This window comes from Drosophila willistoni (assembly GCF_018902025.1).
Source record: "Drosophila willistoni isolate 14030-0811.24 chromosome 2R unlocalized genomic scaffold, UCI_dwil_1.1 Seg167, whole genome shotgun sequence".
NCBI classification, from domain to species: Eukaryota; Metazoa; Arthropoda; class Insecta; order Diptera; family Drosophilidae; genus Drosophila; species Drosophila willistoni.
The window spans coordinates 7,390,248-7,532,895 of record NW_025814050.1 but is presented as its reverse complement, the minus strand read 5'-3'; the positions used below and the strand labels follow the sequence as shown (position 1 = coordinate 7,532,895).

Here is a 142,648-nt window from a genome sequence, read left to right as displayed (position 1 = left end):
CGCGAGGAAAGAAAAAATCACAAAAAGCACTCCAAATATTGTTGATTATGCTGGGCACAGACACATGCCAACACCCCATCCTTACTCCCCCCTCCCCGTATGGCAATTGACGTAGTCGAATCGCTCTTTCTCTTCTAGTCTCTAGTCCTGTTCATCGTTCTAGTCCAGGTCCCCTGGACTCTGTGCCCATAAAAACACAACTGAACATAGAAGACTCGACGCAACAAAAAAAGGAATGTTTTTTCGACGTTCCTCTTTCGATCCTATCGTCGGTGTTTAGTTTTGGGTCATTGCGCATTGTTATTGTTTTGCAAGGCATATAGACTGCATATTTGTTTTGCAGCTTGTCTGCCACGCCCACTACGTAGTTTTCCAAAAATCGAGGCAAAAAACCAAAGGCAACAGAAGCCTCCCTGCGACACGCAGTCTCGTTAACCGTTAGCCGGAAACTTTCCCCCCATCCCATAGCAGCAGTTGTTGTTTGCCTTTTTTCTTTTCGAGCCTCTGTTTTTTAAATACTCTCAATAGAGAACGGGTAAATTTACAGAGAAATCACATATACGGATAATGAAATAAGCTTTTTCTCAGAATTCGACCAAATTTTATTTCCATAAAATCTTGTTTTCTTCGTGTTTTGAAAATTAATATATTTTCAGTCTCTTTAATTCATTTTTTCTGTCCATATTGCATTTTATAGAAAGTTCATATATTCTTAATCAATTATTGATCATAGGATCAATAGGAAATTTTCTTCAATATTTAAAAAAAAAAACATTTTTTCTTTGTTGTATCTTCGTTTATAAAAGTTACTTTTTTGTTAAAGTTACTTTACTTTAACTTTTATAATATATTTGTATATTTAGTTTAATTGTTATTTTTTCTCAAATTTAGAATAATCTATTTTATTTTTTATCTGTTCTTTTTTTAGATCTAAAACCCTCATTTTTATTACCGCTGTTAATCTAATATTTTTAAATTGAAAAAAAAAAATTACATGTTATTAAATGTTTTTCTTTACACTTTTCTGAAAATTTTTGAATTTTAAATATCAATTTTTAAAAACTTCCATAATATATGTGAAACACTGTGAAATACTGTGAAGACTTCATTTAAGTTTCTTTAAAAATTATTACGCTGCACATTACCCATTTTACTTTAACAAGAGTTCTAATAATTTTAATATTTCGTTAAGAGCTTGTTGCTCTCTTTGAGTGCTGACGCTTCAATTATAGAGTATTTAGAGTGCGTTCAATAATTTTGGTTTACAGCCTAGTCTTTGGCGCAATGTTTTTCAGATATAACAGTAATTGCTGCCATCAATGTTCTGTGTGATGTGTTTTCCATGAGTTCTTAAATTGCATATGCAGTTAGTTGTAAATGTACGAAATTGTTGTTGACTTTGCTTTGGCCGTTTGTTCCATTTTATCCTTCTTGGTCGCAAAATTGCAGGCAAAACTTCCTATTTAAAAATTTTTCATTTAAGCCCTTTGTATTTGCCGGTGGAGAAAGTTTGAAAAAGCTTTTCTGTTTTTAGTTTTAGTTGGTCTCGGAGTTGGTTTTTTTTTCCATCTCTTCTTTCTAAGCGGCCGTCAACTTAAAAGCAAACTTGCCTTTTAATGACTTTGACTTTTAATTTAATTTAGCGACTACCTGAAATGCAACTGATGCTTTAGAAAATTTCATGATTTAAGCAGTGGAGAAAATCCAATAACTTACAGAACTGCATTTGCATTAAAATTCCCCATGTTAACTGTTGGCCAAAAACTCTGAGGAAGGGGTCAAAAAGTTTCATTTATCGTTAAAAATAACATTACTTAAGCACTCTAACACTTTCAGAGTGCCAGAGAATTCAGTTTTTCACTCAGTCAGAACTTATAAACAACATGTCAAGCTGCCAAAAAGTATGCAATCATGAAAAACAGTATTAAGAATGTTCGTTAAATTTCAGTTTTGGCAAAGTGGTTGAGCTTAATGAGAAACTTATAATGATATTATAAGTGAAACGCGATGGTATTAAACTGTAGTAGATAACTTTTAATAGGAAAACTTTTTAGCTCTTAATTATATAACAGAATTAACTTAAATTCTAAATTAGAAGGCTAGCCATGAAGATATCTAGAGTTGTATCTAGATAGGTATGTCTATAGCTAATCATTACAAAAAAAGTCGGCAAATCAATCTACTAGGAATCTGCACTAGAACTTCATCAACTTTTTTACCAACATATCGGTGGAAAACCTTGACAACTTAACACTAACATAAAGCACCCAATATAAAATACCATTTTCATTTTGCAACCCCAACAAAAACAAACAAAGATACATTCCTCCAGATATATATACATATTCCGATGCCTACTTCGCCCTCTGGTGACAAATAACACTAAATTAAAATTTTATTAGGGTCTTTATTGTGCGTCGCTTCACACGCCTGAAAAATAAAACAAAAAAAAAGGAGGGAGAAAAATGAAACGAGAAACCCAAATACCAAAGAGGGAGTGAAAATAAAAAAAGTAGGTGGAATATGTTTTAAATGTTTCGCAAAAACAAAAATAGAAATATTATTGTATAGTATGTCTGTGTTTTGCCTTCTGGGGCTAAACAAAGCAAGGGACACAGAAACCAACAAAAAATTGCGAACAGCGAGAATTCCCCAAATTGATTAAAACTTCATAAATTTACATTTTTATCGCTAGGGTAAACAAATGCCAAAAGAGAGAACAACAAATATCCACCAAAAGTTAAGACCTATAAAATTTTACCTTAGGGTCGAATTTTTTATACTCTGTGACAATGATTCCATGCAGATTCGATTGAGTTGGTTAAAGTTGATTACTGCTCACTTAAATAAGTACCAATTACATTTCTCAAATTATTTATTAGTAAGATCCAAGCATTTACCGAAAGAGAATTAGTTGAGACAAAGAACTAGAACATCCTATGAAGCCATAAAATGCAGTAAGTTACCTTTTTCGCAAGAACTTAAGAAGAAGAATATGAAAAAAGAAAAAAAACGATGGAGGGTGAATGATGGTGGTATGGAGATGAAAAAAAGAAGCCAATTCAACATGTAAGAACACTTTTCCAGACACACACACACACACACAGGCGCTTCCACACGCACACGCATACACACTCTTATGAATATTTACACATGTTTTGGCGCCGCACCAGAATTTCCTTTTTCCCTCTCTAATAATGCTCGCATGATGGGGGGGTGGTGAAAAAATTCTGTCACCTGTTCATTTTGTTCTCGTTTTCCTTTCTTTCTTTGCATTGCGTTTGACTTTCCCCAAATGAGAAATAAAAGTAAATTCACATCATCACAAAATATTATTAAGCAATCAACTTTTGTTTGGTCAGGTTTCCCTTTTGGAATTCCCCCAACGTCTTTTTTGTCGCCCCTCTTACCACTTGTGGTTTTCATTTTTTATTTTAGAAGGTTATGTTTGCCTACCTGGCCTGACATTCTGGCTGATTAAGCGAAAGTGATTGAGTGGCAGGTGGGTAGACAGAGAGCGAGAGAAAGGGGGCAATGAGGCATTTAATTAGTTCACCAGACAGACAAGCATACAAACACACACACACTTACACATATAGAAGAATATATGGAAATCTTTTAATTTATGCATTTAATTAAAATCAGCTGAAATGTGTATTAAATTAGCCTTGATTTGCACAAAACGTGAAAAACTCAGGCCATACAACATTTCCAGAGAAAGGAAATATAATGTAAGATTAATTAAAAAGAGTTTTAGACTACATTGTAGTTAAAAATATAAGTAGATCAGTTAGATAATTTCCTGGGCATTAAAAATGAATTAAACAATTAAGCCATTGTATTTACTAGAATATTTTTAGAAATAACTTGAATTAATTTAATTAGGAAAATAAGGGATAGACTCTGGTAGAATAAATTTGGAAGTTAAGCCAAGATCTTAAAAGGGTCCTGTCACTTTTATTGCTTATATAGGAACCTGTAAGTAATAGAATTTACTTCAAGTTGCTAGGACAAAGAGGTTTACACCTGTCGAAAAGAAAAATGATAATAAATTAAAACTGATTCTATTTAAAGAGGTTTATTGAGTATGAATAGGGATGAATAGGGAAATAGGGAAATAACCCAATCTTCATTCGTTGAATTCAAAATATGAATTGATTTTATTTACAAAAGTACGGAGTTTATATAGTGAATCTTAGGCTCTAGGAGGTAACAATTGTTCTTAGAAGATCTTATTCTAGTATGACTCAAACCCACGTATTCGCGTTGAATCTTTTGGGTTAGTTTTAGAATTACAAAAGTTTTTCCACTACGTGTGTGGCTGATTGTAATTTTAGTCATATGCTAGGTTAGTTGTTTGTGACAAAAGAACACTTGTATTATATTTTCATTAGTGCATCTGATTTGGTGAGAGACTAGTACCTACTTTTATAAGCATAACTAATGTCGCTTGGATATTATGCATATTTCCTCTATACATTTCTGTTTACCAATTAAGAGTAATAAAACTTAGAGCGCAAGAATTCTGTAGTGCCTAAATATCTTAATTCTCTCTGCAATCTAAATAATTCATTGAACTAATTGACACATTCACATCAGAAGACATAAATATTTGACAAAAGGAACATTTTATTTATTATTTAATTACCATAAACAATATATATATATAAATATCCGACAGGCCCTCTAACAAATTGATTGTTTATTGCAAGCACACATTAACACACACTCACACACACACACACACACACACAAACAAAACAAACATTAAGTCACACATTCACAGTTATTGTCACATGCTGCGTATACGCAATGACAACGAAACCAAAAACCGCCACAAATAACACACAAACAGGACACGCACAGAGAATAGAAGCAGAGCATTTAGAGCAAATGAGAAGGGAAGGAGGATGGTCGAATGGTGAAGCGGACAAACAAGTTATGAAACACAACCGCAGGCCAAGGCGAAATATGAACGAGGCACACAAACTCTCTCACACACACAGATACAAACTGCGGAAGCTGTGACTGTGACAACTGCGGCGACGGTAATTGCCAATGTCCACTGGATTCCAAGCAGGCGAAGAAGCACCAGCAACAGCCAGAGTAGCAGCAATCCAGGGCAACCATTTGGAAGCGTTGTTGCCTTTTTTATATTTATGTACTTTGTTTAGGGGTGGTGGAGCGGTAAGGCAATAGGGCCATGGGCCACACCAGCCGCTCCGTGGAGAACAAAAGCGGCATAAAACTACATTACTCAGGGCATAATTTTAATGTGCGTGGCAGGCAGTGGCAAAAACAAAAACCCCAAAAACAACAGACATAAAACAAACAAATTGTGGAAAACATTGACGTTAATACGAAGAAGGAATGCTCTTTGTATTAAATTAATGACAAAAGACTGCAATTAAACGAAATATAAATTAAACAAACAAAATAAAATATTTTGAAACGCAATTGTAAACTTGTGAATCATAATAAGTATAAATCTCATTAAAAAATCCAAAATAAATAACTTCTAAAACTATGTATTCCAAATTACTTAAACATTAAACAACCCATTTAAAAAAAAAAAACAGTTCCATATATTCCCCTAAAACCATTTACATGGAAGATATGATTTAGATTCGAACATCATTGATGAAAACTAAGTAAATCAAAAATTTTATATAATCTTTAATATTTAGTATCTTTACATATAATCCAAAAACGCAAAACTAATAAGAAACTAATTCTGTACTTTATTTTATTAAATCCCATAATTTTTAGAATGCCTAATGGAAATCCTCGTTTTACCACATAAATATAATGTTTATTCAACAAATTCACGAATTACATTGATAATTGATAATGACGAAATACAACTTCTTATTTTAAATCCATGTAAATGTGAAATTGACCATTAAAAGAAGGTATAATTACAATATTTTCAAATGAAAACATTAAAAAATTAGACATTTAACTCAATTTCGTTGTCACGTTGTCCAGAAATAATTTGAAATTCATGTATTCCTTTTGTTATTGCATTTTCAATTTATTGGTCGGGCACTAAAAAAATTCTACAAATTTATTTCAATAACTGACCGATTTGAATTTATCTGTATTCGTAGAGTTTTATAACGAATCAAAAACTTGTTTGTGTTATAACCAACGCAAAGCTTTGGTACAACTTGTTTATTTTTATAAAAACCGAATAATAATAGTCAAATGTTCCAAAATGCAACATTTGAGAAATAAAACTATATATTAGGTAATAACTAAAGCCCTAATTCTCTTTTCGGCATATATTATATTCTCTCATCAATAAAGACGTTTGAAATGCAGCTTAAAAAACATTAATGAAATCAACAAAATAAAGGAAAATTATCTATAATTCATACTAATTAATTAACTTAAGACAAATCTATAATTCATACTAATTAATTAACTTAAGACAAATGCAAATTTATAGTAAGCTTTTTTTATGCTTGAGTTTTATCCAAAGAGCTTTTATAATACCCTAACCCTAGATGGGCTGTTTAGCAACACACAGCAAGTCAAAAAACAAATGAGCCTACAATTGGTACTTTGCTCGGCTCTAGCATCGTAAAAAGCAAAAGTGTTAACGTAAAAGGACACAAATGATAAGAGCGGGAAAGGACAGTGAGAAGAGGCAAGCTAGAGGCTGATTCTGTTGTCACTGTTTAGTTAGTTAGTGGTTGTAATTTATAAGGCCATTAGCGAGAACGCACTTAGTAGGCAGCAGCAAAATGAGGAACGGTCGACTGGACCGATTTATGTTTGTGTTTTATTCCATACGAAAAGCCATCATAAATAAATGTATGCAACTGGTTTTTGAATATATTGAACTTTTTGCTCTCAGACATCATTTATGCCTCACTCTCTCCGTCCCTTTCTATGGTTCTTTCTCTACCACACTTGTTCTCGCTTTCAATTTTTACATACTGCTGCAAACACTCAACTCAATGTTGTCGAGGCTGTTTTATCGGCGTTTGTTTTACTTCCGACAGACGGCGGAACCAGAAACGGAAATTTCTCATTTCAGTACATTTCCGCCACGCTTAAGCGGAGGGAAAGCAGCTGAAAGAGATGGAGGGCTCTCTCTCTCTCTCCCTATCTCTCTCGCTCATATGCATAACACACACTGGCAATGCCTCCCGGCTCATGCTCTTTAAATGAAAAATAAACAAAGAATTCTACTGCAACAAATATGTGAGTAATAGGGAACGATAAAGGCAGGGCAAGTGGCAGGAGAGGGAGGCAGCAGCCTGCAAAAGTCGTCTTGCAAATGTTAAAAAACCGCCTTGGGCATAATTTTCTTCTCTTTTGTGTATCGTCACTCTCTTTTCCTCTGTCTGTCTGTCTGTCTGTCTGACTCTGCCATGGCAAAAAAAAAGGAGAAACTTTACTTGATATTGAAGAGGAGGGATAAAGGAATCGGTGGATGGGTTCAAAGAGTTGACAGCTCAGTTTGTTGTTCCATGTTATTGTGTAATTCTTTCGTTCTTTTTTCTTCCTCTTTTGTTACCTATTTATGTCATTGTGTCTCAACTGTGATTTGTTATGCCTAAAGTGGGAGCAGAAAGAGGCCACTTGAAACTGTTTAAAAAGAAGGAAAACATACAAAAAACTTTCGCCTTTGGGTTTATCCAATTGCGGTTAAAAGGCACAGAACAAAAATATTCAACTTAGTTGAAATTAAAGTTTCATTTTCAATTGAATCTTGATTCAAAAAGCAAACCATAAAATATAACGCATACGGAACGTTGCCTGCCACACATGGAGTAAATGTCAGCCATTATAATTTCGCAAATTCTTTACACGATTATATCAAAATTATTTGTTGACTTATTTCTATTCAATGTTTTGTCAGAGAATTTATAGCAGACTATTGTTTTCTATATTCTTTATTGAATATTAGACGGATTAGTTTATTCAGACTTATTTGTTGTTCCGTGAGACTTTCAGAATTCAAGAAGATATCAGTTTTGTCACTCTAACTGATACCAGTGAGTTGATATCAATACAATTTAGTTTCAATCGTATAAAGGGTATCTTTCTGTACAATAGGGTTTTTTTTATGTGTATTAGATTAAAGTTTATCATTTATATGATTATTTTATGAGTACAATATATGAATTCTATGTAGTCTACCACAGATGATAGTTCTCTTTTCTGATTAAACGGAAATACTTGAAATTCAGAGGTCACAATTTATTTTAGTTCAACTAAAAACTGTGTGAAGATCAAGGGCTTCAACGCTTTTAATGTTGTTTCTCTTTTATATATTTCATGTTGATTTTGTCGTAATTTCTGCATATTTTTATCCCTTTCACATTCTTTGTGTTTTTCTTTTCAGTTTCAAATGATGAAATAAATATGAAATTTTCCCCCCTTTTTTATTTCACATTTCTTTTTCTATCTTTGGCACATTTCTTTTTTATAGGATTTTGTACTTTTTCGCTCCCATAATAACCACATTAAATTTTTTAATGCCACACGACCAAAAAAAAGGATGTTACAACCCGTAAGTATTATGACCAAAGCCACGCCCACATTACCCTCCTACTAACTTCGCAACTCACCTTTTTGCATAAAATTCATATTAGGCACAAGGCCAAAACTTGGTGAAATTACAAAATAAAAGACCACGCGCAAAATTTTTATTCAACAAAACCAAAAAAAAAACGAAATATAATGAAAAGGAATTATTTATATGAGAAGCGCGTAAGAGAAATGAAAGATTATACTGAAAATGTTGTGTTTGCAACTCTTTCTCCTCTCTTTTTTTGACGAATGTATTAGGGACTTGGGTTTAATTGAAAAAGTATACACCTAGCGAAGGGGTTGCAAGAAGATTATGTTTTTGGATATAAAAAAATATATTTTATTTCAGCAAGTGGAATGATATTTTATTGAGTTTGTTGTGGGGCTTAAATTAAATTAAAGCACCCAAGTTTAAGCCGGGAATCAGGGCTGCTGCAAATTTGTATAATAATAATACCAATAACCATATCATAAGTTTTGATAGGCTGCTTATTATAAAACCAGAGGGCCGGGGCTAACTTTGACCCCGTCAAAGTTTGTATACCCTTGCAAGTTTTTTGTGTAAAAGGTCTAATGCTTGCGAAAGAACGGCTTAGAAAATAACGAAGTTATTGATCAAAGTCACTGTTCACCACCGATTGTTCGTATGGGAGCTATATGATATAGTCGCCCGATCTTAATCAAATTTGGCACAGACATTAATAGATATGCTAAACTGAGAAATATAAATTTTTATGACAATTGCGTCAAAAGTAACGAAGTTATTGACAAAAGTCACTGTTTTCGAAAGATCGTTCCTATGGGAGCTATATGATATTGTCACCCGATCTTGATCAAATTTGGCATAGTCGTTTATATGTGTAATTAATTCACCAATATTAAATTTCACGATAATAGCTCAGAAAATACCGAAGTTATTAAGAAAAGTCACTGTTCGTGACTTTGTCATTTGTATGGGAGCTATATGATATAGTAATCCGATCCGGCTGAATCCGAGATATACAACGCCTGCAGTATATACAAGCCTACATGCAAAATTTCAGCTCTGTAACTCTTACGGTCTAGGAGGAGTTTGCGTTGATCCAGACGGACGGACGGACGGACGGACGGACGGACATGGCTATTTGAACTCGTCTCGTCGTGCTGATCAAGAATATATATACTTTATGTGGTCGGAGATGCTTCCTTCTATGCGTTGCACACTTCTGACCAAAATTAATATACCCTTTTTGCAAGGGTATAAAAAGGGTTTGTCTATCAGTTGGCACTATGGAAACTTAAAAAAGTGTGACTGTAAAATTTGCAATACACAAATAACAACTTATTATTAAATCATTAATTGTAAAATTTACAATGAAACAGGATTCGATTTACTTTTTTGAGCTGGCGAAGTCTAGAATAACTTTGTCTTAGGAATAAGGATTACAACTTCATTAATGACCATTCCGACCATGTGAATAAAAAGTGTGGCAGTAAAGTTTTAATATGAAATTCCAACATTAAGTGTTTCGTGGTCTTGCTACAAATACATATACAAAAAATCATTACATTTACTTTATACTCTGTTCTTCTTCTTCTGCCAGACATAATATCAACATTTCTTAGCCCTTTTACAAATTGCTAAATATTTTTCATTAAAACAAAAGCAAGAGAAAAAAAATGCAATTTCCACTAGAGTGCCTAACCCAAAAAAATAAAACGAAAAAAAACATTGAAAATTAATTAATGCCAATTTGTAAAAGCGGCGAAATCGAAAACTTTTATTCAGACCCTTGCCCCTCTCGAAACTTTCATTACTTCAAACGATATGACCGAAAGAAAAGCAGAAAAAAAATACCAACGAACAAAAAATTTGTTCTCAAAGTTTTTAATAGAAATTACCATTTTGTTGGCTTTGGTCGTTTGGTCAAGTGTCAATAAATGGGACCCCGGAGCCACCCTTAGGTCCTAAGCGGATTGGTCAAACTCTTTTTGCTCCTTATCCCGTAAGTCGACACTTTTGATTTCAATAAAATTTTTCGTAATTAGCGACAGGCGCAGCCTCATTTCTCTTTTTGGTTTGTTTTTTGTTCTGTGTGTAGGTTTTTTTATTTTTTTTTTTTTTGGTGTTATGCAAATTGAATTTGTTTTCAAGAAAAATTCACTCAAGTGGAAATTCCTGGGAACAGTGAATAAAAAGAAATGTGCTCCGTACAGGTGAGTGACGATGATGAGTGATGAAGATGGTCCTTGAAAAGTTCCACGTGTCAAATTAGCGGAAACCTTGAACCTTTTCTTTCCTTTATGTAAAGAAACTTCATTATTCATATTTCATTAATTAAAACCAAAAGAAGCAAGTGGATAACAAAAATGTTGATAAAAATATACAAAATTTCAATTAAATCTCTTTAAAACAAAATTTATTTCTAATAGTTTTCACCCCATCGCCAGCAAAAGTTCTTTGCAAAACATTAGGAAATTTCACAGCAGAAAGTTTCATGCGAAGAAATATAAAAAACAAAAAACTTTTCAATACATGAAGGAAAGAAACAAAAAATTGTCCTGCTAAGTCGTATATGTATGTGAAAAAAAAAGTTTTGGCTATAAACTTGGGTTGTCCGAGTCATTCTACTTATTCCTCACACTTTCTCCTTTTTTTATAAACTTGCTGAAAGGTATATTAACTTTAATCAGAAGTTTGTAGGGAACATTTTTACTTATAACATGGTGGGCTAGCAATTCAATTGGTGTAGTTTCACTCCAGATAAAAACCATCTGATATTATTAATTCATGGGCCTACAGTCAAAGGATTGAAAATGCGTATATAGGTATATATTGTCAATTTAACGAGAATTTGAGGTAAAGTCCTTGATCGGTTCTGTCTATAAGGGTATTGAAAAGTCAATATGATCAACTGTATGAGAATCTCTCTCACTCTTTTTATATAGAGAGATGTGGTCAACTTTACGCACTAAGCGAAACAAATGTCGAAGTGGCGAAGCGCGAAAAAGAGTTTATTCGGAAAGCAAAATGATGGGGTGGGTGGGTACAAAACGAAGAAAAATGAGACGATAATGGCAAAACAAAATTAGAAAGGAGTGAGACGATAGGATAAGTAAAATAATGTGCTACCCATAAACAAGTTGATTTTATTGCATGATTCAAGTAAAAAAAAAACAAAAGTAAAAAGGAAAGTTCTCACTTTAATTGCTAATCATGACAGATAAGACTTGAGAGCACTGTATACATATACATACTTATATATAGATATATATACATTTAGATTCAGTATCTGTATACTTACCATCAATCAACGCCTCCGCCATTGGAAATTGTATAAAAATAGAAACTGAAAGGCAACTGATAAGTAGCAATCCGCATCAACAAAACACCATAATAAATAATATTCTTCGCTGTCCATTGTATTTGATTTTGAAAAGGCGCACAGATGGATGCTTCAGTTTTCCCTTTGCCCCTACATTCCCCTTCTCCTTTCTCTTTAGATTGACCCTGTTTTGTCTATTGTTCTCTACATTCACAAAGCATTGACAATTTGCGAATGTTTAAGCACGTGTAGCGGCTAAGTTTATTGATGAGATTCTCCTCCATCGGTGGGGGCACACAATGGAGGAACAAAACACAAAATGACGAAATGACTTCTGATATAATACTTAAGATTGAGTATTGAGAGAAACGTATCTCAAGGAGGAGTAAATTGAGTATTATATATTTAGAAATAACTCAACTTCCATAGATTGATTCCACAAATTGAATTTTGCACAAATCCTTCATATTCACAGCTTGTGTTAAATTTAGAAACAGATCAAATTTGATGTGCTAATAACCACCTAAAATGAAAAATGTAAAAATGAATTGTAAACATATTTTTATGAAATTTTCATTCCTTGAAGCAGTCTTTCAATGTGGTAGGTTCTTTCACAAAATAATAGTTTTTTATATAATATTTTCTGAGGTGACCATTTCATTACATTTTGTTCACAATTTCCTTGTTCATTCCTTTTCATTAGGTTAAGCACCACAGAAATATTTTCATTTCCAAGATTTCTCTAAAGAATTTACTTAAACCTTTTTTATTTCAGTTCTTGTTCAGTTTGTTTGCACATTTTTAGCACTTTGTGCAATAGGCCAACAATTTTTGTACCTTTGCCTCTCGCATACTTTCAATTTCTTGACTGGATTTTTCTTCTGTTTCTGGGGTTGCTTGCATTTTTGTTTTTCCTTCCTTTTTTTTGGGTTGGTTTCTAACCGTGTGGCAGCTGTTTCAGATTTATACGAAAAACTTGCGCGCACTTTTCAATTTGGCCGGGGCGATTTTTCCAACGAAATGTGTGTTTTAGTGGCTTGGCATTAGCATGTTGGAAATACATAAAGCCCGCTGAGCGGCAGCCACCAAAAGTCAGCACAGTTATGAAATGTCGTAATAAAAACAAAAGCCAAGAAAAACGAACAAAAGGAACCTTTTGCATTTTCCTACAAATGGTATGGTATGTTTTTCTAGTGGCTTTCTCGGAGGCAAAAATTTATGTTCGCAAAATATGTGGCAGGTTCTTTTTTTTCTTGTATTTTTTTTTTTTTGGTACTTTCCACCTTTTTTCATTCCTTGGTGTGACATGGAAAAATGGTGCAAAATTCAGGCCGCTTCATAAATTCTCACTTGAAGGTGGTCAAATCGAAATGGCCATGGCTAAAACTTAACTCTCGGAAAGCTTTTATATTCCATTCCATGATTTGCATAAAAACAAAAGAAATCTAAAAATGTCAATAGAACTTGCTTTTATTTTAATTAGGATATGTATTTCCCAAACATATTTTTGTTTATTGAATTTTATCTCTTATTAATCAGTTTCACATTTTTTCTATTACTTTTCACCTGTGTTATCGTTGAGCTTTGTTTTGTCATAAAAGTGGCTTAGTTATAAAAACTTTCTCGTCACTCATTGACAGTCTGAAAATCCCTCCAATTATGGCCCCCACATTAGAAGCTAATAATATAAACTAAAGGATAAACCTGGCGCCTGGGAGCACCACTTGAAGCCAAATGCCATCAAATTTGCTTCTGCCGCTGTTGCTGCCAATGGCAACTCTCAATAGGCAAAGCCCTCTGAGTGAGCCGATGTAGCTTAAAGCCATAGGATGTATTCATGTGTGTGTGTGTGTGTGTTTGGGTGGGTGTCTGTCTAAGTGTCTGTGTGCCTAAGGACCTTTGCTTGTAATTCAATGCCTGTCGTGGCAGAAGCAAAAAAAAATGGAGGGAAGAAATTTCCAACTAAAAGCGCGCTTGTGCTTAACGCATTTATGTTCAAAACGTGATATAATAAACACCCAAAGAAACGAAAGAGAAATTCTCAAAAATACGAAAATCCCTCTGCCTATCAATATCTTTATCCTCCAACCCTTTTTCTTTCGCCCAAATATTGTATATAACTCATCGCAAATCAAGTCAAAGCGGCCCCTTCCCCTCAATGGAGAAAAAATATGCTATAGAAATTTTTTCGCACCCTTGGCACAGGCTTCGCTAAATTGAATTGAAATTCGATGGCACTTTAGACGGGATATGGAAAAGGTCTTCTCATGTCTTGTCTTTATTAAGGTCTCAGGATTTGGCTGCCACTGCCTTCATCATTGGCATCGTCATCATTATTATCATCATTATCCTCATCCCCATCATCGTCGGCAGCATCCTTGGTGAGCGCATTAGGCGCGCATTTTCGAGTGCCTTTTCAAGGATAAACGTAAATTTTATTAGTTTTTTCGTTTCTTTTTTTTTTCATCTCTGGCAGCCTCGCCTTTTGCATTAGCGAAAATTAGTCAGGCCAAAGGTTATTCGAGAAATCCATATAAACCGAACTTTTATGCGTCTGTTTGCCTACAGTTTAAAGCTTCAAATTGATTGCTCAACATTTGAAAACTCCACCATTTGACTTGAAAAAACTGCGGCCCAATTTAGATGATTTACACATCTTTAATATAACATCGGCTGTTCCATTTTCCTATAGGTTTTCCAAAGAAATTTCTTTAGATTTGTAAATATATGTTTATATCGAATGCATAAAGTAAAATTTATTAAAAACAATTTAATAAAATCTTTGTAAATATAAATGAAATCATCCAAAAAGTACGGACTAAGCTATACCCTTAACTTATTTTGATAATTAGCCAAAGAACGATTCAGATAATAAAAGAAAAATATAATGTGGTTAATAGAAAACCTCATTTAAAACATTTAAAATATATTGCATAACTAAAGTTTTTCAAAGGTGTTATCTAAAAATAAGGTATACTCCATTTCTCTCTATATTTAAAATTTGCCATGGCCTTTCAAATGTACAAGAAACTCATCCTTTTTCCATTACACAAACACACACGCAGAATGTTATAATATCTTTTCTTTCTTCTCCTTTTATGTGTCATGCATTTCTGAAGCATTTGAATCGTTTTACCATTTCAGCAGAAAGTGTTGACAGTTAAGCAGAAAATACTCGCAGAAAAAAAAGCACAAGAAAAAAACAGAATCTAAATTAACGTAATGTAATTTGACATTTCGGCATGTCAAATTAAACTGAAACTTTTTTTTCCATTCCTAATTTTTATTTCTGTTGAAACAGCATTGCTTAAGGGTGGGTGCTTCATTTAATGAATTACAGACAAATATTTTGCTCCTTTGCTACTTATTGTTTGATGTGGAAAAAGCGAGGGTTATTCAATAAGTATTGTGACAATTATTGAAGTTTTGAAGGATATTCACGTTCAATCTCGTAGCAGTCTTTTAATTTCCGGTAATATATATCTAGATTTCCCATTTTTAATCTCGTTACGAAGTCAACAATATAAAATCAGATTTTGTAATAAGTTTCACTATGTTAAAGAGCTTTCCTTTTCGAGCAATTTTATAAGTAACCTTCGTATATTTTATTTTAATGAATTCACTGTGAGACAGGCATCGTTGAAATATCGTTGAGCAGCACCATTAATGCTATTTGATATTTGAGATGTCAAATTGTGTATACTTGACATTTATTGGACAGACCGAATGGGTTTGCAAAACGAATCAGATGACACACATACTCACCTACAGGGAGATAGTGAAAAAGTTAAGTAAGAAATATAATAGTTGTGTATATTTCGTATACACTGGCATTAAATTTGGCAATTTTGAGACTAATTTCTACAACTTTTCAACAAGCCAACCTTTCATATGACCCTTGGAAAGTTTTCATTATATGCGGTTTTCTCTATCTCAGCATCAGGGAAAACTTTTACTACATCTTCTCCTTTTCCTCACTTTCAAGCCAAACAAACTCCTTCCTTTCCATCTTCAAGGTAAATTAACTGCTTCACATTTACAACTTCATTTCGAGAATGCAAGAGGTGGGGATAAGAATGGGTTGTTGTTGTTGTTGGGTGGAAAAGAGGAGGGATATACGAACCATATGTTGTATAAAATTTTCTTGCGGTGTTACCGCAATAAATCTCAATTGAATATGGAAAAAAGCAACTTCTTGACTCTTTAAAATCGTACATAACTCAAAAACATTGCCCATAAAATATGAAAGGAATGGGGAAAAATTTATGCGCATTTGCCTAATGAGTTCAACACTAATTTATTTATTTATGCACACACGAATAACGAACCAACATTTCCCCTTTTGCCATTTAAGATACTGAAATTGTAAGACAAATTTTACAAATCGCAGATGAAACGTGGGTTTTTTACCCATTTTCACAACTGTCAACATTTAGTTGGAGTTTCTTTCCCCCTTCTTAGCTACCAAATCTTAGCTCTCAAATAGCCAAGCAAACATCGTTTCTATTTCTTGATGGTAAGTAAGTACATGAAGTGGGAATATTGCATTTTTTCCCACATGGACGGAGGCAAGAAAATCTCAAAGGGGTTCGACATTTACCCCGTGAAAAAATATTTGCTCATAAGGAGCAAGTATTTATTTATAACAAATTATATTTCTTAACTACACTTGTGAATATAAACTTCGATCTTTGTAAATATCAATTTGAAATTTATTTTTAAAGTTAATTTTGAATAAATAAAATAAATTAATTACATAGATAAAATTCTTTTAGATTAAATTCAAACTTACAAATTTTGAATGTACCTATATTAAAACTCAATTTAAAATTTTTTAGAAATTTATAAAGAGGAAGTATCGCATCATCAAAAAGTAAATTTTTTTTTATATATGTATTAGTATTAGTTTTAAGAGATATTTTTAAATTTATCGAGAATTTTACAAACTTGTTTAAGTAACTCGTTTAAATAACCTCAAAGTTCATGTTTTGTTAAAAATTTTAAATAAATTAGTTTTGGCCAGTTTAACTTTATCTATTTTATTATTTATATTTTTAAAATAAACGTCTAGATTTCTATTTAAGTAGATTTTAATTTTCTTATTTTTTTAATAGGAAAGATTTGCTTTTTAAAACATAAAACTTAAACTAATTTCCAAAATGATTTGAAAAATTGGCTGTATTAACGATTGAATAAAATAACGATAGGTACTTGAGGTACTCTTTAGTCTTGGATGGTTATGGTATGTTCCCTCTCCACCCATGTCCAAGCAATAAATTTTACAATTGTCAAGAAGCAAACGGTGTGACTTTGTCCGCAAAGGTATACGAGTAATTGTAATGTTCTTAAGTTTTGGTTACAATTTTCTAGTATTTGCCAAGCGCTTACCTTAGCCATTGAGGGGCGGATGTGTGTAAGCTGTAAAATAGTTTTTGTGAGCAGCTATTGAAATGGATATATGTTATCCCATTGACAGTTTAGTTTAATGTAAGAATTTTGTTTGAAAATCGAATGCAAGGAGGAAAAAGAAAAGCACTGATGTAAAAGGTTGTTTCAAGGTGTTTTGTTTGCACCTTCACATCATATATTAGACTAATGTTAACTTGCAAGTTACTTTGTGTAAATAATGAAATGGAAGGAAATTTCTCTAAAAACTACAAATATATTTATAAATTAACATTATAAAGGAGAGGAAAACTGGCCTATCGCCTTAAGTTGTGTGTATGTTGAACTAATTAAGAATCTCTGGGTTTTGGCATGTGCCATCAACAACATGATGCCAAAAGCTCCCCATAGTGCATGACAAGAAAACGGCTCATTATAGTTAACCGCACATTAATGAAATCTCCCAAGGAGATGTGTGAGATAACAGCTGAAAATTTATATGCCACAAGATGCACATACTCGTAGACATAGACTTGATGAGAAGGTCGAGTGGCGGAGAAGTAGGATGAGGAGAAGAAGGAGATTTTGATGGTGATGGAGTTGGATAAGATGCCAATGACTCACTACTCTTCTATCCTCATTCTCTTATACTCCCTACCTCAACTGACGCTGATTGATTTGAATAAACGCGAGCATATTTATCAAATTAGCCACAAGCACCACGGGGATATATATATAAATATATCTCTAGATATACACATCGAGTCTGTATGTGTTTATGTGTACTTTAACAAAATGTCATCAACTAATCAAGGCAGCATTTGGCGTAACTGAAGTAAGGGAAATCTAAAATGAAGATGAATATTTTGTGGTCACTGGGAACATAAATTTTCCATCCTCACGAAAAAAAAAAAAAACAACAGGGAACGCACAAAGGAAAATGGTCTCCAATCATAATAAATATAAGGCTGAGGCCTCAAATTGATAAAATGTTTTGTCATAAATCAATAAACAAAATGAATGAATTATTACATTCTTTTTTGTTCTTGCACAAAACTTGGAAATAATAATAAATAATATTTTGTAATTGCTTTGCTTTGTTTTATATTCTCTCTTTGGCTGTCCATTAGCATTGTCATTAATTTGGCTTTGTTTAGTCCAGAAAATACTAATAATAATCATAATCATAATCATAGTCATAAAATGGGTTAAGCTTTCTCTTTCTTTGGCCGCTGACACAATTTTAATATTTACTTAGCATGGCCTTTTCTTGCCTTTTATGCTCCACATTTTTCGCCTTTCGATGGTTTTCTTTTTTATTAAAAACTTGGCTAAATATTAAAAATGGAAGAAACAAGGGTTAAGATTGTGGACTGATGCCGTCGACTGGCTTTTCATAATTTTTTTGAATAATTTTCTTATTTATTTTGCATCTTTGTGCGAAAGGCAGCGCCTCCCACACAAAGGCCAAATAACAATAAAACGTAAAGGCTACTCTCCTCCTGTGGCCAGGATAGGGATTGGGAGTAAAATGTAATATATTTTCATTAAAACCTACGTATATATGTACATAATATTTAATGCGAGTTATTTTTTTATGACTAACTGACTAAGAAAACTGATGGAAATTAAGAAGTATTTTTAATTTTTTTAGAGCCATATTCTGGGAGCTATATAACATATTGATTATACAATATTCAAGGACTATAAAGATTGTCTTTAAAGGTAGTTAGTCCGATATTTAATCTCAGAGCAAATAGTAAATAAATGTTAATTCATATCAGCTGAGAAAAAAAACTCGTAATTGTAAAAATATATTGAGTTTATTGAAATAACTTTGTCAACTAACTTGTCTGTATATAAAACGAAACGGGAGAAAAAAAAACTAAACATAATGTAAAGTTATGTCTGGCAAAACGATAAACGAGGTCACGCAATAATAAAAACAAAAACCCAAAACAAAACCTAAAACCTAAAAAAAAAAAAATAATAAGTATAACAATAATAACACCAAAACCAAACAACGGCGAAAAGGAAATACCAAAAATGCCCTTTTATTGAAATTTATGGCGCAAGTTTTTATGCTGCCGCCTCCAGCCCTTTCACAGAAACTTCCCCTGTTTCTTTTGTATTCCCCCGCACTTAGCCAATCCACACATTTCAATTAGTTTCAATTTGGTTAAAAGGCAAAAACAAATCGTAATAAAAATACACAAACCTAGTGAATACAAACAAAATGGCAAAATTCAATTGCAAAATAGATTTTCGATTGCCAAATTGGTGGAGAAGTAATTGTTTAGAAGCTTTAAATAAAATAATACCCATAATAATAATAACCGAATATTACGCATACGCCACATGTGACAGTAAAAAAACTAAAAAAAAAAAAATTTAGTGATGGGCGAATCGCAGATAGTGAAGAATTGAATAAATCAAATCATCGTAATATAGATGGAATATAGATTTTTTTCGACTGTTTTCATCCACGGTTATTAATAATTCAAAAATTAAAACTTATCCAAAACATATAACAGTGGTGTCCACGAATTTATAAGGTTTCTTTTTCGACTTTAGTTTTAATATTCTCGGCTCCTAAGGAACTCCGAAGTAAACGTAACCTAAACAGCGACCCTTGGAAAGAAAGATTTGGACAATCGATGGACAGTTTTGCATAAATGTCCCTTATTGATAGGCGATAAAAACTATCTAATTTGAATTTGATTTTAATGAAAAATATGTCATTTGACGGAAAATTCATTTCACTTTCTTTCGTAGTTCAAGGAAAAAAGTACTTTAGTAAAAACTAGTGTTGCAAAATGGCCTCTGTTAAAGGACAACAAATTTTCATACAAATTTCAGATATTTAATTGGCTTCAAATCGAAAGGGGATATGAATGTACATATGTCTATTCGGTTACTATCTAATTTTATGTTTTCAATATGGTATAGAATTTTTACTAACACAACGGTCTACTACATATGTGTATAGTTACATATCTATGCAAGTCAAAACTAAACAATTTTTGATTGTCTGCATTGAATATAGCTTTTTGAAATTTGAAGCTAAAATCATATCTTTACAGGCTCTTAATTGTGTAAAAGCAATTATGGCATGGCAGAAAGCTTCTATTTCGTTTGTATATTTCAAAAATACAAAATAACTTACATAGGTAAACAACTATTCAAGAAAATTTAATGAGTGTCATAACTTACTAGAAATCTTGATATCTGTAGACCTGTAAAGATACGTTAGATAGCTAAATAGTTTTTCCTATTCAAAGCATTCGACATATAATTTCACATAAACAAGTATTTTTCATTATTCATATTTGTAATCTTTGTGAAATCTTTAAACAAAATTACACACGCTTGGGCATTGTCATCTCTAGCACAGACTCCTTTGTTTATATGGCCATATATTGAATACTATATGGTATATCTATGTCCTATGGCAACATCCGTTCTACTATCCACATTCACATATTGTTGCTGCTGTTGTTCTTGTTATTGTTGTTGTTGTTACTGATGTCCAGCTGCATTGGCCATCGAAACGGAAATGAGAACTCAACGCAGCGGAAATTTAATAACGACGAACAATTTAGCAACGAAGTGCTTACCCATAGAATCCCACAAAAGGGCGACATATTTATGCGGCCATTTTGACAGACCACAACGGCGGCCACACCCACAAATACCACCATGATTCTCCGCCCCGACTGCTGTCCTACCTACCCCACCAGCCCATCGCTTGCAATTGTTGTTCATTGACAAATGACCATTTCATATGTGAAATGGCAATTCAATTGATTTCTCTGTGCGGCAAAGCAGTTTGCAATTGAAATGAAAATAGTTCAAATATGTTTCGATCGCAATAATGAGAAGTATTTCATAAAGCCTGGTCACAAAAAGACCTTTTGCCACCCCATCCAAAAAAAAAAATACGAGCCACTTTCGCCTTGTTCACCCATTTGACCACCCACACGGCAACAATACTATAAATTCCATTTGTGTGGTGCGAGAGAAAAACTGACAACAAATTGTCAATAACAATGGCAGAATGTTGCAAAAGCCAACAACAAGCAGCGACTTCTCGTATTTATTGAATTTATTGCCTAGAACAGAGTTCAAGTATGTCAATGGGCATAATAATAAATTTTATAGTTTAATTTGACATGACACAATTGCTGAAGATGGATATGGGATAAACATAAATTTTGCCTTACTTTACTGTATATAATATACAAGTAGTACTTTGGCTGGGACAGTCGAACAAATGTGAAAATGATGAGTCGCAATAAATGACAAAAAAGATAACTGAAACAAAAGTGTAGAACAAATGAGATAATGGATGAATATAATAAAAGGGCTTGAAGTGTTTAATACGAATTAGGATTCAACTAAATGTACATATAAGAAACACAATTCACGCCAGAATTGACCACTTTGAGAATATGGAAACACAAGCAGTCGGAGGGTTTCAAGTGGAATAGATTTAATCGTGTTGAGTGGCAAACATGTTTCGCCAATTAGGCCCAATAAAGTCTGTGCACAGTAAGTTAAAGCTTTAAGTTACTGTTTAGTTCATAGCTTTAAATGTGGATTGTAATTTAAATTGTTTTAAATATATTAAGAGATGATATCAAGAAATATTGTAAAACAAATCTTTTGGTCAGAAGAATTAAAAATTGCATCTTACCCCGACCTTAACCTATCGCATTATTATTATGCCTACACAAAAGTTTTTGCAGAAATTGTATATTTTCACATTCTAAGAACAGATTATAATGTTGATGTAACATATTTTGCTTACATTCTTTTACTTTTTTGCAGACTCAAACTCAGTGGAAGGTAAACAGGCATGTTCTCGTTTTTGATTCGGAATGTTTTTGTCGAAATCGGATTTCATACATTTTCTCGAATTCGATTCCAAAAAAAATGATTTGGTTTTAAGTTGATTGCCTTTAAGACAAATAAATTTGATGTAAAATATGTATATCTTCAAAATTTTGCAAAAATTATAATGTTTGCCAGGACTAAAATTGAAATAGTTTAAAAACCTTTTACAAAAGAAACCTGAGTTATTTTCATCAGGACTTGCATTCAAAAACAAAATATATACCTAAATGATTGTAAAGCTCGGCAAATCTGTAAACTGATCTATATCAGGTGAAAGAATGTGTTTCAAATTTAGCTTCGAAAACGAAAACGATTGAATTAGTTTTACTCGGAATTGAGAGCAAAAAGTTAAAAAACGGGCCGGAATCGCTCTTGATTAGCGTGTTAGATCCACTCGGAAGCAAGAAAAGACTTCATAAAATCCATTTAAATTTTGTTACTTCTTCTTTAATCAACGCTTATTAAAATTCAACAATTCCAAAAAAACTTCATTGACATTTGCTTTCTGTAGTGGTTCGTGTATATCTTAAATAACCGAGATAAATTAGCTAATACAATACATATTTAACATTAAAATTACTTTGTAGATTAGTATTTTTTGCAACAATTTTTGCTTTCATAATATATTTTCTTGCCTACTTTTTGTGGTAAAACCCCTCACGTAAATGATAAATTCAAATTTATCAACAAAAGCCTTCCTTCTAGCGGAGGAGACAAAAAAAAAAAATAAAAAAAGAAAAATGTGAAAAACAATTTTCTATAAAATTAATTTTCCTAATCAGCAACTGAGCAAGTCACTCACTTGACTCTTTCATGAGCAGCTTTGTGATTTGACAAAATGTTACCCCAACCAGTTTCTTTGTCATCGTTTTCGACTTTTTTATTAAATGCCTGGGCTCAATTATCTTCATGACATTCTTTTTGAAGCCAACTTGGGCTTGATAATTTATATCCAACACACACACACACACACACATGTAAACCCATTCCTATGTCTCAGTGATATGTGTGACTCAAAAATGACTTTGCCAGCTGCTGTGCTTGTGGAGGAGATAACAAAAGCGCTTGCTAAGGACTACAAAATTTTCCTTTCTTCCTCATTTTTTGTACTTTTGGCTAAGATTTTGCTATCAAGATTGTAAAGGAAGTTATGCAAATGAAAAACACAGAGAGCGCGTAAGAAAGGAGGAGAGAGAGAGAGAAAGAGATAAAGAAAGTGTTGTCATAAGTTGTTAACAAAAAATTAAGTTAAAAAAACCAAGACAGAGAGAGAGATGATTTCTTTTTGATTTAATTTGCTTCGAGTAATTAAAATTGACATGAACATAAAATTCCATTTGCCAAACGCTTAAGCCAAAAAGTAAATTTCCATTTATTTACTTTAATTTAAACGAACGAATAGCAGAGCAAAAGTTGAGTCTCTGTATGTGTCCTGTCTATGCGAGTAAGAGTGTGAGAATGGGTGTGAATGTGTCTGTGGGAATTCGTTATTCACACTACCAGAGTAAAAGAAATTAGCATAACAAAAGGCATCATTTTCAGTTGCTGCACAATGCAAACATGGCTAAGTCGATTCTTAATTTTCAATTAAAATCCAATTTACAAATAGACGAAAACGTCCAAACGAGAAATTCTCTTTTCTTTCTATTTCGTTTTTGTTCCCATTCACATGCTCATCTTATAAACGAATTAGAACTTTACCAAAGATTAGGATTTGAAGTGAAAAAGGAATTGATTTTTAATTTAAGTTTGTATATAAAATTTACAGAAACCAAACTCCGAAACAAAGATACTGACGACAAGTGAATAAGGACTAGAAAGAAGACTCCAATTGTTCTCAAGAGAGTGTAAAAAGGATTAAAATGGCATAAAAAATAAATCCCATTTTCAATTAAAGATTCAATGGAATATTCGCAATGCTTTATAAATTGCAAGTTTAGAGTTAAGTTTTTGCAATATTTTCAAATAAAATTACAATTTTTAATTGTAGTTATATCAAAATATATCAACCAAATTTATTTACAATATAAAAACCCATGAGACAAATAGAAATAAAATATGGCATACATAGGTTTTTGGCAAATTCCGTTGACTAATTTAAACAATTATGCAGTGGCTTTTGAGCATTCCTATATTAGCCATTAGCATTCAGTTTTTTGGCCAACAACTTGAACTTTCTTTCACCTTTTCTATTCAGGTTTGCCCTAAGCTCCATCAAATTAATAGAAAATTTTCGTCCCAAGTCATTTAAAATATTCCATGTGCGCTTACAGACCAAATGCAATTGCAATTGGCATTTTAATAATCGTTCCTCGTCTGAAAAACTCCTCAAACAATCTATTAATTGTTGACATTCAGATAAAAATTTTTGCTGCTCAATGTCCAAATCGAATACGAAATGGTATATTTGATTGAAACAGATTTTACAATCTCTCCCATTTTTGGTCAAAAACAAATCCATTGCTATTGTATTTAGATACTGTTTGTGAGCTTGAACTATATCATCTAAAGTCTTGGCTTCATTGCATCTTAGATTTAATTGATTATAAGCTTCATCTAAAACCTGAATCAATAGGTAATGTCTTAGGCCTCTCATCACACTGATAAATAAATCGATTAAGGCTTGAAAACGTTGTTCTACCTGATTGACATCGGCAAGATACTCGAATTCAATACGCCTTCCAAAATAATATTTATGGCTTAGTATTCTTTCGAAAAGAATATAGTTGGCAGAATGGAATTTCCAAAGATCTGTGAAAATATTTGAATACGTCTGAACACTTTGACCTATGAGAGCCTTCCAATTGTCAGCTAAATGCCAGCATAATTGAAACTTTGACCAACATAGACAACTCTCTGAAGGAATTTCCACCATATAAAGCTCAGAGTTATCCTTAGTTAATATTTGCTCTAATACAGAGGTAAACTGTTGCAAATCAAACAAATCGACCGATTGTTCAAGTAAAGGTTCAAGGTGATTTATCAAGTTAGTAACGAAATGCAGATCGCGAAGTAATATATATTTGAAAAGCTTATAGAATAGGTCAATGGCCGGCTCATGTTGACTAAATATATATGATGAAATGTCTTGATTTACCCAAGCAACAAGATCATTTAAAGGTTCCATATTATGATTCAAGTAAGTCAGCTGAAAGGCCTTAGCAAGCTTCTGGTAGTTCAGTGGTACTTCAATATCAATTCCTAAAAATTCTTTGCTATATCGATGACATTTTCCAACATTTAAAATTAAATGGCAAAGTTCGTTACTCAAAAATAAGGGAACTATCTTGGTTAGTAGAGTGAAACGTCCCTGCCAGAAATTCTCCGTAGGTAATGTCAAATTTTCAATAATAAAAAACTCTGTAGACTCCGATTCGAGTAGCTCACCAAAACGTAACCATCGGCTTAAATGCTCTAACATGGTCTGGCTGACCAATAATAACCAGTTTTGCAATAAATTTTCATAATTTCCTTGATACAATTCCTTAGAAAGTGTGCTCAATAAATTTGCTTCCTCGAAAATAAGACAATTTAGATTTAAAATCCATTCAAATTTCGATGAAAAATTTCTACTCGATTTCCACAATTGAAAGAGAGTTGCAGGTTTTTCAAGTTTTTGATATTTTCGATGCAACTGTTTGTATAGCAAAAGTTCATCACGCTGACGTTGAGCTAAAGCCATGCCACTCTTACCTAAAGTTTGAAGTTGTTTCTGCTGATGTTGCAGCTCTCGATATAAACAACCCAAATGTCCCAAGGCCAATAACAAATACGATTCGCTTAGGTTACGCTGTTGTTCCGGTGAACGTAACAGAAGTTGCGATGTTCTGAACGAGTATCTTAATTGTCGGCATTCATAGCCCATCATGGCATTCAAGGCATCGCGTAGGCGTTCATCATCTGACAACTCCTGAACACTACGATCAGTCAGTCGCCAGCGCATTGCCTCATATGCACCTTTCTCTTTACTAGTAAGCAATTGTCTTAATTGAATTTTTCCTACTAAATGTAGCCAACTTTTGGGCCAGATTTTGCCTGCTAGTTGCTCCTTTACACGATCTAAGATCATTTTCAAACGCCTTTGAACAGCTGAGACATCTATGAGTTTTGTTAATGAACTATTTGGATGCGCCATCATTTCATAGAATTGTTCTAGTTCTTCGTATAAGTTCGGAGCACTAGCCTCGATAGGTGAACATTGATAAGCAGGATTGGACTTAAATAGATGTACAATAATGGCTGGTGCGGCTATAATGTAACGCTGATGTTGCCATTTCTTTGAAGAACCAAATTCATAATTATCAACATTGTCATTGATGTGTTCAAATTTATTCAATTCATTGCATGTTGGACTTGGACGATTGGTTTCAAAAATATCTTCAAACTCCATGTTTAATGGTTCGTTTTGTATGTCCATCGATTGAGTTAACGATTTAATTTTCGTCTCATCTTTTGCTAAAATTTGTTGTATGCTGTGATTCGAGTTCAAACGTACTTTTTCCAATTGATCCAATAAATGTTTATAGCTTTCCAATCCTTTATCTATTTTTTTAGCAGACAAGGTCATAAAACTTTCTCCATCTGCTGTTCTAGGAGTTAAAAGGTCTTTGAATTCAACGTCAGCGGATTCTCGTGAAGAAATAGAATAATCTTGAATGTTGGAAATTTCGGAAAAACATTCCTCATTTTGAGAATTATTTTTTTTAATTTGGTTAAATGCGTACTGCACATTAGCGAAAATATCATTCACATTCATCAGCTGGTTAATATTATTAATTTCATAATTTCTATATTCCACTTCGACTGTTTCCAAGAAACCATAGTTCAATATCAAACCCTTTATTTGACAATGGGTGAATATCAAATGTTCTATAACGACAAAGCTCTTAAATTGCGTAGATTTTAAATCGCTAGTAATATGGACTTCGGAAAGATTATTCTTGTAAAAACTATCTTCAGAATGTAGGCTAATTATATCTTGGCAATCATGCAACAATTCTTTGTCTTCTTTTTTTTTAATAAAATCATTATAAACCGATGAGTCTGACGACCAAGCACTCAAATAGTTTCCTGTCCTTGGCACAAGTTTGGAACTTTCTTCGGGCAAGGTGAATGACTCAACACTTTTGCAAATTTCCTCTAATATTTTATCTGCATCATAAACCGACTCACTCTCCAATTTTGATAATTTTGGTCGATCCTGTGAAACATCAGACATATAGTCAATCTGTCCGCCATTGATAACAGTACTGGATAAAGAAGTTTGGATGCATTGCAGTTCATCTAATTGAACTTTATAGATTTCGAATTCCTTTTTGAAATCTGTTAAATTGGATATAGAAACTTTTTTACCTTCATATCCGTTCAAAATTCCCTTTTTGTTTTCAATCAGAAGAAAATCGGATTCTGACGAAACTCTATCTGTTTCATTTCGATTAAATCTGGATTCGGTAGTTGTGATTTCTTTGGAAGTATAAAGCATATTGCTTTCATTATCTTCATTGACTACCTTAGAATCGTCCTTATGCCTCATACGGTTTAGACTTTTGTCTTCAATGTGAGTACAACCAGATGTCTGGAATTTAGCTTGCAATTCACAGTTTTCAGGAAAATTTTGCTTGTTCTTAGCTTGGCTCTCATTCGTTATACAATTTGGTATGGGATTTTCCCCAGATTGAAGTCCTGCAAATTCTTCAACTACATATCGCTCAGAGTTTTTTAAATTAAAATACAAATTCTTCATAACTTTTAATATGCTGTCTTGATCTTTATAGCCTTTTGATATTTTGGTTTTATATTGATATTTGTCCTTTAGTTCAAGGATCACCAAACATCCATGCTGATACATCAAACCCCTTAAATCACAATATCTTTGTATAACCGGTTCTTTCTTCAAATAGCACTCAATTTTAAAATCAATTCTTATTGGCTTAGGCTTAAAGTGATTAGATTGACAAAGATTTAATAGAGCACTGCGATCCTTGTATTTGGACATTTCTTGACTGAGTAATTCAGTATTTGAGTACGAATGTTCCAAACCATTTTTTATATATATACTTATTTTATGTAAATTACTTTCTAAAATGTCTTCTCCATCAGATCTCCTTGTGGGCAGAGGTAAGTTTGATTTAGTAAAGTTCATAGATGTTTGGTTGGATGGAATAAATTGATTTTCAATAGTTGTACGAATCGTACTTGGATCGATTGATTTTAATATTTTTTTCTTACTTAGTCTGGAACAACCAAACAATTTAGATTCGCAATTATGGTTAATTTTTTTGGACGAAGGCAAGTTTAATGTTGTTGGAATAGATTGACTTTCAATAGTTGTACGAATTGGACTTGGATCGATTGATTTCAATATTTTTTCCTTACTAAGTCTGGAACAACCAAACAATTTAGTTTCGCAATCATGGCTTATTTTCTTGTTGTTATCTATGATTTTTCTATGATTGAGTATATTATTCTTAGCCAAAGATTCAGATCGGTGGTTCAAACACTGGAATTCACAATGCTTTTGTGGTTTGGGATCAATTCTAGCATAACCCTCTTTTATTTTCGATTTAACTAGCTTTGACCTTTTGGAAACACGTACATGTTTTCTATTTTTGTCCTTAACTTGGTCTACTTCATTTAGATGCTTTAGTAATTTATTCACCTGATTGTTGAGGCTGTCAATCACTTTCAGACGATATTCAATGGTTTCCTCTTCGGTCATATTATCAGGTTCTCCAGCGTCAAGGAGTTCGTAGCATAGTGTTAGGTAAACGTAACGTTTGTTTTCATCTGGTTCAATCCTAGCCAGTTCTCTATAGAGATGCATACACAAATTGGCACGAAACTCCATAAGGTCTTTATTGCGTGAATCTCCCGTGAGTTGCAGCTCCTCGAAACGTAGTCGAAGATTATCGAGAACAACCAATTCATGGCGACTGTCATTATTTAAAGGTCTGGAGAGTATATAATTTATGGATTTGCTTACATCATAATCAGGATTGCCCAGACAATGTCTTAATTTGCAGAGTTGCTCGTACAAAAAGGGACGCGACTGTTCGTCCATTGCTTTCTAAATGTTCAGGGAATTTGCCATATATATTTTTTTGTAAATTTTGTGTTTTTTTTTTTGTTTTGTTTCCTTTTCTATATGATAAAAAATATGCCGAAAACTTGTGCAACTAAACAAATTCAATGACATATAACTCAAGGCACACAGATTATCTATGTATTTCTTTTAGATTTCTATATTTCCACCGTTTCGCAGCGATCTAACTCAACCACAATAATTAACCCATAAATCTGTCAGAAGATTGTCGACAAGTCCTCGCCGTGCCGCATTCAGCAAAAATTGCACACACACCTTTTGTGCTGTATTTGCAGCATTTTGCCACAACCTTTTGCAACTCTTGTGGCAACATTTCATTCATTACAAAGTGGGCGTGGGAATCTCAGAATGTATGACGCTACTTTTAACCTCAGACGCACACTAAAAAAGAAAGAGAAGGTGTTTTTTTTTTTATTGTTCACCCAGGAAACTATGCAAAAGATAAGTGAAAAAGATTATATATGCATTGTAGTACAAAATTTACCGCCAACATGAGAAGATGGGGAAATGCAACAAAAAAGAAACCGAAACTCAGTGACAGAAATGGCACAGAAATTTACGTGCAGACAAGTCAAACGTAACGGAAGCGGAAACGGAAACACCCATTTAAAAAGTATGCAAAAGAAAAAGGAAAAAAAAATCACGAAGGCGTTCATTTTTGGCAACCGACCTCAGGCCAGAGTCAAAGAGAACTAAAGCGATGAGCACAATGTTTCGGGTCAAACGAAAAACATTTATCCTTTCCATCTTTCCCCCTCTTTTAGAGTCACTAGAAAATTGGTTTTTTATAGTTCAAGATTTTTAAAGTGTAAATTGATCTAGTACTTGAAGAAATTGAGCTACACAAAGAATGAAATACTCAATTGGTTTTTGATAAATAAAATAAGCATCGAAGGATGTGGCATTCTGGTAAAATTTGGTTGTTTATGTGTTGCTTTGGATATTTAAAAACAAACTGAGGGATCCATGTGACTATTTTCATCTTCAAATCTCAGTTTAGAACATAAAAATTTTTGAATTAAGTTCCAAATTTTTAAAGCGAATCAGTTAGAGCTCTTTTATGGCCAAAAACTTTTCGATACTTTTGGTTTGTATTTCCTTTTTCACAAAAGAATTAATGTAGGAATTTGTTTTATTTAATATATTTATTTGTAGTATTTTAGTATATTTTAACTTAAAACTATTTATTTGATTATTTTGATTAGGTTTAGTTAGAAATTAGTTGTCTTTACTGCTTTGCGTCGTTTCGTCTTTTGTCTTTTTGCAACTGCTTTCGCTCGTCTCCTCAGTTCGACTGCTTCGTCTTTAACTCAATTCGCCCCGCTCAGCAGAGTTGCCAGACCAAATCCCACATTACCGAAGTTTAATGTTCAATTACTGCCATCGTAGCAACCAGGTTGTTTCTTATGTCATTCGAAAAATTGATATACCTTAGTGAAAACTCTACATATTCAGTCTGATTCAAGTGTTCTGTAGGAGAACACATAAGAAAACCAGTAAATTCAAAATTAAAAAAAAAATCCTTTGGCATTCAAACATTTCGGTTTTAGATTAAGTGCAAAAAGTGGTTTTTATACTTTTATAAAAAAAAAAACAAGTCAAAAATGTAAGCAAAAAAAAATTTATTTATTTGTGAATTATCCTTAAATTAAAACTTTTTTAGTGAGCTCAGATTTGTTTATCCCCATATAAATCAAGTAATTTAAACAAAAACAAACAACCGCATGCACGCACGCACGGGGTGGAGCGGTCCACAAAGAAGTGAGTATGTTTCTGGACATTAAACAATGTCCAATAATTGCAACATGCAATTATTATAGGTATACAGAGCTGATTAGATTGAGTTGAGCAAATGAAAACCAGAGAACTACACATGGAACCACAAACTGAAAGCCACTATAAAGGACCTATGAATTACACATGGAACAACCAACTGAAACGCCATAATAAAGAACACGGAGGATTACTCCTGGAATGCACGGTGGAGAGGGGATTTGTCTATCCTTTTTTGCAATCAACGGATCTCGGAATAGTCCAGCAAAAGAGATTTTTCTTGACAAGAATGGTCTGGCCTTCTAGATTTCTTTTCGACCAATAAAAATTTTCAGCATTAATTGAAATATACTTTTACTTGCTAAAATGTTTGTTACCCTGGGAAGTATTACCTGTAAGTACTTGTGTAGGGAAAAAAGCATTTGCCATGCTGTCAAAAACATTCCAGCTCATCTGTGTTGGGTATACAAAAGGAGTGTCGGCTCTAACCCAGTCTTGAGTAGACACTTAAGTTGTAGTTACCGATTCATGTGAATGTTGAACAAATGACTTTTAGTGAACAATGCAAATAATTGTCAAACCTTACAACGGCAAAATACAGAACAAAAAGAAAACCTAAACCAAAGAGGGGAGAACTCTGGTGGAGCGCTCAATGCACTGAAAGGAAGCGTATGATTTTTTATAAGGCATTGTAAAAAGCTCTGAAAAGGAGCAGAAAACAGGTGGAGGGTTTTCCTCTGCTGATTGTCTCAAGACTGAAGCGTCGCTTTAATCGGGCACAAATACGAGTGCAGGACAAAAAAAAAGAAGCTTTTGCTTGCCTGCCATGTCAAAAGAGGAGGATTTCGCTTATCCCCACCATTTGCCCTAACCTCTGTCATTGGCTTTTCACATTTGAATGAGCGCCAAGTTGCAATCGCCTTTCGCACTCTTATCCCCACATCCCACAACCCACTCCCTTCCACTTAACAATGAAAGTCAATAAATTTGATTTGACATTTCCTACAGGGCCCGCCTTCAGTACTCGCAAAGGACCCGTACTATTTCCTTTCTTTTTCATTTTTCTTTAGCTTTCCCCTTCTCTGCTCATATCGTTCTACTTGTATTTTTTGTTTTTTTTATTTGCGCTGAATTTGCACATTTTTGCCATTTGCTTGTCGCCCGAGTCTCAATTGTAATTTTATTATTATGCCTGACAAAATGTCACACATCTTGCTTTTTTAATGAGCAGGGCGTTCTCCTAGTCATGTCTCCTTTGTCAATTGAAAAGAGAGTTTGAATAGTGTGAAAAACAGGTCTCTTGCCTGGTACCAACGGCAACTAGAAGCTTTAAATCATTAATTCAATGGCATATTCTGAGATACTTTTATGCTTGTTTTGTCGTACCATCATCGTTGACATGTCTAAAAAGAGTCCAGAATTATCTTCAAGTGTCATTTGCGCAAATTCTACTTTTCTATTAAGTCCCATGGATAAACGCTATCGTGGCCTTCAGTAGTATTAAAACTGAATCAAAGATATTTGTTCTTTTTTTAAATATATTAAAAACCTAAGCCTATTCTAAGCCGATGGACTATACTATAACCAATTAAAGACAACTTAAATTCAGGGGGTGATTAACGGGCTCTGGGATTCCTCCTTAACAATCAGCAGCATGCCACAGAACGAAACTCTGATTTTACAATTTCAAAAGATCAAGGAATTTAAAGGCTATTTGTTTTAGCCATCCTGTATATAGAACATAATTTGTTAACCATTGTAAAAACACATTTTCAAATAACTGCACGAGAAGACTTGTATAATTAGAGAAATCCTTCTTTGTGGTCCTTGAATAACTCTGAGTATCTTTTACATACATACATATACATATACAAAAATGTCGGGCTTTCCTTCCTGACGCTATAACTTCAGCTACTCATTGTACTCTGCTCAGTTATTTGCATTATGCGCACGTTTTTTCAAACGCTTACTTTAAACCGGTATTGTGTTCACTGTGAAAGGAGGAGCAGATAGAGTTTAAGCAGGAACCAGCATGGCAAAATAGGCCAGAGTTTGAGGAGAGACTAGATCTTAGTACCGGGTTGAAGGAAGAATTCGATTGGGAACAAAGAGAAGAATCTGAATTGCATCGAGAACATGAGTGGGAGAAGGAGACAGAATTTAAGCAGGAACCACCATGGGAGGAAGAGCCAGAATGGGAGCAGGAATCAAAGTTTATTCACGAACCAGAGTGGGAGAATGCGACAGAGTTTGAGGAGAAGACAGATGTGGAGTATGAAATAGTTTTCCAGGATGAGATAGAAGTAAAACAAGAGCTTTAGCGGATGCAGATACTTTTTTAATAAGTGTTTTAATCATTAAACTTAAATATATATTTATAATTTTCCAATTCTGTTTATATGATTTGGGCAATTGTATTGAATCAATCACTAAATATTATTATTAAAATTGGTTTTCTCATGCAATGAATTATATTATTGTTAGTTTATAATTTCTGCTGCAGGGCAGACTTCTTCATATGCATTATAATTTTAACAGACATGAGAAAGGGGCAGAGTGTAAGTGTCTCTTCTAGCTCTTCTTTAAAAAGGAAATTTTCAAGTATATTAAATTATGGGCTACATATTGAAATGACTTTAAAAATATACATTATTAAAGAATATCCATAGATATATGTATAGAAAGTATGCTATACATGTGGTACGCAAATATAATCGCACTTTCGATCTTCAAATTCTTAGGCCTTTTTACTCAATATTCCATACCGTTTTATTGAACATAATTTATTATACATTACATTAGTGTATTCATTTTTCGAGCAGCTACGAGGAACACGTTCGTTACGACTTGACGCCAAAAAACTCTCTCATTTATATCTCGATTGTTTGTTATCGATATCATTGATAACTTTCGATTTCATTCCCATTCCCACATACATATTGAACTCTGAACATTTAAACACGAGTCTGCGTTTATATTTATGTCAACGTAAATTATGTAAATTTTTTAAATCCAAGCAGCCGGGTTTTAGCCACCTGTCATTCGAAAAGTTGATATACCTGAGACGAAGCCAGAGAAAGTCAGTTAAGTTTTAGTTCTCACTAGAGCACACAGCTCTAAAATCAAAATTCAAAAACACAGTTTTTTTCGGCAAATCAACACTTTGTTTATCTTAGATTTAAGCGTAAAGAGATATTTTTTATTTTTTTTTACTTTTATAAAAAATTAAAAAAAAACTCAAAAAAATCGGAAAAAAAAGGTGAATAAATTTTCTAAAAATCAATATTTGCTAATAAACTGACGAAAGTATTCAGGTATTTAATTTAATCTGCTTTGGCGTGCATATTTTGGAAAACCATAGAGGCGAATTTTAGGAGCCGTTATTAAACACTAATACAGACCAATGTACCAGGTACGCCTGTACTGACACAGAAATCGTGGCGAATACAAACTCTTTGACTTGTCTGTCTCTGGTTCTACCTACACACGTGAACACTTACCAAGTGTAAGTCAAGAGTTTTGTATTTCAACTAAACATATTTGAATATAATTACCAACTTGCAGCTTGCGGGACGAATAATAATGGATGTTAATTATAATATTTCTAAATACTGAACCATGGACGATCATCACATCCTGAACACGAATCTACACAAAGTGAGCTACGAAGATTCGAATTTTTATAACTGATTTATTTTATAATTTTTTTCTCACCTAATAGACTCTCATCCACAAACACGTTAAAGATACACAGGAAGCGCGTAGTAGGTTCGATACACAAATATATACGATACATTTGATGTATTCATCATGCTGATACAAGTTGGTGCGTAACACTTATACACGTTAAAAATACACAGGCCAAGTGTGTAGTTCTATACCGAAACTGATGAAATATACTGATGCAAAGTGGTGCAAAACAAATCTAAATACTGAGCAATGGACGATCATCACATCCTGAACACGATTCTACACAAGGTGAGCTACGAAGATTCGAATTTTTATAACTGATTTATTTTATAATTTTTTTTTCTCACCTAATAGACTCTCATCCACAAACACGTTAAAGATACACAGGAAGCGCGTAGTAGGTTCGATACACAAATATATACGATACATTTGATGTTTTAACATGCTGATACAAGTTGGTGCATAACACTTATACACGTTGAAAATACACAGGCCAAGTGTGTAATTCTATACCGAAACTGATGAAATATACTGATGCAAAGTGGTGCAAAACAAATCTAAATACTGAACAATGGACGATCATCACATCCTGAACACGATTCTACACAAGGTGAGCTACGAAGATTCGAATTTTTATAACTGATTTATTTTATAATTTTTTTTTCTCACCTAATAGACTCTCATCCACAAACACGTTAAAGATACACAGGAAGCGCGTAGTAGGTTCGATACACAAATATATACGATACATTTGATGTTTTATCATGCTGATACAAGTTGGTGCATAACACTTATACACGTTGAAAATACACAGGCCAAGTGTGTAATGCTATACCGAAACTGATGAAATATACTGATGCAAAGTGGTGCAAAAAAAATCGGAAACCGAAATACATAAGAGACATTTGATGTATTCATCATGCTGATACAAATTGGAGCAGAGCACTTATACACGTTGGAAATACACAGAAGGCAAAAGAAGATGTATTCATCATGCTGATACAAGTTGGTGCGTAACACTTAAATCGATGAATATAAAGACTTTTGAGATACACTGGGCGAAATACACACGAAGATTGACGATTCATTCAAATGAGACGCAGAGACATTTGAAGTATACATCATTCTGATTCGAATTGGCGCATTTGTAACTGAACTGAATAAATAAATATATTTTGATACTAACTTTATAAATTGTGTATTTTCTTTTGATACAGATCTGATGACTTCAGATCAGTTCACAGAGCAAGTATTAGCCGTTTGCTAATGATTATCAAGAGCCTTCGACAGATTTTCTTGGGCATCGCAATCAATAAAATATTTCCCAATGCACACATTTTCGAATGTATAGACTCTTGCATCGAACTGAATGGAGTAACTACCACAGAAAATTAATCATTGATTCTCTTGGTCAGCTGTTGTTGTGGCTACAATTTGCTCTGGCAAAATTTATGCAATGCAGCAAGTTTGCCCATAATTGAGACCAAGGGAAACTGCAGGATATTAATTTAGAGTTTGCACTAACATTTTGATTACTTCACATGTCTGGAGGATGCACTTCAACGATAAGTGGAAGGAAGCTGTGTGTTATTAACACATACGCATAGCCATAGAAATATTGTATATATTGACACAAACATACATATGTATATGTAGGTATATACTTTGAGATGGCTTAAAAAGCCAAAATCTTAATACTAATTAAAATTATACAAAGGCAAATTACTTGGGGCCAATTAGGATGAACAGGACATGGACATGTGTCACATTTTAAGCGATATTTTATAGCCAAAAAGAAGAGGGGGGAGTTGAAAGTCTGAAAATTTAATTCGTAACATAACCCAACCACTCATATGTATATACATACATACCTATGTATGTACATATGTTTGTATATCTGTCATAAGCTGCTACTTAAGTGCTTGGCTTAATCCTTTTTACTGGTTCTGAGACCTGCATAGAAAACGTCTCTGGTCCTGTAATTACAATGTAATTGCAACTGCATCTAAGAAAATTTAATGCTTATTACATTCGAGAATTTAATATGTGAAATGAAAAGATCATTATCCAAGATAAAGAAACAAAAGATGCCCTCACTTGTCTTATGATTTGATACAACTAAACACAACATTTGACGCTTTCATTAGAAAATTTAAATATTTTAGATGATTCTATGTATTATTCACATATTCTCTGATGAAATAATGAAGGATGTACAAAGGAACTAACCATAATTTTACAATTTTTTCAACTTACATGAGTTTACTTATATTTATAACTTTGTTTTAACTAGGTGTGAAATAATATTAAAGCCGCTTAAAGTGCGGGTTGAATCGCCTTAAACATTTTGAATACCTCTGAAAAATTGACTTTGTAGGGATTCTAAAGTAAGCTAATGTATTTAGTTTAATTTATTCATTAATTGTTTAATTAGTTTTAGTTTTTCGAAATATTTCTAACCGTAGTAAAGATAATGGAAACAAGTTTTGTTAACTACAATGTCGGATAAATAACAAAAACAGGAACAGAATATTTTCCAATGTAATTGTACTTTATAGCAATTTTTTATACAAAATAAACAGAAGGATATTAGTTTATAGTTCCAGTAACTTTATTTAAATAGAAATGACAAGTTTAAGAATCAATTAAATCATTAATCAATCTATGGTTATTACCTCACATTATTGATTTTACAGGTAGTTCAAATGTCAAAAATTCTTTATTGTGCCTTTTTGAAAGTTAAGACACAATAAAATAAAATCTTTTGTATCTTACAATTCAGTTTAAGCAATTTATATAAATAAAGTTAAGATAAGATAACACAAAATCGTCAGCTCTTCATGTATTGAGGAAGTAAAAGATAATTTTTTTAATAATTAAATTACCAATAATATATTTATTAAAACACTATAATATAATACAGGCAAAAAATCTGAACTTTTAGATTAGGTGTACAAAATATAAATATTTCAAATTTGAGTTTTTTGAATACCGTTATCCTAAAACGGAAAATCAGTTCAAACTTTCTTAATAGATCATAAAATATATACATAAAATAAAGTTACTAAAGAGCATTTGATTTGGCACTTTAAGAATTTCACAACTCGATCTCTTCATTCCCTTTTAACCATTCATATATAACTGTCTTTATTAGTCGGCGGACGGCAATTGCATTGGGGATTAGGCTTATTACAATGCCTAAGGATATTTAGTCCTTTAGACTATTTAAGTATTTTTACCCAACGGGCTAAAAGCATAAATATAAATTGCAATTTACTTGAGGCTTTTCAGCAATGAACAATTTGAAATTTCCCAGATTATTTTGCTTGTGTGGCTTTTGTTTTAATGGAATTGTGTGTTTTGTCTGATTGTGAGTTAAATATGTGAAAATTGTGTGCTTATTTGTGGATAATTGAATGCATAAATTTCAATAGAAAATATTTTGAAAATTGCTTGAGTATAATATGAATTTAATTGGCCAAAGAAATTGACAATAGTTGAACCAAAAAATATGATTTAGTATGGTTTGTTCATGTGAATTGTTCAACAGTTTTCTACCCACCCATTTTAGATTAAAATTCTCTAAACCATTTTTCAGTTTTTCGCCAAGCAACAAATTAAAAAATTGTGCAACAATTGTAGAAAAAGACGATAAGGGAGAGGCGGAGAATGAGCAAGAGAGGGAATTGGAAATTGTCAAGAAAACGCAACGACGTTCATGCCACTTAAAAAAATTCACTACACAAGTGAGCGATGAAAATTGGACAATGTGATATCCTGTAAAAATTATATTTCTTATGCGGGAATGTGTATCCGTGTAAGCAAACTTAAACACGTTTTAAGATTTAAAGTAACAATTTTTTAATAGGTTCTTATATAGAGATATAGGTGTTTGAACATCCTTTTGTAACCGACATTCTTGTTATTAAATTCGATTTGAATATTTCTAAAACGGACTCAAATGCCTTCAAATGGACTCAAAGGTTGCAAGCATTAGACAATCGAATGGCGATTCCTAATTGTTCTTGTTCCAAATTAATTTTCTATTGTGTAGTACAATAATATACCCATTTAAATCTTAGAAATAGGGTATAAAGAAAGGGTACAAAAAGAGATAAAAGAAATTAGAAAGGACAAAAAAAACCTAGAGAAAAGAATGAAATGAAAGCCAAGCAAGCAAATGCCAAGTAACACAATGAGATGAGCAAGCTGTCGTAGAAAATGGTAAGATGATAAGGGTAAGGGGATACAGGAACTGTTAGTGGTAGTGGTAGTGGTGCTGGTACTGGGTCGGTGTTTGTCGTGGCACGTGCAACACTTGCCACAGTAATTGATAGCACGCTAGACTGATTCATAGTGCAATTCAAGGCAGCTTGTGCCTTTTTGCATCGCTGCACGACAAATTTTCTTCGCCCTTCTCATCCATTTTATTTTCTTTCTTCAATTTTTTTTTCTCTTATTCTCGTTCTTATTTTTCTTGTCATAGATGCCAACGCGTTGATGCCATTTAAGAAAAGCATTTAAATCGCAGAGCATTCGACAAAAAAAGGACATAAAGGAATCCTGCAAAAATGCTCAAATAGAAATCTGGCAAACATGTTTAGATTGCGATTTAGTTGGTAATTTATTTTGAATTCTTATGTTTTAACCTTTGGTAAGTTTAACAACAATAATAATAGCAACTTCTTGCATTTTCATGTTTCTGTTCTTGTTTTATAATTTTATGCAATGTTCACAAAGTTGAGTCGTATATATGAATGTCTGTATGAGCCTTCAATTAACTTGGAAAATTTATTAATATCTTGGATTCATTTCGTAAAAAATTAAAGTTCTTAAACTCGAAGTCCTTTTATATACAATTTGTTATATAGGTTTATTCCTTTTATGTAATATTTTTATAAAGTTTGGACCTTAGTGTAGTGGATCTTCTTTCAATGTAAATTGAAGGATTTTGATATATTATAGGATGAAAATTGTTTGTCAATGGGCCGATTCTAAGCCGTATTTAGAAATTTTAAACTAAAGTTCCTTCTTGGACTAAGCGTTAGCTCAGCAAATCAGTATTTACCACTTCACAACACGCTTACTTCTCTTTAATACTGCCATCTAGAAGAATTTACAATTGTTTCATGTTTGCGGTGTTTAATCTATCGATAAATTAATAGTCGGGGGTTATTGAGGCTTAAGCTGCTGGACGAAGAAGTTATGTTGGTCTCGTATACCTATGTATATTTTCTTAGTCCCAAATTCTACTAGCATTACACACTACATGTGTGTAAGTCTAGTACACAGTCTGTATTACAGACTTATATTTACATACAACCTGCTTATCCTTGTTGACATTCCCTATTAAACGACTTCGAGCGATATTCAGCATACTTCATTATCTATCGAATCTGTCTTGAAACAGGGCAGAGACTACATGATGCATTGATTGCCTCTATGATACATTTTTGGATTCAAAAATAAAATACACTCTAACTCGGTTTAAACGATCTTACAAGGTATTGAAAATCGACAGAAATAATGAAAATTACCTTTTCTTTTTTTCACTTTTTTATTTCACTTAGTAATAATTGTAAATGTAACACTTAATGCTACTGTGTAATACAGTTTTTATTTTATCTTAATACTGTGGAAATGTACTTATCTTTAATCGAAAGGAAAAATATGAAAGAAAGAGTTTTCAAAATTACGTTAATTCTAAGATCAAAAACAGACCAATGCACTTACAGTTAAATTTTTTTTTATAAAAATCGTGCTACAACGAAGAGTAGTAACACGGTTTCCTAGGGGGAGATATACATTTAAAGATGTCTGAAAATAAATGAACAATCATAATTAGCAACAAAAACTTATTTTTAATTTATCGAAAAAAAAGAAGACGAATCAATAGCGAATAAGTTCAATTTATATATGCATGTATGCAGTATATTTTAAGTTCAATAAATGTCTTAAAAGGCTTGCTTATAGACCTTTTCGCTTTACTCGTCTTTTTTTTTTTTTTGGATAAAAACGATTATGTAAAAATACAACAATTTCGTTGACCCTTTTCTAATATCTATCTCCGATGATACAGAATAAAGATGATACCTAGCCCACTCTTGAGCTCAAGGAATTTCAGAATCTGTCAACAAAATGCACCCACCATTTTGTAACAAATAAAACATATTACTTGCTTAAGAATGTTTACTACTTAGTACTAGCCTAGACATTACTTTCTTATGCAGATATTTTTACCTTGTATACTTCAATATTCATTCATTTCAGCAAGATATATGGCCCCATCGAGATGTTATAGAGATGATGACGACCATGATGTTGATGATGTGAAGGATGATGGGACCGCTGATTACGATCAAAGCAAACATTGTAGGAGATGTTATACTATACATATGAACATACATATGTATGCATCATCAAGTACGCATGAATAATTTCTTTTTCTTTTCCTTCTACCCCCTGTGACGAAAAGAAAAAAAACAAATCCGCTATGAATTACACACATTCCGCTGCTAGCATCCGGCTTTGGCTTTTGGCATACTTTGCCTTTTTTTATATACATATATTTGCGTATTTTTTATGACTTCTTTTGTAAGAAGCCATGGAGAGTGAAAGAAATATACTGGTTGTGATTTACCGACAACATCTTGGCAATGGAAATTATCAGTTCGCTGATAAAAAGTGAGTAAGTGAGTGAGTGAATCAGTGTGTGTCTGTTGATTCGCCGGAAAGTCGACTGTGCGAAATATTTGTAAAGTTTTTAAAAAAGTAGACCAAGTGAATTGCGGAATGAAATCACTGCTGAATGTATGACACTTTGAAATAAATTTAAAAAAATGAATGAGATTCTCTTTTCAAACCAAATTTCAAAATACTCTCAGTGTATTTTCGTTGAATGCTTTTGTCTTTCCTTTACATAGTGCACAAATCTATTTTAATATTTTCTTATTTGCCACTGACATTTACGTAAAAAAAATACATATAAACTATGTATGTATATATAGACTAAAGAAAGCAAATCATATAAATTGCTGCACACACAGCCTTTTTTTTTCCTCCTTGTATTTGACTTACTTTACTCTGGTAGCCTTGGGGTTGGGCATGCCACAAGGCATTCGACTTTGGGGCAGAGATTTCACTTCCCTCTACCTTTTGAGGGGGGAGTGACTACATACTACCACTACATGTGGCACTAACATCTTTTTTTTTCTACGTTGTTGTTGCTTTTACTATTATTCCCACGTACTTAAATTTTGTTCTTAATGTTGTTGTTGTTGTTGTTGCTGTTGTTGTAAGGACGATGACGACGATGTCGACTGAGAAGATATGCAGAGATATAAAGCAATTTTCTACGTAAATACTTTGTAATGGATTTAGTAAGTAGTAAAGTATGACGCGTTTTGCCATCTAGAGCATGTCTATGTATGTATGTATAAGTGAATGTATATTATACATGTGTGTGTGTGTGTGTGTGTTTGTGTAAGCCTCTGTCTGTGTGCCATGTTTGATATTGTAAATCTTGGCATATATATTTTTGCGCATCATATAATTGATGAAAAAGTATTACAGCGATTTTCAACCAGCAAAAGTCTCTTCATATCTCTATGTATTCGTCTATGTGTGTCAGTGTGTGATTGTGTATGCGTGTGTGTGCCTTGTGAGTCCGTGTGAGCCTCTTTATATAGCCTTAGTAAATGGAGCGTAGTGAGTGAATTATATTTAATGCTTTGTGTAATTTAAATATAATAAAATCTCGTACATCCTCTCTTTCTGGGGCCAGACAAATAATAATTTTACTTGCTCAAGTCGTAAATGTATTATATTATATGGTCATATGTGTTTCTAGATGTGTCTGTGTCTGTGCCTATGTATTTGATATGTGTTTTTCCACACATTTGAGTGCCAAAAAGTAGGCAATAACTTTTTAAGTGCCGCCTCTAAGAAAATACATCAAAAATATGTATGTCTTTTCACATTTACCTTCTTCAGGCAAATAATTCGGAATTGGTTCAATCGATTTATGACAAATCATAAATATAACTTCAATTTACTTGCAGATAGTTTCAAAATAGTTCCTACGATTTATATTTCAATAGTTACGAAGACGATATATGTAAATAAACTATTTCATTTGCTAGGTCAATAAATTATATAATAATATAAACAAAAAAAAATTTGTTTTACACATTTCTATTATATCTGTTCACCTCGGTTCCGGTGATCTTGATCAATTTAAGCCAATCAGTCTTTTAATTCCGAATATACATATTTAGTCTACATCTTTTCTTCTTTGAAAAAAAAAAAAGAAGTATACAATTTTTAGCCTTTTTTGATAATTCCAGATTGTGTTTCTTAAATTTCCTTATAAATATCTATAACCTCAAAATATTAACTTGAGCTTCTTTTTCCCCTGGGGTAGACCTAAGATTTTATAAAACTTTGAATTATAATAATAATATTATGATACTAACTAGCGCAAAAGGAAGTTTCGAGTACGCTTGTGATAAAAGAGAAAGATCACCAAAAGACCTGCAATTCCCGTTAATTGTTTGTGCTAATTGTTGCTTTACTCATTAAACTTAATTTCAATTTTAAAACTAAGCGATTTTTATATTCCTACAATAACATTAATTAAAAAACGAGCTTCGCCTGTAATAGTATATTTGGGGATGACCTTAATATAAAAAATATAGTCTTACTTTGTTTTTCTATGACTTTAAAGTGAGTAAATAATAAAGCCATGTAAAATTTTGTAACTATCGATAATGTAAGACGAACATTATTGTCTAAAAATTGCTTTTAAAATATAAATTTGTTTGCGTCATTTTCCTTAGAGGGGTTCGCCTTCACTAACATACATTTTTTTCTTATTATTACTTAGCATCACTCTCTCAATTGCTTGTTGTCGCTATACAACTTGATTAAAAAACCACAATAACCACCGACAATATTCCATACACAAGTGAAAATACACACTGAATGGAAATTCGATGGTGGACTTGTGGACACAAAACTGTTTCAATATGACGCTCCAATGACATGCTGGGACATGGAGAGGTCAGCCACAGGGTAATTTAAATGAAATGAACAACAAATACACTCATACTCGTAAAATCCCCGCCCTCCTCCCTCACACACAAAAAATGAGAAAGGGGGAAAAAAACAAAGCCAGAAACAGAATTTCGGTTGCTGGTCCTGGCGACATGTGCCGCAAATGTTGGGCGAAAATAAATAGCAGCTGTAAATTCGAAAGAATTTTGTGTGCCTGATGATTGGATGATTGGGTGAACGGGTACTCCACGCACCCCATCCCTCAACCTCTCCTCTACATATTGCTTTTCAAATTGGTCATCAGGCACAATAAAAAAAATCATCCAAAAACCAAAAAAACAAAGTCACAGTAACTCGGGTCGAACTTTTCTGGCGTTAACAAATTGCTTTTTATATCACAATTTTATTTTTCCAATGCCTTGCCAAATAATTTATACAGTATAACTAATCCATTTGTTTGGAACTACCCAAAATATATCATTCAATCAAAGAACATTATTATTTCCATCTATGGAAATATTGAGGCACTTTCTTTTAAAGACCCTTTTGGAGGGCTTTATCTGAACCGTTTCCGCGATACAAATATTCCGAAGGGTATTTTCAATGTTGTAATGTGCGTAAAATACTAGAACTCAAATGTGATCCTACTAAACTTTTTTGTGGGTTTTGCTAATGTAGTTCCATTAAGATGTATTTCAATAAAGTAAAGCTCAAACTTATACTTTTTAAAGCTGGCCTCCATACATGAATGAGGCTATTTGAATGAGACATGTTCTCTACCGATCTAGTTGCTCATGTTTTTATACAGATATCTTTTAGTAGAAAGGTATTATTGAGTTACCATAGCTCAAAGTCTCCTAAATTTTTACTTAAAATTTTTAGACTGTCTTTTTGAATATAAAAGAAGTAAAAAATAAGTATAAAAAAAGTTTTACTAAAACATCGATTTCATTTTTCACTTATAAAATTTTATCATATACTTAAATAAAGCTGTGTTTAAAAAGCCCTTTAAAACCTTACTTAAGCTATAACTTTAAGCGCATTTCTTTCAGATTGACAACAAAGATAGGGTAAAAGATTTTTACGGGCAAAAGGTTAACAGATAAAATAAATTGAATAAGCTCAAATCAGTTCAATGAAAGTTTTTTTCAATACTATTATGAACTTTATAGATTCAGAAAAACATTAGACATACATCGATACATCGAGAATTTATCCCGATGTTTCAAAATACCATCGATTATTAATATTGACACCGTCGATGAACTAAGACATCGATGTTTTTATTAAAATTTACATCACTAATTTCAATCGACCAAATACACTATAACTTACCATCTGAAAATGATTCTACTACATTCAAGAATATTTTAACTTGAGAACTGTTGCAAATTCCAAAACGTTTTAAACCGAGATCGAAAAGCACTTAAAAATGCTTAAATACTTTGTGTAACAATATCAATATGATTTTTTCAATCAATTTAGGTTTTTGATAATAAAAACAAATAAAATTCAAAAAGTTTATATATAATATGTCAGAACTCCCTTAAGTGCCCTTCTAGAGACAAAGTATTACTTTTAGAGATTCCTGTAAATATTAGCTTTTTGTCTTAACAGTTTGTGTCTTTTCAAATTATAGATAATATCAGGAAATATATATGTTTTCACCTTAAAAGTGCTCCCTGTTGTTGGCAATGGGAAAAATGGAAATTTACGCCTCAAATTGTATTTCTCTGTTAGCAAAAAATGAATATAACTTAATAAAAAATTATATGTAGCTCAGCCAATTCTAATTCGATATTTTCAAAATCGTGTGCACTATTTTGGCTGCGACTGTTTTCGGTATGGGATAAGGAGATACATTGTTTGATATCGTGATATATCCTTAATCGAACACATTAATGATTTTCGTTAGCTATGTTCCTCCAAAATCAGCTTATAAGTGACCGATATATGCTGGTTTTCTGACTATGCGTAGTTGGATTTATACTTGCAGAGTTTATATAAAGTTGACTCGAGGAAAAATGAAATAAAATTTAAAAAAAACAAAGTCCACAATTTGTTGTGCTTACTTTTTCAATTTATTTGAAAGAATACAAAATCTTTACAAACTGTGTGTGTGTGCATTCATATTCCTATCAGACTTTGGCATTCATCTCTAGAGCTCTTTGGGTGGGTGTTTGTGTGTGTGTGCGGTGAGTGTGGGTTAGAGTGTGAGAGTTGGAGTGGTCTGTGTCTCTTTCTATTAAAAATAACAAATCCCTAAATACGCCACTCAAAATTCAATTAAAACTCTCGAGGCACAAGCGTCAACAGATTTACACACAAATCCATAAGGGAGTCCTTTGTCAGTCCTGAATGTGGTTGGAGAAGGAATGGCACTCTGATGACAGGAGCATTCTGAGCAGTACCAGCTATCCAGTGAACCACAAAAAACAATAACAACAATTGAATGGTTTACTTTATTTATGCAGAGAATATATATTTATAAACTCTTCCAGAAGGTAAATGGAATCTATGTATATCTGTCAGCTTTTGGCCAAACGCCTGTGATTATGCAATGGAAATTGTATTTTTGGCATCAAACTCTCGAACAGTGTCCGGGGATTGAGCATAAATTTTCTACTTATCGCTTATTGGCAACAAGAACTTTCATCTTTGCCCCGGGCAAAAAACACTTTAAATTTTACTCTTGGAAAATTTGCAACTTGCAAAGTTTATGAGACGAAGCGAGAATGATGATGCGGTAGGGCTTGCCATGAGTTTGATGGCAACATTTTTTTTTTCTTGCACATGTACCTCTGCTCTTTTCGCATGGGGCACACAAATGTCATTAGGGGTGGACCCAAGACCCTAGTGGAGAATGTATGTATGTTTTGCCTACTTTTGACCATCGTCATGGGTGTCGACCAAGGGATGACAGCGTGAGACAGGAAATTACATATATATTATTATAAATTATAATATTTTTAATATTCTTGCAAAAGTTAAGGCATATTTTTTGTTTATTCCCTATATTACATAAGTTCCAGTGGCCTTATGAATTTATTCTTAGGGAGTTCGAAAAGGACATTTCGATTTCTGAAGAAGCCTTGAAGTAACGATTGTACTTTTGTTTGAGCATTGTAAGCTATAAATCAACACACGATTTGGAACTTCAAAATTGAATTAATTTGTTTGACCCCCAGGGCAACGAAATGACACTTTTTTGCTGCAAGGATCGCATATCCTTATTTTGGGTTATTTGGGGTTATTTCGGTTCGTTGATTCCGAATATGAACTTGGTTTGTCTGGATTGTCTCTACTTTCTGAGATATTCAAGAAAACCCATTTTCGGCTGACTCAGCGAATATGAATATGAATATGAATATGAATGAAATAGATTGATAAAAAAGTATTCGGCGTTGTGGACACTTTCCGAAATATCGAAGTTTTAAATAATTTGTTACTTTTTTTCGCCTTTACGTTTAACAAGTGAGTCTTCGAAGTGATCGGGCAATTTCGATAAATCTTCTGACTGACAACAAGCACAAAAATTACAGAATTTTCTTTTGTGATGGGGAAACTCCTGAAAATATTTCTAGATTTTTCCATGAATCGTAGAATATTAGTATTATATATATATAATATATATTAGAATTTCACTAACAATAAGCATTTCATCCGATTGCTAATTTTCTAATGTAGATTAGATATTTTTGTTTAGAACTGCTTGGTTTACCTCCGATATAAGAGAAAGAACATTTTCTTACAGGCTTTTTATGGTGAATATTAGAATTATTAGAAATATTATAATCGGTATTAAACGATTTTTAGATAAATGTTCCAACTTTTATATGTTATATAGAATTTTGTATTGCCTGGCTTAATCGTCTTCATAGGATCCATTCTTTATGCACATTTTTGGCACCAATTTTCCAATCACGTTGCCATCGCTAAGTTTTTGCGTTGTCCTTCTTTTTTTTTTTTGGTTTTGTGTCTCAAATTATGCACTTTTTTTTTGGTCACCACAGATGTTGAGTGGCTGCTGCTGCTCCTTTATGGGTGTCCTTCTTGTGCGTGTTAAATGTATGCGATTTGTCGTGGTAGCTCTTTAATGGCCAACTGCCAGAGACGACGACCAACAAGAAGAAGGGGGGAGGAGTAAGCACCCCAAGTGGGAACCGTTATGCTTATGGTTTTGGTTTTGCATGGCGGCACGTGTGGAGAGGTTATGACCAAGTCCCTGTTGTTGGCCCTTTCCATTTATTCACCACGGCAACGACCACCATCATCCATTCATATATAGCCTTGAACAAAGCAAAACTGAAATTGAACAAATTCCTGACAAATTGGAATTTGGTTTAGTTTTTTCTTTCTTCTTGTTCTTCTTCTTGTCGCCGTTTTCCCATTCTCGTTGAAATTCGCCAACATTTTTCTTTTTCTGTTGTTTCTGCAACATTTCCACGCAAGATTTCGTCTCAAATATGCGATGCTTGGACATTATGATTATTTCTACATTGCAACCGGCCAGCCCCCCCTTCACCCACCCGGCCCATCCGTTTCGATGTTCGCATCTTAGCTGAAAAATGACACTTTACAACAGTTGTAATTTGTTCGTTTTTTGTGTGTCCTGTGTGCTAAGGATGCTAAAATGGGCTGAGGAGTGGAGGGGAGCGGCTCTATGTTGGTCAGCCAGGTCATTGGTCGCCCGCAACTATGTATGTCGGCAGGAGGCGATGGGGATCGCTGGGTCATTGTGGAGTTCTGTCACAAAATATCTGTTTTGGGGGTATGCCAAATTGTGGGTGTCAATGTGATTCGTTGCTGGCCATGATGATGTGGGCGTAGTTGCAAATTCGATGCCATTTTTGGTTTTGTTGGACACGAAAACGATTTTACAGTTTTTAGAAGTATTTTGCAATATTCTGTCAACAAGAAGTTTCATCGGTTTATGTACTATCAAAAATGGAGGGAGAACGGTTCATTTTTTATACCATACACCCATAGGGTGAGATGGTATATTAAAGTCGCAAAAATGTATCTAACAGGCAGAATGAATCTTTTCCGACCCCACAAAGTATATATATTCTTGATCAGGATCAACAAGCGACTCGATCTAGCCATGTCCGTCTATCCTTCCGTCCGTATGTATGAACACGCAGATCTCGGAGACTATAAGAGCTAGAACCACCAAATTTGGTATGTAGACTCGTGTGGTATGTAGAGTTATTTGGAATTTTGACCACGCCCCCTTACGCCCCCAGAATTTACATAAAACTGTTTTTCTTAAAAAGTATAACAGATGGAGACATCAAATTTGGCTTATGTATATACTCGTTTAGTTAGCGCGCAGAAAATAATTGTTCCAACTTTTTGCCACGAACCCGGAATTTACATAAAACAGATTTTCTTAAAAACTATAAAAGCTACCGACATTAAATTTGGTATGTAAACTAGCCTAATAGACGCGCAGACATTGACTATTTAAAAATTTTGCCACGCCCATTTCCGTCCCCGCAAATTAAACAAAACTGATTTTCTCGAAAACTAACAAAGCTAAAGTCACCGTATTTAGTATGTATACTGGCTTAGTATGCGCGCAGAATATATATATTTAAATATGTTTCCACGCCCATTTACGCCTCCATAATTTAGAAAAAACCGATTGGCTCTTGCAATTTTTTGACCATCGCAATCAAATTTGGCAGACTAATTTTTGTTTTTATAGATTATTTTGTTTTAAGTGAGCTAGTTCTGTTCTAAGTTAAATGCATACACATACCAAATATTAATGTGGGAGGAATTTTGTCCTTTTTTTTGTTTTCAAATAAATATTGTGATGCTGCACCTCAATGAAAAGGTGATAAATTCGCCCATAATTTGCCATTTTTACTTTTTTATTTCGTCTAATTTTAATGCAGTTACTTTGGTTAAAGGTTGAAAAAAGAGTATGGGGAAGTAAGTTTTTTGTAGTAATAATCCGGACTTTTGGTTTATGGAAGTCCGGATAACCGGTGTTAAACTCTATGAATGCAATCAAGTAAAGCTGAAATAAACTTTGATTATTTTAGAAAAATGTTTGTTATTCAATTTTAGATTTTTGTTTTTTACCAAAAAAGCCTCAGCACCAACCTGTTGGAACTACATAGCAAGTTTCTATCGAAAACATTCACCAAGTTGGCAACTTTGCACTGATATCGGCCGCAGCAGCTGTTTTTGTCAACTCCAACGACTATATTGCCCGGAATTGGTATTTTAAAATATTTGGTGAAATGTCGGAAATTTTCATGACACCAAAATTTTACTTGGCAGATTTCAAAAACAGGCTGACTTCAATTTTTATGAGGTTTCACGCGAAACAGTAGTTATATTTGGAGACTTTTGAGGTGTTATCGATGGTTTTGAGAAATCTATCGATGACGACGGCCATCGCTAGTTTGTCACCTCTAATAGAGCTGCCAATCGATGAGACTATCGATACTATCGATGTGTTTTCATTCTGGCTATATGTCGATGTATCTTTTTTCTGTATGAATTTTTGTAAGTGACAATGTCATAACAACTCTTCGGTGCTAAGGAAATTTCGAAAATCTTCCGGAGACCCGAATTATAAAGGAATTTGTGGTTTCACAATTTTGGCAATTATCTAATATTATATAAGCATATAATTTATTTGATATACAAACATCACATAAATAACCCATTGCTTTTCTGTTGCAATCTTACACAAAAGACTACGAATCATTTTTGTGCTGAATGAATAATTAAATTTAATAAAAAATTATTTTTTATACAAAAATTCAAATTATCGAAGTCCTTATCGATACTATCGATAGTTTGATTCCTCGGTGGCGAAAACTATCGAGTGGAGCCACTATCGATGTCTTTGCATCTCTAACTCACATCTAGTCAGCCTGTTAGAAAGTGCTAGAGCGACACGGTATGAATACAGGAACATAAAGGGTTAGAGCTCATTCTATTTCGTTAAGTCGTTGAGATAGAATCAAATATTTTCCTTAATTTTTGTCCTCACTTTTAACTTTAAATCATTTTATTCCTTATTCATCCACATTAAAGTTTTAAAGTGCTCATTATTATCTGAGGTCCACATTCCAACAGCGCCATAGGCCTTTTAGGAGATGTGATTGACACCGACGTTAAGCGTCTATCGTTTAAAGCATTTTCCTAATTCATGTTACTTTTTTCAAAAATGTTTGTTTAACTTAAACTTATCCACATTAGTCAGAGGATAAAATATATTGATAACAATTGAGCTGCCAGTCCTATCAAAGTGTTAGCCACAATTACATTTCCAAATGTAACTCTGCAAAACATTTGGCGCAGTATTGCTCTACTTCCGTTTCGGTCACTTCTTTAAATTTGGTGGTAACTCAAGTTCTGTTTCCTATATAGATAAGTGTTGATTCATTTTAATTTTTATTTGCATGCATGCCAATGTGGCGACTAGTTTGTTGCTACTGCTACTAGTTAAAGCCTTCGGGTTTTATCAATTTCATTCAGTTGAATGCGTGCGACTTAGTTGTCTTTTTTCGTCTTTCAATCTTTCCCTCATTGGTCATTGGAAAAAATATATCGATCATCGTCGAGGTGCCAGTCTTATCAACATATATTTGCAAAACTTTTGGCGCAGTGTTGTCATTGTTTGGAGTTTACTTTCTTGAGTATTTTCGGCTTTGACATGTGCAGGCCCGGACTGGGACCCTAAGGACCCAGCACAAGTTGAAGGGCCCCCTATACCATATGCTTGAAAAATTTTTTCCGAGGAAAATGAAAGGTACACATATTTATGTTTTACTTCGTTTATGTGAATAAAACGAAACAAACAAACATTTTAATTTGGCTATCTTTTTACAACAATGCGCTTCTACGTACAAAAATGATTCTTAGTGCTGCTACTCTACTACATGAAATTTCATCAAAAAGGGCCCCCTACCTTGAGGGGGTCCAGTCCGGGTCTGGACATATGTCACATAGAAACGGATAAATAAACACGAAGGGCTAGATTTGATTGGCCCATTTTTTTTCTTGGTTTCTTCTTCCAATTCTTCAATATAAATTTAAAATATTTTCTTTTATTTTATTTAAGTTTTGAAGTCCTTTATTTTCCTCTTAAGTCCACATTCCAATAGCGCCATTAGCCTTTTGAATAATTGACGATTGTGACTTTTAGATCTCTTAGGAGATGTGATTGACACCGGCGCTTAAAGCATTTTCCTTATTCATCTTACTTCCGCACTTTCAAAAATGTATCCAATAACCATAGCCATGCATAGCAGAGTATTTTTACTTAAGGGCCGACCCACTTGATGGTTACTAAGCATCTGCTCGATGTTATTTTACTTCTTCAAGTAAAGACCACCAATAATCCAATTTGGTGGCGTTTAAACGATATTTCTTTTCCTCTTTCTATGATTGCAAGACAGTGGAAGGAAATGTTGCTCATTCCATTATGGCGAATAGTACTGAGAGATCGGTGAGTTGTAGATTACTCAAAATTTGCCTGAATACATTTTCTTGACGGGTGTCTTGTCTATTTTAAAGAAAAGCACGTGAGATTACAGCCTGATTGTTTGTTTTCATTGTCTGTCAATTGACCTTTAGGCGATCTCTTTATCCGAATTTTTTTTGACTGAGTTTCAATTCCATTATCCAATATTTGTTTTTTTTTTATCAACTCATTCCCCTAATTATAGCTGTTTACATAAAACGAAAATGTTTCCATTTTTTAAAACAGTTTTAAAACGGTTAAATAACTTCGTGACAGCAATAAATCGATGTTTTTTTCGGTTATAAAAACTTTCTTATACAAATTTTATTGGAAATCGGACTAGAAAAATGGAAAATATGCGTATGAACGTATTTTGCTACGCGATCCATAAGGGCAGAATCGGCCGTTGGCTAGTGGCGGCGCTAGAGTGCTCGTGTGTTTGTAGAGTGAGCGAGATAAAGCTATCTCATAAGCATGTTAAAACAATTTAATCGACATACATTTGGTTTTCGAAATTTTAAATATTGGTTTCACCTGGTGTATGGTATACCCAAGTCGGCGAGTCGACTTACTTACTTCATTTACTTTAAACTTACATTTTTTTTATCTAACGTTATAGTTTTTAACTGTTTTTAGTGACTACATGGACTCTCATGTATGGATAGGTAATCGCTAATAGGTGATTAACAATTATAAAAAGACTTCAGTTTAAAATCAATCCTAATAGATGTAATCAAGTATAAAGCGTATTAGGTTAGGTTAGGTGAGGGAGATGCGCCCCCTGCCTTGGGGTGTTCCTCATGGGCTTGTCTTGGTCCATAGTGCCGCTGAATAGTTGGAATACCTAGAGGCTTATATCAGTAGCGATATGTGAAATTTTGCCGAAAATGTTTAGCCTTATTAATTAATTAATTGATTCGTAAACAACGACGAAAAAGTTAAAACCACCTTTAATTGAATCTTGTCTGTTTTGCAGTAGAAACTTGAGTTTACAGAAATAAATGACATTGTGTGATGTTAATGGCCTAGAAATAGACATATGTTTTTAATACATTTTCAGCAAATTTACACTAATCGAAATTTATTGAATTTGTCCTTACAGACTCAATATACCACATACTTGCCACCTGCAACTCCCTCAAAACACAAAGCCTTGCAATATTTAATAACACCAACCCACTACAATGGCTTTGAAACCCAACTTACAAACCTTATACTTATACTTACAATACTTTAAGAAACCCAAATCTGTACACCACATATAAAACATTAACATTACACACGCATACAATATTTTAACACTAATTTAAAGTTAAGAAAGTTTGTAAATATGTATGTACATATCAAAACCTAAACTAGCACGAGCTAAAGGCCAAAGTTGCCATAGCCAAAAAAAAACTCACACTAGCCTATAATTTTATACTATAAGTTAGATCTAAATAAATAAAAAAAATACTTTATAATAAATTGTTTTTTCATCGGGTGCGTCTTGAATCGTCATCTGCTGAGACCGAGGAGACCAGCCCTACCAATCAGGATCAGGCCGGAAAGGAAAATCCAGAGGATGCAATCTTTTTAGTCTGCGAGGATAGTTTTTATTTGGCAGGTCTGCTGCCAGCCGGTTGGGATGATTAGTGAGTCTGCTGAGGTGGCGAACTCGGAATCTAAGGACCTCCCTGTGGACTGAGGGTATTTGTAAGTCCGTGTGTAGAATAGAGTTCAGGACATGGAAAAGGTCACCGACCAATCTACATAGCAGCTTGGAACCTTTGTAGTATTTCCCTGTACCCCACAGCTGGATGCCCTTTATCCATATGGGCTTTAGGATGGACTTGTAAAGCCGAATCTTGTTCGATGTGCCGATGTGCCAGTGCATCACTATCATTTTTACAAACATGAAAAAATAAAAATTTAACATTTTTTGAGGTGAAAAATGTTATGTTGTTGACAACAATATATCATATGATCATTAATATCGGCAAAGTGGTGTAGATATAGCCATGTCCGTCCGTCTGTGTACGAAGAATTGATGTTACAGAAAAAGAGTTTGGAACATGTAAAAATATTATGGCCAAGGACTGCAAGGGTATACAAACTAATTTTTATGCACAAGCTTTGGAAAGGCAAATTAGACTCGTCTAAGCCCCCCTTGTCCCTTTAAGTGTTAGTCGTTCTTCTGCTAGCTAAGCCTTGCATGAACCTCTTAGGCTCCTTTGCACTGATTAGAAATTTCTATACTCTAATCTGCTCAGAGTAATCCTTTACTTAAAACATATATCTTTTATTTAGTGTATAGATAAGCTGTAGATACATATATACATATACAAATGTATATTCTGTTCTTTTCCCACGTGTAAAAGACTCTGTCTATTAGGAAAATACATTTCAGATAAAGATTCGTCCTTTGCGTTTGCCACAGAAATTGTGTTAGCCATGTTACAATTTTCACAAAAAAGGCAAGGTTTGACTTATAAATGTTGAAATTGGCATTAAATGAATAAGGAAGGCAATAGTTTAATTCAAGATTTTTGTATTGAAATGTTACCCATTACCCATGGATTAATCATTCATGATTCTTCAATTTTTTCTAAACTCTTTTAAAAAAGTCAATTATTTTATTGGATTTTGTTTTTGAAACATTCTATAACTTATTGTTATTATGCTACACATATTTAGTTGACCAACTAACCGCAATTGAATCATTTAATCAGTGGACCCATAATACACAAAAAACACAAATAGTTAGTTACTAACCACAAGGGGTAAATGTTTATTATTTTGGCAATTCAAATTGAATACATTATTTATACAATTTATTTGGTAGATAATTACAACAAATTCACCCATTTTCGACTAATTTAAATTACATAAAATAATGCACTAAATATCAGACTAGTGGCCATTGTGGTTATCTAACCAAAAACCATGTTACTCTAACAAAATAAAACAACAACAAAAAAAAAGGTAACAAAAACAATTGACAATCAGAGAGATATTCTCATTTGTTATTAATGAAAATTTTGCGCCTGCGCCACAATTACATAAGCTTAAAGAAAAAAAATAACAAAAATAATTTGATATTTGTTATTTATAAATCGGTATAATCAATCAATAAATATTCATTTAATATGCATAGAGCAATGTTAATTTCAACATTTTCAACTAAGTCACGCCCCTGGCCAATGCTCTTAACCCTCGCCAATGGCAACAATAAACGACGAAAAAAACTACAAAAAATTTAACAAAAATATAGATACCGAGTCTCGTCTAACGTTAAGTTTACTAATTAAAACTGCATGGTTTTGTTTTTGATACTAGGCAAACTTTGCCCAGCCGCAGTAATAATCTTAATGAAATATAATGAATGAAATGGAAAGAAAAGCGACCAACTTCATCACGTTGTCGGAATTGATGATGAACACAAGGCAAAAAACGATGGTAACGAGCCAAGGGAAGTGACTTTGGTGGCAAGGCAAAGACCAAAAGACAAGAGGGCATTATTAAGTCACGTAGCAATCGTGTGTAGTTGACATTTTCTTCAATTATCGTACTTGGAGTTTTCTTACGCTTTTTCATTTTGGACTAAGTTCTTTTACTCTCTTTGGGTAAAGGGTATATTAAAGTCGCCATCAAATCATATAGTTTGTCCTTAAAGATTCATTGAAGACAATATTTTAATGCATTTGATTCTGAATATGAGTAATTATCAATTATTTTGAAGAACAAACTTTTTAAACTTAAAACATGTAGGATTTGTTACCAATTACTTTATGTTTTGTGTTTGTTACAATGCTTTGTTCAAAACAGTTCCCTTCTTCTCTTACCATCTGGTAAGAGTATCTTGAAGCCAACATTCTAATTATTTTGTGTAGCTTTTGTTCATCGTCGATTAAAAGATCAACTTGGGTGAAGAGTTTTCTTCCATAATTCATTTAAAAATTAGATAGACACTATTATGTACGTATAGAAAATTATAAACCTATAGATTAAATATCGAAAAAAATAACTAGTAAAGACATGAATATTTAAAAAAAATTAATTTCAACACGAAAATTAAAAAAATAAATTAGGTCTCGATATTTTAATGCAGATTGAGAGACTTTACTCTGACTTGATAACAAATAGATTTTTCATAAATTTTGAAAATACTGAAAAGATTGTCATCATAAGTGCTTTATTAACTTCAGGTTAATTGGAATTTTTTTTTTTTTTTTGTTTTTACCCTTGCAAAAAGGGTATATTAATTATGGTCAGAAGTGTGCAACGCATAGAAGGAAGCATCTCCGACAATATAAAGTATATATATTCTTGATCAGCATGACAAGACGAGTTCATATAGCCATGTCCGTCTGTCCGTCCGTCTGGATCATCGCAAACTCCTCCTAGACCGTTAGAGCTACAGAGTTGAAATTTGGTATGTAGGCTTGTATATACTGCAGGGGTTGTATATCTCGGATTCAGTCGGATCGGACCACTATATCATATAGCTCCCATACAAACGCCAAAGTCACGAACAGTGACTTTTCTCAATAACTTCATTATTTTCTGAGCTATTGAAATTTAATATTGTTGCGTTTATTACACATATAAGCGACTATGCCAAATTTGATCAAGATCGGGTGACTATATCATATAGCTCCCATAGGAACGATCGGTCGAAAACAGTGACTTTGATCAATATCTTAGTTATTTCCTATGCTAAGTGTTGCCGCCGAAATTCACTAACTGCCCAGCAGACCCGACGCAGCCACCAATGGTTAACCCATATCACTCATTCTCTTTCATTTTCATACTTATACTTAAGCGCCAGCCTACGTGCTGGGAAATTACCCGTTGCATCTTGCGCTTTAAGCTTACATGTTAGGTTCTATGCTTGTTACTAAGCGGCGGACAGAACAGTTTGGTTACAACCGCGAGTAAGGGCGATTAATTTATAGCGGCTCGCTTACAAACACTACGGCTCTCAAACGGTTCAACTACCGACGACTCGCATACGGCACACACACCATACACACACCCACAAATACACGTGGAAGAAATAAATGAAGTATCACGTGTTTCTTGTGGGCCCGCTAAAACATCGAACCTTAGCGCCAAACTCAACACTAAGATTGTAGGCCGTTCTTTCGGAAACATTAGCTTTTTTAGATAAAACGTTTTTCCACTTTGATGGCTATAGGTATGGAAAGAGTTACCAAGTTATATATGTATATGTAAGTTTCTATCGAAAACATTCACCAACGTTGGCAACTTTGCACTGATATCGGCCGCAGCAGCTGTTTTTGTCAACTCCAACGACTATTGTGCCCGGAATTGGTATTTTAAAATATTTGGTGAAATGTCGGAAATTTACATGACACCAAAATTTTACTTGGCAGATTTCAAAAACAAGCTATCGATGGTTTTGAGAAATCTATCGATGACGACGGCCATCGCTAGTTTGTCACCTCTAATAGAGCTGCCAATCGATGAGACTATCGACGTGCTTTCATTCTGGCGATATATCGATGTATTTTTTATGTATTTCGATAATTTTCCGGAGACCCGAAATATAAAGGAATTTGAGGTTTTACAATTTTCGCAGTTATCTAATAATATATATGCATATAATTTATTTGATATACAAACATCACATAAATAACCGATTGCTTTTGCATTCCAATTTTACACGAAAGCCTACGAATCATTTTTGTGCTGAATAAATAATTAAATTTAATGAAATGTTATATTTTTTATAAAAAAATTCAAATTATCGAAGCCCTTTTCGATACTATCGATAGTTTGATTCATAGGTGGCGAAAACTATCGAGTGGAGCCACTATCGATGTCTTTGCATCTCTAACTCACATCTAGTCAGCCTGTTAGAAAGTGCTAGAGCGACACGGTATAAATACAGGAACATAAAGGGTTAGAGCTCATTCTATTTCGTTAAGTCGTTGAGATAGAATCAAATATTTTCCTTAATTTTTGTCCTCACTTTTAACTTTAAATCATTTTATTCCTTATTCATCCACATTAAAGTTTTAAAGTGCTCATTATTATCTGAGGTCCACATTCCAACAGCGCCATAGGCCTTTTAGGAGATGTGATTGACACCGACGTTAAGCGTCTATCGTTTAAAGCATTTTCCTAATTCATGTTACTTTTTTCAAAAATGTTTGCTTAACTTAAACCTATCCACATTAGTCAGAGAAAAAAATACATTGATAACAATTGAGCTGCCAGTCCTATCAACATGTCAGCCACAATTACATTTCCAAATGTAACTCTGCGAAACATTTGGCGCAGTATTGCTCTACTTCCGTTTCGGTCACTTCTTTAAATTTGGTGGTAACTTTCCTGAACTATAGATAAGCGTTGATTCTTTTTAATTTTTATTTGCATGCATGCCAATGTGGCGACTAGTTTGTTGCTACTGCTACTAGTTCAAGCCTTTGGCTTTTATCAATTTCTTTCAGTTGAACGCGTGCGACTTAGTTGTCTTTTTCGTCTTTCAATCTTTCCCTCATTGGTCATTGGAAAAAATATATCGATCACCGTCGAGATGCCAGTCTTATCAACATATCTTTGGAAAACTTTTGGCGCAGTGTTGTCATTGTTTGGAGTTTACTTTCTTCAGAATTTTCGGCTTTGTCATGTTCGTTCGTTTATGTGAATAAAACGAAACAAACAAACATTTTAATTTGCCTATCTTTTTTCAACAATGCGCTTCTACGTACAAAAATGATTCTTAGTGCTGGTACTCTACTACATGAAATTTCATCAAAAAGGGCCCCCTACACTGGGCATTTGCCCGGTTGAAATTTTATTGAAATCGGACTAGAAACATGCAAAATATGCGTATGAAGATATTTTGCTACGCGATTCATTAGGGCAGAATCGGCCCTTATTGTTGCGTTTATTATACATATAAACAACTATGCCAAATTTGATCAAGATCGGGTGACTATATCATATAGCTCCCATAGGAACGATCGGTCGAAAACAGTGACTTTGATCAATATCTTAGTTATTTCCTATGCTAAGTGTTGCCGCCGAAATTCACTAACTGCCCAGCAGACCCGACGCAGCCACCAATGGTTAACCCATATCACTCATTCTCTTTCATTTTCATACTTATACTTAAGCGCCAGCCTACGTGCTGGGAAATTACCCGTTGCATCTTGCGCTTTAAGCTTACATGTTAGGTTCTATGCTTGTTACTAAGCGGCGGACAGAACAGTTTGGTTACAACCGCGAGTAAGGGCGATTAATTTATAGCGGCTCGCTTACAAACACTACGGCTCTCAAACGGTTCAACTACCGACGACTCGCATACGGCACACACACCATACACACACCCACAAATACACGTGGAAGAAATAAATGAAGTATCACGTGTTTCTTGTGGGCCCGCTAAAACATCGAACCTTAGCGCCAAACTCAACACTAAGATTGTAGGCCGTTCTTTCGGAAACATTAGCTTTTTTAGATAAAACGTTTTTCCACTTTGATGGCTATAGGTATGGAAAGAGTTACCAAGTTATATATGTATATGTAAGTTTCTATCGAAAACATTCACCAACGTTGGCAACTTTGCACTGATATCGGCCGCAGCAGCTGTTTTTGTCAACTCCAACGACTATTGTGCCCGGAATTGGTATTTTAAAATATTTGGTGAAATGTCGGAAATTTACATGACACCAAAATTTTACTTGGCAGATTTCAAAAACAAGCTATCGATGGTTTTGAGAAATCTATCGATGACGACGGCCATCGCTAGTTTGTCACCTCTAATAGAGCTGCCAATCGATGAGACTATCGACGTGCTTTCATTCTGGCGATATATCGATGTATTTTTTATGTATTTCGATAATTTTCCGGAGACCCGAAATATAAAGGAATTTGAGGTTTTACAATTTTCGCAGTTATCTAATAATATATATGCATATAATTTATTTGATATACAAACATCACATAAATAACCGATTGCTTTTGCATTCCAATTTTACACGAAAGCCTACGAATCATTTTTGTGCTGAATAAATAATTAAATTTAATGAAATGTTATATTTTTTATAAAAAAATTCAAATTATCGAAGCCCTTTTCGATACTATCGATAGTTTGATTCATAGGTGGCGAAAACTATCGAGTGGAGCCACTATCGATGTCTTTGCATCTCTAACTCACATCTAGTCAGCCTGTTAGAAAGTGCTAGAGCGACACGGTATAAATACAGGAACATAAAGGATTAGAGCTCATTCTATTTCGTTAAGTCGTTGAGATAGAATCAAATATTTTCCTTAATTTTTGTCCTCACTTTTAACTTTAAATCATTTTATTCCTTATTCATCCACATTAAAGTTTTAAAGTGCTCATTATTATCTGAGGTCCACATTCCAACAGCGCCATAGGCCTTTTAGGAGATGTGATTGACACCGACGTTAAGCGTCTATCGTTTAAAGCATTTTCCTAATTCATGTTACTTTTTTCAAAAATGTTTGCTTAACTTAAACCTATCCACATTAGTCAGAGAAAAAAATACATTGATAACAATTGAGCTGCCAGTCCTATCAACATGTCAGCCACAATTACATTTCCAAATGTAACTCTGCGAAACATTTGGCGCAGTATTGCTCTACTTCCGTTTCGGTCACTTCTTTAAATTTGGTGGTAACTCAAGTTCTGTTTCCTGAACTATAGATAAGCGTTGATTCTTTTTAATTTTTATTTGCATGCATGCCAATGTGGCGACTAGTTTGTTGCTACTGCTACTAGTTCAAGCCTTTGGCTTTTATCAATTTCTTTCAGTTGAACGCGTGCGACTTAGTTGTCTTTTTCGTCTTTCAATCTTTCCCTCATTGGTCATTGGAAAAAATATATCGATCACCGTCGAGATGCCAGTCTTATCAACATATCTTTGGAAAACTTTTGGCGCAGTGTTGTCATTGTTTGGAGTTTACTTTCTTCAGAATTTTCGGCTTTGTCATGTGCAGGCCCGTACTGGGACCCTAAGGGCCCACCACAAGTTGAAGGGCGCCCTATACCATATGCTTGAAAAATTTTTTGCGAGGAAAATGAAAGGTACACATTTTTAGGTTTTACTTCGTTTATGTGAATAAAACGAAACAAACATTTTAATTTGCCTTTAAATTATTTTTTTTAAGATTTGAAGTCCTTTATTTTCCTCTTAAGTCCACATTCCAATAGCGCCATCAGCCTTTTCCATAATTGACGATTGTGACTTTTAGATCTCTTAGGAAATGTGATTGACACCGGCGCTTAAAGCATTTTCCTTATTCATCTTACTTCCGTACTTTTAAAAATGTATCCAGTAACCATAGCCATGCATAGTACAAATTGTGGTTACTTTAGCTTTTCACAATTTCTTGTTTGCACGATTGCCAATTATTTCGTTTGTTTAACTTAAACTTCTCCACATTAGTCATAGTAGTGTTCCGATACTGAATACGAAGACTTCTCCACTTGGCATGCAACTCGGAATGATCATAGAGAGAGAAAACAGTGCATACCCTCGACCAGGCATTCTTTCGTGCCAGCTTGTTGTTGTACAGCTCACTCGCAGCATCCCAAATGCAATGCTCCTTTTTAACACAGGAAATCAATTTGTATATATGTTCAGTGGTCCATGATTTTTGTACTTTCGGACGAAATCGCTTGGCCTGCGATTCCAAGCTCATTCCTCCTCCATTAATGGCATCCGTCGCAATTTCCGGTTCCATCTGATCGTGACTATTCTCGCCGTCGCCGTCATCATCGATGTCCTCATATTTTGATGTCATTTCGGTAATAGAACAGAAATTGAATTCCCTTTTTCGATTTGATTTGCCTTGCTGGGTGCAGAATAATTTACAATTGAAGATTCCTGATTGATTTCGAAATACATGGGTATTATTTTCTGACAGTCTATCAAATTATCGAATCTTTGAGTTCACTTTGGCGGGTACATTTAAATTTACATTACATTTGGATTTCAAACATATTATTTTTCATAATCATCTAAAAATTATTCTGCTAAATTCTCTCTTAAATAGTTCCAACATTTTAAAATTTTTTTTTACATTAACTTGGAAATTATATCGATTTATGGTTAAGAATAGGCAGGGCTGGAATTAGGGGACGTTAAGCTGGGTGGTTATACCGCTTATATAGATTACCCTATCCTTAGGCTACAATATATCGATCACCGTCGAGATGCCAGTCTTATCAACATATCTTTGCAAAACTTTTGGCGCAGTGTTGTCATTGTTTGGAGTTTACTTTCTTGGGAATTCTTGGCTTGGACATATGCAGGCCCGGACTGGGACCCTAAGGACCCAGCACAAGTTGAAGGGCGCCCTATACCAAATGCTTGAAAATTTTTTTCCGAGGAAAATGAAAGGTACACATTTTTAGGTTTTACTTCGTTTATGTGAATAAAACGAAACAAACAAACATTTTAGTTTGCCTATCTTTTTTCAACAATGCGCTTCTACGTACAAAAATGATTCTTAGTGCTGGTACTCTACTACATGAAATTTCATCAAAAAGGGCCCCCTACACTGGGCATTTGCCCGGTTGAAATTTTATTGAAATCGGACTAGAAACATGCAAAATATGCGTATGAAGATATTTTGCTACGCGATTCATTAGGGCAGAATCGGCCCTTATTGTTGCGTTTATTATACATATAAACAACTATGCCAAATTTGATCAAGATCGGGTGACTATATCATATAGCTCCCATAGGAACGATCTTTCGAAAACAGTGACTTTTGTCAATAACTTTGTTACTTTTAACGCGATTGCTTTCAAATTAAACATTTGTGAGTTTAATATATCCGTTAATGACTGTGCCGAATTTGATAAGGATCGGGTAACTATATCATATAGCTCCCATAGGAACGATCGGTGGAAAACAGTGACTTTGATCAATATCTTAGTTATTTCCTATGCTAAGATTGTAGGCCGTTCTTTCAAAAACATTAGCTTTTTTAGATAAAACGTTTTTCCTTTTTGACAGGGCATTTAATTGTCTTTCTCTTATAATTTAAGAAAAATAAATACATTAGCTAAATTTCAAAGTGTTCAAATTTGTATTCAAAAGTGTATTTTCAATTATTAAAATGTTGAATATTGTATCTCTTTGTCTGCCGATTCCCAATTTTGTTTTGGAGTCCCACAAACGATTAATCGATTATATTATCTCTGACTGATTATTTTTCATAAAATATTTGGACTAAAGGTGAGTTGCTATTACTTCACCTTCGAAAAATTCTTGCCATGGACGAGAAAGCAATGTTCAGATTTTACTAAAATAACTTGAAAAATAGCACACAGTTTCTTTTCGAACTTTATTGTCAATGGTATATTTTTTTTACATTTACACAGTTTTTTTTTTTTTTATTCGTAGTTGTAGTTTTTTTGTCGTAGTTTATAAATTTATTATCATTCTAATGAAATAAAACTAAAACGCAGATGCTTGTGTATATTTTTCTATTTGTAATATTTAAATTTAACAATCTGTCCAATAATTTGGCCAGGGATGTAATCTTAGATCATTCAAAACTATTTCGTTAAATTTGTTCCTTGTTTGGTTGTAAGACTCTGCCTTAATAGGTATAGCAATCAATGAATACATTTAGAAAAAAATAAAGAAAACAACTTAATGATTGTCTAAAGAAGGACAGTCGAAATATTTATGACCAATACTGTAATTAGGTTTAGCTTTTCAAACTTATTTTCAATTTATTGTATTGTTGTATATTGTATGAAATTAATGATCTAATAGTTTTCCATATAATTATATGTTTTATAGTGATTAAAACCTGTCACGTTTTTTTATTTTGCAATTATTGAATCAGCAAAATGTAACTTTCTCGAAGAACTTAAAATATGCTAACTTTTTTCTATTTCTGATAAGTTGTAAAAAGATATTTATTATTGCCATCCCAAACCAAAACTAATTTGGGATACTATTAACTAAATTTTTGTTATAAGAAATCTTTTCAGAAACATTTCAAATATAAAACACCTAAAGATTAGCAAATAAATAAATTCTATTTAAGACAAAACCAATAAAAAAATAGTTTACAACTATTTTTTGGAAAACAAAAGAAAGAATTATGAAAAAGAAAGTAAATCTAAATCAAACAAATTTATTAAATAGTTTGTTTAAAACTAGAATCCTTATATTATTCATAATTTATGATTTTTTCCATCTTTCAAGTAGTAAATTTTTGAATTTAAGAAACAAAAAACATCAGTTTTAGGTATTTAAAAAATATATAAATATAAATAAAAACATTTTACAGGCACGAGTTAACCTTAAATAGATATACCCGTTAATTTTACATTAATTTCACATCACATTAAATTGAGATCCATTAGAAATATTAACGCGTGCTGGTTATAAAACAAAATAAACAATAATGCCAAAACTAAAATTTATTAAATTTGGATATGACAATTTGTCGCGTGTTCTCAGTGCGCATTGAGCGCTCTTCATGTGCAGATCGTAGACGGATTTGAATTAAATATCAAAAGATTATTTCAAAATTTTATGAAACTTAATTAATTTTTGGACATTGTGAAAAATTTTTAATTTCGGACAAAACAAAACAAAAACAAAATCCTATTCAAGAGACGTGTGTTGCTTGGCCAAAATGTTACTATTCCTACGATCCCGAGTGGAGTACACAGCGGAACAGCTTTTCAAAATAAAACAGCTGCGACAACTAGTGGAAAGTGAGTGAGAATATTGTGATTAAAAGACTTACTTTGAATTCGTCTTTAATGTTTCTGATTCGTTTAATTCGTGACAGAATCGGATGTACTTCATGTGGGCACGGATGATATATTTCTAACGAAATTCCTTCATTACACACACTGGGATACAATAAAAGCCTATCAAGCTATACATGCCTACTACGATTTCAAGCACAAACATCCCAACTGGGTGGCCCGGCATCCTGTGGACTATTATCAAAAGTTATTCTATGCCACACATGCGCGTTTCGTGATGCCAAATGTGGATAAAAATGGACGAGTTTTGGTCATTTTTAAGACAGTCGATGCTTTCCAGCAGTTTCCAGACTATCTGCAGAGTCTGGTGGAGATCGATGATTTGATTTTCGAATCGCTTTTAATGCTACCGCGTGTCCAGGAGCATGGTATCACGGTTATATGTGATCTACAGGGGTAAGTGAAATCATGGATCGAAAAAGAAAAAGAGAAAATGTATTAATGATTGCTTTTTATCCCAACTTAGCACCACACGAAATTTTCTGAGACAATTTTCACCGTCATTTATGAAAATAGTCAATGATAAAAATGGTGTTATACCCTTTACACAACGCATAGTTCACATTATTCAACGCGGTTTTCTTATGCATGTGACCTCCACTCTATTCATGCCCTTTATGAACAAAGAGTTCAAGGAGAAGGTACAAAATTTAATTGTTTGCATATGAAAAAGTTATTAAGTTTCGTGTTTATTTATTTCAGATCTTCACACACGATGGCAAACATCTTAGCAAATTGCGGGAAATGATTGGTTATGAGAGTCTGCCAGCTGAATATGGAGGACCTGCAACCAATGTCCTTGACACAAATTTGATTTTTAATTATTTGAGTCAAAATTCCAAATATCTTGAAAAATTGCAGGATTATGAAAAACGGCCGGTATAAGTTTTACTAAATTATATTAAGCAAAAAAAATAAATTAAAAAATGTCCAAATTAAGAAAAAGAATTAATAAAATTTAATAAATATATTTAGTTTTAAGTCCCTGAATCGAAAATCTTAAAATATATATATTTTGAAGACTTTATCCGCTTATTGAGTAAACATAATTGGGATTAAATATGCAAAGATTTTCTTTTTTTTAAAGTCTCCATTATTTTATTATTTTTACATTTGATTGGTTAATATTACGCATTCCGATCAAAGTAGAGTGATGATCTAACAATAGGAAACATTAGAAAGTTGGCATTTCCGTTTTTGTTGTGTAATATAAATTCTTTAATCGAATTTCGGTTTATGTTCGTAATAAACATTTATTAGTTATTAGATTTGCTTCTCATATACAGTGGTGGTCAGCGGGTTAGCCCCTTTTTTTTTGTTTGATTTTAAATTTGATTTTCTCGGCTCCTAAGAAAGTTAATGAAGAAATTTTTTCAGTAATTTGTTGGTTATTGTATTTAGATGATGACACGTAATTATTGTCATGCCAGCTTTCGGCGTTTTTTTTACAGGTGCGTTTGAAAAAAAATAGGCCCCCCAAATGCTGGCCATTAGTTTAGCCCGGTCTTTCCAAAATCTTTAATATTATAGTTAGACATGTGTATTCTTTGAAGAAGTTGTAGATCTAGGTAATCTAAGATAAACTGCATACCAAAAATTTTCATTTTAGCCCCAGTATTTGATTTGGGGCCAATCGAAATTTCGGGATTTTGTATGTAATTCTTGAGGTCTCTTGGTTTGACGCCGTTTTACGATACCAATTTAAACTAAAGTAATATTTTCTTATTCTAAGTATTAAACTGAATTGAATTTCCCGTCAAATGATACATGTTTCATAAAAATCCGACAAAAATTAGATTGATTTCATAGCCCATACTTTAAAAAATAACCAGGTAAAATAAATTTAAAAAATTTCCCATACATGCGTGCAAAGAAAGAGATGGAGGATGTGTGGGAAATTTTGCTTACCTAGTTTTTTTAAAGTATGGGCGATGAAATCAATCTAATTTTTGTCGGATTTTTATGAAACATGTATCATTTGACGGGAAATTCAATTCAGTTTAATACTTAGAATAAGAAAATATTACTTTAGTTTAAATTGGTATCGTAAAACGGCGTCAAACCAAGAGACCTCAAGAATTACATACAAAATCCCGAAATTTCGATTGGCCCCAAATCAAATACTGGGGCTAAAATGAAAATTTTTGGTATGCAGTTTATCTTAGATTACCTAGATCTACAACTTCTTCAAAGAATACACATGTCTAACTATAATATTAAAGATTTTGGAAAGACCGGGCTAAACTAATGGCCAGCATTTGGGCGGCCTATTTTTTTTCAAACGCACCTGTAAAAAAAACGCCGAAAGCTGGCATGACAATAATTACGTGTCATCATCTAAATACAATAACCAACAAATTACTGAAAAAATTTCTTCATTAACTTTCTTAGGAGCCGAGAAAATCAAATTTAAAATCAAACAAAAAAAAAGGGGCTAACCCGCTGACCACCACTGTATGTTTAAATATCCCGCCTTGCGCTTTCAAATACTGGCGCTCAATTTGAGACGCGAGTATTTTAGCACTATTATTATTTGGCAGTGCCGCTATATTCTTTTACCGCGCTCAATGTGGTATTTTATTGCAAACAACTAATAGTAGTTTGTTGTGAAATTGAGCTAAGCGGCTTTGCTTATTTTTTGAAAACATTAACTTTTTGGTTGTAAATATACATTCCAAATGGCAACTAACAAGGAAAGTCTTATTGTGATCCTGGATATAAGGACATGCGCGCAGGAAGAATTCAAATTGAAAGCTGTAAAATGTGCTGCAGAAATAATCAAGGATAAGGTAGGTTTAGGTCATATCGAATAGTTTTTCAACAGATTTGATTCAATTATTTTGCTTTAGATTGTCAGCGACAAGAAAGATTATATATCCTTTGTGCTAGTGGGAACGGAGCACAACGAAAAAAATGCTCCAAATGTGAAGAAATATGAACATATTCAACTTTGCACTTGGCCATTGTTGCTCAAATTCTTTAAATTTGTCAATGAGACAGCTACAGATAAGGGTCAATGGCTAGATGGACTAAAAGTTGCCTTAGAAATGCAGGAACAAGCTTTGTCGTAAGTGAAATGTTGTAATAACAAAGGAATCCCTGGTTAATTTCTGTAATCTTTCACAGTTTTAAGCCTGCTAGACAGCGAATTCTTTTGTTGTTTGACTTTAATTCTGCGAAACAGGAGTATGAAGACTTTCAAGAAATTACAAACAATTTACTCAATTCGGGCATTGAGCTTATAGTTGGGTAAGTGTGCTGATTAAAAAGGTTTTGTGCCACAAAAAAAAATCAACAATTCTTTGTCCAGGTCTCACAATATTGCCTACAAGGATAATCCAGAGACAAATCTGCCCCAGGCCATTTTTAATTTGAGCCGAAAAGCATCGCCCGAAGAGTTGGATAACCAAAAATATGCCTTGCAGCTCGTTTTCCAGTGTAATGCAACGCTCTGCAATTTTAAGGAGACATTGCGCAACATCTTTAAGGTTACCAATCGACGTCCTTGGTCCTGGAATGCCAAACTATTTATAGGTAGCAAGATTTCCCTTAATCTTCAAGGCATAATAGCCATGAAAAATGAAAGTTTGGTTAAATTGAAAAAGGTTTGGAGTGAAAAGAAGGAATGGGTGTCCCGCGAGGAGCGCTACTATATCAAGGGCTCAGAGATCACACCATTGCCAGAGGATTTAATAGATGGTTATATGCTGGGCGGTACTGCTGTGCCCTATGATGACACATTAATTGAACCGAAGGAACCACATCCGGCTGGTCTTCACTTCGTAGGCTTCGTCGAGTGGGAGTCTATACCTGATGAATACTTTTGCGGTGATTCCCTATACATGCTGGTACACCAGAAGGGCAATTCCGTTTCGGCCAGGAAGCTAGATGCCCTGGTCAGAGCCCTTATACTTAAGAAACGTGTGATTCTGTGTTGGAAAATATTTAGTTTAAAGTTCAATACGCCCAGAGTTGTGGTATTAATTCCACAACAGCCGGAGGAGAATAAACCGGCTAGTTTATATATGTTGGAGCTATCCTATCATGCCCAGCATCATTTCTGGGACTTCCCGTCGTTGCGGACTGCCAAAACCGAGTCGAATTCTGACCAATTAGAGGCAATTGATAATCTTATCGACAGCATGGATCTGGAGTGTACCCTCAAGGACACTCAAATGCCTCGAGCCTGTGCCCAAAATGATCTTTTACCCTTCGATGGTCTGCCAAGCATTTATGAACAGAATATTATGGATGTGCTGGAGTATAAAGTCCTTGATAGAGTTTCAAACGATGAGCAATTTAAAAAGTTAAAGGAGGAAAGGAAGTTCGTGGACGTTTTCTGGAGTGTGCCGGAAGCTATTGAAGAGAAATCAAAACAGGCAGCCAATGCAGTGAAAAAACTTTTCCCATTAGAGCGCAGTCTAGCCTGGCAGGAGAAACTTAAAGCCAAGGAGCTCGAAGAGCAATCCCTGCCAATTAAACAAGAACGTAAAGACCTCGAGAGTCCTTTGCACTTAAATAATATTGGTTTAGTCAATCCTGCTCAAGACTATAAGCAAATTCTGGACAACCTAAAAACTCTTTCCAACACCACCTTACGAGATAGCCAATTTCAGGTTCATTCCGCTCAAATGCGTGTGGTTATCCTTACGCTAATGGAACGTAAGAACTTGAATTTGGAGCAACTTAAGGATGTCATTCAATTGTACAGAAATAGTTGCTTGGATTTCAATTCGCTCAAAGAATATGATCAATTCGCCAGCGAACTAAAGAAAAAGGCAACCGACAAGCAATTAAAGGAGTTCTGGGAGAAAATCATAGTGGAACTACAATTGGGTCCCTTGCTAATAGGTGAACCCACTCTGGATGATGAGTTAAGATTGAAAGCTTTCTACACCATTGAACACTGGCCAGAGGCTATGGATGAGTAGTAAATTAGTCATTAAGACACAAGCTTTTAGGGTTTTAAGTTTAAAATTAGTTTTATGGATTGTTAACAAATATGTTATATTATTTCTTATTTATATGCAAATAAAATATTTTTATATATATGTCAAACTGCAGATCAGAATATTAAACACTCAGAAGTGAAGTTTTGAAATTTTTAATGCTTTCCATTTTGGTTTTTGTGTTCATCATCAAAAATCTTTCAAGCTTCCGAATTTTAAGGAGTTCCTTCAATGGAAACTAAATGTATAATTTATTTTGCGTTTTATTTATTATTTTTTTAATGAATTTTCAAAATACATTTACACATTTACAACGCACACAGCAAAAAGAAGGGAAAAAAGAGGAATGAAAAACAATGAATTTAAAGCGAAAGGAATGAATAAAATATTAATCTTATTTTTGGATTTTTCTTTTTTGTGTCGAATGATAAATAAATTTTCAAAAAATTTCGTTTATCACTGGGAACAAATGTATAATTACAAATAAGTTAAAAAGTGATAAAGTTCATAAAAAACAAATTTGAAGATCCTAAAAAAAAAAATAAAATACATGTACATATATATATTAAACAATGAGTTTTTTGTATATGTGTGAATGTGGGTGTATGTGTGTGTGTGTGTGTCTTTGTGTATTTAGAAGTGTTAATTAGATTAAATACATTTCAATTTCGAATTTAACACGATTAGAAGCAACAAAGGTTTTGGCATCAACTCTTCATCCTTATTTCATTTTGGGTAAACTCATCTCTTTCACATGAGAATGACTTTTAATCAATATTTAAAGAGGACATCAGCTCCTCCACACTAAAGGATATTGGGAAGAAGAAGAAAACGAAAATCGATTAAGTAAAAACGGATTCTTTAGCAAGTGAATTAAAATTTAGATACGAATTTTACACTGGGACGCACGTGATATCTAAATCCTGAAAGGCTAGACCCAGCCATGCAACCACAAGGCAATAGTGCTGGAACAATTGAAGCAGCAATTCACCCTCATCCAGCATTTCGAGACGCTCAATACGCTGGCGTTCAGCAGTTGAGATGCTCTCATAAACCTGCACCATGTCCCAGGCTCGAGCCCCACTCCAGCCGCAGTCCTTGAAACGCTGATTCTGTGTTTCCAGCGACAGGCAGGATTCGACTCCAGCAAGACTGCAGCCGCGTGAGCGTAGATTATTGAGCATTACCTCGCCAAAGCGATCATTCATATTAACCTAGAGAAGAGAAGGAAAAAGAAAACAATAAATGAGATTACATAATCGCAATTAATTGAATTACCAAATTGTCTTGACTCTCACCTGCTCATAGTTGACAAAGACAGCCGCTTGGAACTTTTGGGCTATCCATTTCAATAAGTTGCGACAATTCTGGGCCTCTATGTAGACTAGGACACACTCGGCCAGAAAGATGGTGGGCAGCGTATAGTCCACCTCGGCCTGTTGCAGTTTATTGTCAACCTCATCAAGATTACGCAAATCCACTCCCATCAAATGGTAGTTGGGACCATGCAAATCTGTTGGACTGAGACGAACCTCGCCATCCTCATCATGGATTTTGGCCAACAGAGCCTTGTTACGTTTGATTGTGTAGCATTTGCGCGCCGTGACTGTGGGGAAATCCAATTCGATGAAGTTCTTCACTTGATGGGCGGTATCCCTTAGGCGAAAGTAAAGAGTATCAAAGCCACATCCTAGATTGATGATTTGACAATTTCCGGAAGTTTTCTGGTTTGGGATGGGGGAGAAGGTAACAAACGAAATCAATTAGAATTAGAGTTAGGAGTGGCTCCAATGGCCCATTGGAGACATGCGCATCTTTTCCTGACCCTGACTGGCTGGTGCAACAGGATGCGGATCCTTGACACTTGACCCTGACCACTTGCGCATGTCTCGCACTATTTTTAGTTGCTGTCTGCTGCAACTGACCTTCAGGAACTTCTCCACACACATCTCCACGCCCTTGACGCGGGCAAAGTATCCACGGTTTATCTCCGGCGCTTTGCGCTCCTGATTCCTTACAAAGTATCCAATATAGTCGTCCTTCCAATAGCCAAGGCGGACGGCACATCGCTTGCAATCGCTAGCATCGTCATTGGTGGCTATCACGGCCTCATCGCATGGATGAAATTTGTGTGTGGAATTGTTGCCAGCGGCGGACTGATGCACACCACCAGTCGATGGTGGCTCCATTTTATTTCAAGCCTTTTAGTCTTTGCAAATCCTAGTTAAACGTCTATATCCTTAATGTGTTCGCAACATCCAAAACACACACAGTTGTTTGTTATAGACAGTGATGCCGTTTGCGCAAAAAAAGTCATCGGGCCAGATTTCGAATAACAGTGTTGGCAAACTGTCTACCTATTTATTATTTATTTGGCGCCAGAAAGTCTTTTGAATTCGTAACCGTTACTATTCTTTATGCAACAATTGCACTGTAATGATTTGTAACGACAATAAATTTAATTTGTTTATATTTTTTATGGAATGTAAATGTTTTTGAAAAAAACATAATTAACCTTTTATATGGCACGAGGTGCAATTGTAACGCTGTTTTTTTATTCGATTCGAAAGTTAAAATAAAAAATACACTATTTTTTCAATTTTTGTTGAAGAATTAAGGATTTGTTTCATAAATGTATCAAACATGTGTGTAATGAAACAAAAAATGCCTACAATTCTGAGTGTATTTTGATGTGGATGTTTTCAAACCATTCAACAAGCATTTATAGTTTATTTATGGTCAATTAGATGATAGTTTTTAAACAATTGCTAATTCGGTGATTGACGATTATTCTAAATGTTGTTATGGCTGGGGTGTTTTTGTTGTTTATAGTTATCGATAGGTCAGGAAATATGTAGTGTTGGATAATGGAGACAGGAAGGTAGGGAATTTTTCCCCTTAAACGGGTAAGGGAGCGGGTAACAAATGAGAAGATCGGTAGCCCGGCTTTTCAAATCTGAGAGAGAGGATTTCGGAGTTGGGACTGTTCCTGGTCGGGATAGTCGGGACAGATGAAGGTCAAATCGGTCGAAGAAGTTCTCGAGAGTGGTTGGTTAGGGCGAGAGCCTAAGAAGGAAAAAGTAAAAGTAAAAAAAAAAAAATTTTAATACCAAAAAAAAAAGTGATGTGAGAATCCAGAATAATTTTGTGCAGTAATTTATTCCAAGAGGGAAGCCAAATCCTGGGTATATGCCCATACGGGATTGGACAAGATCGAGGGGTAAGTGAATCTTCTATATTCAGGGACGGCCCAGGGGAGTTAGTCCTAACCTTATCCTCACCTTTGGGATTCTCCGTACAGGCCAACCAAATCGGCAGCAATCAGAGGTCAGGCCGCATATTTTCGGGGCCTGGCCAAGTTTTTATTTCCCCCCATGATTCTCCATGGCCTCGTGACCACCATATATTCCGCCTTCAGGAGAAAATTATAAATTAAAATAGAAGGGGGAGTTCCGGCCTGAATACGAGTTTAACCTGGAATTTTTACAGAAGCCGGCGCGGAATAAATCTCCTAAATTATCCTTTGGGAGTCGTAAGGTGAATCCGTTCCCCACGTGATCACCCAATACGCTCCCCGCGAGACCGATTTACTTTTAAATTGTAATCCCTCGTCTATTTTTATCGTCTTCGTTTTTATATACATGTATATTAGATACTCATACAGAGCTAATTTATTGCTTAAATCATACATAATTATTTATTTGTTCATATAACTTTATCCTAATTATTTATACATTTATTTATTCAATTATTCATTTACTTAATTATTAATCTGCTCAATCAATTATTTATTTAATTTATTTATTTGTTTTTATTTAATCGTTCGAATGAGCCTCGTTTTTTTGTTTGCCAATATCGAGTCTCTATATTAATAATATCGTTTGTTCTTTTTTTATTATAATTAATCTTATTCTTGTAAAACGTGCCGCCGCTACATCTCTCGTCGTAATGTATTAGTCCCACTAAAACTCCAGTAGGTGTAATCTGCCCGTAGTCCTTATCGTAAAAGAAGAGCTCTTTTTTTAGGTAGGTCCCCTATGGTCAGGTTGGCGTCTGAAAAAAAGCAAAGGAGAAATTATCAATTTTATATTTTTTTTTTGTTCTTTTTGTTGCCCGAATACAGAGGGTCATTGGAGACAGAGTGATGTCTCGGTGAGCGTGTAAAAATTTTGAATTGATTAGATTAACCTATTATCTTCTAAATTATTATAAACAATTGAGAAAAGATGATGCATATCGAGTAGTTTGGTTTGTCGGAAAGGGGGGGGACGGTGAGTAAAACCCGGAGAGATGGGATGAGCGATCGGTAATGAACCGATGATACCAGCGAAGGTGTTTAAATGGGGCAGTAGGATACCAAAACTGCCAGGAAGGGTGGGTATGCCGGGATCAATTCGAAGCCCAAGGCCAGATCCCCAAGCCGGTGGGTGTGAATCGTTTGTGTGTGTGTAATGACCGAAGTATATGTAGTAATATTTTTTTTAGTCCTGAGTAACAGTCTCCAGTGGATGTCGTCCTCAATGATGTACCCTGGATTGTGTTTGATACATTTTTTTTATTGTTGTGCGCGAAAGAGGCAGGGTTATCGAATCCCACGACCCGATTATAGCTAGCCGGCGAGCCTCTTCGAGTTATTGACGCGCATAGGACCAGGTAAGGTCATAACAATGTGAACTCGGGTTTTGTCCATCGCGTGCAGATGGAGTATACTCTAAAGAACTAATGAATTTTTGTACCTTTTTAAACAGATTTTAGAATGTTTTTTTATTTTTAAAGTTGCCTTGTTTGCAAACATTACAAGTACATTTATTTTTTTGATACAAGAGATTCCAATAGTTCTTTAAAATTGTAAAACAAGAAATTTTGAGACTTCCTATAGCTTTTGGGTTCAAATTTTATACATTTTTGAAACATAGCCAAAGTGTGGTATAATATTGCACTTTGAATAATTTTACCACATATTATTCGAAAAGCTGATGTGATGGACAAAAAATAAGTACATGTGTCGTTATCAATTACTATAGGACACCTATTAAACTCAAAACAGTTCTTGATAATCTCAAAAATTGTCGTCCTGTGTTTGTATTTCAGTAAACCAAAATCCTTACCTTTATTCGGAGCATTTCTTGAACTAAGTATGTAGTTTCAAGCCAATTATCGCTAAATATAATTGTCTTGAACACTTCATTAATAAATAAAAAGGGTCATTTCCAAGTGCTTTAATTTGTTTCCCGCATCTTCGACATCGGAAGCAACGTCGCGACTGTTATAATTAAAAATTAGCAGCCACGCCCATCACCACAACCCATCGAACAAACGAACTCTTGCCCATCCTCAATGAAACGGGGGTCAAAATGTGAGCATCTTCTTTAATTGTTTGCATTTGCTTCGCTTTAAGCACATATGTATAGAGAATGAATGAATGAGTGAATCACAACCAAACAGAACCTATTGAGAATTATGCAAAATAGATAATTCCAAACTGAATCAACTTTGTAGAGCGGATGCCATATTATAATATTTTCTGAGCCCTTTAATTGGGCAAATGTGAGTAATTAAAAAGACACTTTGAACTCGATAAATGAGATAAATATGTAAGTGGATATAATGTTAATCAGTCAAGGCCTCGATATTAATTCTTTGTTTTTCCAAAAATTTTACTCAATTAATACATTTACTTACATTTTCTTTTTAGAGAATTCATAAGTTGTGTAATTGCCTTCGAGTCCGATCAAGGAGTGTTTTTTTCCCCAAGGGAAAGAAGAAATTGATGGAAATGGAATAGAAAAAGAAAGTCGTCTCTGAGTCGTAATTTTTGTAATATGATATAAGACCCTTACAGCATTGGATCTCTTTGTAAATAAAATGCAATTAACATTCAACATTTTTAATATTATGAAATCGGAAACACGCTTCAGATGTCGACAATTTTAAATAAACATAAGTCCAAACAATATTTTTAGTGTTCTCGTTTCAAGTGACTGATCAAATGACACATAAAAACGTTCTTCTAAAAGTTGTTTGAATTTTTTTTAAAGTTTCTATTATACATAAACATCATTGGGGAAAGAAACCCGAAATCAATTAAAAAACCAGAAGTTGATTATATTACTTGTGAATATAAATAATATTAGACTGATGCAAGGTTTGACAGAGGATTAAATCTCTTGTTAATATATGAAAATCCCTGAGAATCGAGATCCTATTTTTAAAATGTGTCTGTCAATGTCAAAATTAGAAAACGAACGAATTTTAAATGTTGTGTTTTTTGTTTTGTGACTTTAATTTACCATTTCACTGGGTGCATGGTATAACAACTTAATATACCATTTTAAATTTGTTTCATGGAATCGGTTGACATTCCATCTACTTGATATAATTCGCTTTGCCTGAAACTTTAAAGTTTTCATGTTAAAATGAGCGGATCTCAGTATAGATCCCTTTCCTGCTCAATAAAGATGAAGACATTGTTGATTTGGATTTGCTTATGTCCATTCCTGAAGTACGCCAATTCAGCGGAACTAAACAGTAAGATACATTAATACCGAATCGAAATGAATATGATAACATTTTGTATTTTTCAAATAAACTTTTAGTGGACTATTGTACAATGCTGGTAAATCATGATGCCTTATATAAAAGTATGTAATGATTTGTTTTTGCGTTTCAAATGTGTAATTGACTAATCCATTTAAACAGACTGCTCAAATGGCGTGAAAGTTGAAAAATTTCAAAAAGAGAGGTGCAAAGAGTATATAAAAGATGGCCAAGGTAACTTATTGGAAAGAGTTAATGCATTTGATAAAAAAAATATAATATGATAATATGATATAAAATATTATTATTTTCAGAGTGCAAAAAGGTTTTTAAAGGTATTTCACGCGAGACTACCACTAAGTCAAGACATAAAAATACAATAGAAAGTGGAAAAAGTCAACGAAAAAGAATAAAACGGAATCGACAAAATAACTCAAATGCGTCAACACAGAAAAATAGTAAGGCGTTTGAAACCCTTCGAAACATTTCACATAATCTTTCATCTATATTAAACTATATATTTTAGACGACAGAAAGACTTATAAAAACAATGAGAAGACGAAGGACAAAAGTCATCCTAAAAAAATGATCAAACATATTAATCGCTGCTTGCTTCTAAAATACACAATGTCCTTTCTCAGGTGTCTACCAGGCTAATACCTGGTGCTGAAAAATTCCAAACATATGAATCCAAATTTATTCACAAATGCAAAGAATTATTTTTTTTGTTAATTTCAGCTTAAATTTTGTTGTATTATACAAATAAAATGGGAAACTTTAATCTGTTTCATTTTGGTAAATAAAAATAAAAAAAAACGAAGAAAATTGGATCGATGACTTTCTCTCTGTCTGCATTTTGACGACTTTAATATACCATTTCACTCAATGGGTGGATGGTATAAGAGACGCCGTTTTGGCAATTCAATTTTGTTGTTTTATCGAACAGAACACTTCAGAGATTGCGAAAACGTCTCATTTTGGAAGGAAAATTTTTATTTAAACAACTTTTTTTCGTCAATGTGTAAAAGGTTTTGTCTAAAATGTCTAAAGTTCGCGAAAGCACACATGCACCATGCCATTTTATCATAAGTTTATATGACAGCTATATAATATATATAGTCTTCGATCTTGATGAGATTTGGCACAGTCGTTAACAGCTTCATTAAACTGAAAAATTTTAAATTTTCAAGCAATCGTGGGAAAAGTACCAAAGTCATTGATAAAAGTCATTGTTATCGACCGATCGTTCCAAATATATTTTATATAAGGTTGTTATTCATAAAAGTCCCTTTTTTTACCGATCGCTCCTATGGGAGCGATGATATGATATGATATAGTCATCCGATCTTGATCAAACTTGGTACAGTGATTAACTGGTGTACAAAACTAAAATATAAATATTTTTATGACAATGGCTTAGAAAACAACAAAGTTATTGAAAAAAGTCACTGTTAGTGACTTTGCCTTATGTATGGGGGCTATATGATATAGTGGTCAGATCCGATTTGCAAACCGTTCAGTACATACATACATGCAAAATTTCAACACTGTAGCTCTTACGGTCTATGAGGAGTTTGCGTTATTCCAGACGGACGGACTGACTCACAGACATGGTTATTTGAACTCCTCTCGTCGTGCTGATCAATTACATATATACTTTATCCAGTCAAAAATGCTTCACACTTCTGATTAAAATGAATATACCCTAGCAAGGGTATAATAAATTTGTTTTGTCCTCGGTACGAGGGCCGTTTAAAAAGTTCTGACTTCCAAAAACACAAAAAAAAACCAGAGGGCCGGGGTTAACTTCGACCACGTCAAAGTTTGTATACCCTTGCAACTTTTTTGGTAATTCTTTCCTTACCTAGCCTAAAGTGGAAAAACACTTTATCTAAAAAGGCTAATATTTGCCAAAGAACGGCCTACAATCTTAGGATAAGGAATAACGAAGATATTGATCAAAGTAACTGTTTTCCACCGATCGTTCCTATGGGAGCTATATGATATAGTTACCCGATCTTTATAAAATTCGGCACAGTCATTAACAGATATATTAAACTAACAAATGTTTAATTTGAAAGCAATCGCGTCAAAAGCAACGAAGTTATTGACAAAAGTCACTGTTTTCGAAAGATCGTTCCTATGGGAGCTATATGATATAGTCACCCGATTTTGATCAAATTTGGCATATGTGTAATTAACTCACCAATATCAATTTCATGACAATAGCTCAGAAAATAACGAAGTTATTAAGAAAAGTCACTGTTCGTGACTTTGTCATTTGTATGGGAGCTATATGATATAGTGATCCGATCCGGCTGAATCCAAGATATACAACGCCTGCAGTATATACAAGCCTACATGCAAAATGAGAGCTCTGTAGCTCTTACGGTCTAGGAGGAGTTTGCGTTGATCCAGACGGACGGACGGACGGACGGACACGGCTAACTTGTCTCGTCATGCTGATCAAGAATATATATACCTTATATGTTTATATATGTAATCCGCCTATGCCCTTAGGTCGGAGTGGGTAGAGGTTGTAACATTAACTTTACTTAGGGTCATTCGTAACAGGCCCGGGCCTGGTGTCATATGGAGCACTTGTTCGTACTGAGCGTTGTACGACTACGTCTATAATATGGTCGGAAATGCTTCCTTCTATGCGTTGCACACTTCTGACCAAAATTAATATACCCTTTTTGCAAGGGTATAAAAAATTAAATGCTGCTAGCTGCAAGAAAATTGAATTAATTAATCCTCTGAAATTAAATTTTAAGCCGGTGGTCCTGACTTCATTCCAAATTTTTGGATTTTTTCAACAACATTTTTTTTTTTTTGGGGCTTAGTGTAAAAGGAAAATAGTAAAAAAAATCCTAAAATTCTGAATGTGATCAGGATCAAATCGATCGATTTCACCTTGCTTCATTAAAATCGGTTCATATTTGCGGGCTATATCTTAGCCGCCAGTTCAAATAAAGCGGCTAAAACTCTGTCTTACATGATAAAAATATGTATTACTTTACGAAAAATTCTAAAAACTAATTTAATACGATATTTTCAATACTCCAAAGCATAATTTAAAAAAAAAAAAAATATATCCAACCAAGATTACCCCTTTCACCAAACCATAAGTGGGGCTAGGTTTCAAAAGAAAATTGATGTTCTCGGTTTTCAAAATTTATTTTTTAAAATTCTTAAATCTAGCCTTAGAACACTTGTGGGAGTTTAATAGGCACGATCTTTCTCTCTCCCTCTCTTGCTCTCTCTGTCTGTTGCACCCACCCATGCATGGTTCGGTCCAGGCCCGGACTGGCCCACCGGGCAACCGGGCAAATGACCGGTGGGCCCTCAAGGTAGGGGGCCCCTTTTGATGAAATTTCATGTAGTAGAGTAGCAGTTTTTAATCACTAGGGCCCTTCGTACGAGGTTTCCACTAAGAATCATTTTTGTACCATAATAAATCGATGGGCGCTGGGGCCCCTGTCGTTCACAGGCTCTGTAAGACATTCGATTTTCAGGCATTGCTTTCCAAAGCGAAGAAGTATTATGTAGCAGAGGACTTAATTTATTTTTAGTATGTTTTAATACACAAGGTTCCTAGTAAAATACGCCGCATAAAAAGAAAAGGTTACCGGGTGAGAAAAACCGTGATGAACCAAGTGATGAACCTCAATAAAAATTTATGGTAGAAGTTCACAATGTCATTATTGATAAAACCATTTGTGCAATCAAATCACGGTTTACGGAACATGGAAACCTAGCAGCAGATTTCTTATGCCTCGACCCGAAAAATTTTCCTTATATCGTAGCTGTTTCTTGCATTGAAAGATCATTTTCCAAGTTAAAATATGTCAAAAACAGACTGAGAAGCTGTTTGACGCAAAAGCATTTAGAAACTTTCTTGCGTATTGGAGTTGAAAAAACAAACTTGAATCAAATTGAAGATGCACGAATTATTTGTTAACACCTTATCCTTACGGAGCAATTTACTTGAAAAGCTTTTGACTGTTTGATGGGTGTTAAAATCTAGTAAAATTACGCCTTACGTAGAAGCGCATTGTTGAAAAAAATAGGCAAATAAAAAGGTTTGTTTATTTGTAAGAAGTCGTTTTTGTTTTATTCACATAAACGATCATACTTGATGTAAAACCCAAAAAAACATATAGTATAGGGGGCCCTTCAACTTGTGCCCGGTGGGCCCTTAGGGTCCCAGTCCGGGCCTGGTTCGGTCTCTCATTTAATAACGCGCTCTCTCTCTCTCTTTCTCTCTGTAGCCAAGCGAAGAACGAGTTGTTGGCCAATTCAGTTTATTTTGTATGTGTTTTTTTTTCAGTTTATTTTCAACGTTCGTGAGCGACGGTCGTGCGTTAAAAGTTATTGGAAACCGCATTTCCCATGGTTTCAAAATAAAGTTGCGCGCGCTCTCAACTACAAGCACAAATTCCATCAGGTGTGTGTTGGTAACACAGTTACCTGTGCCTGTCTGTGTGTGTGTGTTAACAAAGCCAAAATTATAAATGTATAAGTGAATTTACCTCTCTCTCTCTCTCTCTGTTTCTGTGTGTTTTGTTACCTGGTTTCTGACTCAAAACGGTCATTTCTGGTGGTGTTACGTTTTTTTTCATTATTTTTGAGTTTACTTTTGAATCTTTTCTTTAGGGGCGTTGGCTAAACAAAAGTCAGGTAAAATTCAAAATTGTTACAAGAAAAGTGAATGAAATTCATTGGGTTATTAGCCAACATTTTTGTTGTTGCTCTTAGATTAGATAGTGTTCTACAGCAAGCAGCAACAAGTTTCCACGACAACGTCATCAATTGGAGCATAACTATAAAACAAAAAACGAAAAAAAAACAAAACCAAGTGAGATTTTCAGCGAAAAGCAAACCACACACTAAGCCCTCCGTCGTGGAACCCCATCTATCCACCTACCATCATATATACATACACCTGCACTTCACTTTCAGTCTTATCGTTGCGTTTTATTGTTTGCTTTGCTTTGTGATTGCGAAAACAAAAAAAAAAAAAAAAACCAACGAATTATATATACATAAATATACTATGAAAACTACCTAAACAACTAACTGACCGAGGTGATTCACACTCAACTGTGTGTGTGTGTGTGTATGTGTGTAATTTGATATCGAAATTCCCGCAAGTATCAAAGTGAGGGTGACGAACATCCTAAGAATATTGTGCAGGCGTTTGCATTTCCGTTGAAACCGAGTTTACAAATTCGAAGGGGGTTAAAGTCAAGTAAATTGCAACGATGCATCAGGTTAATAAACTTTAGTGAGAGTCCTTGTGCTACTTTATATGACGTTGACATCTCGTGTTACTCTAGCCAACTTGGTTCTCACACACCGAAACACACACACTCAACCAAAATAATAATAAAAATGATTGGAATTCTATTTTAAATTGAAATTTACCTAGCAACAATTAAATCAGTGGCGAATCTAAAGAGTTTAAAATGAAAGTAATTCGACCCGCAAATTCTTTATACCCCCGTTGTCCCCTTAGTCTTTGCCATTGAACATGGTAGACCAGCTTTTTCTATACTAACAAATATTGATCGATTAAATTTCGTTTATCAATAAGCATACAGCTGATAAAATAATTAAACTTGCCTCAATGTTCTTTGTTTAGTAGAAAAAAAAAGTTTAAAAGTATTAGGAAAAGTTTCTCTAATTTAACATAATTTTAATATTCGTTCTGTATTTAATCACATTGGCGTTTTTGTTTATAAAATTCTTCTTATTAGTTAACCTTTTTCTGCTTTAGTTTGCCAATAAAAATTGTAAAAAAGTTCCAAGAAACAACTAAGCAAGGATTATAATGTTTGGTAAATGGCTAAATTTCTTGTAAAAGATTAGAAAACAAACGACTTATTGTACAGTAGCGGATCAACGGGGGGTAAAAAAAAGGGTCAATTTTACCCCCAAAACTCCGAGTCGGATAGAAAATCAGAGTTTGGTTAAGAAATTTTACTTGGCCAAACAAATTTTTGATTTCGATTTCCTTCCCCCAAAAACCGAGCGCACGATCCTCCACTGTTATTGTAAGGAGTTCAAGTAAAAAGTATGCAAAAGTAAGAAAAATAAACGAATTGCTCCATCGAGTTTCTCGACTTTGGGTTATTAGGTTATCAATTTGGAGGTTAATTTTTTGTGTAAATAAGTGACTATATATAAAAGATATACAGTGGTGGTCAAGAAGTTAAGACGTGTTTGTTTTAGACTTTAATTCTGTTCTTTTCGGCTCCCATAAAACTCAATGATTAAAATTTTTGAAATTAAAGCATTTTGTTGATTATTGTATTCAGATTCACCGAAAATAATGTTACGCAATAGTCGATTTGGGGCCAATTGAAATTGTGAATTTTGTACGTAATTTTTTGGTCTTTTGGGCGAAACAGTTCAACGATACTTATTTATACTGAAGAACTTTTTTCCTAGAATTAATAAAGAAAGTGAATTAAATTTACCGTTCAATGCTATATTTTTGACTAAAATCCGATAAAAATGAGACAGTTTTTAATTTTTTCATTGAGTTACTCACGGCTTCCCGGGCGAAAAGTAAAACTAAAGTCTACAAAAAAATGTTTTTTTAACCACAACAAAATGGAAAATAATTTGAATTTTTTTATTTATTTTATTTGGCAGCCATAGCTAAAAAAATTAAAAATTTTTAAATATTTATATTATATATGTATATTATATTTTTTGAGGGCTAATAATAGACAGATTGTTAGTGGATTAAAAATATTTTAAAAAGAATGATATTTAAATACTCTAAAATATTTCGGTTTCAGTTAAACATTCAAATATTTTTCATTTTTCTCATATGTTTTTTCTTTTTCTACAACAATTCGCTTCGATTTGTTTATTATTTATGTTTTAAAAACCGTTGAAAATGCTTGAGTAGTTTTTGTCTTAAAACGATGATGCCAAGATTATTAACGATATTAAAATGATTTTAGATTTTAATTTCCAATCACAATATACATTTTTAGATTGATATACCTGAATTTGCTTAAATAAACTGGCGATAGAAATTATGTCGGATTACATTATTGAATATTTCGCACTCAAAAGGTTTTTTAAAGTCCCTTTTTGATTTTCGAATACACATTTTACATGCCCGAGATCCGGTACTGGTTAGAATGATTCGATTTTATATTTCCATGCCTTTTTAAAGCAGTTTAAAGTTTAAAGTATTGAGGATACGATTTATAGATCGCATTTAAAATCGTGCAGCCGTTAAAAAGCCATAACCGATATTTATTTTGGCTATTTAAGGTGTCTTTATTATTTTCAATGAGTTTTTGGTAGCTTTTTTTGTGGCCCAAAATAATTAACTGACTTAAACAATTTCTATATTTTCTGTTGATGCTGATGATGGAAAGTCTGAACCGTTAATTTTGTTGTTCGTTTAACTGCGTTTTTCTTGGGTCTTTTGTGTCATGCCCATGATCGACCCAATCTCCGACAAATGCGAAGTTAAACCAATTTAAACCAATGACCTTTCGCCTTCATTTCAACAATTAACCCATTGACGCGGTTGTTTTTGTTTTCTACTTCTTCTTTCCCGCCATCACATGTCGCTGACTGACTGAATTTACTCGACTCGACTTGACTTCAACTCAAATGCGACTCCCAAGATGAAGTTGGAGTTACATACTCGCATTTTGTTGTTGCTTATGCTGTAACTTTATTTTTAGCGTCGAGTCGGAATAGAAGGCAAAAACGAGTTTGTCGGTCTCTCTCAGTTTCTAACGAAGGCTAAAAAGTCATACAAATATGTAGCGTAATGTAAAACCAGTTTGATCACTCTTACTCGCCGTTTTGTGTATATTTTTTTTTTCCTTCAAGCAAATGCCATGTAAAATATCTTTTATTTGTTTATATCTCTCTTTCAGACAATTATGTTACACAAACTGAAATACCGGGACAAGTTAAAATGTTCATATGCCATTTGCTTGATACTGATCCTGTCTTTCTTGGCCACTTTGACAGATGGCCAGACCAGAGATCCTCGTTTCTATTCACGTGTCGGCGTCAATGACTATCATTGGCCCAATCCTGGTGATCCTGATTACAGGTGAGTTGAAATCAATTTAAAATTAAAAGTATAAACTTTATAATTTGTATTTCTGTTTTAGAACTTATACATTCAATGATCGTCGTTATGGTCATTATCAACCGAATGGTTTTGGTGCCAATTTTCCGGGCAGAAATCCACCAGGACAATATCCTCAGGGTATGCCCAATGAGGATCGTTTCCGTTTTGATCCGGTGAGTAATGCAATAAAGAAAAAACAAATTGGAATTGTACACATGCATGACAACGAACTGCGTCAAATGTTTAATCAATTAAGTTTTGTGACACAAAAAATTGACCTAATAGAAAAACGAAAACGAAGACGAAACAATGCCAGCTCATTGAGCATGATCTTTGGCAGATATCTATATTCTGCTCTGCAAATATCAAAGCAATAATCTTAATTAACCTCTCTCTCCCACACACACATACACACGCATAATCAATTACACATGTTTCCCACCCACAGTCGTAATAATCGCCTCTTTTATCTCTAATCCAATCCCATACAGAATGACCCCAATGCGCGAACTCAGTTCCCTGGTGTATTGGCCGGATGGCGTGAAGATTTACAGGGCAAACAGCGTCGCGACTCATTGACACTCGAACGCGATGTTTTTGTCACAACCAACTATGGCCAGGTGCAGGGCTTTAAGGTCTATATGTATGATAATCCCGATCCGAAATCATTCTATCGTCCCTATCATTCCACTGTCGATCGTGTAATGGGCGAATGTTCGGTCTTCTTGGGCATACCCTATGCCCTGCCGCCCACATTTGAAGGACGCTTTAAGCCTCCACGACCGCATCGAGGTTGGCAATTGCTGCAAGCCGTCGATTTTGGTCCAGCCTGTCCACAGCCAGTGCGTTATACAGGTGCCACCAAAGGTGTAATGGACATGGATGAGGATTGTCTGTACTTGAATGTTTATTCGCCAAAGGTACGTAAAATTACTAACAAAACACTTTGAAATTGTCTACTTTAGGGATGTTCCCGTTTGCAAATCTGCACAAATTTATCACATTTCTAATATATGTAGGTGTATTTAGAGCTGTCAAATTGATAGCACTTTGCCCTCTAAACTTTGCAAGAAGCCGTCCAAAAATTCATATTTTCAAAAGAGAAAATATCCAACAGAAAATAATCCTCAAAGCAACAATTTTTATAGATAATTTTAAAAAATATAAGGTAATTGAAAACAAGAAATACGTTTCTTACCTATTGCACAGCTAAAAAGGGTAAACTTCTCCCATTTCACTGTTCTAGCTTTCAATTTTAATCCATGTTATTAGATTTTAAATATTTTAGTCAGTAGATTGAAGTTTAATTGGCATAATAAGTCTTAAATATCTCAAATTTGTTAATGAATTGAAATTGTGTAGGACGTGTCTAGGAACTAATGACGAAAGTTCAAATGAAATCTTTAAATCAAGGTTGCATTTATTTAAATTTAAATAATTTAAATAACTTTTACACATAGTTATACGAAAAAATAAATAATTTTTTAATAATTGCTGCATATTAATTCGAGAAAATTTTCCAAATTTATAAATGAATTCAAAAACGAGAACAGGCTTAAGTATTTTTTATGCGGGCTTTTTAGCATTGCCATTTTCATAGCGCCTAATGGTATGCAGAAAAAGGTGGCTTCTACTATTGTATTGTTAATCTTTTTGCGCTTCATTAAGTTGCAATTCCCAACTAGTTTTACCGTTGCCATTTCAATTTTGGAGGTATTTAGCAAAGTCTGCTGATAATATAACTTGATGGTTCTTGAAATTGCTGTACAAATAACTTGCTCTCCTTTTTTGTGCTGCTTTTGTAATAATCTTTTAAAGATGCAACGACTGACTTCACTTTCAATAAGGTTGTAATATAAACATAGTTCTCATTATCGATATGTTTATAACAAAAAAAATTTTGCCTAGCAAGCCTCCTTGTTTGTGCTAAGTTCCGTTGGGTAATCGCATCTCTAGACTAAGGTCAATTGTTATATATTTCATAACGTTTAGAATAAAAACATGTATCAAATACTTGTTATAAATTTCAAACTGAGTCCGTTTATTTATGAGTTCATTCAGAATGTACTAAGATCCATGGTTAAATATCTTTTGACCACACTGCGTTTAAATAACATTCAGAAACATACACATAGAATCCAAACAGATTGTTTTACTAAAATGACTTTTAATTTAATGTTAATAATATAAGAATACAACTTCGTTAATGTCAATACAGTACAACCTAAATCCCCCCTTTGACCCCGTCACTAGACTGTTGTAATGTAACATTAAATTTCTCAAAATCGGTAGGAATTCCATTTTCTGAATGCAAGAGTTGAGTATCAAGTATTGAATATGAAACGCCATCTACTAATTTGATTAGAAAAGTTATTGGAGTCAAAGCACAAAGTCTTTTATAGATTGATTGTGATTTGTCACCAATAACTTTCCTAATCCATTTAGGATGGATTGATAGATTCAAGTTTTCAATAAGATCGTCGTGCTCAATTTCAATGCCATGAAAAGAGGGAATGCGCAATGAGTAGATATATCTGGCACACCACAACAGAGACAATCATGACGGGAAACCCAAATTTGAAGAAGTCCATGAAAGTTATTCTGTAGCCATGTTGATTGGCTAAGCCCGCTGTAACGACATTTGCCGATGCACCGATCAAAGTGCCATTGCCACCAAAACAAGATCCAAAGGCTAGTGCCCAGATGAGGGGAGCGATCGGTAAATTAAGGGTCGTACTTTTGGCCAATGCAATGACCACTCTCAACATCATAGTGGTAATCGGAATATTATCAACAAAAGCTGAAGTTATAGCACAGACCCACAGAAGTAATGAAAAGGCAACTGTTAACTGATGCTCTCTGCTGACTGAGACTATTACAGATATTGTTTTTTCTCCGATCCACAAGATTAAACCCAATTGAGCCAGTACTTCCATAAGTACGAACAGAGCGGCAAAGAAGAGTAATGTCGACCATTCCACTTTTGCTAGTACAACTTCTAAATCATTCGAATTCGTTAGAATGAGAAGCAGCAAAGCAGCTAATACAGCACTCCAGGGTAATATGGCGGCTTCCATGAAGGGAAATGAATGAAGAAGAAACAGTAAAACGGCAAGACCCATGGCAATACTGGATTTGATTAATAAAGGCACATTCCTTATCTTATGCTTCACCTCCAGCTCAGCAAGGGTGTCGATAAAATTTGGTACTGGCCTAAGAAATGACGAATTTTTATTACGATGTGCTGCCTTAATCTCGTCAATGCGTTTTGATATAGCCTCCCTCAATTGATCCTCGACCTCCGTTGTGGCAAACACCTTGGCCATCTCTTTGTTTAGGACCTTTAAGGATTTTCTTCTCTGTTCACCCTCACTCATGTGTATCCTATTACGCAGCATTAAGTATAGTACGCCAAAAGTCCCCAACATGCTGAAAAGTACACCTGGAAGCATGTGCACAGTAAAACTGAGAAAGTTAATTCCTCGTTTAGCGACAAAGGGTTCCGAGACTATAATCACATTTGGGGGGTCACCCACTGGCGTTATGGTACCGCCAAGATTCGAGAATATGACAATGCTTATTAATACTTCAATAGTCCGCAGACGCATTACCTCGCACAAACGAATAGTTACCGGAACCATGAGCATAACCATTGTGACATTATCCAAAACACACGCGATAATGGCAGTAAAACAGCACAAGAAAAATATCAGCGGCCAGGCATGTCCTTTAGATTGGCGATAGGCCACAACGGCTAGATAGTCAAATACTCCAGACTCTGATAAAATTCCAACCAAGACCATCATACCGAAAAGGAGCATCAAAGTGCTTATATCAATCCAAGACAATATAGTTTTAAGTGATGGCCTGGCGTCCATTAGGGCGAGGACTCCAATTGACGCACTAGAGGTTAACAACGCAGCGAACGTTCGGTCCGTAATATCCCAAATTATAAGAACATAAAGGAAGATCAACAATAGAAATGCATATATAACACCGCCAGACGTATCCACCGGAGATACATCCAACCTCGTCAATAACGATTCAATTTGTTTACTGGTCGTGTTCATCGCCAGCTGAAGTACATTGGTCGACGATTCTTTCGGGGAAACTTTAAAAAAATTGTAGTATTCTATCATCTGCTTAGTTTCGGTTTCCAGGAGATAGACTGTCCATTTCTCACTCTGCCAGAGAGTTTGTCTCGTATCTATATCCACATATTGCAACCACACATTAACAGAGCTTGAGTTCTCCGTAACCAAATCGGGATTTTCCATTAACTCCTCATCGATTCCAGCGCCTATATCTATTTCGACCTCGCCACGAGGCGGTTCATTTGTTATGTCAGTACTGTACACTTTAAGCGGTTCCACCGACACGCAGAATTCCTCCAACTCATGTGGCTTCTTTGTAATCAACACTATTGTGGCAAATATCCAAACGAACATTAGCAGAAAGAGTTTGGCGCAGAGACCTATTAGCCGTATTATGGCACGTCGTTTTCGTACTTGTTCGGTGAGACCATCGTCAATGTCATCTTCGTCATCGTTCTAGAAATAATAATACTGAATTGAGCAATTGATCATCAACCCGTAAAGACAAATCGACTTACTTCTTGGAACAGAAACATGGATTCTTGCCTTATTTAGTATTAGTGTTGAGTGTAAAGTCAATGCTTATTTCAAGTGACAGAAGCAAATTTAAAGCACCCTTAATAAATTAATTTTATAACTTACTTAGGTCGACTGTTAATTTGAACCAATATACCAAATCCTGGAATCTCTTGTTAAAATAGAGTAATTTGGGAATTGAGAGATATTTTGGATAAGTCCTCGATTATGAAGTCTTTGCTTAATTTAATGCCAAGAAAGCAGAGAGTGTGCAAAGAGGAGATAAATCCAGACTATGAATACAGTCGACAACATGATGGGAAAACCAATTTTGAAGAAATCCATGAAAGATATTTTGTAGCCATGTTGACTAGCTAAACCAGCTGTAACGACATTTGCCGATGCACCGATCAAAGTGCCATTGCCACCAAAACAAGCTCCAAAGGCAAGTGCCCAGATGAGGGGAGCGAATGGTAACTTAAGAGTCTTATTTTTGGCCAATTCAATGGTTAATCTCAACATCATAGTGGTAATCGGAATATTATCAACAAACGCTGAAGTTATAGCACAGACCCACAGAAGTAATGAAACGGCAACTGTTAACTGATGCTCTCTGCTGACTGTGAGTATTACAGATACGGTTCTATCTCCTATCCAATCGATAAGGCCAAGATGTGTGATAGCCTCCATTAGGATGAACAGAGCGGCAAAAAAGAGTAAGGTCGACCATTCCACTTTAGCTAGTATAATTTGAAAATCATTGAGATCCGATAAAACAAGAAGCAACAAGGCGGCTAATACTGCACTCCAGGGTAATTTGGCGCCTTCCAAAAAAGGAAGTGAATGAAAAAAGAAGAGTAGAACGGCGAAACCCATGGCAATACAGGATTTGATTAATAAAGGCATATTCTTTATCCTATGCTTCACCTCCAGCTCAGCAAGGGTGTCGATAAAATTTGGTACTGGCCTAAAAAATGCCGAATCCGAACCTTTTTTACTCTGTGCTGCCTTAATCTCGGCAATGCGTTTTGATATATCCTCCCTCAATTGATCCTCGACATCCGTTGTGGCAAACACCTTGGCCATCTCTTTGTTTAGGACCTTTAAGGATTTTCTTGTGTGATCACCCTCACTCATGTGTATCCTATTACGCAGCATTAGGTATAGTATGCCAAAAGTCCCCAACATGCTGAAAAGTACTCCTGGAAGCATGTGCACAGTAAAACTGAGAAAGTTAATTCCTTGTTTAGCTACAAAGGGATCCGTGGCTATAATCACGTTTGGGGGGTCACCCACTGGTGTTAGAGTACCGCCGAGATTCGAGTAGATGACAATGCTTATCAATACTACAACAGTCCGCAGACGCATTACCTCGCACAAACGAATAGTCACCGGAACCATGAGCAGAACCATTGTGACATTATCCAAAAAGGCCGAAAGAATGCCAGTAAAACAGCATAAGAAAAATATCAGCGGCCAGGGATGTCCTTTAGATTGGCGATAGGCAACAACGGCAAGATAGTCAAATATTCCAGACTCTGACAAAACTCCGACCATAATCATCATACCGAAGAGGAGCATCAGAGTGTCTATATCAATCCAGGAAACTATAGTTTGAAGTGATGGCCTGGCGTCCATTAGGGCTAGCACTGCAATTGCAGCACTGGATGTAATGACTGCAGCAAAAGTTCTATCCGTAATATCCCAAATGATTAAAACATAGAGGAAAATCAGCAATAGAAATGCATAAATGACACCATTAGACCTATCCACCGGAGACATATCCAACTCTATAAAGAGAGATTCTGCGTCCTTACTGGTCGTCTTCATTGCAAGCTGAAGAACACTAGCTGAAGACTCTATTTCAGAAATTTCAAACAAATAACTTGCTTCCGTCATACTCCTGGTTTCCGTTTCCAGCAGATAGACCTTCCATTCCTCACTCTGCCATAGAGTCTCTCCAGAATCTCCATCTACATACCGCAACCACACATCAACGGAGCTTGAGTTCGCCATAGCAAACTCGGGATATTCCATCGACTCCTCATCGATTCTACCTCTGAGAGTCAACTCAATCTCATCTCGTGGCACTCCCTCTGTTATTTCGCTACTGTACAATTTGTTTGGCTGCACCGCCACACAGAACTGCTCTAACTCATGAGGTTTCTTTGTAATCAATGCTATTGTAAAGAAACACCACACTAAGAGTAACACAATAAATTTTGTTAACTTGGGTACTAGAGATCTCAGAACATATCGTATTCGTTGATTCCGGCTTTGACCGTCGCTAATGTCACTGTCTTCACTTTCCTATAAAAATAGATATCGATCAATCAATCACATATTTTAAACCTACGACGTACTTGATAGGGAAACACGGGTTTTTTCCGCATTATGTGTAGTGTGTAGCTGTTAATTGAGTGTAAAGTCAATGATTACATTAATTCAAAGCATCGTGTTCAGAAAAAAAAACTTTTCAAGATGTAAGATATAACTTTTATCCTTATAGTTACAATATCACTTTGTTTATCTTTTCAGACTGGCGCTGGAGTGGCTCAAAAGTATCCGGTTATGGTATATATCCATGGAGGTGAATTTATTCGCGGAGCCTCAAATCTCTTCCAGGGTCACATGTTAGCCTCATTCTATGATGTTGTGGTGGTTACTCTAAATTACCGCCTGGGAGCCTTGGGCTTCCTTTCAACCGGCGATGAGAATTCGCCGGGCAATTACGGAATATTGGATCAGGCTTTGGCTTTGAAATGGGTCTACGATAACATAGAGTTCTTCAATGGTGATCGAGAGTCCATAACACTGTTTGGTCCTGGAGCTGGTGGAGCATCGGCTGGTCTTTTGATGGTCGCACCGCAAACGCGAAATATCGTGAAACGTGTCATAGCCCAGTCTGGCTCCGCATTGGCCGATTGGGCTCTTATTCAGGACAAGTATCGAGCCCAGAACACAAGTCGTGTTCTCGGACAACTTTTGGGCTGTTCCATAGAGTCGTCATGGAAATTGGTTAACTGCCTACGCACCGGTCGCAGTTTCTATGAATTGGGAAATGCGGAATTCTCACCTCAAGTCGGCAGCTTTCCATGGGCTCCAGTTTTGGATCACAACTTTACATTGCCTGGTGATGATTGGTATGAGGGTTGGCGTCAAAAAGATTGGCGTTTCCTCACCCAAACCCCAGAGACCTTAATACGAGCTGGTCGATTTAATCGGAATATACAATATATGACGGGTGTGACCACACAGGAAGCTGCCTTTTTCATAGCACAAAACGAATCACTGGCACCCTATTACGAGATAGATGGACGATTCTTTGAACAGAAGGTGCGAGAACATGTCTTTCGTTACAATTATACGCTCAATCCGAATGGAGTGTACGAGGCAATCAAATATATGTACACATTTTGGCCAGATCCCAATAACAATACCATTATGAGAGATGAATATATCAATATGCTTAGTGATTTATACTATCGTGCTCCTGTGGATCAGATGGTTAAATTAATGCTCGAACAAAAGGTTCCTGTATATATGTATGTACTAAACACCACAGTGGAAGCCTTAAATTTACCGCAATGGCGAAAATATCCTCATGACACGGAGCATTATTTCCTAACTGGTGCCCCCTTTATGGACACTGAATTCTTCCCGAAAAAAGAACATTTACAACGGAACATGTGGACCGACAATGATCGTAATATGAGTCATTTCTTCATGCAGACCTATTCGAATTTCGCCAGATATGGGTGAGTATAAGTAACGAATACAGTGTCGGATTAGCCGTATAACAGTTTTAGCAAATGCCAAGGGAATATGCACATTTTAATTTTCAAGGTAGAACAATTTCTTGAAAAACTTGTGCAGTTTTCAAAAATTGGGTCGAAAATGTGTAAAATGTTCCGCATTGCGATTTTAACTAAGAAATAACTTTTTGAAATCTTGTTAGAAATTGGCCAAAGTACAGTCTAACATAAGATATATAGTAGATAGATAAATACAATTTTTATGATACAAAAAAGTTAAGTTTACTTTCTATTGAAACCCCGAAAACTTGTATTTTGGTTGATATAAGTAGGTCCCTCGATGTCTTAATCCGGCACTGAACCAAATAAACTATCGATAGCTTTTTTATTACATTGTTCACATACATATATCTGACTAAGATTAGGTGATTTACATTAAGATATATCCTAATTGCACATAAACTCAACTTCCATATATTTTGTGCAAAATATTTTTGTACGTTCCCATGCAATTGGTTCAAATTTAATAACCAATTTCGGATGTCTCAATGTTGTTAGAATTTGTTTAAATGCAGTCAGACTCTGTAATAGATTTAGTAGGTATATTTGAATAAAGTTTTCCAAGATAAAGCTTACCTTTGGTGAAGTTATCTTGGGATCGATATGTAGCATGAGTGGCACTTCGCGATCTTTTAAGGCAACCGATAACCACTTTGCGCCGGACAGAACAAATTCATGTGGATTAATACAACTTCCCGACAAATTGACAACTTTGAGGTTTCCGAATTGTGCCACAAAGTACCAGATTTTCTCCGCATCATGAGACTCATAGAGACTTTCATCCATTTCAGTTAAATGTAATTGCTCCAATGATGGAATCTCAGAAACAAATTCACGCCACAACCCATTGTCTAGTTTACAACCATGAATGGCTAATACCTGAAGATTTTCCATACCAGCCAGTCTTAGCAGGGGTCTATTATGGATAAAGCGTATCGATTTTACTTTTAGTGGATTCTGATTGATAAATTCAATCAAAGATTGAGATTCGTGTAAGTGTAGCTTGTGCAGTTTGGGTATGATAAGGATGCGGGCAATAAACTTATGAATCTCACTTGTGGGTGATTTACAAATATGTAACTCTTCCAACTGAGACAGACGCCACAAATGACATCCCCGGACATTGGCATGCAGTGTCAGCTTTCGGAGATGCGGGAAAAGTTCCGTAAGAAGCATCGAGATCTCATCTGCCTGTTGCCATCGAATTGATAATAGCCATTGATCCATTAGAGCATTCTCCGTAATTGTATGCAAAACATTTAGTCTCTCTGGCTCCCAATTGCAATCGAGTGTATGTAGTTTGGGGAAATTGAAAATCCTCCAGGAATTAAGCAAGTCTATTATGTCGCCATCGATTGTTAACTTTTGAAGCGTTCCGCAGGCGGTTGATGCAAATTCAAACATAAGAACTGAAATGAAAATTATTATTAACACAAAAAGTAAAGAAAGGTTTTAAAACTTACATGAGTTTAGAATGAACTTTTTCAGCACTTGACCATTGATTTTAGCATTTGTGAGACATTTCCAATGTCTGGTGACACATCGTTGCAGATGATGCGAAACCTCTCCCAATGTCAATTGATCTTCAAGCTGTAGATATTGAAGTATAGTGAACCAGCAATCTTCATTTAATAAAGTGTCCATGCCAAGTTATATCCACCACACAATAACATGAGGAAAGCCATCCAACTATATATGTATAGACCGATCGTTCAGCTGTTTTGAAAATGTCTAGAGATGGAAATCTTCTGCTCCAATCGTGAGGAGCTTCGTGAGCACAACCGAAAATTCCTAAATACGTTATTTTAACCGGGAAAACTTTTTAAAACATTGGAGAAACCTAATTCTCTAGAATCTGACTAATACATCGTATTAATCAGTGCCGAATTAGCCATATGTCCACGCGTCTTAAGGGGTATCAGAGCACTGCACAATAATATTTTATCTTTGAAAAGATGATTCCTTGTTCATTCATTTACCAAAATACAACTATAAGCTAAAAAGATAAATTGACAAAAATTTAATTTGGAAAATTCCTAAAAACTTAACTTAACTTAACTTTGCGAATCTCTCACTTTGTCAAATTTGTATCGATTTTCGAAAGGGATATCTCATTTGAATGTTTTAAATTCAATTTTGAACTGGAATGTAAGTCATGCTTAATTATCAAGTTTTTTTGAAACGAGACAAAAAATGCCCATGAACAGCAAACTATTTCAATAAATCTTAATTCCATGAAGCTCTAATTTACTCAATTTTTGGAGAATGTCAATATTTAATGTCTTTATTTTAAATTGGAGCAATCTCTTTTAGTCTGCATTAAAATCTCTAGAACTAAATTTCAAATGTTTGCAAAAAACTGTGATGTACCTATATATAAGGTGGCGGACACGTTTTCAAATTTCCGAATTGACTGACTAGTTTTGATTTTCTCAGCTCCTAAGTAACTTAATGAAATAATTTTTTCTGTAATTTGGTGGTAATAGTATTCAGATGATGAAACGTAAAAATGGTTATCTTAGCTTTGCCATTTTTTCTACATAAAACACAAATTTTTGACTGGGCAAATATTTAGGACGTTTATGCTGTAATCTTTCATTTTACAGTAGAAGTTGTAGAACTAACAAAACTAAGATAAGACTAGGACTTAATTTGTTGAAATATCCAAGTGTTTAATTCCATTTCAAAATATGCTAAATTGCAATTAAATTGATAAATGTATATTAGATCGCTTACAAAATTGGCTTAAATAAAGTCTAGGAAAAAAGACCAAATACTAATTTTTAAAAATTCTAAAAACCAACAAAATAATTATCTTTAAGAATCGTTTTATCAATTCTTATTCATGATCTGACTTTTATATTTAAAAGTTATTTTCTAATTTGTTTTTCGATTGCGACAGGGCCCCGCACTTAATCTTTATTCCTTACTGATGTTAATTTTGAAATTAATTTTATTATTTTGATTCTTATAGAAATCCCACACCTCAACAAGTTCTGGGCATGCACTTTCAACGTGCCTATCAAGGAGAGATACGATATTTGAACATTAATACCACATACAACTCTTCGATTCTGCTGAATTATCGGCAAACTGAGTGCGCCTTCTGGACCCAATATTTGCCCACAGTCATTGGAGTGCTGGTACCCACATATCCGCCCACTACGGAATATTGGTGGGAGCCCAAGGAACCACTGCAAATAGCCTTCTGGAGCATGTCGGTGACTTGTTTCTTCCTCATTGTGCTGGTTGTGATCTGTTGCATTATGTGGCGAAATGCCAAACGGTAAGTTCTTTTTTGGTATGAAACAAAGAAGTTTGGTTGTAATCTTAGTTTTTCCAGTCAATCGGATCGCTTCTACGATGAAGATGTCTTTATAAATGGAGATGGAATAGAGCCGGAAACTGATCCTCGTGGTGTGGACAATGCCCATATGGTGACAAATCATCATGCTCTGCGCTCCAGAGATAACATCTACGAGTATAGAGACTCACCGTCATCCAAGACATTGGCCAGTAAGGCTCACACGGATACAACATCATTACGTTCGCCCAGCTCCCTAGCCATGACCCAAAAATCTGGAAGTCAAGCGTCCCTTAAGTCAGGCATATCCCTAAAGGAGACCAATGGCAGTCTGGTTAAATCGGAACGAGCAGCCACTCCGCGATCCCAGACAAATGGCAAGTCCCCGAATCCAGGACCAATTGAAGAGAAACGTTTGCTGCAACCCATTTCCAGTACGCCTGTGCCCCAACTTCAAGCCGAGCCCGTAAAGCGGACAACACCTGGCCCAGCAGCTAGTATATCTGGCAGCAGTCGAAGCAATACTCCGGTGCCCATGGCTAGGACAACCACGACCACAACGGCCACTCTGACGACACAACCACCTGCAGCTGGTCGGTCAGTTGACCAGCCCAGACGTACAGAGCTAGTGGAGGGCATACCTCAGACATCAGTCTAAGTAACCGCTCTCTAAGCGCGGGATGCGTTTAGAGAGTGAAATAAACCATAATCCTTTCAAAAAAATGAACAAAGAGAGATGTGTTCGAGGGTAAGTTGAAAACTTATCACAAGAAACTTTGAAATATCTAATTAACATCTTTAATTCTTTGTAGATCTCTTTTTTGAAGTCCTGGTTTGTAAGTTTAGTTATATTTATTTTTTAAACAGATCTTAAAGATCTCAGTCCCTAAGTAAAATTATTTTGTAATTAACATTTTGTTTGTAATTTAATTATATGCCTAGATTATTTTGTATATTTGTTTTAAGTTCGACAACCCAACGAATACGAATCCATATCAATGACATTCCAATAATTTTAGTTTTTGTGGCCTTCAGAGCAACTAGAAAATGCCTTTCAATGTATGTATATACTATATATATATATATATTTAACTTAAATTAAGTGTAGTCCGTAAGTAGGTTAAATATTTTAATCTGTCACTAAAGTTATAAGTTCAAAATATAAAAGCAATAAAGTTTTTAGAAAAGTTGATTAATTTGAACAAATCAAAATCATCTTAATTGTATGCTAATTATTTGATTTAGTGACAGTTATTTAAGATATACATATATATTTAAGTAGATTCATAAAATCTTTAAAATATCTTGAGCTATAAAATCAAATTTCTAAAAATAAAATGTTAATCATAAAATAACAGAAATTAACTTATTTCCAATTAACAAAATTCAATTAAATCATTTACCCATTTATCATAAGTCTTAAAATTCTAAGTAAATGTACTCATAATATTGCATAAGTGTGCCTTATTATTATTATTAACATCATCATATCATTGTATCTATGTTATGTTATATGTTTTATGTGTCGCATATAGGAATATGGAATATTCAATTTAATGACCATAACAATCAGTGTGAGCCGTCCAATAATTTTATGTTTTCTTTAAATATCGTGTAAATGTCTAATTTGTATATAGTCTTTTGATTTTTTATTTTACATGATTTGAAAACATAAAACTTTAGTTTATTAAATACACATTCTATAAATGTTTAGTTTTTATATTATTATAATTATGTTTTACTTGTAATTGTCCTTACAGAATAAAATATTAATTTACAATTTATGTCTATATATGTAAAGTTTTGTCCACTGGCTCAAACATAATCGAAAGTTTATAAATATTCCATTTGAAATCTACCTAATGGAAAGGATTAGCGGATTTATCACAGTTTTAGGACTTTTTTAAACCATTTGAAAATGTTTTGTCCTCTGTCCTCTGGAGAAGTTGCTTTATTTTATTTTAATTGATGTTTGGTTTCGGTTTTTGCAAAGTTATTAACAAAACTAGTATATTTTTTTTTGACAAAAAAAGCTGCCTGTAAATTTGCATCTTGAATTAGGAGAAAAAAAAAAATTACAAATTATAATTACAATTTTCTTAACAAGCGATATAATGATAAAAGGGAAAATATATTTAAAATTAGTAATAGTCTTAATATTTGTGCCTTAAGAGTTGTAATGAGGTTTTGCAATTTTCCATTCGATTTTGATATAGCCGACGATTTTAATTACTATCACTGGCATCATCAACATAGTCAATTCTTCGCCTTTTGGCATGACGAATGTCGGATTTAGCATTCGCAGAGCCATGATGCATTTCCATTTTCCGTCGTAGTGCATTTGGGGAAAACGTTGACCTTAATGCTTGGAGATAACTTGGAGCTGGTGGTGCATTGCCCAGTGCATGATAAGCTACAATGCCATGAATATGCTTCGGTCTTAAGAGACTACAGAGTTGTTTGAGATTAACCCGAGTGGGCACAGGCGTCCATTTAAGTTGAGTCACGGGAAACTCTACCAAGTCTTCAGTTCCAATGCTATCAGCCAAAGAGCAGACCTGCACAGTTTCAGCAAAGTTGGGATTGTTGAAGCGCTGCATATCATTGGTAAGGTGACGATAAGCATCGCCAAAGCATCCCATTAAATGAATGTGACCATAAAGCTGTGTATAGGCTAAAGATCGAATGACATACTCATAGCCAAAAAGTGGCAACTTGATTAGAACTTTTCTTTCTCTTTCCTCGGCAAACTTAATTATCGACTCGGCTATCTCATCATAATCGTAATGCAGAACTTCCGTTTGATTGGCATGCTGAAGATTGAGATATAAAATTTCGGTGCCCTGAGCTATCCATGCATTATAAGTGTCATTTCCCATCAATCGCCAGAGATCATCCTGTTGTACAGCCGAGTAATAATAGAGCAATGGACCACCCTGGATTCGACGTATGAGCAACATGAGAGAATTTTTTAGCTCATTGCCGGCACAGAGCATTACCTCCAATCGTTTGCCATCACTGAGTCGTAGCTGAAAGGGTTTGGCATCCTCGACTATATGGAAATCCGATTCTGATATACTAGCATTACGGGAGGTTAGGTAACATAACAATTGACTGGCCAATGAGCGATTTGTATACATTTTGCAAAACTTCTTCGGCAAACGTTCCAGCTGCTTTTCCACATTGTGCAGATGAGTGATAAATACTTTGCTATGCGATTCATATAACTTGGGGATCACATCGAAAATAATATCGGAATGCTCCTTCAGCCGCATGTTTTTAGTTTTGTTGAGGCGACATTAGTTACTCCTTGAGATTTACGCTCCACTTAAAACAAAACTAAGATCTTCTTGGCCACATAATTTGTTTTCTCCAGTATTAGTTTAATAATTATAATTGTTAAATTCAAATTTTTATTGTCTCTAATTTCCACCACAACATCTTGACAGCTGTTTTTTGTTTATGTTAGTGGTGACAGTCGATCACGATAGGCAATATGTACTAAAAATATCGCAGGAGCTCTACTTTTTTTGCCATCACTAAGCCCCTAAATGGAAGTAACGTCGTTTTCATTTGAAAATCATATAACATTTTTATTTTGTTAGGGGAGAGAGTATTCCATTTCTTTTGTATACCATTTATACCAGAGTTCTATATTGTCTAAATAAATTTAAATACGTGTTTAAAGAAAAGTCAATCATTACGATTTCTAAATCATCTTTTGTATTGAGAAAATCAGAGTTAAAACAAATATTATATCTATTATTACAAATTTCGGCCTTCTTTCATTTTGGGAAAATATTTAGAGTGTTAGACAAAAAAAAATGGATTGCGAAGAAATATTAACGTTTTTAGAATATTGGCATGTTATATGGACGAGTAGCACAAAATCTCAGAAATATTTCCTAATATACGACAATAAATACCTAATGATTTTAATGCCATGAAAAAACTGAGTGCGCAATAAGTAGATATATCCAGACTACTAACACAGTCGATATCATGAGAGGAAAACCAATTTTAAGGAAGTCCATAAACGTGATTTTATAGCCATGTTGGCTGGCCAAGCCAGCTGAAACTACATTGGCCGATGCACCGATCAGAGTGCCATTGCCACCAAAACAAGCACCAAATGCCAGTGCCCAAATTAAGGGCGGGAATGGCAAGTTGAGCGACTTGTGATCATCCAATTCGATGGCCAATTTCAGCATCATGGTGGTAATCGGAATATTGTCAACAAATGCCGAGGTCATGGCACTGATCCAAAGGACTAACGTAATGGCCACTATCAGTTGATACTTCTCACTAACACTGAGGATCAAAGACACTGTGTGGGCGCATATCCATTCGATTAGACCCAAGACAACCAGAATCTCCATTAGTATAAAAAGAGAGGCAAAAAATAGTAATGTCGACCATTCCACCTTGAGCAGCAGAAGTTGCATATCCTTGAAATTGGCCAATATCAGAAGCAACAAGGCGGCCAATACTGCTACCCAGGGTAACCTAGCGCCTTTCATGAATGGCAGCGAGTTGGTAAAAAATAGTACCATGGCAAAACCAATGGCAATGCAGCATTTGATTAGCAATGGCATATTCCTGATCTTATATCTGATCTCGAGTTCAGCGAGGGTTTCTATAAAATTGGGGACAGGTCTGAAAAACCGGTTATTCGTTTGATTGCTATAACGTAGAGTAAGCTCTTGAGCCCGCCTCCTAATATCTGCACTCATTCGTTCATCCAGCTCTCCGTTTGACAATTGGCTTGATCTCCCAGCCACCAGGATCTTTCGATGCAACATGACATAGAGTAGGATTAAGCACACAATTATGCCAAGTAGGACACCGGGAAGCATGTGTAGGGTAAAATTGAAAAAGTCAATCCCACGATCAACGACAAAATCATTTGTGGCTATTATCACATTCGGAGGATCACCCACGGGTGTTAAAGTGCCGCCAATATTAGTGAAAACTGCTATGAGTATTAAAGAAGATGTAGGACGTAGACTCATGACCTCACAGAGACGTATAGTGAGGGGAACCATAAGCAGAACCATCGTCACATTATCAAGAAAGGCCGACAGAAATGCAGAAAACAGACATAGAAAAAGCATCATGCTTCCGGCATGTCCTTTCGAACAACGATAGGACGTAACGGCTATATAGTCAAATGCTCCCGTTTCGGCTAATATGCCCACCATAATCATCATACCAAAGAGCAGCATCAGCGTATCTATATCAATCCACGACATAATGGTGCGTAATGGTGGCCTGGCGTCCATTAGGCCTAGCACTGCAATTCCTGCACTGGTGGTTATCAATGCCGCCAACGTTCTATCCAATATATCCCAAATGATAAGCGTATACATGAACAGTATTAAGATAAACGCACATATCACTCCAAGATTCTTATCAATTGGAGCAGTATTCACAACTATTAACATCGATTCCGTCTGCCTACTAGTTGTGGCTATCGCTAATTGAAGTCCTTGCTCTCTTGTCGATTCATTCTGGGGTATTTGAAATAAATACGTAGCCATTGTCGTTTCTTTTGTTACCGTCTCTAATAAATAGACTTGCCAAGTCTCACTTTGCCACAGAGTTTCAACATGTTGCAGCCACACAATGAGTGAGCTTGAGTTCTTTGTTGCATTCGAAGGATCATGCATCATATCGATATCGATTTTACCTCGTAGCACTAATTCTATTGCCTTGACTGGACTTGTTATATCATTCTCATACAACTTGTTTGGTTCCACCGACACGATCAACTCCTCCAGGACTCGTGGTTTCTTGATGATCAATACCACGGTAAAGAACAACCAAATGATGAGCAAAATGCTGATTTTCACACCTGTACATATTAGATATATAGTTCGTCTTTTTCTTTGCTCCTCCGTGAGACCGTCATCATGATCCTACGAAAAGTATATTTGAGAAATCTATTGAAAAAACAATTGTTAATGTTTAACTTAAACAAGCAACGTACGTGACCTTTAAACATGAGATTTCACAGTAAAAAAAAAATGTGTAAATTGAATGTAAAATCAAATCGAATGGAAAATTAGTCAAAGTAACTAGACTAGATCTTCTTTTAATCTGTCGGCATATCAAAAATATCTTTAAATTCAATTGTCTAAACAAATCTATATAATTAGATCTAAATTTAAGGGTAATATATAGTTTGCACATATTTTTTGTGTTTACCATTATTTTATTCTGTTATAATTGCTCTTAAAAAATACATAATTAAGAATACAAATTACATATTTTATCCTGTATGTAATATTCTTTTTGTCTCACATAATATAAACAAACTGCCATCCATTGTTCTTAGACGAAACCCTAAACTTATAGATACAACGAAGCAGCAAAGACAATGTCACGCTTCAGGAGTCTTATACCCTCGGAGAATTTATTCTCGAGATCGGTATTGCCTATAGTTTTCGATGCCTGACACATTTGACGCAACAGCTCCTCCAGTCGACGCATACAACGAATGATTGAACCCTCGAAAATGTCTGTCATTTTGCAGACAGCCAGAAAACTCGATCCCTTGCACCAGGCCAGAACGACATCCATGAGGAAGGGTTTGAATTTGTCCACATAGCTGTCGGCATCCAGCTCCAGTTTGCATTCGGATGATACTTTGGCTATGCGTCGTGCCAAATCCTGCATGGAACGCAATGGACCGGATAGTTCGGTGGCACTCTGCGGTGATTCATTAGACTTTTCGTCGCACACGAAGCAGGAGAGCAAAGCCACTGCCTGCGGTGGTGTTAGTTCATTGAAGACGCCATTGAAGATCATTTCTGTCATGAGCAACTCATCGGCTGAGCTCAGTTCACAGGCCACTCGGCCCTTAAACTCGATGACATCGCCGGGTTTGCAGTAGCCCATGCGTCGCAGCACACGTTTCCGATGCTTTAGCTCCTCCATTTGCAGGAGACTGCGAGCTGCTTTCAATTCAACTTTCAGATCATTCAGCTCACCTAGAAGCTTCATTTTATCCAAATAACGTTTGTGAACACGCTCCAGGTCGGCGGATTTGTGCAGTGGATGCTCTTCGAGATTTTTCTCAAACTGGGCAATGGCTGCCACGATATTTCGAAATTCCTTATCCTTGATTTGCATGTCATCGACGGGATCTAAAACTGGTGGTCCGAGGGGAAAACGTTTTTTCGCTTCCTGTATGGTTTTTAGCACTGCTTTGCGATTATCGGCAGAACGTAAATCGTTCGGGAAATATACACGAATCGAACTTATTTGGGTAATAAGGGTATTGGCCACAGGGACAACTTCCATGCAGCCGCGTTCATTTGGTTTACAGGGTTCAGTGTCACCGGATTTCGATGCCTCTTCGCTGACATGCAGGAGCACATCAATGGTGACGCCCGGATCGGGCTTGAGAGGATTCTTGCGAGCTTTTTCATGGTTCTTGAAATTCAAGACAATGCCCCAATCGTATTCCTGATTATCCGCGGTGACCTTTATCAAACGACCCGGCTGCAAGAAGGGCAATAGATAATGGGGTTTGGTTATCCAGGAACGAAATTGTTTGCCATATTGCTCCAATTGGTCACGTATGTGATGATATGAAGCAATATTGTGCTCATCCTTGATGCTATGTTTGTTCAGTTCGCGTGTCTTCTCTTCCACCTGATCGTGAAGTCCGGGTAGAGCGGCTTGATTTTGGAATTGGTAGAAACTCCGTTCTAGCATATACTCGGGATTGATTTCCTCTACACGCAACAGATTCAACACCATGTTGTAGGTCAAATGGAAGGCCGAATTGATGGGATCTGCCTTGCCCTGGACTATTTCGCGTCCAACGGCCGGGGAGACTTTTTCATCAATCATTAGAATAACGATACCCTTGTCATCGAGACCACGACGACCGGCACGACCAGCCATCTGGATATATTCGCCCGAGCTAATCCACCGGAAATCCTTGCCATCGAATTTTCTTGGTGCTGTAAACAACACAGTTCTGGCCGGCATGTTCAAGCCCATGGCAAATGTCTCGGTGGCAAACAGCGCCTTGATAAGACCCTCGCCAAAGAGAATCTCAATAGTCTCCTTCAAAATGGGCAATAATCCACCATGATGGATACCAATGCCACGGCGCAGCAAGGGCAAAACATTCTCGACTTGGGGCAGAGTGCGATCCTCTTCGCTCAGGACTTCCATGGCATTGTAGAAGACCTCATCGACCAGCTTCTTCTCTTCGGGTGTATTGAAATCCAATTTAGCCATTTGCATGGCATAAATCTCGCAATCCTTTTTACTAAACGAGAAAATAATAACCGGAGCAAAGTTTCGTTCCATAATCATTTTGACAATCTTAAAAATGTTGGTCTGCCCGGCATTGGCGCCCTTGATGCCGCCTTTACGACCTTTCTGATCGCCCTTGGCCGCCTCACCTGCAAGCAAAAGAACATGATTCATGGATTGAATCGAATATTAAGCCAACAACTCACCTGCATTGGCCAGAACCGCCATGGCTGTGGTGAAATTGTCTTCCTTGAATTGCCCCTTCTCGTCCACAATCAAGTGAATGCCATCACCACCGGCAGGGAATATGTAATGCTGCAGCGGAGTTGGACGATAATCCGTGTAGACCACATGACACGGCTGCTTATGCAGATGGCAAACCCATTCGGCAAATTGCCGAGCATTGGGTATGGTGGCCGAAAGGAAAACATAGCGTACATTGTCCGGCAGGAGGATAAGCGTCTCCTCCCAAACGACACCACGTTCCTTGTCGCGCATATAATGAATCTCATCAAAGATCACCCAACCCACTTCACGCATAATCTCACTGCCGCGATACAACATATTTCGAAGAATCTCCGTGGTCATGATGAGGCAAGAGGCTGAAGGATTGATGGTCACATCACCAGTGACCAGACCCACATCAGTGAACTCATCGGTAAACTCGCGAAACTTTTGATTGGACAGAGCCTTAATCGGTGTGGTGTAGATGACTCTCTGTTTGGCTAGCAGCGACTTGGCTATGGCATACTCAGCCACAACTGTCTTGCCAGCCGAAGTGTGGGCCGAGACTAGAACGCTTTGCGAATTATCTATACAGAGAATGGCCTGTTTCTGAAATGGATCCAATACAAATGGATATTCTTTGGCTGGAACTCCGCTAAAAGGTTTCAATGGAATATATTCCTGATCGGGATGGGCAGCCACCTCATGCGTACAGGATTCGGGTGCCTCCAACTGATGGGTTACGATACGTGTACGCAAAGCATCCAATGTGGCCGCATCATCCAAATCTAATTGTCGGGAAGTTGAAGGTTCTTCATCGTCCTCCTCCTCCAGTTTCACCTTTTCCTCGGCGGCGGCGTCGTCGTCGTCGGTTGTCTCCTGTGGCTTAGCACGTTTGGTGGCCTTAGCTTCACTGTCATCGTCACCATTGCTAGTGGTGCTATCATCGATCTTAGAGTTCCTTTTGGTGGCTTTTTTATCTGTGGCGGCCAATGCCGGTGGTGCCTCCAAACTCTCCGGCGGCACCTCGTCAAAGCAATCAAATAATTCATCAATGTCCATAATTACTGTGGAGTTTTATTCCCTTGTTTTTTTCGAGTATATTAGATTACTTTACGGCCAATGCGGCCAATTGATGCGTTTGTTTTGCTTAAACACGTGAAAATTCCAATTTCGAGGCTTTTAACAATGTTGGTAAAGCAAAGTGCTGTAAAATGCAAAAACCCCGGCACTGTTAACTTGACAGCATCATTTGCGAGTCATTTTCTAGCCAGTTTTTGTGCCAGCTCTGTTGACGTTATCGAGTGTTGTTAAATTTAACCATTTTTCCCTTCATTGGTTTTTATAACAATTTTCTCCTTAACTAAAGCTAGGAAAAACGACAAAAATGGTTGCTGGTGGCGCTTCAGATACGGGTGGCGTCAAGCCCATGACCATAGCGGGTCGTATGGTCCGTGAGCGCGAGCGTCTCATTGGCATGACCAATGATGAACGGGCCTGGCGCAAACAGTGGCTAAAAGATCAGGAACTGCACCATGGACCACGCAAAGTGCCTGCCCTGGAGTTGGAGCTAAACAATCCCATCAAGCGTTTCTATCGCGCACCCCTGGACAAATTGTGCAATGTCTTGACACCGGTGCTGGTAAGTTACCTCAGGTTGAGTTCGTCGTTGTCATTATGTAATCGTAATCAGAAAAGGAATTTCATTACAATTGCTTCTCTTAGGGCTTCCAACGAGCCTACACATTGCGCTTCTGGACCGGCAAGGCTCTGCTGGCGCTGACGGGAATCTATGCAGGAGCTTATTACTTCAAATATAATCAGAATGTAAGTAAATCTTGGACACCAGCAGAGAGAGCTGGATGTTGGAGGGGATTGGCACAGCTGATTTTATTTAAAAGGCAGGACCATTAGGGTCTTATAAGTTGAGTGGTCATGACATTATGCTGATTAAAAGGTTTTTAAGTATTTACGAATGCTGAAAAGGACTGGAAGTTAAAATCAGGCTAGAACAACCTGTAACAACTAGGAATAAAAAGTCTTTAGCTTACCCTATGTCGACATGCTGAATTTCCAGAAAAGTTAGTTAGACGTAGTTGAAGAATTAGCACAAAGTTTCGGCGATTCTTAAAATATAGTAGTAATACTATGCAGGAAAGTTATCCTTATTACAAAAAGGATATTTTCCAACAGTTCAGCTGAAGAGAAATTTATTGTTTATTGTGAGTTCGTTTTAAAAATAGACCTTGAGCAGATAAGTTTAAGGACCTTATGCTCAATGCTTTAGTTATGAAATCCTACGATTTATTGTTAATTGACACATTGTAAGCCAATAACACATTGTGTGGGTGGTTATTTTCTTCCATTGAAGCTACAAACGTCTTTGTTAGAAAGATTTTGTGATCGATCCAAAGGCGTAGCCAGGACTCAAATTAAGGAAGGGCAACCCAAGAAATTTTATCTTAAATTAAATGAGTTCTTGAGAAATTTTTAAAATTTAACACTCTTAAAAAGGAATCTACACTCTCCTGCCCATACCTAGGATATGCCCATGGATGCCACCTCAAAATTGTTAATTTCAATTAGATAAATCGGGAAAAAATAATACTGATTGTCCCAAATCAGATAGAATTGAACATTTATTAAATCAATCAAATTGAAATAGTAATTTTTCGTATTCTGTTTCAAAAGTTCTCGTGTTTTGTTTAAAAACTGAACAATCTAATACTTAATTCGACCTAATTCAGATAGATTGTTATATCTCTTGTTGACTTTGTATGTGGAAAAGAAAGAAGTCCTATATAAATATTGATTCATAAATCCTAATAGTTTTCATTTGGTTTGAAGTTTTCTATTTCATTTAAATACTTAATTTTTGTTAAAAGGTTTGATAAATCAAGTAAACTAAGATCCAAATTGATAAAGATCAAGAGATCTTTTAATGGCGAAGAAAATACCATGGGCTGATTACACAGCTTTACAAATTTCAGTAAATTTTTGGACCCGGGTAGGCAAACATGTTTTTCTGCGTATTTTGGCTCAAAAATTCAAAATTGTTGAGTGAGAGGTTTCAAAAAAGTTTTTTACCTGATTGGGTCCAAAACCTTGTAAACCTGTGTTATAATATACATATTTTTTAATATATTTAATTATTACAATCAGCTCATGGTCTGCTTTTTCTCTACTGAAGACTTTTTTTCTCTCCTTTTTAAAATTTACTTATAGTAATCGGCTTGTCTGCTTTCCAAAATTTATTTCTATTTTCAAAACGTGTTCCTTTTAAAGATCTTTGCGTGGGCTTGTGCAAAACACAAAATATCCTGATGTGGTATATGTATTTATCGTATAGTTTGGTCTTCTTCAAGTGTAAAATTGTCAATTAATTAAAGGTTTGAGCTATTTGTTTATAATGATTAAAGAATCAAACAAGAAGACGTCTAAAAATGTTTCTATTTAACGAAAAGCTAGAGAACAGTAGTAACAAGTAGCGAACGGACTGACCCTAGTGTATTCCCAAGATTATATCTAATATTTGACATTTGTTTTCAGGATTGGACTCGCAAGGGTGGATGGCGTGTGATAGCTTCCCGCAAATCCTGTGTGCCCGGCGATGAGGGTTATCCCCGTGTCTCGGATCGTTCTGCTCCTTCTGATTATGCGGCTCGCGGTTTCAAGCAATCGCCCATATAAATGGGGACAAGGAGTCGTTTCTTCTCCATTTCTGTTGTTTTAGTTTGAAATAAATAATAATAATAATAAACATGGAAATCCACACACAGTTTTGGAGGCCCACAGCGATTTTGTCATTGGTGATGAGCATTTGTTTCTGTTTCTGCTGCGTTTGCCAGTTTCATTTAAAATTTTATGAGTGTGTGTGGTGTTTTTTTTTAATTCTTGCATTTGCTGTTTAAGCAGTTTGCAATTGTTGTGCTCATTTCTGTTGAAAGTTTTTTCTCAATTATCGTTTACTTTCTTTTATTTTGATTTTCGACCTGCAAGCAGAACTTGCTAAATTGCGGCTAAATACAAATGAAACAAATGAAAACGAAAAAGTTTAGTGAAATTGGTGAAATTATATGCAATCTAATTTATTTTCTATGACTAAATTATTCATATAATTTGTAAAAAAAAAAAGGTGTAAGCAAATGCTAAAAATTTGCTAAAAATATAATTCGATCCGATTGACAAAAAAAAATAAATGGTGTATAAAAGTGACAAAAATCTTATAAATAAATAAAATTGTGAATTGTACAGAAATTGTTAATGTTATCAAATTTGTATTATTTCAACAAATTTTGAAAATAATTTTGTATTGCCTGTGAAAGTATTTTTTTTTTCATTTGAAATGATTTGAAAGTGCTTTAGATGGAATTAAAAGATTTATAATATGTTTGTGATCTGCATCTCAAATTCTTCCCCACAATTTCAATTGTTAAAGGCATTCGAATGGATATTGAAATAGAATTCAAGGTAAAACAAAATTATTGATTAATACAAAAATTAATATTGACAATAACTTAAAGGACTACTGCTTAATTTATGGACTGGAATACTATTAAGCAAACAAAAGTCCTTTTAGTCATTTCTTCGCAAATGATTTTTCACCTTTTGAATCATTTTCAAACCCAAAATTGTTTTATTTTCAAATCGTTTTGGAGTTAAAAAATTAATTTTATGAAGAAATTTGGATTAAAAATCTATTTATTGGAGGACAAGTTAGTCCAAAAATCTATTTGGAAACGAAAAGGGGATTTCAATTTCATTTCCAAGAAATATATTCGTAATCAGAAAACAGAAACAGAAATCTATTTATAAATACTAAATTCATTAATGAATTGGAATTATTTTGATCACTCTAGCAAAATAGCTTATGACAAATATGGAAAATAAGTCGAACAACATTTTTCCTAAATAAATTTATTCTATTTATATTAAAGTTAGATATAATGAAAATCAATCCAAACTTATGTTAAAAGTTTTTAAAGATGTGTTCTATGTTTAGTTGGGAAGTTGAATTGCATTTTGAGCAGGGTATAATGTTTTTGGGATTAATATGGTGCTATTAGGTAAGTCTTGTGTGTCGTTGCCCAAGTCTCAAGATTTTAATTTGGTCCTTGCGTGTTGTTTAAGATTGAAAGAAGTCAGCAGTGTTAATAGTTAACTTGCTGGTACCATAAATTGCAGCAGATTATATTGTTTAGGACCTCTTGGTTCATGTTATTTTTAATGTTTATTGTAAATTTGGCGGTTTATGCAACAGTGACTGGGGACCCAGAGGAGTTTTGTTTTGGGGTTGGCTGTGGTGAGGATTGTTTTTATGATTGTTAAATAAATTTATTGTTGTTGATGTTGGCTATAGATTTGAGCGGTAATAGGGAGTCAGAGCAAATTATGATTTTTTTTTTTGTGAATATAATTTAGGCACTTATTAGGTTATTCTCAGAGATTAATTTAAAATCAATAATAGCGCAAATATCATTCGAAATATCATTTGAAACTTTCAACTTTAGAACTATATAAAATACAAACGAATGAACGAAATCCAAAAAACATTTTCTCTAATAAGATATATTTACTTGACCTATAAAACAAAAACAAAAAGGCATCGGAAAAATATCAATAAAAAAAAAACCATAACAAGACGCATGTGTACATTTTTAAACCTTTGCTGACATGTAAAGTATAATTCAAAATTAATATTTTGTCCACCGACCCTTATTAGCTACAACACTATTTATACGGTTTGGCATACTTTCGACCAACTTCTCCATGGTTTCCTCTGGAACTCGGTTCCACTCCATTTCCACACGCTGCCAAAGATCGTCTAGGTTGGGTGGCGCTGTTTGATACTGCCCGAGCCGACGCTTCACAATTGACCACAGGTTCTGAATCGGATTGAGATCGAAACTTTGGGCTGGCCATTCCATTAGAAAAATCTTGTTCAAAAATGATTTCGTCTTGGGGATAGACAACCTTGTCCAAAATATTTGGTAGATGGGTTTGCAAAATATTTAGACAATGTTCTTTTAACATTATAAAATAATGTTTTTGCTTGTAAAGCATCCTAAAACTTTTACATTCTCTCCTCCATGCTTAAAGGTTTGCTATATATGATGTTTTTAAAGCTTGTCGCAGTGGCTATGCCAATATTACTGCTTTCCATCAATTTGGAGACCGATCGTGTGAGTCTTAATCGAATATGGAGTCCCAACTAAGGAGGTCATTGTTTAGAAAGATGTTTGATCCCTCCAAGTCCTTGAGAATGTCCTTTGATATTTTCACATCTGATTTCTGCACTTTGAGCTTAGCATGATTAAGTCTAAGTTACGGACATGGTATAGTCCTAATCTCGAATAACTTGAAGGAAAATTTAAAATCGTCCGTGATTCTGTCATATTTGGTCAATGTCGCCTTAAAGGACTCCAGGACTTAAAGCTTGTTAAAACATCAGGAGTGATCAAAAAATTAAAAGCAAAAATATAGTTTAATCTTTGAAAAAATATTTCATTTTACCATTCATTTATCATCTTTTCCTGTTGAAAAAATTTCAAAAACCGTTTGGGAACGTCGTCTTGTCTGTTTGGCAGTCCTTACAAGATTTTGGTTTAAACTTGGAAAAAATTGGCATTCAAAAATGCAAACAAATACTCGTAGGCCTCTTTAGATATACATATAACGGTCACAAAGTCATATATTTTTAAAAATCACTTACATGGTTTCTAAATTTATAATGAACAATTAGTAATTGTTTAAATCCGCAAGAAGAAAGCTTATTTTGGTTTATTTTCATGGGTAGCAGTTATAATTGCAAAAATAAGCAATAGGCAAAGTTTTCTTCAATATTATGGTTCCAAAAAATGGATCTTCACCAGTACACAAGCTAAATTTGAGATTTTTTTTTTTTTTTGAAAACTTTATATTTAAAATTAACATTTAATTTTTAAAATTTAATTTTTTAAAGTCTTGAATCTTGAATCAAATATTTTCTAAGACAATCGCATATAAGACAATTCTTATACCTGCATTTTCCCAGTATACTTCTGACAGCCCATAGATGGCAGCACAAAACTCGCACCTTTAGAACTATTACTCTCACCCTTAGGACTGTTTACTCGCACCCTTAGGACTTTTACTCGCACCTTTAGAACTATTACTCTCACCCTTAGGACTGTTTACTCGCACCCTTAGGACTTTTACTCGCACCTTTAGAACTATTACTCTCGCATTGAACATTGAGCCGGTATTTGAGAAAATTTGAAAGATCGCGCCTGCTTTTTTGCAGTGTTGTCTTTATTTTGGAAATAAACAGTGATGGAACTTTTGGTATTCAGCATGATCATTATCATTATTTACCCACATATGCCCTCACCAAGCCACAGTCAAGACGGTAAATGATTTTGTTTTTGTTGAGTGAAAATGTGAGACGAGTTGAAAGAGAATTCATCAGTTGTCACCACTAAGCAATTTGAAAGTAAGGGCAAAATTGATATGTCGGATGAAGAGCTAACTCGTCGTCGACAGTAAATAAGTAAAAACAATAAAAAAAGGTTTTCTGTGGATTAAAAAATAAATTTAACAATAAAACCCATGCATGCACACGTCGAAGAGCAGCCAAAAACCAAGTGTGGCCTTGACTTGTAAAGAGGTTAAAAAGTAGCAACAAAAAACCACATCGAAACACAAAAAAGAAAAAAGTGAAGTGAATTTGTCTTGCTGGCTGACGGAATAATTGTTGTTGCTCCCGCTCCCTATCTGTCCCTCTCTCTCTCTCTGAGTGTGTGTTTGTGTGTAAAATTGCCTTAGTTCTTTTTTTTTTTTGTTCATCCAATAATCCCCCAAATCAAACCTCAACGCGTGGCCACTTAATAAATGCAACCAAGTCCACGTCTTTTCAGCCGGAACAGGTGAGTGATCTTTAAGTTAGAAGCTGCCACCTGGCAAAACGAAGCAGCAGGTGCAATTTATATCCCCCAAATTCACCGCCCACATTGCCTGCCCAAAACCCATCTTTGTATCCATTCCCATTTGACCAATTTTCCCCCCTTCTTTCTAAAGATGCCGTTGCTTTTCATAATTTTTTTTCCTGATTCCTACGAAAAAAAAAAAGTCACCGACGTCGCCGCTTCTCACGTTTTTCATATTTTCTTATGTGCCGTCGCCGCCTTCTCTGCCAACGTCGCTGTCATGCTGCTACTCTCTTTCTCTCTCTCAGCAAGTTGCGCGCGCAGCTGTCATCGGCGACGTCGGCTTCCCGCGCGCGGGAAAACCGCAACTTTGGCCATTGATAACTTGCAATTGAGTTACTCGATTTTTGATTTCTTTTTAAAATCAGATTCTATAATACTTTAGCTTTCTAACGGTTACCATTAAGCAATGGGTTTCATTCAGTATAATTGAGCAATCGTGTGTCAAAGTTGAGGTCAAAAACGTTGAAATCGTTGTCGATGACAACAACAAAGTGGCCGTTGTTTGTTTGGTTTTACTTTAGAGTTGCCAGCTGCTTGCAAACTAAAATTTCAAATATGATATTAAAAAATTCGAATTGTGTAATGGCTTCAAAAACAATAAATTTATTAAGTTTAATTATTTAAATTTTAATTTAAACACTATTTAAATTAAATACATGAAAAAATGTTGAAAAATGTCTTTATGTTGACCAATTGTGGTTTAAAATAATGTGTTCGGTAGATTTTTTAAATGTTTCTAAAGCTTAAATCAATTTCACTAACTTTTTAACAGTTTCTCTGTACATTGCGGTATTTGAAAAATTTTTGCAATGACTTGGTGGCACTTTCTCTGACAACCCTGTCAGCTGTTTCGCGCGCAAGCCGTTAAAAGCGCCATCGAACAGCTGTTTTGTCTCACAAATACTAATGCAGACAAATTTGGAATGCCAGTGCTGGCAGAATAAACTCCCCCCACTGACGTTGGCGTCAGTTAAACATGTTGAAGCTACCTCTGCTTATGCCGCTGCTGCTGGGCTCCAATTCCATTCAATAAAATGCCACCAGGCCTGATTCTTCTTCTCCATCTGTGTGTGCCACCAGCAGTGTTTCATCTCCCCCCTCCCACTAATTTTCTCAGTTTGCTTTGCGCTCCAGATCGCTTCTCTCGCAACTTGAATTCTCTTTCTCTCTCTCTCTCTTGTCCGTTCCCGCTCTTTCAAATGTCAGTTGATCTACCAACAACTACAACAAACCTCTATGTTGTTGCATTTTTTTGGCGCTTCGGATCAGCTTGTTTTGGCGCGTTCTCTCTCTCATTTCGCTGCCACTGATCGAGGTGTGTGTGTGTGTGTGTGTCTCTGTCGACGCTTTAGCCCCGGTTCCACCAATTTGGGTGACCAACAATTCAGTGAGCCAATCACTTTGCTGCTGCTGCCGGCGTGACGACGACGTAGAAAAAAAATTAAATTTTTTTCAAGTGCGCAGCACCACGTACAAAATTATTTTTTTTTATACCAATTTGTAATGTTGAATTTCATGGATTATTCTCTTCTAATGATCCTGTAAATCTTTCTGCAATTTAAAGGTAAAAACTGTGACATTAAAATTCCATAAAAAGAAACAATATATAAAATTTACTGCAAAAATCATGTGTGTGTGAAATGAAATCTAAAAAGAAGAACGAAAAAATTTATTACGCGTGTGACAAGTGTGTGGACAGAAGAGACTGAGGGCTGCTCTCTCGCTCGCTCTCTCACACAGAGTGTGTGTGTGTGTGTATAAGTGTGTGGGGCCCCGTTGTCGTCGTGTCTTTGCATTTTTTCTTTTTGCTAAAAATTTAAGTTATAAATTATTTAACAAAAAATGATTTCAACTGTGCCAACATGTGTATCAATTCAAATGCAACATGACCAATTGGAAGCCGAATATACATAGTAAGCCATCCAATAAGACCAATTGAATGAACTGGTGGATTAACTGACAGAAACCGGTGGTAGTTACTGGATGATGCCTCCCCAGTTCCACTTATAACCTGACTGTGAATAAGAATATGGCAAAAAAAAATAAAGTTCACTGAACTATTTTTAGTTTTTCCTAGGCATCTATCAGTTTGCACATTGTAAAGGAATTTTCTGATAAGAGAGTATGAATAAGGAAATTCATTCTCACTAGGCTAGTAGGCAATGCTAAAGATTTAGGTCAAATGCATAACAAATGCTTCCAATAAGAGTTTCTAATGCGTTTTGTCAAAAGGATCGCCCGAAAAGGATATTCTCAGCTGTAGTTCCTGTGCTCCTTTGGCGGCAGGAGAATTGAGTTGGCTGCGAGTTGAAGAAAAAAACTCATTTTGCTTGCATAAACGTAATGCCGTGATCCATATCTTTGTGCCAACACTTTCTAATCTTTCTCACTCTCTTTCTATCTCGTATCTCCCGCCCGAATTGCACTTTTTCCCGCCATTCCACATAGATTTTGGGCGGTAAAAGCAACGAAACTGCGCCAACAAAACGCCTAATTCGCGCCACTTTGTTGTATATTTCTCCATTCTTTTCCATTCCCCTCATGCTCATTTTTATATTCCCTCCAATGACACACACACACACACATATGAGCAGAGAAATGCGCTCCCACTGAGCAGCGGTGCTAGCTGCGGCAGAGGCATTGCCGGCGCTCACCAATACATAGGAATGCGCTCTTCCGTTTTATTCCAATCAGAACAACGAGTCGACTTCGCTGCTGACGTAGAAGTCAACGTTTTCGGTTCGTGTTTTCCCCTTCACATACGACAGCGTGAGTCGTCGACAGCAACAACAAACAAAAACTTTTTTTCAACGTCGACCAACAGCGTCTGCGCCAACGTCTACGCCAACGCCAGCGCCAACTGAACTGATGGCGGCGGCGGGAAAAGTTCAACTCGAGAACCTTTCTGAAAACTTGACGAAAACGAAGCACAACCACAAAGCAGAGAAACAGAAAATGAGTAACAACCAAACACACACACACGCACACACAAAAGGCAACTAAATTATGTCAAAAGTGGCGCAAAAACCGAATCTTTTGGTAGTAGTAACTTTATGTACTTCGACTCTTCTAAGCCGATCATACCGCGTACGCTCTGGAGTTCATTGATATTACTCTTGTTCTTGTTGTTGTTGCTGCTGTTTTTGTTTTACCTGCTACAATTTCTTTGCCGTTTGCCGTTGTTCGACTTTTTGTTTTGTTAGGTTTTTGCTTTTGCGCGCTTTTTTTTTCTTCTTTTTTGCATTTTTGCAAAGCTTTTTTTTGTGTCTTTCGGTTTTTTGCGTTTTATAAATTTTGCTGTTTTCTAGATAGAAACTTGTTGAGTGGGTTGCTGGTGGGGTTAGAGGTAGGAAGAATGGGTGTGTGAGTGTGTGTGTGTGTGTAAGTGTGTGTGCTGAGTAAATGGGTGGATTGGGGCGGGTTGAGTAGGTTGGCATGTGTGTATGAGCACAGTATATACAAGTGTTTTTTATTTTTTTTTTTTTGAGATATGTATCTAACAGATACAGAAAATGATCATCTTTAAATTTATTTTTAATTATGCTCATTTTTTGAGTTTATGGCAAAGTTTTATTTAGTTCAGGATTCTATTGTTTATACATAAAGAAAGTTTTCAAGTGAAAAATTATTTTAAAAAACATTCAAAATTATCGCATTATCTTTTGTATTATCTAACTAATATATCAACATATAATTCATTATCTAACTGTGTCCTTTATCAAATATAGTTGGGAGTTTTATTTAAACTATGTATTTAAAGAAAGCACTTTGTTTTCCATGTGTTTTTACTGAAAAGACATTCAAAGGATATTTAAGTCAAGCCATTTTCAAAAACTCACCTGAAATACTTAAATCTTAAAAATGTTTTTGAAATTACTAAGACCATATTTACTGTTTAGGGCCTGATCAAAGGTTAATTCTAAAATAAAATAGAATTCCTTAATATTCGTTCTTGAATATTGATGTATGTATGTACCTATATTCTAAAGCGGTTTCAAAAGTTATAAATTTAATTTTCCCAAAATTGTGTTTTTCGAAGCGATAGGCAATATGTATTGAAAAATGTATCTGCTGATCGAGAGTTTATATACTCTGTTTGCAGTACTTGTTTTTTAACATGGACTTCTTTCCCTACATCTACCATCGTATTAGATGGTATTACATTTACACCTACCATCTAATAACAGAACATATTTGATGACCTTAAAACTTTAAAATTTTAGAAAAACAAAATCTTGAATCTCATATATTTTGCTCAGTTCAATAAGCATTCGATACCTTTCTATATTAATAATTTCGAAGCTTCAAAAACATTTAATTTCCAAATTTGATCCTTTTGTAAAGGATAACAACTGTATTTGATGAGTCTCTCTTTATTGCACTTTAAAAAAACATTAAATTTGGTCCTCTCTCTCTCTTTCTCTTGAGCGGCTTGAAATCAAAAGGATATTACGAATCATAAATATGAAATTCTCATATTTTATATATTTACACATAGCACATTTCACCTGCCCCTTTTTTTTTTTTTGAACCTGAAATTTGTTTTATTCTGGTAATGATTTCGAAGGAAAAACGAAAAAATCAGAAAAATATGTGCATACAGATTTCTCAATTATTAAGTGTGGAATGTTTTACAAATATTAGTGGTGAAGGAAAGTATTTCTCATTGTACCTAAAAACACGAAGAGAAGCCTTAGAACGAAGAAAAATAACAATGATAAACAGTTTCTACATTTAGTCAAACAAAAGGATAGGAATGGATAGTCAAGGATCCCATTCAGAGTGATACGGATGTGGCACCGCAGGCACTTGAGTAGTAGTAGGAGTAGGGGGGTCAATCCCTTTTGGAAATCGCTGCTAAATATAAACTAAATAATCAATTGAGCGCATCGTCGTCGTCGTCGGCGTCGTTGAATGGTCCTAACGGCTACTTCAAGGCCGGCAATTCTTGGAACTGGAACGGCTGTCGTCCATTCAAGAACGAACTTTGATTTGCTGGTCTTACTTTCACACGACTACGATCAAGACCAAGACGAAGAAGACCACGACGACGACGAAGACGACTCCTCTTGAGATACATAATACACACTAGCGGAGAGGAACATCATAGCGATCGACTTTCCTGTTTTATTATACTTTTTTTTTTGTTTTCCTACTCCTCCTTCTTCTCTCTTCCTTTTTCTTTTTGCCCACTTGGAGTTCCAACTAATTGCAGACGGAGCAGAAGAGACTCCAGACACAGGCCAAAGCCAAGATACATATGCATTTATCTCGAGTATCTTAGGAATGTATCTCAATGTGGCAATGTGCAGCCCAAAATGCAACTTCAAACCGAAAAAGGACGCACAAACGAAACGAAAATTGCGACTACACGACGATATGAGACTTTGAGACATGGGTATAGAGAGAAAAAGAGAGAGAGAGAGAGAAGAAGACCTCGGGATGCCTCAAGACCCTGAGACCTGTTTGCTCGCTCTCTTACGTTTTGCACATTTTTGCGCATTCCTCTTTAATTTCGTCTTGCCTCAAGTTGCATTCAGTTGTTGGTTTTGCAGTCGTTTCCTCTTCTGTTCCTTATATAGACACTATATATACATACTACATACATACATTGCCATTGTGTTTTTCTATTTCCTTGTGTGTGAAATGGGAAAAGTAAATATACATACATACAATATAGATGTGAGCAGGAATATAAGATATATATATGTATATACATTTTTTTCCTTGTGCTTCCTCCTTTTTTCTCCTCTCACAACAATTCCAGTTAAATCCGTGTTGACCTTGGGTTTTTTGTTTTCAGGTAAACAAATTTACTCATCCATTCTCTAATTAGGCTTGTGGGAATGGTTAGAAGAGAGTTAGTCGTCTTCTTCCTCTTCGTCTTCTATCTTTATCGTCAGCGCCTTTCATCTTTCTCTATACTCTCGAAATTATTCATATACATATTTGTTTACCTGTCGCTGCAGCAGCAGAATTCTTAGTAACTTCGCTTAATCTTCATTAAACCACCACAGTGTCACCAGTGTGTGTGTGGGAAGTCCTTGCAATTAGTTAGTCATTTATTAATGTTAGTTCGAGTTATTAATATTGAAAATTAAAGTGGTCAGTGTCTCTATCACTGATCTACCTTACCTGAAATCTAAATATATAAACCTACAAATAAATTGAAAAGATTATGAAAATGACTATTTTTTTTATATATGTACATTGAATTTTTGTTTGCTTTCTATTTTTCTTATCAATTCCGTTTTTAATCTTCATTCATATAGTTTAGTGAACTTTCAACTTTTGATTAATAAAAATTCTATAGAGCATGCGAAATGTTGCTGATCTTTTTTTTTTAACTATTTAAGTCTATATACAATTCAATGGTTTTTTTTTTTGAGAATAATTGTTTCTATGCTTCGATTCATAGTTTCTTATGTAACTAACTTTTTAAATAGCCAAAAAACACTAAAGAAAACTGGAGGGTTGCAAACTCAAAGTAAAAAGGAAGTAAAAATTCAATGAATAGAAGAAAGGAACGTAATTAATTAGAAGGCATATCCGCAATTAGTGTGAAAAAGAATTAAAAATATTGTGTTTAGGAAAAAAGGCAAAGAAATGGAAAAACAACACAGAAATGTAGTGAAGAAAATGAAAAGAAAGTCGTTAACTAAAAAAGCCATAGAGCCCAGAAGGGTGGGAAAGCGAAAAAGGTGTCGATGTGAATGGCAGGACATGCCCAAGATTGCCATAAATCGTGGCAAATATAACGCCAGGCCCATATGTCACACATGAACACGGTAGGAAATAAATAGAAAAACGGGAAGGAAATAAAGGAAACCGAAAAGAAAACAGGATACCAAAAAAAACAGAGGCCAGCAGCGGGACAACAATTAGCAAAAGAAAACGAGGGGAAGTCAATTGAAGTTACACAATATAAAAATCCTTTAGACAAGCGAAGTGAACTGAAGTAGAAGGGGGGAGCAAGTTTTTCTACTACTATCAACAGCTGCTGACTGACATAATGGCTTTGGTGGTAGTGGTGGTGGCATTCACCTGCCCGCAGTTGCAGCAGAAGGATCTCTAGCCAGAGATACAACATACAACAGGTGCCACAACATTTAGATGAAAGACAGAAATAATTAAGCGCTGTAAAAACCACTAGAAATTGACGTTGCGCATGCGCCGAAACACCTGACACAGGAAACCAGAAGGAAGAGGGGGCACCTTTGCCATCAAGACTCGTGGAAATTCTCATAAATTAAATAAATGATGGTCCATCTTGCTGGACTTATCCTACCACCTGTATACCTAGTTTTCCCTCTATCCCATATATTCCCCTGGATATTTCATCTTTGTAATTTGAATATATTTCTTAAGTCTATTTTTACACCATTGGAAAAATATTTACTTTTGACCATTTGCTAAAATTTTGTAGAGGGTTTTTCTCTAAACGAAAAACTCACGTAAACAAATTTGTTTTGGGTTTCTTTGGGAAAACTCCTCGACCACATGCTGTGTTCAAGACGACTTCTCGTCTCTCTCTCTCTCTTCTTTTGGTCATATGTTGTGTTTGTATGTTGTTTTTATGTGGGTCCCTTTTTAGAGATATACGAAAAACTAACCTCTGATAATAGTCAATTGTAAAATATCATGCAGGACATGTAACATGTGATGTCCTTGAGTATGAAGCTGGTAGGGGGCAACTACTTCTGCCAGCGAAAAACTCATTCAAAAACATATTTTGGATTTTGAACCTTACTTTCACGATATGTTAATACATAGGATGTTAAATTATGTTTATTAGAGTGCGATATTTCAAATAAAATGTCTAGGAATAGATGATTACTTTTAAGCCATATTCAAGAAGTCTTCATACCCTTTAAATGGTTAATAATTTTCTAGTTGTAACAATTTTAGAAATCTAGTAAAAGTCCGAAGAGTTTTTTTCATTAATATTTTAAGTTAAATCGAAAGAAAATCCTAATCTAAATGAATAATTTTTTGAATATATTTTTATAATTATAATTCTTTCTTTATTTTCAGTTTCTTTTTTATGCATTGCTAATTTTCAAGATTCGCTGTAAGAAGCAGCAGCATTTGAATATATTTTCAATTAATAATCACTTTCCAATTTCAAACGGCTTGTCGAGGCCGTATAATTATGGATTTATATGGCAAGAGGTAAGTTCTAAAATCAAATACAAGATCATTGTAAGTTTTATGCGAAATAAAGTTATAATTGTAAATAAATCTTATTAATTAAAAAATACCTGTTTTAATTAAAGATATAAAGCTAAGTTTTGGAGTTAGAGATAGGCAAAGATATTTATACATAAGAAAATCGACATCTTTGCTTCACTTTCACAACTTCTTTGACAATTTTCTCACAACCTGCATAATTCTCTAGGAGACTTTCTTTGCGCGTTGCGATCAACGAACCGAGCGACCAGCCAATTAACACCCCTCATAGAATTTAGAAAACTTGACAAAACTGTCTAATTCTTTAACTGACTTCCTGTGGCGACTTCCTTTTTTTTTGAGTTTTGTTTTTGTCGGTTAAAACTATCCTGGTAGTTGAAGTAGTAGTAGCACATTTGGCTTGTTTTAATTCTTTCCTTCTTTCGGTTTCCGAAAATGATGTTTATCTAATGGCAGCAGCATTCTTATAATTATAAAGTGATGGCATGGTTATGCCTGAATAACCCGCAGCAGGAGTCAAGCCAAAGTGAGATAATCTAAAAAATGAATTTTCACTGTCAAGTTCAGTAAGGACAGGACACAAAATGAAAACGAAACAAAAAAACAGATGGTTGTAGGTGTTAAAATGTACTCTGACCGACAATGATAACCAAGTGTCGCACTGGCATTCCTCTACACCCGCAAGGACCTTTTCTGTTTAGGTTTCCACTCTTTTTTTTGGGGTCTGCGTGTGATTAGGATATAATTGCGCGCGAAAATGTCATTGAAGTTGGAAAGTGTTTTAGAAACGCCACCGACAACCACCAGAAACTAGCCTCTGGCCAGGCATAACCAACAATTTCATCATCATCATCATCAATGTGATGAACATGGTCGTCCTTCCCCCTCAATGTTGGGTGGTTGCGTTTTTTTTCCCCCGTTTGATAATGTTGTCATAGCGCACTTTTTGTGGCTTTTTTAGTTAAAGTCATGTCCTGTCGTAAAAATTAATTGAGTTTAATATTGTCCCTGCCCTAGCTTGACCATAATTGTATAATTGCCCAGTCATTTGGCTTGTCATGTGCGCGCTAGTCCCACCCTCTCTGTCTCCCTCTGTGTGATCTTTACTGTGATCATCATTTCGATCACTTAGTTGATAGTCCATTTTATGGAACATATTTTGTAGTCAACATGTGTGCGACATAATTATTGGTATGTGTTGCAAAAATATCTAACCCGAAACTGTAACGGAATTTATCAAAAGAATGCATTTTTAAATTGTAGATAGTTTCAATAAATTTTTGAGGTTATGTTTAAAAAATCGTTGCATACTTATAAGGTGAACAATTTTTTTAGATGGAAATATTGAACGAAAGAAAAAGTTTATATAAAATGCTTCAAAAAGTTAAAAATCATAAGAGAAAAAGCTTAGAATTTTGTTCGAAAAAAAATTTCTAAAAGAAAGTTTTTATCTGAGAAATGATTTAACTGACTCCCCATTAAAGTTTTTGGCCTAAATATTGAAAAATGATTTTGGATTATTGTGAAATTATCAAGATTATCTGGTTATATTGTCGGTTCAAGCACGTTTTTACTTAATATGCATATGATATCGTTGGAATTTCCTCAATATAAAGATCCTAGCCAGGACCCTTTTTCACACCCAAGCCTAAAAATATAAGAAATACAAATCCTGAACAAGATTTTTCCACGCCGCAAAGGGCTCGGGTGTAAGAAAGGAAAAAACTTTCACCAAGAATTGACAAATTTCATTTGACCTTCCCTCAGCTTGATTGTGTGTTTGTGTGTGTGTGTGCACGTATTCTCCATTAATTTCATCTTCTTCTTCACCTTTCTCCATAACTCATTTTTAAGCGATTTCATTTCCTCGTAATTTACTACGTGATTACTTTTTCTTGTTCATTAAACCATTAAACGGGATCGATAAAGCAGCGACCGAACTGCAGCATTAACCTTGACAAGGATCAAGACACACACACAACTCGATGCTGATGCCGATCCCAATCCTTTGGCCAAAGAAAAATGGCTTAAGCATTTGAATTTATGTGCAGCAGCCCTTTTTTATAAGATTCCTTTAATGAACCCCCTGGCACCTTTTGTTATAGTGTCGTTGGTCTCCTCTCCTACTCCTGCCGCTCTTCTCTTCTAGGGGTTAAATAAAAAAAAGAAAAAACAGGAGTTTGCGAAAAAAAACGACAACAACAGAAAAATTCGCGCAACGAATTACCTGAAGTGCAGTTATATTTTCTTCTTATCCTTCCTTCACTTGAGATGAGATACAAAACATCTGTCTGGGATCTCAAAAGGAGGGTAATTTCCTTTACTTGCCTGCCAGCCTCTTGCATTATGCATAATGTGCATGCAAATTTGCCAAAATTGCTTAATTTCATTCGAGGGGAAAGCCTTTCGATTCCTCTTGAGTTACGATTTTCATCTTGATTTCAATTTCCCGGATGTTAAATATTAATGTATCCGTTTTTGGGCGCTACACACGATGCCCCCCCTACCATTTTCCTTGCGAACCTAATCTCAATCCGTGTCAAAATTCAATGAATTTATGTATGTACAATATTCTCTTTTTGTATCTTTTCCTCAATATGTGTACGCGCCCCTATGTAATTTCGCTTTGGAACAACGAAGGCGACGCATATTGAATTACTTTCATATTTTGCCAAAAATACATTTCACTCGGATCGATCGATCCCCACAAACGATTCACACTGGGACTAGAATAGCTGAAAATTTTCATAAGAGAAAGAAAGTTGTAACGAATAGAAGACAAAGGGTTAATTTTCACGTTAAGGACATAGAAAATTTGTATGTAAAACGCTTAAAAATTACAAATAAAATAAAGTATTTGTTTTACTACAATTACAAATTTTTCCTGCCAAAATTTAAGAAGGCATTTCAAGATAAAGGATTTAAATCCTTGAGATTTATTCCTCACCAGAAGCTTTAAATCACATTCTGTTTAAAAATCATTAAGTTTTTGACTCTAAATTCAAATAAAATATTTTTCTGCTGCGATTCTTAGACTGAATAATTGATATAGCAGTTAAAATTAAAAAGAAAATATATGCTATCATCTATATGAAGTGTTACCACTGTTTCTAATGTTTGCCATTATCTCTTACAGTGTCTCAACTACCAGCAGCAGCAGAAAGCCATCGAATGGAACCGCAGTCGTAGTCACCCCCGCAATAAGCAGCAGCAACATTGTCGTCGTCGCCAGCAGCAGCAGCATCATTATCACTAGCAACACAACAGCAACAACAACATCATCAACAATTGATTCTATCGTCTATCAACCAACAACTGCATCAGCAATACAGAAGCAGCTTGGAAACTGCATTTCTTCTACCTCCATATCCACCTCCACTACAGCCTCTATACCCGCCTCTTCTTCAAATTTCTCCTCCTCCTCCTACTCCTCCTCTACGGACATGTGTTCTTGTGATAATCAAAATGTAGCAACATCGTCTTCTGCTTTATGTACCTCCAATAAACGTAAACGGCGACTAACTACCGATTCAAATGATGATACTAAGGTAAGTCTAAAATAGTGTTTAGTTTTTTTATTGTCGATAAGTTTTATGAATGAAGTTGCATTATCAGCTGAAGTTTGACCTCGCTGATACCCAGTCTCAGTTGTTGTTCAGTTGCATTTTTGTGTAAAATCTTATCAGGAAATGGCAATATCGCTGGCTAATGACCCAAGCGATCTTCTGTTTTTTTTTTTGTTTTATCATGATTTCTTTAGAGAGATGAGTTTATATATTTATTTGGCTTTTTATATTTTAAAGAGTTTCCTTTAGTTTCAATTCGAGAAATTCTTTTAGATTATCTAAGAAAGCTATTAATTTATCTTTTAAATTAATTTATTGAAAAATTAAAACTATATTCAATATCTTTGAACAACAATTTGTAAGTAGAAAATATAATTCAATGGATAAGGATATAAATTACATTCCTTTATACTTCAAGTCACATATAAAAAATATAGAATTCAATAGAAAAAATTAATTTTTGATGGACAATTTTGATTAAAGAAGGATATACAATCAAAGTAGAAGGCTCATTGAATTCTCATATTCATATATGAAATATTTTTCAAAGATCACTTATCAACCCATCTATTTGGTTTAGTTAGACTTTGTTCTTTTGAGCGTACAAATAATTGATATTGAAGTGAATATTTGACTTGATAGCCATTCGGAGATCTTTCTTTTATCTTGCCTGGGTTGAGCTCTAACCAAATAAGCCGTTAGTCACGTAGAGGACGAGAGGAACGTGTGATCTTTGGTGCAAACAATGAGCAAAGATGAGCCCGAAAATATAAATGCTACTTAATGCCAAAGAAAAGGCTCATTTAGCAATAGAAGAATCACCAGTGGCTGGCTGGCTGCAACAGCAGCAGCATCAGCGGGAAGGTCCTTTTTCTCAAGTAGCTGCAATCAAAGTCAAGAACACAATGGACTTCTGTTTTTAGTTTTGTTCTCTCTCCTACAGAGAAGCAGAAAGCAATAGAAAGGAAGAGAATGAGAATTGAGATCCAGACAAGCAGAAGCAGCTGTATTGGTGCAAAAGATTTTCAGGAACTTTGTGCAATGAACTTGCAGAAATGTTGGTTGTTGTTTTTTTTCTTTTTCTCATGTTTTTTTTTTTACCGAGTCTGGGTTGTTTTTGCAAATGCTTTTTCAGCCAGTAGAGAGAGTGAGTTCCCTTGCAAAACAAATGTCATTTTTATAAAAAAAAACACAATATTTGCCCCCCTCCTCTGTCCACCCATTCTCCTCAAGAATTCCAGGGTTCTTTGCCAATATGTTGAGCATATGCGGCACAGGACTCAAAAAAATAAATAATAAAAGGGGACGACGACGATGTTGCGCTTAAGCGCACACCTTGAGTAGTCGATCGAACCGTCGGCGTTGTCGACGTCGTCGTCGTCTCCCGCCAGGGGTGGGTTTCCCTTCAGTATGTAGTTACTTGCTCAAAAAGTCAAGGTAAATGTCCGTTAAGACCCAAATGTGGAAATTTGAAATTGTGATAGTTATAGAGGAGGGAACATTGCAATGTGGTAAACGCGTTGCGTGCCTGAAGAAGAAACTAGATCAACACGACTAGAAGACGACTAGGATGGGTCGCATCGGGACAGCCAGCTAACCACAACAGGATCGGATCGTCTGGAGGGGTTGTTCTTTAGGCGGATGGACTGACGCCTTATCCTTTTCAAGGATCGCTAAGCAAAAAGTTTTTCCATTTTTCTTCCTGCTCAAACACACTCTCTAATTAAATATTCATCGAGACGACATTTGCGCTATGTGGCATAAAAGAAAGAAAGAAGAAACTATAAAAAATGGACGACCCATTGCTGGATATGCAAATGTTCTGCTACCTCATTAGATTTCCGTTAAACTTTTATGCAAATCATCCATTCGGAAGGCATCTGTTTCTGGGATCCTTTTCGTCTTCGCTTCTCTTTCTCTGTAATATTATACAATATTTGTTTTGCTCCTTCACGTTAAAAAAGGATAAAAATTATGGTATTATTTTACCAATTTGTCAGTGTAATGTAAACCCTTTTTCTGTTATCCTCTGTACATTTCTTTTCTTTAGTTTCGTGTAAGCATGAAATCAGTGGAAACTTTTTCCTCCCAAAGAGGGCTAAAGGTTATCCTTTGTGCCTGTCTGCCTGCTCGCTGTGGGTATCCTTGTTTGTTGCAATCAAGTGCAAGGCTTGATTTCTGTCAAGCATCTCACAAAGCATTGTGGAAACTTGATTTTTCTGGTTTTTGTTTCAAAATTCTTGCTTCCCAGGCATATCCCAACTAGGAATAGATTGCAGAATATGAAAAATGAGAAAAAAGGGGAAAAATGATTTGTAATTTGAAGTTTTTTTTCGTTAGAAAAGGCGATTTGATTTAACTGACAGTGATAAACAAATGAAGGCAACAAGATCATCAAAATGAAAAGATATCTGTTTTGATAGATATATGAGAATCAAATTAGCTTTCAGCTTAGTTAACGTTGTCGTTGGACAACTTTTGTTGCACTTATCAAAAATCTTGAGATGTAAGATTACAAGATACAATATTCTACAGTTATAAGGGGTTTTTAAGGGGCTTTAGTTTATAATATAGTTTTGTTTTCCTTTCTTTTCCATACTTTTCATAGAGTTTTTGTTTTACATTGTCTTAAAATGTTTGATTATTGTTGATTATACCCTAATCAAAATGCAGACTTCTTTCTTAGACTTTTAATAGAGCATCGTTCTATCTCATATTTTAATACAATTTTATATAAATTTAGACCGTTTTCGTAAATTTTTATCAATGTAATGAGATAAAGAATGTATTTGTAGTTTATAATTTATTACAATTCTCTTTATATAGAAAAAATAATATCATTCGAAGAAATTACGGATACTTCTAAGAACGATCTATACTGACATATATTCGGAACACATTGGTCAATGTTAGTCGTCTCTTCTGTTCTCTATCTATTGAATTCGTCTAGAATGATTACACCATTAATTTAATGCTAAAACTTGTTGAGAATTGCAACTAAATACAAAACAAAGCTTAAAGCAATATCCTCAATAAAAAATAAATAGACTATTGAACAGCAATATTTAACGTTAGTCTCAGTCTCTACAGTCGTTAATGCCTAGCTCCTGATTATTTCATATGTACATATGTATATTGAAAATAGTTTTTTTTTGTAAAGTTATCAAAGTTAAACCATTAATGCAATGGTCATCAAAAACTATCAAAAATATATAAATAATATCGTTAAGCACCGCGGATTATAATTAATAGTTTGATTTCCTTCGAATATCTTTGAGAGCCTTCATTTCTTTTCTAGTTCATTAATTGTTTTTTTTCTTTGCGGATTTTGCATACAATTTTTATCGGTTTCATCCTTTGTCCACTTTTGCCCACCTCCCTTGGGTTTTCACACATTTCGAAATCTCTTTCGAAAGCCCACCACAACAAGGTTATGCCTAAATTCGTTTGGTCATGGATCTAACCAATTGCATGATTAATTACATGCCACTCCACCCAAACTCCACTTCTCGGACATACATAATTTCCCTAATGAAGTTTTCTCAAAGTGAGGCAACATAAAAATATTTGTCATGTAAGAAGATGACGCGGACAACCGCGAATAAAACTTTAACCCCTTTTGTGTGAAATGAATGTGTAACTGACCAGAGGTCAGTTTTGAGGATATCATGGCAAGAAATATGAGTATTTGTTATTGTCCTTTGGGATTGTGCGAGTGAGTATGTGATGTGTGCGGCATGTTTACATATCATTTGTTATAAAAAGAGAGCATGAGATGAAGTTACATATCCTGTGGGAGATCAAACGAGTTGAGCTAACTTTAAAAAGATCATCAATGAAAACTGTTGAAACATTTTCCAAGAAGAAGTAAAACTGAATTAGAGAGAGAGAGAGAGAGAGATAGAGAAATTGTTAATAACCCAAAAGAAAACTAAATTAAATTTTATCAAAAGAAACGAATGTGGGGAAACTCGAAGACATATAGCAGAAATGAATAGAAAAGAAAAGAAACAACAATGCATATTACTTTATATATATATGTGTATACAACAAGAGTTACACCTGGACCCACGCTTACGTTGCGTCGCGTCGATAGGTCGACTAAAAGCAAAAGGTGTTTCAGTTTTTACAACAACCAAACGACGACGATCGGCCGACAGTCGAATCGAGACGGCTGACGGTGAGATTACGACACATACATAAGCGCCGTAGTAGGGGGAATTTTTTCTTCTTAAGTAATGGTAAGGGGACAAAATGCCAACACACAAAAGGAAGGACTACGACAATTGTTCCCTTATATTTGACTGAATGGCAGCCTGGCTGGCTGGCTGGCTTCTTGGTCCTTGTCATATTGTATTGTGTGGCATTGCATCATCTGCTCTGTTTTGGACCAACACACCCAACATAATCTTCATCTTCATATTGAAAATGGACTTCCCAGTGACATTTCGAGTTTATGTTTTGGGTGTCCTAGTGGGTTGCTTTCAATTGAATATGAAAAATGCAATGGAAAGGAAACTTTTCCTCTTAACTAATGTCTAAAGATCATGAGCAGCAGCAGCAGCTGCTGTCGCCTATGAGAAAGGGCACACACCGATTACCATAGTGTTTAACCCTTGTTAAGCTCTGCAACCCTTCTCTTAATATTTCCTGGGGTCTGATCCAAATCTTATTTAGAACAACAACAACACCACGAGAAAACCTTTACTCACTTTACAGTTGAACAAATTTTCTTACATCTTTGCAATGATCATCGGATCATGTCATAAAAATCATGAAAATTTTCCAATTTTTGTTTCATGCTTGACCAAAACGGCAGATGTCAGTTAGTAAGAGTTGGACAATATGTTCTGCTTTGAGTTGACTACTATTTCTTATGCCATTGCACGCTTTGATTTTAATTACATTTGCTTGACATGTGTCCATGTTGCAATTGCCATTCTACTTCTCCTTTCTTTGGCTGTGTCTGTCTGTCTGTCTGTCTGTATATATATTACCTAAATCAGTAGAATCTTTTATAGAAGACAGACCAAGAAAAAAGAGGGAGTAGAATTTGTGTGTGGAGGGTTGACTGACTGGCTGCATGCAGTTTGGGTCGAAAAAGAATAAGAAATTAAATTTGTCATGCATCTAAGATTGACTGGACCTTCCTGTCATGGCGAAAATTGTCATCTTCCCTTTGCTTTTCTTTACCTTTCCTCTGGGGTGTGTGTCGTCGTTTCTTTGTGCTTTGGAAGGCAAACCTACTCAAACAATTAAAAATGTCACATAAATATCATAAAATTTTTCCCCCATTTTCTTTGTACAAATTATGTGAAAAATCTTTAATGAGCCAGTAAAGCTTTTATGATGTGTGAGGTAGAGAATGTCCATGGGATTGGATACTTTGATTTCTTAAGAAGTTTCTCTAGGTTATTGACAGCGAAATGAGTCATTCCTCGGTTTTTGTTGTTGTTGTTGAGTCTCTTCGATGTCTGCCCTAAGATAATTTATTGTCCAAAGCCAGTAGAAAAACCTCGAGCTCCTAAGATCTTAGACTTGGACCATGCAGCTTGCCTCGAGCCAAAAGGCGATAATACCTAGCAAAAGTAGTTAAGAAATGCATTGGACAGAGAAGGACAGAGAATTGTAGGTAGTGATTTTTCCTGTCTACCTGGGAGGGGGAAAAAAAATGTTGACAAAAATAATTGTAAAAAGGATCAGGCGCAGCCGTCGGTCGGACCGTCTTGGTCGTTGTCTAAGGGATTTGTTGTTTGGCTGATAAACACCCAGAAGGCGAAAAATGCTGCAATGCAAAAATGGTCTTAAGAAACGGGCCCAGAACCTACCCTTAAACTCCGTAGAGAGAGAGAGAGAGAGATGGTGAAACAACCAGCAATAGAGGGAGATAGTTAACACAATTCGATCCTGTTTTCTGTATTTTTAAGAAATGCCGATGCAACGGCATTTTCAACCCCTAAAAATCGATTCGTCGTTGCATTCGTTGAGCAGGATAACGACAACGATCGGGGATCGGCGATCTGGAACGACGGGCGTCGAGCTCAGTTGCACAGCGCAAGTCAACGCGTTTGGTACACAACACAAACAGCGCTAAAACAAAAAACCAAAAAAGAAACAAAATATAATAAACAAGAAGTAAAATGAAAGAAGAAGTAGCAAAAAGTTGAAACTGAGTGCAAAAAACTAATTTAAGAACCGGATTTTCGACAAGATCAACAAAAATTATCATCGAAAATGTTTTAAGTGCCAAATAATTTTTGCAAATAAAACAAAAACATTTCTAACTTATACCAAAGAATTAAAAAACAAATATTACATCGGCAAACTAAATTAATTAACCAAAGACTGCTGCTTAAATTATTAATTATTATTTAGTGCAATACAAAGTTATCTCTTGCTCCCTCTCAAGTCTCAATTTCTCACGATACGAAACCAAAGTGTTATTGTTATATATCCCTTTAAACCCCCCGACGAACCGCTCTCTCTCCTTCGGTTTTTGTACTCGATCTTTTGTCTATTGTGCGGGTGTGTGCAAAAGAATATAAAGGTCCTTGGCAAGGATTATACCATTCATTCTGACAGGCGTGCCCACATAAATTTTTGCTCATCTTTCATTAAAACTCATCCGGCTGGCAATTAATTCGAAACACGTTTTCCACTAACCGTGTGAACGACCAACTTAAAGATCCTTTCTCTAGTGATCTATTGATCCAATTATTGACTTGGTCTCTATTCAATTTTCGGACTATTCTGTTTTAATTTGTTTGTTCATGTTATTATGAAGTTGGAACAGAAGCGCAAATTCATTGAAATGGTAAATTTATATTTCATTTTAAAAACGGTCGTTAACATTGATTAATTATAATTACTAAATGAACATTAAACTTAGTTAACGATAATAAATAATAAAACAGTTTTATTAGGGTAAATAAAAATCGATTGAAAATCTAAATTGTTTTTTTTTTTATTTTTGTCATTTTAGGATCCCGAACTCGGTTTCGAGCCACCATCGGCCAAGCGTCAACAACGTCTCTATGGCAGCGATCAGAGCAATCTCTCATCGGTGGCCTCATCGGTGTACACATCGCCTGTGGTGTCTGCCGATGCCCAAAATACCCAAGAATTGCTTAGTATACGCAGTTCACCAGCTGAGGAATTACCCGAATCTTCGCACAGTCCCTTGCCCGACAGTCCAGACAGTCCGCCAAGTCCAGATCGTGGTGGCTCAAAGTTATCGCCTGTTGTAGTTCGCTATGCTAAAGATCAAGTGACCAGCAGTAGCAGCACATTAGCTGCTGAGTCCGATGAGCATGAACATGATGAGGATGAAGAGGATGATGTGCTGGACGATAGTTGCGAGGATTACTCTCTCGATGAGGAAGAAGACGATGACGATGAGGAGATCCACTCGTCAACAGTGTCGCCAGTCTCAAGTAATGATGAACGTACGCCGGCTCCTCAGCAGCAGCAACCACAGGGCAGCAGTTCGTCGTCAACTGTTCCCAATGTTAAGACTATGGATGCTTATTTGTCATACAATCGGCAAAATAGAACCTCTATACCCGAAGTGAAAACTGTGAAGCTTGAGGATTATGTGTCATTTAATCAATGCATGTCACCCGCCCAAGAGACTACAGTTCGGCAATGTCCATTGCCCGCTCTTTCGTGGGCCAATGCAGCTGATGTATGGAAGCTAATGTGCCAGCGGGATGAACAGGACTCTCATCTGCGAAGCATTACCATGTTGGAGCCACATCCGGGCCTGCAGCCACGTATGCGAGCCATTCTACTTGACTGGTTGATTGAAGTCTGCGAAGTGTACAAACTACATCGGGAAACATTCTACTTGGCTGTAGACTATCTGGATCGTTATCTGCACAAGGCCAGAAAAGTCCAGAAGACGCATCTCCAGCTGATAGGCATTACCTGTTTGTTTGTGGCCGCCAAAGTTGAAGAGATTTATCCGCCGAAAATTGGTGAATTTGCCTATGTCACTGATGGGGCCTGCACCGAGAAGGATATTCTGGAGTACGAGAAGTACCTGCTGCAGGCTCTAGATTGGGAGATAAGTCCCATTACAGTCACCGGATGGCTCGGTGTCTATATGCAATTGAATGTGAACAATCGTACACCGGCATCCTTCTCACAGATTGGCAAGCAGGCTGCAAATGATGGGGGCGTAGCAGCAGGAATTTCCTCTGATGATGCCTTCATTTATCCACAATTCTCGGGCTATGAATTTGTGCAGACCTCGCAGCTATTGGATCTATGCACTCTCGATGTGGGTATGGCAAATTATCCATATTCAGTCCTGGCTGCGGCAGCTATTAGTCATACATTCAATCGGTAAGTGTCACACGAAAGAGAAATATGAAAAAAAAGGCAATTTACTAACCAATAATTCTCTTCCTTTTCTTGCAGGGAAACTGCTTTGCGTTGTTCTGGTCTCGATTGGCAGGTGATACAACCTTGTGCCCTCTGGATGGAGCCCTTCTTTAGGGTGATATCGAAAAAGGCCCCCTTCCTCCAGCTAAATGAGCAGAACGAACAAGTGAGCAATAAGTTTAGCTTGGCCCATGTGTGCCCCAATATAGTCACCGATGATTCTCATATCATTCAAACGCATACGACCACCATGGATATGTATGTAAGTATCAAACGAATCGGCTGAAATATTTCTGTTCCCTGTCTCTGTTTCCGTTTCTAAACTCACAAATATCTTTATTATTATTTCTTTTAGGACGAATTACTTATGGCTCAGGATGCATTGCATGCCATTCGAGCTCGTACTCAGGCCTCACCTGCCACGGCGCTGCGCGCTCCTGATAATTTGCTAACGCCGCCCGCCTCTAGTCACAAGCCAGATGAATATCTGGGCGATGAGGATGGTGAATTGGTGACTGGGCCAAGCAACAGCAGCAGTTCAAATCGCGTGGCAAATCGCGAGAATGTTGCCCTGACTGGCAGTGGAAACTGAGCAATAGCTTCCACCATATTGTCGTCGTCGTCGTTGTCGTCGTCATTGTTGTCACTTTCTCCCCGCCCAAACAGTTTTTAAAGTTTAAGTGTTTCTTCTATATATATATACATATAAATTATTTTTGTGAAAAGTTAATTAGTTTCTTAAAAAATAAGTTAATTTTTTCTTTTGAAAATTTATTTTTCTTTATTTTTTTTCGTCTATTTATCTATATATATATAAAAAATATCAATTACAAAAAAACTAAAAACAAAACAACAAAAAAATAACAAAATAATGCAAAACAGAGAATATAATTTTTAAATGTAAACACTATAAGGATAAGCAAGGCAAAACTGGATTAATTTTTATAGTTTAATTTACTGAAGAATGCAAAAAGTTAAAGAAACAAAAAAAAAAAAAGGAATGTAAAATAAGTGAAACAAAATATGATAGATGAAGGCCAGCTAAAAGCTGGATAGAAAGGTATTTATTTTGTAGACTCAGGCTCAGCTTAGATGATTATGATGAACGATCACTTTGTTCATTTATTCAAACATTCATTCAGTCATTCATAATTTGAGATGATTAACATTTACTAACAATCATAACGAAATGCAAACAAAATCACTTGACTAATCAACTAAAATTACAATGTGTAAGTTGAGGGAAATGCTGACTAAAACATCCCACGCTTTGCATGTTCATTCATCATGAATTCCCAAACTAACCCAACAAAATCCACAAGACAAAAACCCGACTAAATTGGTCACAGCTGAATCAAAAGAGGACAAAAATATTTAATGGCAATGAATTAGAAAAAAAAAACAAAACAAGAAACAAAAAATAAATAAAAACAAAGAAAAAACAACAAATAACAAGCATAAAAGTAAAAAGAAGGAAATTATGATGTTAATCGATTAAGTTTTAATCTAGACTAATTTTGCCATAATTTGCTAAGCAAATATAACTGTACATATTATATATATTCTAAAACAAAAAAAAAAGAAAAAAAAGAAAAGAATCTAAAAAAAAAAAAACATATAATCGTTATTTACGACTAACTAAAAATGAAACGCATATAATATATTATTATATAAGTGTAAAATTTCTATCTCTATATATCCATCAGAAACAAAACAAGCAAAACAAAATACTAGTAAAAATTATTCATATAACTTTAGATTTTAATTAAACATTAAGTGTTCATATTGATTAAGGCTGACATGAAAACACAAAGCACAAACAAAAAACAACAAAAAAAAAAAAAGAAAAGGAAAAAGAAAACAAGAAACAAACACAATCCTAAGTGTATTTATATATTTTATTTGATAGATTTTAAAAGCAATACATATAATTATGGAAAAATATTGATTTTAAAACAATTTCACAAGCGCTTATTACTATGATTACACCTAAGTTGAATTCAAGCAACCCTATAAATAAATCAAATATATCTAAATATATTAATATATTTTTGTATATAAAAAGCAAACAAAAACAACAAAAAAACTGCCAAACTCAAATAGTTCTTTTTTTTTATTTTTCAAATTCGATAACTATCGATAAACGAGGGGGCGCCGCACAGAGTTAACAGACGGGCGTTGGGTTAACTTTCGTTTGGGCTATCTGGCAAGCTTGATGATTTGGCTTGGAGCACATATCAGAAAATCCACCCCCGCTAAAGATTTGAGTATTTTCGAAATTGAAGCTTTAAATTTAGTTCGGTGCGAGAACCTGGCGAGTGTGGATGCTTCTACACAAGGTTAAAATCGCGGTCCATCCAATATTAGAAATAAACCAAAAGCAAAAAGCGACGCCTCAACAAGAAAGCAAATGAAAGAAAGAAAAAAAAATAGAATTGATACCAAAAGAAAAATAAAAGAAACCATCAAACAAAAAGCTTTGCAAATTGTTTTCCAAAATCAAAAAGTGTATTAAAAGAAGTGGGCTGGGCCGATTTGTGCCAGGCTATAAAGTTATATAAAACTAAATAGAATTAAATAAAAAAAAGCAAAATAAAAGAAAGTATATATATAGATTTTAAAAAATCAAACCTAAACGTTGGAAAAAAAATTTATACATATATATATAAGTGTATATAAGTAATATGTACGTACACGTATGTATGTGTATTTGGTGAGCGCCAAAAAGCCGAAGAGACGAAGACGACATTGCCGCGCAGCCATATAAATCGTTTCTCTCCCTTTTCGCGTCGTCGGTGGCGTCGGTGTGCTCTGGCGTGTTGGCGTGTCCTCCGTCTAACGACGATAACATTTCGCAATTTCGAAAAATCGCGTAGTAAAAATATCCTTCTCGAAAGCGTGTGTCGGCAAAAATCTATTTTTTTTTCTTCCTTCTTTTGGACCTACGCTGCGCTCCGCTGCACATAGAGGAAGGACCTCTGTTTTGCCTATTGCCAAACGCACCATTACCACCCGAAATCCTTCTACACCATAGGGAATATTGTTTGTTGGCGAATTTGGCGCGCAAGAACATCAAGTAAGAGAAAGAGAGAAAGACGAAAGACACACTGAAAGTAGTGAGTATGGGAATATGATTATGTGAGAGAGTGCGGTAGACCTTTCTCTTGTTTAAATTCAAAGTTGATTGCACAATGTAAAAAAAAGAACAACACAAAAAAACAATAATTCTAAAAAAAAACGAATGCCCATAAATTCATTCAAATCGGGTATAAATGAACTTGTAGGTGGTTATAACCTGTCTAAATATAGTTAAAAGTCCTTGCGTGTCGTTTGTGTGCAGTATTTGGTTTGCGCGCCCAAAAAAGTATGCTATGCCATTTTTACTATTTACTACTACGCACGCTCACACACACACAGACAAATATACAGATGCAAACGCACACACAAACAGTAGCTAGTACATATAGGTAGCACATAATAACGGTTTATCGTGTGGCAGAGCCACGCAGCTTACGCAGCTGCGTAAAATCTCAAGGCTTGACCAACGTGGCCCCTAAACCGCTTCCTCAACCCCGCCAAGCCACAGCCGCTTGAGAGTCCCATAAGCCCTTCACCCACATGGACTCTATGTATATATATGTATATGTGTGTGTGTAGTACACAATGTATATAAATATAACCAAGTTTTTTGGTTTGTACTAGAACTTTACTTCGGGCCATCTTTATTATCTATTTTGAGGTTTTTTTTTGTTGGCTTTCTCGAGTGTCCTTGCCAACATCTTGTTGCTCCTTTGTCTTTGCCTTCGTGGTTAATTGATGCTTCTGCACTTCTTGGAGTGCATTCTTCGTTTCCTCTTCTTTTGCTCACTCTCCCACTCTTTCTTTTATGGTATTGGCCTTGCAATGGTTTCTTGCTGGCCTTACTTGAGATCCTTTTGGGTTTTGGCTGAACAAATTGGATTTGTTTTACACAAAAGAATGATGCAATTTTGTGGTTATTACTGAGCAGAAGTGGAACAAATTGGTATTAATGAAGGAAAGAAAGGCTCTCTAGTTTGAGTTTGTAGGCTTAAATAAAATCTTTTATTTTAACTTAATAAAAAAGGAATACATAGCCTTATTAGCCTTACATAATCTTAAGACCCACAACATTTGAATAGATAATTAATAATTAAAGAGAAGAAAGAAATACTTTTGTTGGCCTAGCTTCTAAAGCATAGTATAGTAAAGTATAGTATATTCTTGCCTATAGGTTTTAGTCATCCGATATTTAGAAAAGAATGATGCATAAATACATATTACTTGAATTCAAAATATGAACTGATTTTATTTACAAATGTGTTGTGCATACATATGAACTATTAGAAGCTAGGAGTCGATAATTTTTCTTAAGAAATACTTGTTCCTATGATCCTCGCATCTGGGATAAAATTCTTTATATGTCACGCTTAGCGACTACTTGATATCATGCCGTTGCTATATTCTTAAGTGTTTACCAAAGTGTGTGGACGCGTTTTGTTTGGTTTTAAGCAAACTTGACATTTTTCGTCATAATCCAATTTTTGTTTTGTTTATCTGAATTGGTGAAACCGATTCAGATCAATCTAATGTTTAATCTTAAACACATTGAATAGGTATATTTAAATTGAAGCGCAGAAATTTGCATCTAAAATTTAAGTATTTCAACGCCACCAAACAAACTTAACTTATAGTATATTTAATATTCGCGTTCAAAACTTATTTATTAGATCAAACTTATTCTTAGCAAAACTAAGAAGTGTAATTCTGTAGCTAATCACATTTCATCTGATTGCAGAGAGTGGACAATGTTTATATAAATGCATTTTAAAATAATTTTCATACTATTTAAAAAATATTTCGTTCTTTTCGGCCGACATAATTAATGACTTATTTACTTTTGTTCCTCTTTTATATGTACTTTCAATAGAAAGAAATAGATAATATTAATTCAAGGGAAAGATACATCACATAAATTTAGGAAAGTTTACGTAATGTAAGGTAAAGCCACGATTCGGGATTGGATTTTCTGATTTATTAATTAATTATGAAAAATTGTACATTACATTTTAGTACCAGCAGCAATATTGCATTGTAAAAGTAATATATTAATTAAGTAGAAGTCTTTCCTTTTGTTGCCAAGCTGAGACGTTTTTATTGATGTCAATAATCTGAAAAGTTAATGGCTAATTTAGGCCAAAAGCAAAATTCATATAAATAAATGTATAAACACAAGTCCATTGTGACTTGGCTTCAAAGAGCTTGAGAGAGGCCAACAAAAAATAGTATCTCTTATTAGCCTTCTTGTATTTGTTGGAATTGCCAAGCTTGTTGTACGCTCAATGTAAACCATCTCTTGTTGATATTTTTATAATCGGCTTTAAAATACAATTTACCATATACTTTTCAATAATCTTGTACAACTCTTGGACAACACATAAAAATAAAGAATTCTGTCAATATATAACCATAAATATGCCATGTGGTCTACTTACTACAAAAGGCTACACACAGATTTATAACTTATCAAAAATTTTATATTGCGAGACGCACACCACACACACACCCACACATACACCCACATGTATTCTATCGAAACACACACATACTCAGGGAAAAGTTTTTTTTTTTTTTTTTACTGGCACATTAATTCCATTACGAAAACTCCCAAGGCCAACAAACCAAAAGCCAGGCCAAACATAAAACGGCAAAAAGCAAACAAAATGGAAGAAAAAGAGAAACACACACTCACACACACACAAAACAAAGGAAGCAAAAAAAAAAAAACAAAAAGTGTAGCGGTAGCAGCAGCAGCTCCAGCAGCTAGCGATATATGCGATATAATAAATCTTTTGTATAACACGCAAAACTTTATGAACGTGCGCCAACTATAAACTTTCACTTTTCAACAATGGGCCATCGTCCATGATGCCATGATGATGGTGATGCCTGTTGTGACGTTGCCATTGCCGTTTTGTTGCCCACCTCTACGAATAAGTTGCGTATACGCCATGTTGCACATGCTTTTATTATTATTATACACTATTATTTATTGTAAGGTTCGGGCTTTTTTTTTTCTTTTTTTGCAATATCGAAGAACACAAAACTAAATATATTCTTTAAGAAGGGTGTTTGGCATATAGATAAAGAGTTAGAATCAAGTAGATCTGAACTATATAAAGAGGAATTACAAAAATAAAGACACAGATTTCAATTAGAAACATAGAATTAAGAGAGAATTATTGAATTATTAAGTTTTAATTCATCTAATCTTTGTTAAATATTTCCATTTTATATAAATCAAGCGATCAATTAGAATTTGAAATTCCTTTTCAATGCGAAACTTCTCTAAAGACATGCCCCAAAAATCCGCCACTGGTTTAATTGCCTAAAGATAAGATAAAGACAGTAACTTGGCATCATTAATGCCCAATATAGATAAATCGGAAAGTCAAAGTTGTGTATACTTATAGATGCTGAAACCATTATTTAAATACAAATCCCATTCATAAATTGGGACTTTATCTAATGTTTATTGTTGATTCATAAACTTCTGTTTGAGCTATTGTTTATATTTAGATATAAGAGATGGGTGTTTAAATATTATATACATCAGATGACTTAAATAGAAGGCAACGGATTTCCATAAATTGTATGAGATTGCATGAGTTTCCTTTTGATTTCACTGTGACTATGGCCATTCAAACTTATTTGTATGCCTATAAAATATACATACATATATGTCTATGTATGTGTATGGCAACTTTTTGAATGTGTTGCATGCTTTTAGGCGTTTATGCTAAAGCCTGGTCGCGTCCTGCATGCATGCGTGACTGCCGCTCCATTTCTGTCAAACTTTGTGTGATGTGGAAAAAGAGATGACAAAAAGCGTATGAAATCGGGCTATATACACATACACACACAGAAGTGTATGTATGTATATATAAATAATATATATAAAAGAAAGAAGTATGTATGTGTATGCATGTTGGTGTTGGTGTGAATGTAAGTGCGTATCGGCCACAATAAATTGTCTTTATTTTATGCGGATGTGGTTGCTGAGACGAGGAGGAGGAGGAGCATGGGCATGAAGTGCAGAAGGGAGCCAGGCGAAAAGGATTGCGCCATGTTTAATGAAAATTATTACGCGATATCCTTGGGGACTCACACACACCAATACATATTTAAGCAGCAGAGGATGTATGACTATGTGCGCCTTTTTTTAGGGGGTGGCATGCTCATACAAAACAAAAAAAAGAAATCATGTTGAGGATTGAATGAGCCGAATCGCCTTCCCCACACTGCGCATGCCTCATTTTCATGCAAAGGATTCGAGTTCGAAAAGCATAACGAGGAGATGTGTCTCTATGTGTGTGTGTGTGTGTGTGCTTTTGATATGTTTATGCATTTGTGTATTGAGTTGGCATTTGGTCTATGTGTGTGTGTGTGGGTGTGGGGACGGGGGGAGAAACGTATTTCTAGGTCAAATTCAAATGGCAGCCGAGTAGCTGCCATGAGTAGGTACAACATGTGAGGCAATATCTCGTAGCCGCATTCATCTCCACTTCGAATTGAATTGGCATTGGTCGACATAGCATATAAAAGTTAAATATTTCTGGCTTGTTTGTTTCGAAAACTAAAAACAACTTTTTTTTATGGTTAAATTGCAATTGAAATTAAATTTCATTTATATAGAATGGTCAAACATTTCAAATACTTTTAAAAAGTTAAATAATTTCTCAAAACTATTTGCACTTTTATTTGATTCTCTCTTTGGCAATGCATTAGTTGGGCTTTTACAGTTTGATTGCTTAGTTTTACTTATTCTCATTACTAAATTAATTTTTTTTCCTTTCTCAATTTATTTTTGGCAAAGTTTGGCATATTTTCTTAGGCTTACTGCATTTGCATGTATTCAAAGCCATATTTATTTTAATTAAAATCTCTTTATATTGGTGTTTTGCCTTACTTTACCATCATACTTGGCAAATTTTGGTTCGCTGAAAATTGAAATTGACTTTGCAACGCTGTTGACCTTCCAAGGAAGGTGGTCGTTAAGATAGCTTTCAGTGTTTTTTTCAGTCATTATAAAACAACGACTTTTAAAACCTTTTTGATATTTTAGATGGTTAAATTGTCCGATAAATAAAATACAATTGCTTTCGGTTTCTAAGGTATTAAGCAAAAGTCTCACTACATCTCATTAACAAAAAAATGGCATTCAAAATTCGTTTTTCCATTTGTTCATTATTTGTCTTTTGATCCTTTGTTTTTTGATCCTTAATCAGTTTAGTTGCTTAAAATTTAAGATGGTTGATTAAAAAAAGTAAACCTTACGTAATGATTTATCGAAATATTATTGACCTGTCTGCCATGAAGCACACAACATTCCAGTGTCGGATTAGCTATGGGGATAAGGATTAGCAAACTCTACGGACCCCGCACCTGAAAGTTCCCTTTATTGTTCATTTTCCAAAATATACTTAGTTAAATTCATTAAATAATTTGGAAATCTTAATAATTGTTCAAAAATTTTTAACTATACTGAGGAATACTGTCACTTTGCCAAATTCAACACGGTTTCGACAATGACATTGTATATATTTAATTTGAGTTATACCTTTTTAAAATCGCGTATAATATCCTTAAATTATTAATAATACTTTTAACAATAAGTCTAAGTGAGAACTATAATTATATCGCCTTTGCATTTTTTGCAAAACAGGGAGTGAGCGAGAACTATTTCCAAATACGAGTGAGAGTTCAACTTGGTTTCGTTCATGATTGCGTTTAAGTCTATTTAAATCCTTTTCGGTTAACTAACAAATTCCAGGATCTTTGCTTGGAGCATTCGTTTTATATGCTCACTCGATGCTTTTCAGGCATCATATATATATAAAAATTTAGAGTTCAGAGAGTTATTCGTTCTAATCTCTATCTTTAGCAACGAGTTCTCAATTTTGTTTATATGTGTTACGAAACAATTCAACAATTAAATTATTATTCTTTTTTTTTGTTCAAATTCAGAGTTAAGTTTGTTTTTAATGGACTTTTCCATCTTATTATACGTTTTCTACATTCAAGTTCTTTTGACCTTTCGAATATCAATAAAAATACTAATGGAAAAACTCAGTAAATACATGTAGTATCTTTGACTCTGAGTAACTGCCTAAATAAGTAATTAAGTACTCTAATTCCTAAGTAATACATAGCTTGTTTAATAAATTTGAATGTCATAGTCAACTTATACTGATTAAAAATAAGTATTAACTTGTTTAAATTGAAACCTAATTTCTTTTTATAACTCTTTTTCTTTTCAGGCAATAACCACAACATATCTCCGAGCTCAATTATAAACATACACATATAAATATATCAAAAAAGATTTAATAAAAATGTTAAACATTCATTATAAATGCTATGGCATCAAGAACTTTTGGCAAAACAAAATTATACACTTTGGATCAAATATATTAAATAAATAAATTAAATTAAATAAATCAATAAAAGGTTAAAAGAAACAAACACGTTTAAATAAATAAACCAACAAAAATTCACATATAACCAGTCCATGGATAATTAAATATGAATAACTTGTAAAACCAAAATTGAAAAATTATCTAATTAAAAAAATTTGTGCATTCCTCGCAAACATTTCG

The 142,648-nt window shown here is 34.9% G+C and overlaps 14 protein-coding genes and 4 long non-coding RNA genes across 22 annotated transcripts; 8 read left to right on the top strand and 10 right to left on the bottom strand.

Moving 5' to 3' along the window:
• Positions 1–24,159: 24,159 nt before the first annotated feature.
• On the bottom strand, positions 24,160–29,278 carry LOC111518822. The gene is made up of 2 exons (XM_047010786.1): positions 29,116–29,278; positions 24,160–29,065 (listed from the first exon to the last, which is right to left on the bottom strand). Exons 1-2 carry the CDS (start codon positions 29,118–29,120, stop codon positions 24,268–24,270), a joined length of 4,803 nt encoding a protein of 1,600 aa, XP_046866742.1. The 5' UTR covers positions 29,121–29,278; the 3' UTR covers positions 24,160–24,267.
• A 1,029-nt stretch (positions 29,279–30,307) lies between these two features.
• On the top strand, positions 30,308–31,114 carry LOC124460246. Its single transcript, XR_006954176.1, has 4 exons — positions 30,308–30,322; positions 30,567–30,841; positions 30,899–30,996; positions 31,056–31,114. It is a non-coding gene; the product is annotated as an uncharacterized LOC124460246 (long non-coding RNA).
• Positions 31,115–34,241: 3,127 nt separating this feature from the next.
• Positions 34,242–35,883, top strand: LOC26530042. Of its 2 annotated transcripts, XR_006954126.1 has the most exons (6): positions 34,242–34,267; positions 34,323–34,513; positions 34,573–34,665; positions 34,730–34,986; positions 35,053–35,308; positions 35,375–35,883. It is a non-coding gene; the product is annotated as an uncharacterized LOC26530042 (long non-coding RNA). The 2 variants fall into 2 exon arrangements; XR_002724098.2 differs by lacking the exon at positions 34,242–34,267 and having other exon boundaries at positions 34,308–34,513.
• Positions 35,884–64,808: 28,925 nt separating this feature from the next.
• Positions 64,809–65,975, top strand: LOC6643979 (retinaldehyde-binding protein 1). Its single transcript, XM_002066940.4, has 4 exons — positions 64,809–64,970; positions 65,048–65,423; positions 65,494–65,668; positions 65,730–65,975. The coding sequence occupies exons 1-4, from the start codon at positions 64,889–64,891 to the stop codon at positions 65,910–65,912; spliced, it is 816 nt and encodes a 271-aa protein (XP_002066976.1). The 5' UTR covers positions 64,809–64,888; the 3' UTR covers positions 65,913–65,975.
• A 1,628-nt stretch (positions 65,976–67,603) lies between these two features.
• LOC6643978 (X-ray repair cross-complementing protein 5) lies at positions 67,604–70,070 on the top strand. The gene is made up of 4 exons (XM_002066939.3): positions 67,604–67,816; positions 67,877–68,094; positions 68,154–68,276; positions 68,338–70,070. The coding sequence occupies exons 1-4, from the start codon at positions 67,706–67,708 to the stop codon at positions 69,956–69,958; spliced, it is 2,073 nt and encodes a 690-aa protein (XP_002066975.1). The 5' UTR covers positions 67,604–67,705; the 3' UTR covers positions 69,959–70,070.
• A 510-nt stretch (positions 70,071–70,580) lies between these two features.
• On the bottom strand, positions 70,581–72,280 carry LOC6643977 (leucine carboxyl methyltransferase 1). Of its 2 annotated transcripts, none has more exons than XM_023176604.2 (4): positions 71,902–72,280; positions 71,275–71,700; positions 70,874–71,190; positions 70,581–70,780 (listed from the first exon to the last, which is right to left on the bottom strand). In XM_023176604.2, exons 1-4 carry the CDS (start codon positions 72,163–72,165, stop codon positions 70,744–70,746), a joined length of 1,044 nt encoding a protein of 347 aa, XP_023032372.1. In that variant the 5' UTR covers positions 72,166–72,280; the 3' UTR covers positions 70,581–70,743. The 2 variants fall into 2 exon arrangements, with proteins under 2 accessions (XP_023032372.1, XP_002066974.1); XM_002066938.4 differs by having other exon boundaries at positions 70,886–71,190.
• An 806-nt stretch (positions 72,281–73,086) lies between these two features.
• Positions 73,087–97,576, top strand: LOC6643975 (acetylcholinesterase). 2 transcript variants are annotated; one of them, XM_047010844.1, is made up of 8 exons: positions 73,087–73,196; positions 84,433–84,614; positions 84,676–84,808; positions 85,127–85,555; positions 91,784–93,003; positions 96,035–96,346; positions 96,404–97,112; positions 97,177–97,576. In XM_047010844.1, exons 2-7 carry the CDS (start codon positions 84,439–84,441, stop codon positions 97,020–97,022), a joined length of 2,889 nt encoding a protein of 962 aa, XP_046866800.1. In that variant the 5' UTR covers positions 73,087–73,196; positions 84,433–84,438; the 3' UTR covers positions 97,023–97,112; positions 97,177–97,576. The 2 variants fall into 2 exon arrangements, with proteins under 2 accessions (XP_046866800.1, XP_002066972.1); XM_002066936.4 differs by lacking the exon at positions 73,087–73,196 and adding an exon at positions 80,864–80,963.
• On the bottom strand, positions 73,793–76,119 carry LOC124460310. Its single transcript, XR_006954244.1, has 3 exons — positions 76,089–76,119; positions 75,659–75,695; positions 73,793–74,029 (listed from the first exon to the last, which is right to left on the bottom strand). It is a non-coding gene; the product is annotated as an uncharacterized LOC124460310 (long non-coding RNA).
• LOC111518857 lies at positions 76,401–77,343 on the top strand. Its single transcript, XM_023176849.2, has 5 exons — positions 76,401–76,504; positions 76,573–76,617; positions 76,676–76,747; positions 76,828–76,971; positions 77,040–77,343. The coding sequence occupies exons 1-5, from the start codon at positions 76,435–76,437 to the stop codon at positions 77,168–77,170; spliced, it is 462 nt and encodes a 153-aa protein (XP_023032617.2). The 5' UTR covers positions 76,401–76,434; the 3' UTR covers positions 77,171–77,343.
• Positions 86,783–89,473, bottom strand: LOC111518856 (P protein-like). The gene is made up of 2 exons (XM_023176848.2): positions 89,248–89,473; positions 86,783–89,185 (listed from the first exon to the last, which is right to left on the bottom strand). Exons 1-2 carry the CDS (start codon positions 89,263–89,265, stop codon positions 87,128–87,130), a joined length of 2,076 nt encoding a protein of 691 aa, XP_023032616.1. The 5' UTR covers positions 89,266–89,473; the 3' UTR covers positions 86,783–87,127.
• Positions 89,293–91,685, bottom strand: LOC111518855 (P protein-like). Its single transcript, XM_023176847.2, has 2 exons — positions 91,609–91,685; positions 89,293–91,555 (listed from the first exon to the last, which is right to left on the bottom strand). Exons 1-2 carry the CDS (start codon positions 91,636–91,638, stop codon positions 89,492–89,494), a joined length of 2,094 nt encoding a protein of 697 aa, XP_023032615.1. The 5' UTR covers positions 91,639–91,685; the 3' UTR covers positions 89,293–89,491.
• Positions 93,314–94,798, bottom strand: LOC124460309. Its single transcript, XM_047010845.1, has 3 exons — positions 94,524–94,798; positions 93,637–94,469; positions 93,314–93,582 (listed from the first exon to the last, which is right to left on the bottom strand). Exons 1-3 carry the CDS (start codon positions 94,702–94,704, stop codon positions 93,448–93,450), a joined length of 1,149 nt encoding a protein of 382 aa, XP_046866801.1. The 5' UTR covers positions 94,705–94,798; the 3' UTR covers positions 93,314–93,447.
• Positions 97,577–98,283: 707 nt separating the features above from the next.
• On the bottom strand, positions 98,284–99,833 carry LOC6643974. Its single transcript, XM_002066935.3, has one exon. It carries the CDS (start codon positions 99,637–99,639, stop codon positions 98,590–98,592), a length of 1,050 nt encoding a protein of 349 aa, XP_002066971.1. The 5' UTR covers positions 99,640–99,833; the 3' UTR covers positions 98,284–98,589.
• A 231-nt stretch (positions 99,834–100,064) lies between these two features.
• LOC6644020 (P protein) lies at positions 100,065–102,459 on the bottom strand. The gene is made up of 2 exons (XM_047010477.1): positions 102,359–102,459; positions 100,065–102,282 (listed from the first exon to the last, which is right to left on the bottom strand). Exon 2 carries the CDS (start codon positions 102,034–102,036, stop codon positions 100,300–100,302), a length of 1,737 nt encoding a protein of 578 aa, XP_046866433.1. The 5' UTR covers positions 102,037–102,282; positions 102,359–102,459; the 3' UTR covers positions 100,065–100,299.
• A 98-nt stretch (positions 102,460–102,557) lies between these two features.
• Positions 102,558–106,058, bottom strand: LOC6644019 (exosome RNA helicase MTR4). Its single transcript, XM_002066933.4, has 2 exons — positions 104,845–106,058; positions 102,558–104,787 (listed from the first exon to the last, which is right to left on the bottom strand). Exons 1-2 carry the CDS (start codon positions 105,923–105,925, stop codon positions 102,716–102,718), a joined length of 3,153 nt encoding a protein of 1,050 aa, XP_002066969.2. The 5' UTR covers positions 105,926–106,058; the 3' UTR covers positions 102,558–102,715.
• Positions 106,059–106,149: 91 nt separating this feature from the next.
• Positions 106,150–108,641, top strand: LOC6644018. Its single transcript, XM_002066932.4, has 3 exons — positions 106,150–106,505; positions 106,589–106,690; positions 108,413–108,641. Exons 1-3 carry the CDS (start codon positions 106,251–106,253, stop codon positions 108,551–108,553), a joined length of 498 nt encoding a protein of 165 aa, XP_002066968.1. The 5' UTR covers positions 106,150–106,250; the 3' UTR covers positions 108,554–108,641.
• A 5,675-nt stretch (positions 108,642–114,316) lies between these two features.
• On the top strand, positions 114,317–133,741 carry LOC6644016 (G1/S-specific cyclin-E). Of its 2 annotated transcripts, XM_047010582.1 has the most exons (6): positions 114,317–114,394; positions 120,865–121,002; positions 124,157–124,568; positions 131,569–132,932; positions 133,008–133,233; positions 133,327–133,741. In XM_047010582.1, the coding sequence occupies exons 2-6, from the start codon at positions 120,983–120,985 to the stop codon at positions 133,561–133,563; spliced, it is 2,259 nt and encodes a 752-aa protein (XP_046866538.1). In that variant the 5' UTR covers positions 114,317–114,394; positions 120,865–120,982; the 3' UTR covers positions 133,564–133,741. The 2 variants fall into 2 exon arrangements, with proteins under 2 accessions (XP_046866538.1, XP_046866539.1); XM_047010583.1 differs by lacking the exons at positions 114,317–114,394; positions 120,865–121,002; positions 124,157–124,568 and adding an exon at positions 130,880–131,400.
• LOC124460186 lies at positions 125,055–126,898 on the bottom strand. Its single transcript, XR_006954125.1, has 3 exons — positions 126,576–126,898; positions 126,416–126,504; positions 125,055–126,337 (listed from the first exon to the last, which is right to left on the bottom strand). It is a non-coding gene; the product is annotated as an uncharacterized LOC124460186 (long non-coding RNA).
• Positions 133,742–142,648: the final 8,907 nt, after the last annotated feature.

What these genes read in the sequence shown, in the direction of transcription:
- LOC6643974 (XM_002066935.3), bottom strand. Translation starts at nt 99,639, where the DNA reads ATGCGGCTGAAGGAGCATTCCGATATTATTTTCGATGTGATCCCCAAG.
- LOC111518855 (XM_023176847.2), bottom strand. Translation starts at nt 91,638, where the DNA reads ATGCGGAAAAAACCCGTGTTTCCCTATCAA. An exon ending in AACCCGTGTTTCCCTATCAA is followed by an intron (nt 91,556 to 91,608) that starts GTACGTCGTAGG and finishes CTATTTTTATAG; the next exon opens with GAAAGTGAAGACAGTGACAT.
- LOC6643978 (XM_002066939.3), top strand. Translation starts at nt 67,706, where the DNA reads ATGGCAACTAACAAGGAAAGTCTTATTGTGATCCTGGATATAAGGACA. An exon ending in CAGAAATAATCAAGGATAAG is followed by an intron (nt 67,817 to 67,876) that starts GTAGGTTTAGGT and finishes ATTTTGCTTTAG; the next exon opens with ATTGTCAGCGACAAGAAAGA. An exon ending in GGCATTGAGCTTATAGTTGG is followed by an intron (nt 68,277 to 68,337) that starts GTAAGTGTGCTG and finishes TTCTTTGTCCAG; the next exon opens with GTCTCACAATATTGCCTACA.
- LOC124460309 (XM_047010845.1), bottom strand. Translation starts at nt 94,704, where the DNA reads ATGGACACTTTATTAAATGAAGATTGCTGGTTCACTATACTTCAATAT. An exon ending in AAAGTTCATTCTAAACTCAT is followed by an intron (nt 94,470 to 94,523) that starts GTAAGTTTTAAA and finishes TTTTCATTTCAG; the next exon opens with TTCTTATGTTTGAATTTGCA. An exon ending in CCAAGATAACTTCACCAAAG is followed by an intron (nt 93,583 to 93,636) that starts GTAAGCTTTATC and finishes AATCTATTACAG; the next exon opens with AGTCTGACTGCATTTAAACA.
- LOC6644018 (XM_002066932.4), top strand. Translation starts at nt 106,251, where the DNA reads ATGGTTGCTGGTGGCGCTTCAGATACGGGTGGCGTCAAGCCCATGACC. An exon ending in ATGTCTTGACACCGGTGCTG is followed by an intron (nt 106,506 to 106,588) that starts GTAAGTTACCTC and finishes TGCTTCTCTTAG; the next exon opens with GGCTTCCAACGAGCCTACAC. An exon ending in ACTTCAAATATAATCAGAAT is followed by an intron (nt 106,691 to 108,412) that starts GTAAGTAAATCT and finishes ATTTGTTTTCAG; the next exon opens with GATTGGACTCGCAAGGGTGG.
- LOC6644016 (XM_047010582.1), top strand. Translation starts at nt 120,983, where the DNA reads ATGGATTTATATGGCAAGAG. An exon ending in ATGGATTTATATGGCAAGAG is followed by an intron (nt 121,003 to 124,156) that starts GTAAGTTCTAAA and finishes TATCTCTTACAG; the next exon opens with TGTCTCAACTACCAGCAGCA. An exon ending in ATTCAAATGATGATACTAAG is followed by an intron (nt 124,569 to 131,568) that starts GTAAGTCTAAAA and finishes TTGTCATTTTAG; the next exon opens with GATCCCGAACTCGGTTTCGA.
- LOC6644019 (XM_002066933.4), bottom strand. Translation starts at nt 105,925, where the DNA reads ATGGACATTGATGAATTATTTGATTGCTTTGACGAGGTGCCGCCGGAG. An exon ending in GGCGGTTCTGGCCAATGCAG is followed by an intron (nt 104,788 to 104,844) that starts GTGAGTTGTTGG and finishes TTTTGCTTGCAG; the next exon opens with GTGAGGCGGCCAAGGGCGAT.
- LOC6643979 (XM_002066940.4), top strand. Translation starts at nt 64,889, where the DNA reads ATGTTACTATTCCTACGATCCCGAGTGGAGTACACAGCGGAACAGCTT. An exon ending in GCTGCGACAACTAGTGGAAA is followed by an intron (nt 64,971 to 65,047) that starts GTGAGTGAGAAT and finishes AATTCGTGACAG; the next exon opens with AATCGGATGTACTTCATGTG. An exon ending in ACAAAGAGTTCAAGGAGAAG is followed by an intron (nt 65,669 to 65,729) that starts GTACAAAATTTA and finishes TATTTATTTCAG; the next exon opens with ATCTTCACACACGATGGCAA.
- LOC6644020 (XM_047010477.1), bottom strand. Translation starts at nt 102,036, where the DNA reads ATGATGCATGATCCTTCGAATGCAACAAAGAACTCAAGCTCACTCATT.
- LOC6643977 (XM_023176604.2), bottom strand. Translation starts at nt 72,165, where the DNA reads ATGGAGCCACCATCGACTGGTGGTGTGCATCAGTCCGCCGCTGGCAAC. An exon ending in TCTTTGTCAACTATGAGCAG is followed by an intron (nt 71,191 to 71,274) that starts GTGAGAGTCAAG and finishes TCTCTTCTCTAG; the next exon opens with GTTAATATGAATGATCGCTT. An exon ending in GATATCACGTGCGTCCCAGT is followed by an intron (nt 70,781 to 70,873) that starts GTAAAATTCGTA and finishes AATATCCTTTAG; the next exon opens with TGTGGAGGAGCTGATGTCCT.
- LOC6643975 (XM_047010844.1), top strand. Translation starts at nt 84,439, where the DNA reads ATGTTACACAAACTGAAATACCGGGACAAGTTAAAATGTTCATATGCC. An exon ending in ATCGTTTCCGTTTTGATCCG is followed by an intron (nt 84,809 to 85,126) that starts GTGAGTAATGCA and finishes AATCCCATACAG; the next exon opens with AATGACCCCAATGCGCGAAC. An exon ending in ATGTGGCGAAATGCCAAACG is followed by an intron (nt 96,347 to 96,403) that starts GTAAGTTCTTTT and finishes TAGTTTTTCCAG; the next exon opens with TCAATCGGATCGCTTCTACG.
- LOC111518857 (XM_023176849.2), top strand. Translation starts at nt 76,435, where the DNA reads ATGAAGACATTGTTGATTTGGATTTGCTTATGTCCATTCCTGAAGTAC. An exon ending in CAATTCAGCGGAACTAAACA is followed by an intron (nt 76,505 to 76,572) that starts GTAAGATACATT and finishes ATAAACTTTTAG; the next exon opens with TGGACTATTGTACAATGCTG. An exon ending in GTATATAAAAGATGGCCAAG is followed by an intron (nt 76,748 to 76,827) that starts GTAACTTATTGG and finishes TATTATTTTCAG; the next exon opens with AGTGCAAAAAGGTTTTTAAA.